This window comes from Anser cygnoides, chromosome 17 (genome assembly GCF_040182565.1).
Source record: "Anser cygnoides isolate HZ-2024a breed goose chromosome 17, Taihu_goose_T2T_genome, whole genome shotgun sequence".
Lineage (NCBI taxonomy): Eukaryota > Metazoa > Chordata > Aves > Anseriformes > Anatidae > Anser > Anser cygnoides.
In genome coordinates, this window is record NC_089889.1 from 15,202,610 (window position 1) to 15,340,862 (window position 138,253).

General features: G+C 51.3%; 7 protein-coding genes across 24 annotated transcripts in view; 4 read left to right on the top strand and 3 right to left on the bottom strand.

Annotated features, from left to right (window-relative positions):
* The first annotated feature begins 8,299 nt into the window (after positions 1–8,299).
* On the top strand, positions 8,300–16,155 carry LOC106047465 (protein DGCR6). The gene is made up of 5 exons (XM_066979307.1): positions 8,300–8,460; positions 8,538–8,698; positions 9,016–9,116; positions 12,639–12,779; positions 14,691–16,155. Exons 1-5 carry the CDS (start codon positions 8,345–8,347, stop codon positions 14,772–14,774), a joined length of 603 nt encoding a protein of 200 aa, XP_066835408.1. The 5' UTR covers positions 8,300–8,344; the 3' UTR covers positions 14,775–16,155.
* Positions 16,156–19,752: 3,597 nt separating this feature from the next.
* Positions 19,753–26,963, top strand: SLC7A4 (solute carrier family 7 member 4). 2 transcript variants are annotated; one of them, XM_048051298.2, is made up of 5 exons: positions 19,753–20,313; positions 21,469–22,519; positions 22,629–23,305; positions 24,205–24,313; positions 25,284–26,963. In XM_048051298.2, the coding sequence occupies exons 1-5, from the start codon at positions 19,903–19,905 to the stop codon at positions 25,475–25,477; spliced, it is 2,442 nt and encodes an 813-aa protein (XP_047907255.2). In that variant the 5' UTR covers positions 19,753–19,902; the 3' UTR covers positions 25,478–26,963. The 2 variants fall into 2 exon arrangements, with proteins under 2 accessions (XP_047907255.2, XP_047907256.1); XM_048051299.2 differs by having other exon boundaries at positions 20,153–20,249.
* Positions 26,964–27,626: 663 nt separating this feature from the next.
* LRRC74B (leucine rich repeat containing 74B) lies at positions 27,627–43,441 on the bottom strand. Of its 2 annotated transcripts, XM_066979305.1 has the most exons (8): positions 43,193–43,441; positions 41,604–41,736; positions 40,389–40,595; positions 38,237–38,346; positions 37,545–37,660; positions 35,502–35,580; positions 34,490–34,585; positions 27,627–32,948 (listed from the first exon to the last, which is right to left on the bottom strand). In XM_066979305.1, the coding sequence occupies exons 1-8, from the start codon at positions 43,424–43,426 to the stop codon at positions 32,775–32,777; spliced, it is 1,149 nt and encodes a 382-aa protein (XP_066835406.1). In that variant the 5' UTR covers positions 43,427–43,441; the 3' UTR covers positions 27,627–32,774. The 2 variants fall into 2 exon arrangements, with proteins under 2 accessions (XP_066835406.1, XP_066835407.1); XM_066979306.1 differs by lacking the exon at positions 40,389–40,595.
* Positions 43,320–54,770, top strand: P2RX6 (purinergic receptor P2X 6). 10 transcript variants are annotated; one of them, XR_010825620.1, is made up of 12 exons: positions 43,320–43,588; positions 43,682–43,832; positions 44,067–44,138; positions 48,421–48,496; positions 49,182–49,275; positions 49,593–49,673; positions 50,743–50,884; positions 51,078–51,187; positions 51,679–51,772; positions 51,935–52,657; positions 52,928–52,993; positions 53,580–53,657. XR_010825620.1 is itself a non-coding variant. In XM_048051302.2 (12 exons), exons 1-12 carry the CDS (start codon positions 43,461–43,463, stop codon positions 54,627–54,629), a joined length of 1,170 nt encoding a protein of 389 aa, XP_047907259.2. In that variant the 5' UTR covers positions 43,320–43,460; the 3' UTR covers positions 54,630–54,770. The 10 variants fall into 10 exon arrangements, 4 of the variants coding, with proteins under 4 accessions (XP_047907259.2, XP_047907260.2, XP_047907261.2 ...); XM_048051302.2 differs by lacking the exon at positions 51,935–52,657 and adding an exon at positions 54,552–54,770; XR_010825618.1 differs by having other exon boundaries at positions 51,935–52,993.
* A 1,025-nt stretch (positions 54,771–55,795) lies between these two features.
* Positions 55,796–57,341, bottom strand: LOC106047484 (transmembrane protein 17B-like). Its single transcript, XM_013198987.3, has 4 exons — positions 57,214–57,341; positions 56,745–56,848; positions 56,315–56,428; positions 55,796–56,192 (listed from the first exon to the last, which is right to left on the bottom strand). Exons 1-4 carry the CDS (start codon positions 57,329–57,331, stop codon positions 55,881–55,883), a joined length of 648 nt encoding a protein of 215 aa, XP_013054441.2. The 5' UTR covers positions 57,332–57,341; the 3' UTR covers positions 55,796–55,880.
* Positions 57,342–60,085: 2,744 nt separating this feature from the next.
* Positions 60,086–118,464, bottom strand: AIFM3 (apoptosis inducing factor mitochondria associated 3). Of its 6 annotated transcripts, XM_066979300.1 has the most exons (22): positions 118,374–118,464; positions 103,053–103,236; positions 95,133–95,346; positions 90,447–90,556; positions 88,444–88,553; positions 87,893–87,937; positions 85,953–86,049; positions 84,409–84,521; positions 80,596–80,682; positions 77,732–77,823; positions 75,750–75,880; positions 74,572–74,687; positions 72,936–73,007; positions 72,434–72,497; positions 71,762–71,838; positions 71,310–71,427; positions 70,212–70,310; positions 69,266–69,341; positions 67,622–67,681; positions 63,842–63,946; positions 62,764–62,784; positions 60,086–62,169 (listed from the first exon to the last, which is right to left on the bottom strand). In XM_066979300.1, the coding sequence occupies exons 2-22, from the start codon at positions 103,081–103,083 to the stop codon at positions 62,130–62,132; spliced, it is 1,878 nt and encodes a 625-aa protein (XP_066835401.1). In that variant the 5' UTR covers positions 103,084–103,236; positions 118,374–118,464; the 3' UTR covers positions 60,086–62,129. The 6 variants fall into 6 exon arrangements, 5 of the variants coding, with proteins under 5 accessions (XP_066835401.1, XP_066835403.1, XP_066835402.1 ...); XM_066979302.1 differs by lacking the exon at positions 67,622–67,681; XM_066979301.1 differs by lacking the exon at positions 62,764–62,784.
* A 12,765-nt stretch (positions 118,465–131,229) lies between these two features.
* The window catches only part of POLE (DNA polymerase epsilon, catalytic subunit), a 33,081-nt gene continuing 26,057 nt past the window's right edge, over positions 131,230–138,253 (top strand). For both annotated transcript variants that reach the window (XM_048051333.2, XM_066978964.1), the window contains exons 1-13: positions 131,230–131,375; positions 131,449–131,584; positions 131,734–131,814; positions 131,910–131,954; positions 132,527–132,619; positions 133,326–133,480; positions 134,415–134,556; positions 134,891–134,971; positions 135,279–135,386; positions 135,859–135,969; positions 136,249–136,334; positions 136,913–137,032; positions 137,885–138,017. In XM_048051333.2, coding sequence (XP_047907290.2) covers positions 131,305–131,375; positions 131,449–131,584; positions 131,734–131,814; positions 131,910–131,954; positions 132,527–132,619; positions 133,326–133,480; positions 134,415–134,556; positions 134,891–134,971; positions 135,279–135,386; positions 135,859–135,969; positions 136,249–136,334; positions 136,913–137,032; positions 137,885–138,017 — 1,362 coding nt within the window. In that variant the 5' untranslated portion in view covers positions 131,230–131,304. The remainder of the gene's footprint in view (positions 131,376–131,448; positions 131,585–131,733; positions 131,815–131,909; positions 131,955–132,526; positions 132,620–133,325; positions 133,481–134,414; positions 134,557–134,890; positions 134,972–135,278; positions 135,387–135,858; positions 135,970–136,248; positions 136,335–136,912; positions 137,033–137,884; positions 138,018–138,253) is intronic.

The following is a 138,253-nucleotide window of genomic DNA, read 5'->3' on the forward strand; positions in this document are numbered from 1 at the left end:
GCCCAGCAGGGAAAAGGGGAGCTGGGAGAAGGTGCAGCTCAAAATCCTGAAACCTGACCCAAACCGGGGAGGTCCAGCTGGCCCAGAAGCACCCGCTGTCCCCTTCCTGCCTACCCAGCTGGTCCCCGCCAGCCCTCAGCCCTGCTCTGCTGTCCCAGCACAGGGGGTGGAAGCTCTGCAATTCAGGGATGTGCGTGTGGCTCTTCAGGGTCTGCAGCAACCTGCCAGCCCACCCGCCTAACCCGCTCTCTGAAAACCTTGCTCACCCAGTGGAGCAGGGGGAGCGTTTCCTTGTGGTCCAGGGCACCAATTAGTCCCTGGTCGTAACAAAATGCAAATAGAAAACAGACAAATTGCAGCAACTCCAGTGTTTCTGGGCTGATCCAAGAGCCTGAAGCTTTATTACAGCTCTGGAAGCTCTGTTCAGCATAATTTAGGAAAATCCCTATTTTGTCTCATGGAAAGTGCGAGTGCATTCACATCCAAGCACTTTGAGCAGGAGAGGAAGAAGTCGACGGAAGACAGGCAGAGGCATCTGCACCACCGCTACCTGATTTATCCCCGTGTCTGCGCTGGCCTGGCTGCAGCACTGCACATTGCGGAGCACCCGTGCTTGTTTAGTCTGTATGGGAGCACAAATCACGGCACTATGTCATCACTCTGCCAGGGTCTGGATTTCATTAGGAGCCACATGATCGGCCCAGGCTGCTGCTCAGGGATGGCCGTGCTCCCCCTGCACTGCACAGGATGCAGGGGCGACGGCTGGGGCATGGCACGCAGCAGGCTCCCTGCCTTCAGGGGAGGGCCAGCAGTGGTGGGACAGGACCGCAGCAGCGGGGAGAGCACAGAGAGCAGCCCGGCAGCCTCCACAACGCGGGGTTGTCTCCCTGGGACATCTGGAGACCCTGACAATATCCTCAGGGCAAGGGAGCGTGGCCTGAGGCTGTCCCCTGCTTGCGTGGTGGCTGCTGGGGCACAGCAAGACTGAGCCCACACGGCAGCCCCGTGTCTGGGCAGCCCCCAGCGCGGCAGAGAGCACCCACGAGCCAGGGTCACCACCTCTTCCTCAGAGAGCAGGCAGCTGAAATAGAGGAGCACAGCTGGCAAACGGGCAGCCCTGGGCCTGAGGATGGAAGGGGCTGGCTGCAGAGCCTGCTGCACGCCTTGCAGCCTTCGTAGCCCTTGCAGCCCACTGCATCCTTTGCATCCTTTGTGCCACCCACAGCCCTTGCACCCCCTGCAGCCCAGCGCGTCCTTTGCCTCCTTTGCATCCTGCTACATCCTTTGCCTCCTTTGTGTCACTTGCAGCCCATTGCATCCTTTGCACCCCTTGCAGCCCATGGCCCCTGCACAACTCCCAGTCAGGCCTGCGTGCTTCTCCCTCTCACCCATCTCCTTCCCAGGCACCATGCAGTGACCCAGGAGCACCCAAGGCAGCAAGGAGCCCAGAGCCTCACTCGCAGACTACACGGGAGGCGCCTCTTGTTCCTTGCTCAGAGCATGCCCAGGCTCCCCTGCGCAGTAGGATCGTAAGAACAAGTCACTCGGTGTCACCCAGACCTCCTGAGGGGGGTCAGGAACACCCCCTCGGGCTGCTGAGTCACAACCAACATGAGCTTGTCCTCGGCAGGAGGGAGCAGGAGGGCAAGGAGGACAGGACACGGGCGTGCAGCAGCTCCTCCAGCTCCTGACAGGCGCGCAGCTGGGGAAGCACGCATATGTTTCCTGACACTCGGCTCCTTCCGCCAGGTCAGACCCAGCTTCCCAGCCTGGCCAGGAGGCAGCCGCGCTCCGGGCTCTCCACCAGCTGCGGTTCTGCCTCCAGCCCCAGCCAGGGCAGGGCTGCAGCCCCCAGCTGCGTCAGCGGGGCTGGGACAGCAGCCTGGACGGTTCTCGTGGCACGAGCCGTTCGGCTCCAGGGGAGAAAGCTCTGGCATGAAGACCCCATGCTCCCCCCCGCAAGTAACACTCAGACCAGGCAGGTAGGATCCCCTAAATCCAGATCTTATTTTAGCTACAGCTCAGGCTGAAATTCCTGCTCGGATGTTCAGCTCCTGAGGCCATAGCAGGGGAACACATTTACTCCACAGCACTTGTTAAGTTTGGATAAATCCAGAGAGCCTGAGGAGGTGGCTGTGAGGCTCCCGCGGTCCCCCCTCACCCAGGGGATGAGTGTCAATGAGGCTGAGGCCAGCCAAAAGGTTACAGTGGCAGCAAGAGGAAGGCAGGGAGCAGGGGATGGGTGGCGAAGCCACCACCAAGAGTGACCACACGCCCAGCACGCCAGCCAGCGGAGCAGGCGGGCAGCGAGCACAGGATGAGAGCAGAGGGGTGGAGGGACAGAGGGAAAAGAGGGTGGGGGTTGTGGAGGGACGGAGTCAGCCCCTTCCCCTTGGTGCAGGGGGCTGGTGCTGCTGGCTGAGTTAGAGCTGGAGGGGAGTCACTCTGGGAAACCATGCACACCAAAACCTCGGTGAAAAAGTTGAACCGTTGTTTTTGAAGAACGCCCCTCGTTTCCCACTTCCCATCTGGCACAGCCACATTCTGCATCTCTGGGTCCAATTAGCCCCACAACAGTCTCTCCTGCTGCACACCCAGGTGCTGCAGTGTGCCCGCATGTGAGCTGAGCCGTGCAGAGCTCACCAGCCAGGAGGGAGGGCAGGATCCGGCCTGAGGATAGGGAACACCTCATGGCCCAGCCCCACGGGCCGCTGACTGCTCCAGGGGCACTGCGGCTGTGTCTCTGTCTCAGGGCCGTGGATCTCAGCTGGGCACCAACCAAGCTCATGGTGGCCAACATGTCCCTGGGCAGAGCTGGTGCCGAATCCCCAGTCTCTGTCACGGCTAGCCAAACCCGTAGCTGTGCCTCGGAGAGGGGGGCTGTGGGCAGGTTGCTCTCTGAAACCCAGTCTGAAGCCCAGCCCTTCTGTGCCCAGACGATCTGCATCACTTCCCCTCAACCTCTACCAAGAAGTCTTTGGGCTTCTTGTTTACAGCAATAAAGCAACATCTTGTGCAAATGCCGCAGTGCATTTGCCTCTTTTGGCACAGCTGGCTGCCCGCTGAAACCCTGCAGCAGTTCTCAGCTCCAGCACGGTGACTCAGAGCCACAGTGATGTGGCTACTGCCCTGCGGGGACACCGGGCTCTGGCAGCCATCCCCTGTGGATGGCTTTGTGCTCAGGTTTCTCCGGAGGATTGCTCCTAATTGCAACGTTCTCCAGTTGCAAAAATGAGCCATTGCACTTCATGCGCGTACACGTTCCACTCCCTCTGCCTTGCCTGTTCGAATTGGGATCTCAGCATTCCCCCATAGGCAAACCTGCCCTTCAGGGAAAGGTAACGACCAGACTCCCTACCCTAAACATGCAGGGAGCACTGGACACCTGTGCAAATCAAGCCTGGGGACCTCGCTGCCCTGGGAGATGTGTCCTTGGGTGAGTGACCTGCTGGGAGCAATGTGCTCCGGCAGTGCTGCACCCCGTGGGAGCAACCCTGGGCCAGTGGCAAGACAAGCAGCTCTGGCAGCACAGAGTCCCTTGAGCCCTCCAGATGTCCCTGCAAGCCCCATGACCCAGTGCAAGGCTTCATCCTGCCCTGCAGGATGCATAGCCTTACACACATAGGCCAGAGCAGGAGGATGTGGTGGATCCACTTGAAGGTCGCAGGCCCCAGCCCTTCTTGCCCAGGTGAGATCTGTAGTGGGAGTGGTGGGGCAGGGAGGGCTGGAGGAGCTGCCACACTCCGTTTGCCCCTCTGCCGCTCAGCCCAAGCAGATTAAGCCTTTTCCTGGACATCACAAGCCACCCGCACAGCCGTTTCTGCTCTGAAGCCCCTGAGTCCAGCCATCACAATCTCTTCCAGGTGCTGGGAAGATCCCATGCTTCCTCATCCCATGCTGCACCCCCTGAGCCCCCTGGGTCTTACCCCAGGCAGGATGGTCCATGAGCTGCTCGGGGAACCGCTGCTGATGCCACCCACCACCTGACTGGGTACTCCCACCCCAAAGTGAGCCCACACCTCAGCTCAGGGCATGCTCCTTCCCCAGGTGCAGTGCCCTCATCCCCATGCCCCACGGTCTCATGCAGCTCCTCAGCAGGGCCCTGGCCCCCAGCTCCAGCCCCAGCGCCATCCCCATCCCCATCCCCCTGGCTGGCTTGCTCCAGTGCCTGCCCCGCATTGCTCCGGGTGCCTCCCAGCCCAGCACAAAGGCAGCGTTGGCCCCACGCACCCTGAGCCCACTGCCTCGTGGCGTGCACACCGGCTCAAATATCCGCGCCGGTTCCCACAAGCAGCCCAGCCTTTTCCAAGACAGCCTGAGAGCTGGGAGGAGACAGCGCCCCGAGCCTGCCAGACTAATGAGAAGCGCATGGGACCCACATCTGTTAGCAATTGAGCAGGGAGCAGTGTTGGGAACGGAGGAAGCACATATTTCCTGCAGCACAAAGGAAGGGAGAGGAATGTCCACAGCAGAGCAGAGCAGCGTGGGGGCCCCAGGGTGCAGGGCCCTCCCACACACGGTGACTCCAGCCCCCTCCCTCCACCAGCTCAGCCAAGGCTCCTTCGATAGCGGTTGGGGCATAAAGGCATAAGAGGCATTAGATCTGCAGAGGGTCACACCACTGACGGGCTTAGGCTCGCCCTAGAAACAGTGTTGGAAAGAGAGCAGAAAAGATGGAGCTGGTGAAGCAGCCCGGGACGGGTGATGGGCTGGAGAGTTGAAGACAGGGGCAGCTCCGTGCCGTGACAAGTGAGACATGCCTTAGTCAGGGACAAGGCAGGCTGCATTCAGGGCTGTCCCCAGCAGCACCGGGCCCACACGGGCTGGGGCAGCCAGCACGCCCAGTCTGGTGCTGGTACTGGGTGGAGTCCTGGCCCCACCGCTGGGCAGCCGAGGCTGCTGAAGGGTTTGCCGGCTGCATGGCCAGGGGACGGATGCCCTGCCACAGCTACAGCAAAACAGGACCCTGGCACAGCAAAATGCTGCCTGGTTGGGATGCAGGTGGGGGAAGGGCAAAGATCAAGACATCCAAAGTTGCTCAATTCCAGCTGCATCTCGTCCCATGAGGAAGCTGATTCAACAGTTCAAGACGGTTCAAGTCCCGGCCAGCTGGTGCACAGCAGGAGCCCTGCTCTGCATGGCTGTTTGTGACAACCTTGATGGCATGGGGACACCAGAGCACAGGCCACATCACGGCCACAGCCATCCCCAGAGCTGTGCTGATGTGAGGCTCCAGGCTGTGCTCAGCTGCCCACAGGAGTCAGAGCAGACCTTCTGCCAGGATCCTGCCCTCTGCCCCGGCGTGCTGGTGCACATCAGGGATGTCCCCAGCACGTGGCAGCAGTTTCACCCAGCGCCCCAGCTGCAGTCAGCACCGGGGGACTCAGCAGCTTGCTCCTGACAGTGGTCACTACAACGACCGATGTCATGCAGCTCGGGGCATGGTGCCCAGGCGGCCGCTCGAGCAGAGCTGTTGCAAGAGGAGTGCAGCAGCGAGCGATGCCAGCAGCACAGCCGCAGCACACAGGGAGCAGGAGGCTACAAGGACCCAGCACGGGGATGGGAGCGAATCACAGCAGGGCCCCAGCCCCCAGTACAGCTCGCTCAAAGTGCCCAAACTCACACATCAAGCAAAAGCTGTCATTAAATACTTGTGGCAGAGAATGGTAAGGTTTTGGGGGCTGCGCTAATAGACTAACAGTGCTTTTATGCTGGTATTCCATGCTGCCCCAGCCGGAGCCAAGCACCACGGCTAATACCTTTTAATTAAAAGCCCGTGTTTTCCATTCCCTGGAACCTCAGCAGGCTGTAACCAGCCGGGCTCTGCGCCACGGCTCTGCCTCTGGCAGCTGCAGCTCAGCAAAAACGGTTTGGCAGCTTCTGAGAACGGGGTTAGGAAAATGTAGGTTGATTTGCTTGTTAAAAATACACTGCAGCCTTTTCCCAGAGACACTGCTGCTCCACTGCAGCCAAGCCAGGGAAGAGCAGGACAGACGGACACAGCAGAGTTAACTGTACAAGGCATTGGTCTAAGCAGCCCAGAGGCAGAGGGATCTGTAATCAGCCCACCAAAAGCCTCTCCAGGACCTGGGATTTAGGGATCACCATCCTTGGGTAGAAATATGAGGCAACCAACCAAAAAAAAAAAAGGACAATTTATATTCAGGGACATTCTAGGGATGCCCTATTTCTCTGGAGAGGCTAGGTATTCTTCTCTAAAGTGGACATTTCTACTCCCCTCGAATATGCAATGCAGTTCTTGTAAGCTTTGAAGCAATATTAAATATTATACTTCTTAAGCTTTTTAATGCATTTCAGTGTATCCTTCATTTTGCTAACTCAAGTCAGGAATCTCTTCATGTGTACCACTGAAATTAATTTGAAACTCAGCCTTGCAAGAAACCTATTAAATATTGATCTCATTACCTGCACAAAAGTGCTCACAAGAAGAAAATATTTTCACTCCAACAGTGCATTTGAAGTTGAAATGAACTTAATAAATTCCATGTGTTTTAAGAAATTAAAAGAGCGAGGATCTGAAGACATTTCCCATATCCTCACGGCACAGCCATAGCAGTCTGATCTCTCCCTCCTCAACGCTCCCCCAATCAGTTCTCAAACAGCTTCATCACCATTTCTTGCTCCAGCATTATAACAATTATAACAATTTCCTTAACAAAAATACATCCTGCGTTTTTTAGAGAAGGAGGTGGCCAGAGCACACCAGCACCTTTGTTGTGCTGGGGGAACACCGAAGTGACAGCGGCTCTCGTTCAGAGGGGAGGAAGGGTTCTGCCCCCCGAAGAGCAGCCGCGATTTCTGGGCACTGGCAGATGCTTGGCACCTTTTGGTCACAGCAGTGTACCAACAGGCCTCAGAATGGCCACACAGTTATTGCTGCCAAACTCACATACCTAACAGCAGTTCTGAAGATTTTTTGACAGATGAAGTGACTGAAAACATTTCTAACAGCCTACAGGATGGAGCACTGGGATACTTTGAATGCGCTCTCCGGTACTGTGCAGCATATGAGACAAACCAGGAGCTCACAGAAAATGTGTTCTCATTTTTGAGAATGACTGTTGGTATCCTGAACCACTTTAAAATACACCTCCAGATTCTAATGCTTTGGGTTTTTTTTTGTTTTTTTTTTTTTGTTGTTGTTGTTGTTGTTGTTCTGTTTTGTTTTGTTTTGTTGACCCTGTTAGCTCTTTACATTTTGAAACACTCCCAGAACAGCACCATAGCTGTCCCCAAAATAACCGAGCAGGTAAGGGCTCATTCCCACAGCAAGGGTGTATCAACAAGCAGGTCTCAGAAAAACTTGACTGTTTCTGGGGTTTGAAAACTCTGTGGTAACCAACGAGAAGGAAGTACTTGTCTGTAAGTCCACAGCTATTTTCTTAATGACAGCAAGCTGAATGTGAGCCAGCAGTGTGCCCTGGCAGCCAGGAGGGCCAACCGTATCCTGGGGTGCATCAAGCACGGCATTGCTAGTCGGTCGAGGGAAGTGATTGTCCCGCTCTGGTATGCTGTGCAGCCTCACCTCGAGCACTGTGTGCAGTTCTGGGCACCACAGTACAAAAGGGACGTGAAACTGTTGGAGAGTGTCCAGAGGCTACAAAGATGGTGAAGGGCCTAGAGGGGAAGACGTATGAGGAGCGGCTGAGGTCACTTGGCCTGTTCAGCCTGGAGAAGAGGAGGCTGAGGGGAGACCTCATCGCAGTCTACAGCTTCCTCAGGAAGGGGGAGCGGAGGGGCAGGCACCGATCTATTCTCTGTAGTGACCAGCGATAGGACCCACGGGAATGGTGTCAAGCTGCAGCAGGGGAGGTTTAGGCTACACATCAGGAGGGGGTTCTTCACTGAGAGGGTGGTCGCCCACTGGAACAGGCTCCCCACAGAAGGAGTCACTGCACCAAGCCTGCCAGAGTTTAAGAAGCGTTCGGACTGTGCACTTAGTCACACGGTCTGAATTTTGGGGTAGACCTGTGTGGTGCCAGGAGTTGGACCCGACGATCCTTACGGGCCCCTTCCCACTCGGGATGCTCTGTGATTCTGTAGTTCACTGAAGCAGCTCCGCCACTCGGCTGCACCCCTGCCCCACCGCCCCGCCCCGCCCCGCCCCAGCCGCGGGCGCAGCCGGACCCCGGGCACCGCGCGCGTCCGTGTCGCTGCGGTGCGGGGCTGGGGGCCGCCCGCCGCCGGCAGCGCGGGGCCCACCCCCGGCCTCCGCCGGCCCCCGCGGCCCGGGAGGGCCCCGCCAGGCCCCGCCCGCGTCGCCGCTTGCGCCTGCGCCGGGGGCCGGGGCTGGGGCCGGGGCGGAGCGGGGCCGAGCGGGGCCATGGAGCGGTTCGGCGGCGGCGGCTATGAGGCGGCGGCGGCGGAGCTGTCCCGGCAGCAGGAGCGGCACTACCGGCTGCTCTCGGAGCTGCAGGCGCTCGTGAAGGCGCTGCCCAGGTGCGCGGGGCGGCGGGACGGGGCGGCACCGGCACCGGCTCCGGCACCGGCTCCGGCACCGACCCGCACCCCGACAGCTCCTGCCAGCAGCGGCTCTCCTACACGACGCTGAGCGACCTGGCGCTGGCCCTGCTGGATGGGACCGTGTTCGAGATCGTGCAGGGGCTGCTGGAGATCCAGCACCTCACCGAGAAGAACCTCTACAGCCAGCGCCTCAAGCTGCACAGCGAGCACCGCGGTCAGCGGGGCGCCGGGCCGGCGGGGGAAGGGGGGGGCGCTGCGGGGGGTGATGGGGACACTGGGCGGCGGGAGGGCGGTGGGGACACCGCGGGGGACAGCCCCGTGGCACTCGGGGGTAGGTGGTGAAGGCACTGGGGGGGTCACCGAGGAGAGGGGCCTGGGGCACCAGGGGGCTGCACGGGGAGGCTGGGTAGCCAGGCCCGGGGCTTCAGGGTGGGGCGCCGGCACACTGTGGGGACGCTGCGGGGACAGGGCAGGAGGGAGGGAAGGAGGGGGCGCGGTGGCCGCGGGGCCCTGACCCTGTCCCCGAAGCAGGGCTGAAGCAGGAGCTCTTCCACCGGCACAAGGAGGCCCAGCAGTGCTGCAGGCCGCACAACCTGCCGATCCTCCGTGCCGCCCAGCAGCGGGAGATGGAGGTAAGGGGTGAGCGAGTGGGCACAGTTTCCCTCGGTACCCTTCACGTAGGCACAAAGGTTGTCTCCTTCCCTGGGGCTTAACGGCTGTTTTGCTGCAAGGCTGTTCCCAGCTGTCCCACCCAAGGAGCTGGTGCTGTTGCAGGAGCGTCACAGCCCTTGGCACCTCCAAAGGGTTTATCTAGTCCTTCGTGAAGCCTTGGAAGCTGCCAGCCAGCTTGTCTGGCCATGCGTGCAGTACCCTGGGCTCTCCATTCCAGCTGGATGGCCCTCTTTCTGGCTCTGCCCTTTGACCCCTCAGTCCCTTCTGACAGAGAGGTGATTGCCCCAGGCCATTGCCATCTAGTGTAGTTAGAGCCCAGACCTGATCTGGCAATCATGGAAGTTGAGGAACCTGCTCTAAAAGAGCAAGGCCTTCCCCACAATATGCTAATGAGTCTGTTTGTTATATTACAAGCTGAAGCCTGCATATGGATAGACAGCAAGTTGATGCAAAGTATAAACGTGCGTAAAATCTACCATCATGTGTTAGAAGGTGAGAAAGCAAAGAACACTCAAAACTCATGTTTTACTTAGTTACACTGAAAGAAATAACCTAAGATACCTAAAAACAAAAATTGATTCTTAGTGTTTCTCAAGGCATTTCTAGAAAGGATCTTCAGCATGAGCGGTAAATTCAGTCCGAAGGCTCTGAAGATCATTTTACCTATACGTTATAAACCTGTCTCTATCTTATCACTAATGTAAGGGAAATTACAAGTAGCTAGTTTTCTTAATTCATGTAATTCAAATGTATGCATGAGATTACTGCACGTAAGGCAAATGCATAACTGTTTAAATGTAGGCGTTTTTCTGACCTTTGTACATAACAACCGTGGTGTTAGAGCTCACTGTTGGATCTTTTGTTTTCACTTCCTTCATTTCTTACTGAGATGACTAAAGCCAGTGTGGACCTATATTAGACATTCTGTGTCTGAATAACTTGTATTTGCAGCATAGCAGTAAATAATGATCTATATTGCTGATTCTAAAGCATTTTTAATATTGTATTTGCTCAGTAGACTTGATTCACAGTAGATGACAATCATATCCATATTATGTGTTTTGTTTTTCCTTGTATTATATCATGCACAACTTCTTCTTACATCTTTTTACCTTCCCCATGCCTTTTTGTGTTATTTATCCGTCCGTCAGGAGGAAGTTACTGAAGTTACTTCTTCCCTTTTATATGTTCTGTTATTCTCTGACAGAATAACTGCTCTGTTATTCTAAACTCTGTAGAGCGTTTTGGGAATAGATCAGTAATCTTAGTAACAATTGCTACATTTCTAATCAGACCTGCTCTCTCTGGTTAAAGGTTTTGAAGACCAGTTCCTGTGTAATAGCTTGGGATCAGTCTCACAGGAGGGATAATACAAGTTGTAGTTTCTAGATGTTCAGCTTCCTAATGGAATCTGTAGCACTTAAAACCTTGGCCTAGCATACCAGCCGCTTGAGCCAAAGCTTGTGTTTAAGGCTTACTTTCTCAGTCTTTTGTACTTTTCTGTATCTCGGAGTTGGATATCTACCCTAAACAGTATGCAGGTAAATAAATCTCATTTAAAGAGATTTTCAAGCCCAAGGACGGGCAAATCACTTTTTCAGCACAGGACTAAGTGAAGACAAGGGTGTGGTACCTACTCCTTTGCCCTAAGGCCATCAAGAGGAAGGAAAGTCCTTGGGGAATGTGGGAGCCAAAGGATTTGAATCTTCCACAGACAAGGATTGTGAGCCTTCCAGACTAAAGAACTTATAAACAGAGTTTTCTTAGGTTTGTGGGATAGTTAATGTTGGAAGGGACCTCAGGAGGTGTCTGGTCCAAACTCCTGCTCAAAGCAGAGTAAGCTCTGAGGCTGCTTCAGCTTGTTCACAGTTTGTCCAGTCAGGTCTTTGAAACACCCTTCATTTGGGTCAGGCCTTTTGCAGACAGCAGCTGATCCTTTCATGCCGTAGACAAATCTCAATTTTTTTTCCAGATTGTTCAGGGCTGAAGCCACTGTCATTCAGATTCTGGCTTTTCCACAGGACTCGTGGAACTTGTCCTCCCTTTCAGATGGATCTGCCCAGGCCTTTTAAACCGCAGTCGTTGACACAGGAAATCCCAGACCTAGTGACTTCTTCCTCTCTGTGCACTGAGGAATATTTATTGCCCTGAATGTCTCTAGCTAAATGCTTGCCTTTGTTTACCACCTTACAAAGGAGCAGCATTGCATGGGTAAAATGTTTAAACTTGTCGTTTAGTCCTTATAGGAGAAGGAGCCTTCCTTTATGTTTAGAGCAGATTTGGTGTTTCTTGACTTTCCCTGTGTCTTGAGAAGGAAGTCTGTTGTTCAGGGCAGCCCAGTAAGATCTTATTGCCTTAGCTGTGCACATATGTGGCTTTTTGTTGGAGCTGGGCTGTCCTCAACCCCTGCGATCCTTCTGCTTTGTTCTGCCCTCTCTAGCAGTGTTCCTTTTAGCCAAGTAGGTTGACATTTTCTCCGTAAGTGACTAGCCAAGCCCACTTCTGCAGCTAGCAGAACATAGTAGCCTTTGTAGAGCATGCTCTCAACGCTTGATTTCCGGTGTGCCTCTGAAGTAGCAAATGATCACTGTGTTCCAGCTAGAGAGGCTAACTTACACCCCGCCATTACACTGTGTGTCTGTGGCAAGTGAGTTCCAGCTCTGCCATCCTGTGCTTAAGCAGTGAACCCATACCTTTACTATGCTCTGCTCTTCCGTTTATTCTTCTGAGGTAATGTGGTTTTCTGCAAAGGCGAGGTGGGAGGGTTCTGCTGATAGGGCTATTTGGAAAGTGTTCATTTTATAATATCCTTAATCTGCCAGAAATAGAGCCCCAGCATACTGTAGTTCCAAATGAAGCTTCAGCTTGCTGTTGTCAATACAAAATAAGCTGACTTTCGTATTGCAAAGCTAGGAGTTGAGGAGCTCGACTCCTTAGTGAATAAATGGGAACTGGGTCTGCTGTAAAGCTCCAGCTCTGTATGTGTTTGTGCGCAGAGAACGTGGAGGCATCTGAACTGGCTCTGTGGTGATTTTCTGTGGCTTGTATTACTCCTCCAAGTCTTCCCTCGCAGCACTGATGATGCTGCAGGATGTGTGGTTTTTTGGACTACGGACTTCTTTAGCACATGTGCTACTGCAGTACTCACCTACAGCCTGGTGCTCCTCAGGAAAAGTCATTCAGATTGTGATCTGTTGCTCATGGTCTCTTTTTTAGCCTCAAAACGCACATAAACTAGGCTAGTACCAGCTGTTTCCCTGTTCTTTCATGAGAGGTAGCTTGCTGTAAGGCATGGCAGTCACTCAAGGTAAGATCTGAGGCTGTGCTTGCTGCCCTCTACCGTCCTTGGAAGAGTCTAGGTCATCACAGTTGGAGTGCTTGAGGGTCTAATAGCTCTTTGGTTTTGGTAAAAGACTTAGAGATGAGAAAAGTACACAAGGAAGGTGAATAATCCACTCTTCTGCTGCATATCATCATCTCAGGCTGTGGAGCAACGAATTCGAGAGGAACAGCGAATGATGGATGAGAAAATCGTCTTGGAACTGGACCAAAAAGTCATAGACCAGCAGAGCACTCTGGAGAAGGCTGGGGTATCAGGCTTCTACATCACCACCAACCCACAGGTAGGTTTGTGTTTAAGCAGTGAGTGTAAGATCTGGCAGCGCTGTTGTGCTAACAACTTTTGTTTTTAAATCTTACTCTATTCATAATGAATTCTGAATTGCTGGCTCAGGAAGAATGATCAGTCCTTTGCCTCACCAGCTGATGTGTAACGTGCTCTGGGCGGACCAGGTGGTGGGTTCAAAGCAACAGAAACCTGTTAGAGAGGGCAATATCCCCAACCTTCTGCAGTGTTTTTCCCACTGGGGGTGGAAGAAACATTGTGCCAACAGCCTGCAGTCCTGTGACTCTTGAACGGGTCCATGGAATACTGAAATAAATGGATAAGTAGGTTTGTCATTTTTGTGCTTAGCTTAGCTATATAAATTGCCTTCAATAAGTCTTATTTTTTTATAAGGCATCTCATTAATTCTTGCTTGTGACTTACTGGAGACAGTTGTATCAGACTGTCATTAGAGAATTGTTCTATGTTTCTCCAGTGCTCCTAAAACTTGATAGCAGTTGCCTAGCTTTTTGTTGTTTTTTTTTTTTCTTCTGTTTTCCGACACCACAGGAATGGAAAACTAAAAGTTCCAAAATCTCATTACGATGCCACTGAAGTTTGCAGAGAATGCAGGAACAGACTATTCTTAACTGTATTTTTCATCTGATTAAATTTATTTTGATAAAAACCTACTAGAGAGAAAAGTTGGCTTACACGAAGCTAGTAAACAGCCATTTTCTAAAACTCACATGATTCCCGGTTGCGTAGCCTTGATCAAGTCCCTTTTTTTTTTTCCTATGCCGCTATTACTCATACTGAAAGCAGCTCTTTGTTTCCCCTCCTGCCCCTGCCTTTCATGTTATTTTTGTAAGTGGTAACTCTTACCAGGGTTCCTATTTGCTGTTTCTTATTTAATTGTTTGCCTTTATGATAGCTGGTAAACCGGACCTTGACTTGCATCTTTGAATGCTGCCATCATACAAGAAATTAGTGCTGAAATCTGTTGTTCTCCATACGTTTGCATCAGCAGATGTGTTTTTCCCAGTCTGTTATATAAACTGCCTGTTTATGTGGTTGATATATATATATATATTTACAAAAATAGGTTTTTACTTCCATAATGTAACATCTACAAGCCTGCGTCACAGAACCAGGGTTTACTGAATTAGATACCCTGCCATGTGCAGGGGTGATACAGTCTATTTGCTAAATGGCTTGTGAGATAAATTTGAGTGAAGAACAAGCAGAGGGCAAGGGGAGTATAAGGAAGCAATAAGCTGAGGCTGGTGATTGTAGGAGATGGTGGTCTCAACTCAATGGCAGTCACAGAAAAAGGAGGTTTTGAAGAATGCAAGAGGGGATTGTATACACCAGCACAGCAGTGTGTTGCATGTATCTTAGAAGAAAGCAGTTGGAAAGCACACAAAATGTTTCCTCCTGCTTCCTTCCTTTGTCTCCTGCAAAAGGATCAGGCACTGGAGTTGCTGTTCAAGAACAGTGGAGGGGAGCTGTGCCTACCTGGAGAACCTCCCCTAGAGTGTATGGCTCTGTGTGTGCAAGGGGACTGCTGCTCTCCACTGAAGGCTGTGTGTTAGAAAAGGGAAAACCTTCAAAACCGGCTGGCCTGACAGCCCTCACTGGATTTATTGTTCAACAACTGTCAAGAAAGAACCTTTTTTAACCAATAACAATTTGTAAAGCAGTGGGATTCCTGATGCAGCTACACTTTGCAGCAGATTTAAGTTGTTAATGCCTTGTGTTTTGTAGAAACACTTAAGATTAAGCCCTTGTTTTGCATCTGCAAGCTTTTTCTTTTGTTCCCTTAGGATTACTCGTTCTTGAGTGGGTGGTACAAACCAGTCCTTTCTGCTTCCTGCATAAGGGCATGGGATCATCTTATTCTTGCAAAAATTTCTTTTTTCCTTTACAGGAGCTGACTTTACAGATGAATTTACTGGAACTGATTCGGAAGTTACAGCAGAAGGAATCTGAGTCAGAGAAGGCCTTCTCCTGAACAAGCAAATCTGCTGTTTACTTTCCAGGGTTTTCTTCTGAATTCCCTCTAAAGAACAGACTATTAATGCATTTGCTTTATATTATATCAGGAAGGGGCTACTGGTCTGCAGCTGTAGAAGAAATAGCTGTGTCCCTTAGGTAACCTTTAGAGGTGGGGGAAGCAGACCTCCAGAGCAGAGCAGAGGCTGAAGCTGGAGAGCAGAGGCTGAAGCTGGAGAGCTTCAGAGTGCCTTTCCACTCCTCGGAACAAGATGCATGTTGCAATTCCTGCGGCATTGCAAAGCGTCACGAAGACTAGAGATGACAGAGGGCGTTAGTCTGCCACATTACAGCCTGCAGTGTCAGTGAGGCAGTCTACTAAGTTGAGAGAGACTATTGTAGGCATCAAGTCAGCAAACCCAAACCACTGGATGGATGTTCTCTGTTATCTAGGGGAGTGAAGCTGAGTTTGTGAGCAGTGTCATCTCCAAATTACAATCTCCTCTTCTGAGTCAAGGAGGAATGAGTGTCTCTGATAAGGGATGGAAGAAGTGAGTAGCTGTCCTGTCAGACAGGAAGCAAAGCATGTTGGCCTTCCGGTGCAGCCTCAGTGTGCAGATAGCTGGTGGATGGGGAAAAAAAAAAGTTTATCTACGAGAAGATGCGTTCGTGTGTGTTGAGGCAGAAACGGCATCCTAAACAGGCAGACCCCTTACAGAGAGACATCTAGGCAGTTAACAGCATAGGCTTCTCCTCTGAGTTTTATTAAGGGAGGATTTTATTAAGGGAGGCCTCTGTCCACCTGCACTGGACTGTGACGTGATGTCAGTGGTGTTTCCACCCGAGTCAGATAGCAGAAAAGGCTTCAGAGCTTTTGCTTTGTTACTTCAAAACAGTTTCCAAATGAATAGAAATAAAACAATATGTACAGCCTCCTGGGGCTGCAGCTTTTTAAATGTCAGCAATCGCACAGTTTTTCCATCCTTGCTAGATAAGCATGGGTTTGGGGCTTCACTAGATTAAAGCTAGAGAGCTGGAGAGTTTCTAAGAACTTTTAGGGCTGAGCTGATTAACTCTTGGTTGCATCCCTCAGACGTGGTCCACAGAAGGAATCTGAGCACTTGCTGAGAGCTTGGCTAAAAGAGATTGCACATGACCTGACACCAGCGCATTTCTTGCACACCTGAAGCAATGCTGGGAGCTCACAGGAAATGGGATGAGCAAGGCAGAGACTGAAAGCAGTTCTTTTCTTCGTGGATGAACGGCTCTTCAAGCCAGAGCAACTGCTGGGGATGGATCAAGGACTTTTACCAATGTGTTGAAGGGCTTTGATTACACGAAGACCATTGTTTAAGGGTTCTCTAGCATTCCTATAGCAAAGGATTGTATTTGGGAGACTTCTCCTTTGTGTTACTGTTTGCTCTTGCCTGCATCCTTTGCTATTACTACCTCTTCACAGTAGAAGGCAGTATTAGAAGGTTCAGAATGCTGTTAATTGCTGAAGCTGGGAAATGTGTCACTAACCCCTTATTCAGGGTTCTGCAAGCCCTTAGGTTCTTATGAAAGCAGATCACTGAAGCCATAGGGGTTTTCAGCAAATTGGGACCATCCCCAACTGAAGTAAGGAAACTGCAAAGCTGTTGGGAGGCTTTGTGGGTGGTCTTTCAGTAGGGTGAGGTGGTGGTGTTGCCTGCTTATGTATGCAAATGCAACAGCATTTTGATTTTCTGCAACACTGTGAGAAGCAAAGAGGCTTTTGCAAATTCAGGGCTGAGGCACACACCCATATCCATCATGACAGGATCATGCTACTGCAGTTCAGTGATTGGAGACAGAAGGTGTATCTCTTGTGGGGTCGCTACCTCCCAGGGGAAAATCCCCAGCTGGAAAGTAGGTTGATGTGGGAATTGCCCTATTGCAGAATCCCCAAGAATTACCATGAATTTTGTATCTGCTTGACCCTCAGCTGGGAGCCCTGCACTCAGCTGCTAAAATATCAAGGCTTCACTGCCCTGTGATGAGAGGAGCAGAGTTCCCTGCCTATGGCACGTGTGGGTTGCTGCCCTCTGCCCCGGGCTGGCTTTATCTGGTGCTTAGGAACATGGTTTGGTGGGTGATATTGGTAGTAGGGGAATGGTTGGACCAGCTGATCTTGGAGGTCTTTTCCAACCTTAACGATTCTATGATCAGCGCCTGGCGGGCTGCTCCAGTGGTACCATGACAACGGCAGCAGAGCTCCAGCGGGAGCAATTGGGCTTCATGCTCCCACCATCTGGTTTCAGCAGCGTACGGCTCTGCCAGGCAAACAATCCAAGCTGAAATTTTCCATGTCTGCAGTCTGCCTCAGGTTGTGCTTTAGAGAGGCTTTCTGAGCAAGGTGGAGAGTGGCAGAGTGCTCAGACATGGTTAATTTGTTGAAAAGATTATTTTAAGAGAATAAATCATCTGGGATAGCTCGTGATCAAGGGAGCATTTGATCAGCATAGTTTCAGTGGAGGAAAATTTAGTCAGCCCCCACATGAAGCATTACTAGGAGGTATAAGGCTGAGAATATGCAGATATTCTTTTTTTTTTTTTCAGCTGCAGGTTTTCTTTCTCTCTCTGCAGCCCCCCACATCAGTGCATTTGTGTCACTAGAGGGTGACACCTTCCTACAGGGTGATGCCTTTCCTGCCCGGTGGGTGAGGGAAAGGCTGTTGACATAGTCTACCCAGACTTCAGCAAAGCCTTTGACAGGGTTTCCCACAGTATTCTCCTGGAGAAGCTGGCAGCCCGTGGCCTGGACAGGTACACACTCTTCTGGGTTAAAAACTGGCTGGATGGCCGGGCACAGAGAGTGGTGGTGAATGGAGTGAAATCCAGCTGGTGACCGGTCATGAGTGGTGTTCCCCAGTGTTTGGTGTTGGGGCCCATCCTCTTCAATATCTTTATTGATGACTTGGATGAGGGAATTGAGTGCACCCTCAGTAAGTTTGCAGGTGACACCAAGATGGGGGGATGTGTTGATTTGCCGGAGGGTAGGAAGTCCCTGCAGAGGGAGCTGGACATATTGGGTCGATGGGCAGAGGCCAATGGGATGAGGTTCAACATGGCTCAGTGCTGGGTCCTGCACTTTGGCCACAACAACCCCATGCAGCAGTGCTACAGGCTTGGGGCAGAGTGGCTGGAAAGCTGTGCAGAGGATAAGGATCTGGGGATGTTGTTCAATGCTCACCTGAACATGAGCCAGCAGTGTGCCCAGGTGGCCAAGAAGGCCAACGGCATCCTGCCTTGTGTCAGGAATACTGCAGCCAGCAGGACGAGGGAGGTGATGGTCCCCCTGTGCTCTGCGCTGGTGAGGCCACACCTCGAGTACTGTGTTCAGGCCCCTCACTACAAGGAGGGCATCGAGGCCCTGGAGCATGTCCAGAGAAGGGCTGCGAAGCTGGTGAAGGCCCTGGAACACAAATCTTATGAGGAGCGGCTGAGGGAACTGGGGGTGTTTAGTCTGGAGAAGAGGAGGCTCAAAGGAGACCTTAGTGCTCTCTGCAACTACCTGAAAGGAAGCTATGGGGAGCTGGAGATCAGCCTCTCCTCACAGATAACTAATGATAGGACTAGAGGGAATGGCCGCAAGTTGCACCGGGGGAGGTTGGGGTTGGAAATTATGAGAAATTTCTTCTCAGAAAGAGCAGTGAGGCATTGGAACGAGTTGCCCAAGGAGGTGGTGGAGTCACCGTCCCTGGGGGTGTTTAAGGAAAGGTTGAACGTGGTGCTTAAGGACATGGTTTAGCAGGGATAGTGGTGGTAGGGGTATGGTTGGACCAGATGAGCTTGGAGGGCTTTTCCAATCGTAATGATTCTATACGGGGCTGGCTGTGGCCCTGTTTTGCAGTGGCGGTGTTTCTGCCCATGGTATTTGGGCTGGAGTCAAATCTTGTGAGAGTAATCCAAAGGAGCTGATCTGGCTGGAAATGCTAAAACAGATTATGGGATTTCAGCTGACTCGGCTCCTGTGCAGCCCCAGAGCTCTCAAACGGCCGTACAGGTACCATAGGAACACACAGCTGGGGGCCGTCTGCACCTTTGGTTGCAGCTCAGGTGGCTTCAGCCACCCACGAAGCTGGGCCTTAAGCTCTGCCAAAGTCTCAACGCATGCCAGAAGCTGTGTGGAGAGGGGATGCACGAGCGGACTGAGTTACCTGTTCATTTGGTAGAAAGTGAGCAAAGGGAGAGTTGCTGTGCCAGCCCTGTGTTTACTCATGAGCTAGAGAAAGGTCGATGAGCAGTGATAGGAAGGGACGAGGCCCATTTCCTGATGCTTTGTTCTATACTTTGCTGAGCTGAACAGGAGGATAGCAAGGTCCTCTACAAAGAAGGGAAGTATGTTCAGCATGGATAGAAGTGAATATATGCACGTGGGAGCACTTAGTTTCAAATGACAGGCTCCAAGTTGACTGTTACCACTCTGGGTATTTGGGGTGATGACTGACAGGTCCATAGAAAAATGAGCTTTCATGCTCAGTAGCCATCAAATGGCACATCAGGAAGTATTAGGATGGGAGCAGAGAAGAAAATGAAAAACATTTTACTGCTGTGAAGCCACTGGGTGCACCAACACCCAAACACCGCTCCCTTCCTTCCAAGAGTGCAGCAGAGCTGGAAAAGTTTCTGTGAAAGGCAGTGGGGACACAAGAGGCCTGGAGCACCTTCCACCTCCATTCCTCCACCTGAAAACAGTGCCCAAGAGGGGTCAGGGTTGAGATAAAACCACAGGAGAGGAACTTCACTCTCTTCAAATACAAGGACTGTTACATGAAGCCCGTAAAAAGCAGGTTCAGGTGGAACAGGGTTGGTTGTGTGCCAGGCAGCAGAGCTAGGACGCGCCTTGCTGCAGGGGGTGAGGGTGCAGAGGGTTTACGCTGGTTCTAGAGGAGTTGAGGCAGTTGTGGAGAAGAAATGCATTTTGACTTTGCCAAGGAGGAATCACGCACCTCAGTGTCTCCGCTGGACTCCAAGTACCCTTTCACTGGGGTTTCTGTGCTCTTCTGCAGGCACTGCTTTTTCCCCCCTTGGCAGCAGCACTGTGAGCAGGACGGGCCAGTCCAGAACCCGCCTGCCACTGCAGCCCCTCCGGCTGCTTTCCCCCACGCCGCAAAGTGCCAAGCATGGCGGTGGTCCCAGCCACCCGGCCAGGGGCTCCGGAGCACGGGGACAGGGGCAGATTCCCCCCCAGGACAGCAGCGGAGGAGCAGAGCAGGGTTTCAGCCCTTCACTTCATCGGCTGCGTTCGTCGCCCGGGGTTTGGGCTAACAGCTCCGTCCTCCGCTGCCTCCTTCACCGGCTCCGCTCCCGCCCACCCTGCGGGGGTGACGCGGGGCCGACCCCCGGGGCCCTGCCGTGCGCCCGGCTCCCGCTGCCACCGCCCGCTGCCGGGGGCCCGCCCTTCCGCGGGGCCGGACCGGGCGGGGCCGCCTCGGCTCGGCGCGGCGCGGCGCGGATCGGCTCGGAGCAGGTGCGGGCCGGAGCCGCGCGGAGCTCCGGGGGCGCAGGGGCCGCCCGCGGCGGGCACGGGGCAGGTGAGCGGGGCCGGGGCCAGGTTTAAAGCGGGGCCCTCGCCTCGGCTCCGCCACCTGCGCCAGCGAAGGGCGCGGCTCCGGGAGCGGGGCCTCGGCGCTGGGCGGCTTCGGCTCGGGTGCGCCTGGCCCCGGGGGCGGCTCGGGGCTCGGGGGCGGCTCGGCCCCGGCCCGCGGCGCCGTGGGTGCGGGTGAGCCGGTTCCCCAGGGAGCGGGCCCCTGCCGTGGGCTGGTTGGGGGTGCCGGGGAGACCTTTCTGCGGCCTGGGAGGTTCGGGGGAGCGGCGTCGCTGCCCCAAAGCGTGGCAGGCCCGCTAAGCACGGCCCGTGGTCTGGGGACGGCCGGTGGGCAGCCCTAGCTAAGGGAGGTGTGTGAGGGGGGCAGCTGGAAGCAGAGAGCAGCTCGCGGCTGCCAGACCAGCTGCAAGGCCTGAGGGTCCCCAGCTCCGCATCCTGCTCCGCCAGATGCGGCTGGTTCCAGCCGGTGGATCTCTCTCCTGGTCTGGAGAGGACACCCACGTCCTTACTGGAGCTGGTCTGGACTTGGCCGTGCTCGGCCTCGCCGTACCTCCTGCTGCGTCTCCTTGTCGTGCGTGGGCTTTCCCTGGGGACGCAGTGAGACGCTGTGGGGGCCAGACCCTGCACAACCCCTGGGTGGGCTCCTGGCATGTCAGGGCTTCCCCTGGGAAGGGAGATGCTTAGTGAGGTGGAGGGGAAGCAGCAGAGAAACCTTCAGCGTGCCCCGAGTTGCTTGGTTTGGGCTTTTTTTAGCACAGCTCCATTTTCAAATAGGAAAGGCAGGGAAATGCTGCCCTTGAGGTGCTGCAGTTCTCTGCTTGCCTCACAAGCATGTCACTGGTCGTTGTGCATGGGTGGCTGGCTCCAGTGGCCCCGCAGGAGGATATGGGGCGGTGCTGGGTGCTGAACCCACCGCACTCTCTATTTGGAGCCGGCAGGTCCAAATCCGGGGAAACGTGCCTGGTGACTTTTCTACCCTGTCCCCAGCTCTCCTGGGCTTGGCCAAGGTGCAGGATCCGGGCAGTGGAGGAGAGGGTGCTGGGGCTGAGCAGTCCCTGCCGGGTTTTGCAGCAGAATGCAACCCGAGCATTTCTGAGCTGCTGGTGCCCGGGCTCCTCACACCTTCCTGCTCCCCCACTAGGTCTCCGAGCAGGGTGTCGCTGCTGTGGAGCCCTCGTCCTGCCAGAGGGCAGGGCCCGGTGCCTGCAGGATGGCGAGATGGCTGCCTCGCTCCACGGACCTGACCCGCTTCTGCCAGAAACTCAACCGAGTGAAGACCTTAGAGGATGACATGATGGAGACATCCTTCAACAGATGCCTTTCCACCATCGACTTGACGCTACTGGGCATTGGGGGCATGGTGGGCTCTGGGCTGTACGTCCTCACAGGCACCGTAGCCAAGGAGATGGCTGGCCCCGCTGTCATCGTCTCTTTCATCATTGCTGGCTTTGCCTCACTCCTGGCTGCTCTCTGCTACGCCGAGTTTGGGGCCCGGGTACCCAAGACAGGCTCTGCCTACATGTTCACCTACGTGTCCGTGGGTGAGATCTGGGCGTTTCTCATCGGCTGGAACGTGCTGCTGGAGTACATGATTGGGGGTGCAGCGGTGGCCAGGGCCTGGAGTGGCTACCTGGACTCCATCTTCAACCACAAAATTAAGAACTTCACTGAGACCCACATCGGCACCTGGCAGGTTCCCTTCCTGGCCCACTACCCTGACTTCCTGGCAGCCACCATCCTGCTGGTAGCCACTGCCTTCATTTCCTTTGGGGCCAAAGTGTCCTCCTGGCTCAACCATGTCTTCTCGGCTGTCAGCATAGGCGTCATCCTCTTCATTCTCATCATGGGCTTTGTCCTCGCACAGCCCAAGAACTGGGGTGCCCAGGAGGGAGGCTTTGCCCCATACGGATTGTCAGGCATCATGGCTGGCACAGCCACCTGCTTCTATGCCTTCGTGGGCTTTGATGTCATCGCGGCCTCCAGTGAAGAAGCCAGGAACCCACAGAAGGCTGTCCCCAGGGCCATAGCGTTCTCCTTGGGGTTGGCCACCGGCGCCTACATCCTTGTGTCCATGGTGCTGACACTGATGGTGCCCTGGCACACGCTGGACCCTGACTCTGCCCTGGCTGATGCATTTTACAGGAGAGGCTACTCCTGGGCGGGATTTCTGGTTGCGGCTGGCTCCATCTGTGGTGAGTACGGACCGGCTGGTGGAGGTGGGAGCGTGCAAACCTGGGGCTGGGAGGTAGGGTGGTTTGGGCAATGCACCAAATCTCACGTGGGTCTCTGCCTGTCCCTCAGCAATGAACACGGTCCTGCTGAGCAACCTCTTCTCCCTGCCACGCATTGTCTATGCCATGGCCGAGGACGGGCTCTTCTTCCAGGTGTTCTCCCGAGTGCACCCCCGCACGCAGGTGCCCGTCATTGGCATTGTGGTCTTTGGGCTGCTCATGGCCCTGCTGGCCCTCGTCTTTGACCTGGAGGCCCTGGTGCAGTTCCTGTCCATCGGCACGCTGCTTGCCTACACCTTTGTGGCTGCCAGCATCATCGTGCTGCGCTTCCAGCAGCAGAAGGCAGGCGCCCCCACGCAGCCAGCTGGCAGCCGGCCCAGCCCCGAGCCCTGCGAGGGCCCCGCCGCCAGCGAGCTGAAGGAGTACGAGTCCTTCTCCGACAAGCTCCAGCTGGTGGATAGAGACAAGGGCAAAGAGCACCGGGAGCCGGGGCAGCTGAAGGCAGCTTTTGAGCCCTACCTGGAGTTCCTCAGCGACTTTTACCCAGGCGAGGTGGTCACGGTGGCTGTGGTGACCCTGATGGTGTCTGCCATCTGCCTCTGCTCCATCTTGGTGTTTGGCAACACCCACCTCCACCTGCCCACCTGGAGTTACTCCCTGCTGCTCGTCCTCTTCAGCCTGGGTTTCCTGCTCAGCCTGCTCCTCATCTGGGTGCACGAGCAGCAGCGCAGCACGCAGACCTTCCAGGTACGTCTGGGGCCATGGGCTGGGACGAGGCAGGGTGTGAGCAGCGCTGCTGGACCCTCGAGAGCCTGCGGTCACCCTGATCTGGTGAAAGCACTGCAGCTGCTGAGGAAGAGACAGGAGGAGCAGGGTGTCAGTGAGCACTGGGTGTGGGGTGTTGCTGTCAGCAGTGTCACCTGGCAGGCAGGGCACAGAGGGTGTGGGAGCAGGTGGAGTTGGGAGAGGCAGAGCAGTGACTCTGAAGGGACTCTGAGGCACGGAGGACGTGAGGCTGTGCGACACGTGATACTGGACTGCAACATCAAGAAGGTGGTACTGGAGAGGTCCTGTCCCCTGGGGAACGCATGAGCCTTCCACTGAGAGCATCCCTGGCATGGTTCGGGCAAATGCATCCTTCCGCCCCTGTGGTGGCGGCCACATCCTGGGAGCAGATGTGCCCAGGTTGTGCTGGGATGGGTGTCCTCCCTGTCCATTCGATGGGGAGCAGCACACCCTGCCCTTGAGGGTCACTGCTGCCTTCCAGCATTCCTCCCCATGTCCTCTGCAGGTCCTGGCTCTCCTCCTGCCCATCCCAGATACCCCTGCCTCTCGAGCAGTCCAGACATCCGGAAGGCAGTGTTGCTCCCTGCCTGTGTTATCTAGCCAGGACCATGTTGTCTCTGGATTGCACTGGGTCTGGTTTGGTCCTTGTGCCCCTGCCTACCCTGCCAGCCTGGCAAGCAGCCAGGGAAAAAAAGGTTCTCAGAAAGCCCCAGGGACCAGGTACAAGTTGTTGTTCCCCACATTTGCTTGCCAGTGCCGTTGTGTCTCTGCGGTTTTAAGGACAAGGACACGGTCCTACAGCACAGCAGCTGTGTCTGTTCCTGGCAGGTCTCTCAGTGATGGCTCTGGTTCTCTTGCAGATCCCCCTGGTGCCCCTGTCCCCAGCACTGAGCATCGTCCTCAATATCTATCTCATGCTGAAGCTCAGCTATGTGACATGGCTTCGCTTCACGGTCTGGCTCATCTTAGGTGAGTGCTCTCATGGCAGCATAATCCCTGAGAACCCGTGCTCCCTTCTGGGGAGAGGGAAGTGCCTGGTGTGGCTCTGGGGAGCAGGAGCAGGGCAGCAGTGACCTCCCTGCTCCCAGCCTGGGCAGGCTGCCCTCAGTCTGTGCTCACCTCAGCAGCTGCCGCTGGCTTCAGCAGCTATTCTCCCCCTGCCCGGGGGGGTTTACAAAGTGCATCGTACCCCTTCCTGCCTTTGGTTCCCCATCAGAGGTGCAAGACGATGTCTTCCAGCCTCTCCCTGGCCCCCTCTGGTTCCTGCTCCAGTTTGGATCCTCCACGTAAGCCCTGGAGCAGAACCACTCCTCACTGCCGTGGTGGCTCACTGGGGCTTGGGAAGTCTGTCAGGGACCCGAGGGAGTTCTCCTGTGGGCCAGGTGTGCTCTTCTTGCTGTAACGTGCTGTAGGATTGATCATTTCCCTCCTGCGCTCAGCTGGTTTAAGCATCCCCTGTCGCATCCAGCAGAAATCTTCTGCATCAGTCCTTCAGCATGTGGCACTGACCAGAGTCATCTCCAGTCAGGGGAAATCCCAGTTTCCTCCACTCATGCAAGGAGAATTCCCGGAATATCTTGGCACAATCTGCCTGCAGGCCCCCCTGACATTTGAGATGTGTCCAGCACAGGGCCCAGCAGCTTCAGCACCACTGGGACTGGGCCACCAGGCCTGTGTCTGCCCGGACAGTGGGCTGCTGCCCCTGTGACCGCAGGCACGGCGCTGGCTTACCTGGGAGTAGGGGGCACCACCTGGGCTAGTGATGGTCCTGGCCAAAGGTCCTGGGGCTTCGTGGGAAGGCCAGGGGGGAGAGGGCAGATCCGGAGCCCCTGTGCTGCGGCTCGTGCTGCTCCATCAGGATGCCAGCCACATCTGTGCCTGCTGCTTCAGGTCCTCCTCCTCCTCTGCTGGAGCCACTGCTCTCTGTCTCCTTCTGCAGGCCTGCTCGTCTACTTCGGCTATGGCATCTGGCACAGCAAGGAGAACCTGCGGGAGCCCCAGCTGCAGCGTGTCAGCGCCCACTACGTGGTGTTCCCCAGCGGCAGCCTGGAGGAGACGGTGCAAGCGGTGCAGCCCAGCCCCCAGCCCGCTGCTGGGCTGCCAGACACGGACACCGATGAGGCCAAGAGATGACGCCCCAGGGGAGGGGGCAGCTGGGTGGCCACAGCTCTGGAAGCGCCTGCCCCCACCCCACGACAAAGCCAGAGACCCCCCTCTGCCCGGCCCCTTGGGCAGCAAGGGCTGCCTGGGTGTGTGGCTCCGTCCAGGGAGGGCATGGGGACACTCGCCCTTCCCCGTGCGCTTACTGCGGAGTGTGGGGGGCTGGCTGCCTCCATCCCCAGCCCTGGAGACATGGCTCTTGGCCCCCAAAACCTAGTGCCTGCCGTGCCCACGGGGAGCCTCATACCTGCCACCTTCCCCTGCGCACACCCAGGTGCCGTGCAGCAAATCTCCCTTCTGCTGGCCCATCCCCGCAGCCCTACACAGGCAGGGACACCGGGGCTGGGCCAGACAGCCCAGTGCTGCCCAGCCCAGGCCTCGTCCTGGTTCTTGCTGCAGCCCTGAGCTGCCAGCAGAAGGAGCTGGCTGTGCCCTTGGCTGCCCCCACCTCTCCAGGGGCTGCTCTCATGAAATGCCAGGGCTGCGGGATGCAAGGAGCAGCTGAGGACATGTGAGCTGGAGAAGGGATGTGGCAGGGTGCAGGCACCTCCTTCATAGCCAGGGCCATGGGAAAGCCAGTTCGGCTTGCATTGTAGGAGCCCCGCTGCCTCTTCCCAGCTGCTGGTGCCAGCTGTTTTGAGGTGTGCTGGAGGCTGGCGGCTGCACCAGGCAGACTGGGAGCCCAACTGCAAGGTCCTGTCAAGCCAGACTTTGGCCCGGCCCTGCAGGAAGGGTGGGCGCTCAGGACCTTGTCCTCTGAGGTGCCAGCAGCCTCCCTGGGAGCCTCCCAGCTCCCCCCTACCTCTGCGCTCCAGCAGCTCATTCCGCACCATCACCTGCATGGGCACAGGCACTGCCCTTTCCTGGCGCCCGGTGGCTCAGGAAGGACTCTGCGGGTGCTCTTTGGTGTCAGCCCCTGCCCTGCACATGTCCCTGAGCGGTGGTGTTGGTGGGGGGGGGGTCCCAGCACCCACCTGGCAGTGCTGCTGGGGCTGCCCTGGCAAGGATGCTGTGCTGGGCAATCCCTGCCTGAAGCAGAAGGTATCGGGGTTTTGGCATGTTTTGAAAGAGGCTGCTGAACTGCGAGGCCTCCAGCATGCACGCCCTGCCCTGCCCTGCTGTGTGGTGGGCATGCAGCATCCCCTGCATCCCCCGTGGGGTCAGCCGTGCCCTGGCAGGGAGCTGGTTCCCATTGTTCATCCCGTCACACCCAGGGTGCAGGGGCTCTGCTCAATCTGATGGCTCCTCAGTGACCCCCCCCAATGGCACAAATCTGCTGGCCCTGCCCATGTCCTGCTTGCCCCCTGCGCTGTTGCTGCTGCCTGGACCCTGCCCTGTGGCTGCCGTAGGGGGGGCTGCTCTGTCCCCACCATGCTGCAGCCCTGCTTGGCACCTCTGTGTAGTGGCTTTTGAGCAACGGGCTGACTCAGTCACCCTCATAAATACTGGTTCTGCAATGGCTCTGTGTGTGTGTGCTGTATGTCCCCCATAGCCCACCTCTGGAAGCTGCTCCCCCAGCAGGAAAGACCCCGGAAGCTTGGGCAAGGGGAGGTTTGCACCACCTGTGAGGGCTTGAACCCCTTTGTCAGCTTCAAGGACAATGCTGAGCAGGGAAGTGTCCTGGCACCAGGGCAGACTCTTTAATGCTGCCAAAAGTCATGACCTGAGCTGATGAGAGAACTTGTGAACCAGTGTAAATAATGTGACTTAAAAAGCAAGTCGCAAGATAGCCTGTCTGGCCCCAGCCTCACCGTTGTTCGCTAGGGAAGTTCCTTTCCCTGATAAGAAAGTCACTCTTCATTTAAAAAAAATAGATATTCAGCAGCTGGCTGGGGAGACAGATAGCTTTAAGTCTCCTTATTAATTGTTTCTTCTTAATCTCCACTATAAATCTGTTGTCTTCAAGATAAAGGCCAGCAGGAAAGAAGTAGAACTCCTGGCAGAGCAGAAAAGGCTGACACTTGAATCAGTTTTCTGTTCTCTTTTGTAAGAAAGGGTACTGCCACACCGTGAAATATGCTCAGCGGTGGCAGGCTGAGCTCACCCTGCATGGGCGGTGTTTGGTACAGCTTCATCTGCCGTGATGACCTGAGTGTTGCCGAATGAGCCACTAAGCCATTGCTATTTAACCTAGTTAAAAATGTTTATTTGTAAAAATGCAGAGAGCTTACAGTTACTGTTGTGCTGATCCATAAAAACCAAGCGTGGCTGTGGGGCCTGCACACTAGCATGGGCTGGGCAAGCATCAGGGAGTGACGTGGATGCAGCTGGCAGGGAATTAAAGGATCAAAACATAATTAGTGGCAGCCTGGGAGGAGAGTATGCCCTCTTGAGCACATTCATTGTTTTTTTTGTTTTGTTTTGTTTGTTTTTGTGGGTTTTTTTGTTTTTTTTTTTGTTTTATACAGGATTACAGAATTGGTCAGTCCATCTGTCCCATACAACATCCTGTTGCACTAATGTGTCCTGGACAGAAGCAGAACATGTATTAATTGATTTTAAATTGCCTACCTAATTATGCTCAAAACCAGCAAAGCCTGTTTTTTGTCAGCAGCCACTGACGCCAACAGAGCCCTCCCACAATGATCCTAAAATTGTATCAGCAGGAGAAAAATCTAAACCAAAGCATGTCAGCAGTGCTCTGAGATGCTAATTGCTGCCAGGCAAGCACCTTCAGTGGGGTTCAGCACATGGCCATCGGCTGGGTGCAGGTGCATCAAATGTGGTGGAAAAGATGTCAGCTCCCCTTCTGTATTCCCATACACATGACCCAGGCAGGTTGGAAAACAAACCACCCCCGTGCGTGGCTCACAATTCACTTTCACAGGGCATGGGGAGAGAGGAGTTTGTTGTTTTACAGTGGCTGATATAATTTTCCATGGGAGTATCTTTCTCCAGATTAGTTGTTTAAAAACAAACAAAAAAACCAAAAACACTTTTTTTTTCTGGGACCCATGGAAATGGTCTGTTCAGCCTGGCTGGAGTTCATGTAAATCAGCCTAATTCAAATGTATCAGAGTGAAGTATGTAGGTCAGATATAAGGACCAGAGCCAGGGCTGTGGCAACCTGAAAGGGCTTTAGAGGTCGTGGGGCATAAACAGTTCCAGCACGTGTCCTTGGCCAGGCTCTGCTCAGAGGACTAACGTGATCCTTGGGCGATCATCCCCATTGCAGCAGAGGCAGCAGCCAGGGAGAAGACACTGCTGAAGTAGGAGGGCTCGTGGGAGCTGCAGGGCACTGCTTGTTTGCAAAGGAAGTTAAAGGAGAGAGGGCCATACGAGAAGATGGAAGAAGACAAGGGGAAATGCAAATTCAGATCAGGAATAATACGGCTTTTGTACTAGGAAGAAAAGTGATGCCAGGGCTGCTTTACCTGGGAAAGGATGATTTCACCATTGTGACAGAGGTGGTGTCTCCTTCAGTCCTGAGATGCTGCCAAGGTTCAGACAACTGACGGAGGTTGTCCTGCCCCAGGCTGCCCCAGCCACGTCCAGAGATGACTAAAAGGGACTGCTCTGATGAATGGCAGAAGCGTCAGGGAACAGGCTCGCTGCTGCTGCTCACACAGCCACAGTGACTTGGGCTGCCTGAGCTGGGGAGTAGCAGGGACACCACCCAGCAAAGCAAGCCGCAGGTGCATCCCAGCGCTCTTTCAGAGACAGCGTAACCACAGCCAGCAGGTTCAAATAAGCAGGCACTGACCCAGTTACAGACTTGAGCCCTGTCCACACTGGAGGGAAGGGAAGGGGAGCCCCAGATGCAGAAAGAGGGTGGTGGGCTGGTGCCCAGGATACAGTGGCTCTGTGCCCTGGTTAAGTCACTTCCCAGCCCCCAGCGCAGCTCTGCAAGCAGCACAGACAAGCTGCAGGGCTCGTTTAAGGCTGGCTGTAAGTAATCCTCTTGTTATTCCATACGAGCCTCCCCTCCTCCTCCAACAAATGCAGCCAGAGGATGAGGTAAGCACCACGCTTCATTCCTAGCAGCAGCAAACCTGCTTCTGTGGGCATGAGGAAGGCAGGGCACTGAAATAGGTGGCACAAACCGCGGGTGTCTTTGTCCCCCTTGTCCATCCACAAAGTGCTGGCAACCAACGCAGGCAGCTGGCATGCTGAGCACAGGGGTACCCGATGCATTGCAGAAGGCTTGTGCTTGCATTTTGGAAGTGTTTCAGCAGCCTGCATCTCTGCAGCTCCTCAAACAAGGCTGCACTGGGGCCGCAGCTCTTCCCTGTCTCGCCACATGGTGCAGACATTTTCATTCAATTTGTCTAAGCGCGTGCATGTACAACGTGGTCCCATCACAGAGGCTTCCCTTCATACAGCAACCATTGGCTCCAACCTCCCAGCCGCAAAACTACTAACATTCACCGTATGCACAGAAGACAAGGCAAGAAGCAACGGACTTAAACTGTCACAAGGGAGATTTAGGCAAGAGACTAGCAATGTTTCCTCAGGGTGATGACAGCTTTGTCAGATTATGAAATGTCCCTCAGATGCTTTCCAGGTCTTCAGGGTGCTGATCCCATGCTGGGAAGGACAACAGATTTCTCTCGATCCCATCTGCCCCTGCCTAGCTTCCTGCACCAGACTGGAAGTGCTTAAGGGCAGCACCAAGCACCATGGGCCCTGATCCTCACTGGGACATGAAACAAGGTGCCTTCGTGCCTGGCAGCACACCTGACAAATCCCTCCCTGCTCCTGACCTGGTTTTTACCTTCACAGTACTTAGGAAAGCACCCAGGCAAGCAATCACCCTGACTGGATGAAAGTATCAGATGGAATACTGCAAAAGAGATGTCAGCGTTCACAAAAACTCTTCTGTGCTGGCAGAAAAGCTCAGATTCGTGTCGCAGGCTCCTCCACTCTATCACCACTAATAATGACGTTTATTAGTAGCTATCTTAATATATTGTCATCACCGATGTGACTCGCACCAGAGGCGTTTCACATGGAACTGGCCAGTGAGCTTCCCTGGAGCTTTAACACCCATTTACCAGAAACAATCGGACAGCTGAGGAACGCCGGCACGCTGCAAGAAGACAAGCTTGCTGATCCTTCAAAAAGGTGAAGAGTCGCAAGGCGATTCAAGGCAGCAAACGGACACTAATCAAAATAAAAGCTGCTCGAGAATTAAGGAGAAGCTATCATTAATGCCCATTAATATGGATTTCTGTAACCTCTGTGCTTTGATGGGGTCAGGAGGTTACAAAAAGGCAGCAGTGCTGTTGTTGTACTGTAAAGGCACTGAACTGCTGCCTGAGTTTTTTTAGCAGATCTTCTCTTGTTACACCACCTGGTAAGTCGGAAAGAAATTGGCATATAAGAATTCTTTACCTACCATGTGTTTTGTTTTTTTTACATTATTTTAACTTGCATCTCTCTTTTGGAAAGTATAAAAATGGCTAGGTGCAAAGGAGGTAAGAGAAACACTAAATGATGCCTAATTCAATACATGGAATTTTAATCTTGAGGGAGTGCCAGGAGAGTTATAAAATTTCTAGAAACAAACAATATTTACAGAACTTAAAACATGCAAGAGACCTCTCCAAGTGGTGTGAACAGTTTGAGTCCAAGGCACAGATGTTATGTTTTACATACATAAATGTAAAATAATTTGTACATGTATAGGACGGTTTCCATTAGGCAAATCATAATAGCATAGAGATATTTCCAGATAAAAAAGTTAAAACTCATCTTCAACTGAGAAATAATACTAAGTGAAATTTCACTGGTAGGCACATTCCTTAGGTGAATGAAATACAAAAGTGAGCGAGGTGATTATAATGCTTCTGTTCTAGGGAAAAAAGCATAAAGCAAAACACAGGGCACCAGCCAGCTACTCTGGGATGAGACTGGCAGAAGAGTCTTGAATTCCAGCCCCTGCCCTAGTGAGCTGCCTTCTCAGGGAGGTGTCACTGCTCCCCTCCAAGAGAGCACTGCCTTGAACCTCATCGGTCAGCCTGTTAGCTGCAGAGAAAACCAAAACCTAAACACACTTTGGGACAGACAAGGCTTGCCTAGCTGGAGACACAAATAACGCCAACACTGGTGCACACACTCTGCCAACAATGCCTGCAAACCTTCAGGAAATTAGGAAGACAATTATAATGTATATGGCTGTACAGCCATAAGTAGGGTAAGGTGGCATTGAACACTGCTGGGGTTTGCTGCCCTGTGACTGCAGGGCAGAGCCACCTGCACCTCCAGCCCAAGCCAGACATCCAGATGTTTTTGTGTGACTGGACTCAGCAACTCTCTCTCCCAGGCTGCCAGAAATTGCTGCAGGAAACCACTTCTCATGGAGGCCAGGAGAGGGAGAATTAAGCCCAGCTTAACTGCACAACCGTGTGACTCCTGTCCCACCACACGCTGCTCCTGAAGGCACTCACAACCCATCCCTGCCACCCCAAACACAGTGCCACACCAGTGGTGTCCCAGGCAGCAAAGGAAGTATCCACTGGGCTATATACTGGATGCTGCCGAGTGAGGACAAAACATTCCAGGGAAGGGAAAAGAGTTACAGCCCATGTGCTGCTGTCACTGCTGAATTACTGCTGAGTGCATCAGCTTGTGGCATCCTTCCCTTATAACACTGAAAAAAGCAACAGCCCGCGTCCAGGAAATAACAATGCCAGTCGTGACCTAGGACAGGGTCTTTACCCTGGAGAGTATGCGCTCTTCATAATGCTAAGGAACTGTAGTAGGAGGCAGCTGAAAATGAGTCACCAGAGCATCTGACAGCCAATTTAGCAAAAGCAATCCTGGCTGTATAGCAGGAGAACAAGCCTAAGACAGAAAGCATCTGTTCACAGCACATCTCTGAATAGGACTTTGCTTGCTACGGAAGCACACCACACTCTTGATCTGTGCAGACCCCACTGCAGTGGGCCATGGATCTAAACAACAACAGCCACAAGCAGCAGCTGTGGCACACTGTGTTCTGCCAACTGCTCCAGACAAATGTCCCTATGCAGAAAGATAGATGTTAAGATGATAAATGTTTCTATGCAGAAATGTCTCTATGCAAAAAGGAGCCACGGAGTCTCATCCATGGAGACGTTCTTGCATGTGCTAGAAGAGACTCAGAGCTGGACACAGTAGAAATCTTCAACAGATACAAAAAGTTCCAAGTGACAGCCATGCTGAAGTAGCCAATAATTCCACAGATTCTGCCTTCAGCACTACCCCAGGGCATTCCTGTGTCACAGGTTTGGTTAGTGGTACTGGGATGTTCGGCTGAAGTGCTAAAGCAGTCCCAAAGAGACTCACGTTAAGCCACTGAATTCTGGGAATTACCCTCCACTTTCAGCTGAGTCTGAAGCTCAGCCTTCAACTGACTTTTCCTCTGCAGCTTTGTGTTTCCACCATGCCTGAGAAGTAGATTTGGAAAAAGTATTTTCACAGCATCACACAGCTCTGCAAACTCTTTGCTCACAGGTATGTCCTAGAGGGGAAAATCAATGCAGGTAAGCAAGTGCATGTTATAATTTACCATCCCTCAGGAAAAAAAATAATAAAATAAAATAAAATAAAATAAAATAAAATAAAATAAAATAAAATAAAATAAAATAAAATAAAATAAAATAAAATGATATTGCAACATATTCTGTGCTCTCTCAACCCAAATACAAAATTCTACCACAAGCTTGTGAGATCTGAGACTGTTAGCCAACACTACCACATTATGGGTAGGTATGAAATTTGAGCAGCAGGATCCTGCTCCCCTTCTCTGGCAAGAAGCAGAAGAGCTAAGCTGATGATGGAAGCAGCACAGGAATCAAAGAAATATATGGGTGCAAGCTCCTCACAGCACTACTGAAAGACAATGAATTAAGGCAGATAAAGGTGGGAAATGCCCTGCCCAACACTCTTCCCCTGCCCCCCCCCCCCAAAAAAATCTGGAGAGTAAGTCAGAATAATGCCAGGATAAGCATTAAGTTCAGCATAATGGTTTACAGAAAGAAGTTTAAAAAAATGGAAAGAAGGAGGTACAAAGGACAGCTATTGAACGGCAGAGGAAGGGTCAACTTTTCAGGGATCATCAGGTCTCTGTAAGGCAGACATATGGATTGTTCATAGCAAAGGGATGTCCTTCTTGATGAAGGACATGATCCACCTGATGGAAACAGTTACAGAGGTAACCTGACTGTAATGATTAAGTGCAGGTGACTGCAGGGAAAACATTTCCCCTGAGCTCACCATCACAGACTGTGTAGCCCACAGTGATACAGTCGATAGAGTCAGCAGAGTTAAGGTGCAAGTCTTCCCATCCTAAAGCAGACCTACACATGAACAGCTCTCATATACTTACCTCAGATGTTGTCATATTGTATGTGATTCAGGCAAAACAAATCCCTTCTCAATAAACGACTGAGTAACTATCTCCTCTTTTTAGAAATTATAAGTACTTGCTAACTAACTGATCCTAAGGGCATTAAGCAGCTACCAGTCTGAGAGAAGGCCTCTATTCCAGAATTGATGCTCTCTGGTAGAGTACATGAGATGTCTTGTGCTGACACCTACCTGGTGACAGTCTTCCCAGATCTAGCACAAATGAGGTTCTTGTGCAATATAAGGGTCATTTAGCTTCATGAAAAATAGAACAGAAATGCCTCCAAAACTATTTGTATCATCAGAGTAAACAGAGCTCAAGTTTCTCAGGGAACTTCTGAATTCAAAGGCCAGACTCCTCCCACCTTTGTGCTGAGAGGTGAGCCCTGCTTCTGCCACACACTGCTGCTGCCCAAAGCATTAAGTAATGCCCAGTTTGGTGCATTCATGCACCTCACTTTGCTACACACACACGCTAAGTGGGGCCTAGGCACATACAAATGTGTCCATATTTCCAACCTGGGGGCCACTCCCAGTCCTCACTCGCCTACAACAATGCCAGAGCTAGAATCCCTCTGGCAGCACTTTGTCATTCCCATACTGCACGTGCAACCGCTTCCCTCCCCTCCCTCTTCTTTCTGGTGTTACACTTACTGGCAGATCCAGGACCTCCACACCGGTGCCAGAATTTGCCTGTAGAGCTTTGAGGACCCCACAGCAGCCTTCACTCTGCATGGGATTTCTGATCATCTGAAAAGAAACAGCGACAGGATATATGACATCTCTTCTCCTCCCTAACATGTTTTTCTTTGTCATGGAAGTTTCAACTTGTCTCTTCAAGCTGTGCTAACACAAAACTGTCACCTTCCTACAGCAACAGCCAACCATCAGTCACACGTTAAAAGCCTCCTCACGGCCAGAGGTCAAGAGACATGAGCTGCATATCTCAAAGAGCACAGGCTGCAGAAATGGCTCATAGTTGAACACAGACACCCATAGGAGTCCACCCTTGAACAGAAAGGTGTTGCAATGCACACAGAGGAATGGTAGCCACAGCCATGGGAATGGGCCACCCAGGAGCCCCCACATCAGCATAGCCTTGCTGCTGGTCCTGTGGCACAGCTCCAGTTGGGACACCAAGATTTCCTGTATGATCTTTAATGGTACCAGTGGTCCCCAATGGGTGACATACCAGTATGAGGAAGAAGAGAGATGTAGGGATGGGCTTTACGGCCAAGAAATGTCTGTGAAGACAGGTCACCACCATGCAGTACTCCCTCAGAACTGCCCAAACAGCAGGCAAAGGCAAGGAGTACAGTGGTAGAAGGGCTCTCAAGCAGCCATCCCAGTGTTGATCATCATGCCCAGCTGCACACTACTGCTGCAGAGAAAGGACACTGACAATGCTTGAATGTGGCAGGACAGGCTGTGGTTCACACAGTAGCAAGCTCACAGAAATCTCTGTTGACAGAAGAAACTGCTGGATACAACTGCTCTGCCTCAATGAGCTTACTGCAGGGAAACACGGGAGGAGACAGGCTGGGGCAAGTGGCTCCCTGATTTTGCTGAGGTTTGCTCTAAGAGGTTCCAAGTCAGGACATGCGTGCATCAGTGATACTTGAACACACATAAGAGGCTCGAATACCTTCCTAGGAAAGTTACTTACGTTAAGAGTCTTTAGAGTCTTGTTTTCTTTCAGGCCAACTGCAAATCGCAGAGCTCCTTCCACAGAAATACGATTATTGCTAAAAACAGATAAAAGGAATGCTTCACACACTGAGATGATCCAAGTAAATAACTGTATTGGGAGGCTGGAACTGGCAAGGAGTTACCAAATCCAGCAGCCTGATAGAGGCATGGCTGTCACATCTCCATGTCCCCAGGTTCAACTAGTAGTGAGGCTCACCATGTATTTCCAATAGGCAAATACACAAACGTATAGAATCATAGAATGGTCTAAGTTGGAAGGGACCTTAAAGATCATCTAGTTCCAATCCCCCTGCCATGGACAGCAATGCCACCCACTAGATCAGGTTTCCCAGGGCCTCCTCCAACCTGGTCTTGAGCACCACTTGTACACCACTCATCACTGGCCTCCACTTGGACATAGATCCATTGATCACCACTCTCTGGGTGCGACCTTCAAGCTAACTACTTATCCACTGAACAGTCCATCCATCAAATCCATATCTCTCCAATCTGGAGACCAGGATGTCACGTGGGACTGTGTCAAAGCAATATACACAAAATATGCAACATATATGTGCATGGCTGGGCACACAGACCAACAGAGACAGAAATTCAATATTCATACTTTGTCCCTCTTTCTTCGATGCTTGCTCCTCCCCAAACCACCTGGATCCCTTTGATTGCCTTTGGTTTCTCTCCTAAACATCCCATAACAGGACTTGTACAATCCCCAAATGCTCTTTCCCCACATCCCATGATTCTGTGATTTAGTAAAACTTAAGTGCTTAGAAATACCAGTGGCCTTTGCTTTCTGAAGTCTCATCTAGAGGACAAAAGTCTGTTCTGCTGCACCACCAGTTGTAGTGGGAGTTTCCTACACACCTAAACAGTGTAAGGCAAAGAGCTAATTTATTCTTCTAGTGCTGTAAGCTGAAGACGCGCCCTGCTTAGACTGAGGAGCATTCAGGTGTTCATGCCAAGCAGCCCTACGTGTCCTCTTGGCGACAGGTATGAGTACAGGCACAGATCTTGTGCTAAGAGTTGTAGGCACCTTCCTGGTCAGAGCAGTCTGTACAAAGAGCCCAGGTGCGTTATCACAGACATTGCAGTTTCATCAGTCAGGCCAATTCACTCACGGCTCATTAAATCAGATATTCTTTACTTTCCAGGAGCCTGGAAATGCCTGCTAACCTTATGCTCTTGCAGAATGGTTAACTGTCAACCCATCTGCAGGGTTTGATACTCTGCACAGTTCCTCCTGCTCCAGCCTTCCTCCGTCATGTTATTGTCACCCAGAATCATTTCTAATTAGATTAAATTCTCCATAGATACACAAGCTTGCACCACAGCCTTCCTCTTACCATCTTTGTCTCCCCCTTTTTTTTTTTCCTTCCCTGGGACAACTTCCACCTGTCATATTAATGACTGTGAACTTGTTGAGATCTCAGCTTCTTGGCTGCCTGGCTTCCATTGCTGTTTCTCAAGCAATCCAGTCCTAAGCATGCCTGCCTACACATCATGTGCTGAACAGAGGCAATGGTCCAGTTCCTGCTCCAAGCACGAGATTTTTCTCTCATGCTCTTAAGCCGCATTTCTGCAGGTTCTAGCAAGCTGTTTTCTCATAACTGATCAACTATCTCATCAAGGCCCCTCTACCAGTTACAGCATTCTTTTCTTTGTTGTTGTAAACCAAGGCAACTTCAATCCCATCCTTTGCCTCTCATACCAATCTCTTCTTAAAGTATTGCCTGGCTTTGGACTGCAAGGCTGATGCAGAACTGTTCCCAAGGAATATGCAACTGGGGGATGATCAGATCTTATTGCACCCCAAGTTTAAGGATAGGAATTGGCATTTGGGATGAGACCAGCAGCACTCGTATTTTGTGGTGTTCCCCCTGCCTTACGCACCTACTGCTCTCTGGGGTAGGAGATCCCAATGGCTGCTGCAGGCTTTGCTCACCACATTTGATCTCAGCGCAAAATGGGAGAAAATGTGGAGTGGGACCAGAGTCAGACTCACCTAATGTTGAGCTCTTCCAGTACATTGTTGGTTTTAAGAGCCTCCCCCAAGGCAGCTGCGCCACTGTTGTCAAAACCATTGTAGGAAACATCCAGCACCTTGAGGAATATGTTTGCCTGTAGTTTGACATAATCATACAACTTAAAATCTTAAAATTTCCCTGTTGCTTGATGCAAGCTCGAACAGCCTATTTCTGCGGACTACTATCCCTTCTACTGTCCAAACAGCAGTTGGAGGATTGCTGCACTAGTCCTTGGATGGCACATGTGATTTGTATTATTAAATTACTTTAACGGCCCCTTTCAGCCTAAGAGACTAGAAGAACTGTTTCTTATTTTAATGAGAAACTACTCTCTTTTAGTAGAATAAAACTGTATATTGAATAAAAAACAATTTCAGTATTGATTTATGAATCAGAAGTGCAATGAAACAATTCAAAACATTCATTATAGTAATTTTTTACTCTAAAAAGGGAAAGAAATAGAAATAGAGAAATGGAAACATAATATGTCAATAAACAATGGATAATTTTACTTCCTTAATTTCAAGGTGTGTATGATCCCAGATCAGAGATGGCCGGTAGACAGACAAGGGCATAATGCAAACAGCACATGATGAAATTGACACTAAAACAGATGAAGCTTCGTGTGAGATTTCAGAATTTAAAAACAGGAGTGAAATCCATTTCCTACCCCCAAGCCTTTGGCCAAAGCAGCTGCCCCTTCGCTATGGAAATGGTTCCAGCTGATTTTAAGTTCCTTTAGTCCAATGTTTTCTGCTATTGCCGCTCCAAGAACTTCACCTTAAGAAAAATATATGATGCCGAACAGTTTAAGAGTTAAACTAATCAGCTGCTTTGCAAAGCAGGAAGCTTGAGTCAGATTAGGTATATCTCTGCAACTGTCTGTATTACCTCTGGGCAGGCAATTAGAACTAGAACATATTATTTTCTTTTATACCTTGTTTACCATAGACACAAAGCAGAAGCTGTCAGGCAATAAAGTGAATGTGTTCTCTGACTACAGGCTGCAAATGTAGCCTGTGAAGAAAAAATCCAATCACCACGTAACAGCCAGGATCTTCTGCTGATGCTCAAGAGCTGATTGCACAGGCTCATTCTCCAGCATGATGTGACTCTGAAAGCCAAAACCAAGTAACAGGTAGCCTCCCACAGCCTCTGGTGCTTCCTGAGCTCTGGCCTCCAGCCAAGGGGTGACAGAGAAGCCAGCTCTGTTCTTTAACCACACCCAGAGCTCTGAAATCTGAAGAGACTTTCTCAGCAAATATTCTGCAAGTGTCTGATGGAGCAGGAAAGAAATGAGGTCAGCAACAAGCACAGAAGAAATGGAAGCCATGGCCATGGCTGAAGACCAGAAGACAGGAAAGCTGTTTGACTGTAAAGGCAGCAGGAGGTCAGCAGAATGGACAGCAGGAGTGGAGAGAAAAGCAGCCATTGCAGCCTTCAAGGTAATGAGAAGGAAAAAACAAACAAACAAACACACCTGAAAAGAACCCAAGTGAAAAGCTGGTGTCTTCCCAGTAACCAGAAGAGATGAGGATTATGATTGTTTCCTCTCTTGTGAGCCAAAGAAGCCTAATGAAGACATGGAGGATCTTCAGGGAGACTATAGCAGGTGAGATGTGTGATGATACATGATTGTAAAGCAGTAGGTGGAGAGAACGTGGTGGGTTTTTCACAAAAAACACAACCAGGTTTGGGGAGGAAGAACATGGATCTGACAGACTGCATGGGATGTGGCATGGGAGAGCAGAAATTCAGCTTCTCCATTTTCAAGCGTATATCCATCACAGACAGAGTTGGAGGTGGAGTGATTTGGCGCACAACTGCAGGGTGAAACCAGGAGTAGGGAGAGGATTTGTGAATATTCAGCCTGGAAATCGTAGCAGAACACATGGCTGGGGTTGTCTAAGGGCAGCCACGGATAAAGAAAATGAAGCATGTGTCAGCAAATGCAAAAAGTGAACGAGCATAAAGGTTGAAGAGTTAAGAATTAGCAATGACATCATGAGGAATGTTCTGCACAAGTGAACAGTTGGGAAGAAAGGATAGGAGAGTTCAGCCCAGCACAAGTGAGCCTGGTGAAACCAGTACAGACTAAGGATGAAAGAGCAATAGCTGGGCTTCCTCACATCACAGAGCATCATAGGAGCACTGTGAATGCAAGGTGTACTGATTAAATAACAGCACGCTTAAAAATCAGAAGCCAAAGACAAAGAGCAATATGCATTAACAAGGTTGAGGTGTGGGGAAGGCACACACTCACAGGACAACAGGAAAATGGAAAAGAAATAGCTAAAGTCACCGGCAAAGGAAGTCCCAAAACCACAAGTTGTCAAAGGTGGCAGAGTACCAGGGAAGCATGCCTACCTGCTTGACTCTCGCACCCTTCCCTTGGCATTTGCAACCACCCCTCAATGACAGGGAGCTACGCTAGAAGGCAAACTCATCTCTGCTGACTGTTTTCTGTTCTTATTATGGGTTTTATACATCTGTGAAGGTGGAACTGAAATAATGATCAAGAAAAAAAGCAAATAGTTCAGTGAAAGAAAGTTTCAGAACTTGGAAACTAGTAGAAACAAGGAAAAGAGGTAGAACAGGGAACGCTTGAAATGTTGTAAGAAACAACAGAGAATGAAAATGAACACGCCTTCACAGGTTGGCATAGGTTTTGCCTATGAAGAGCCAAAAACACTTTTCAATAAACTGAAAGTATTAACCAACCCTGCTCCCCAAAGGTCTGAGGCAAGCAAGCAACTCATTAAGCTGCACTGGTAACTTCTGTAGCATCCCTCTATATGCGAGGTATGCAGACAGAACTTTACCTGCTTTATCACCAAACATGTTGTAACTCAGATCAAGAATTTCCACTTTGCTGTTTGCTGTGATGGCATCTGCTAAATACTTTGCTGCATGGTCATCAAATTCGTTTCCTGACAGCTGGAGGGACACAATTGTATTGTTTTCTAGAAGCATAGCAGAAAAGGCCTTAGCTCCCTCAATGCCCAATTTGTTGTCAGATAAATCGACAGCTGAGGAAAGAAAAAAACATTATCAGATCATTAAATTATACCATAACAGTTGTCAGGAAGGCGCCTGACCTCTATGCTTTAATGGCAGAAGTAGTGTCAGACTCAGAAAGTAAGAATGATGAAAACTGGTCTAACACAGTATTTTAACAGGAAAAACAGAACTTCATTTTTCAATTCACAACCTGTCCCTAAGAAATAGCCCTCATTCAAGTTCCACACATGAACACGGAATGAGTCGGAAGTGCAGAGCTGGCACAGAACCTTCTTCCCTGGCCATATGTTTAACTGCGAGTGGCTACTTAACTTATGAAAGGCGGGAATCCTGACCCTGGAAAAGCAGGGACTGAAAACAAGATCTCTAGACACAAGACTACCCAAATGAGACTTAACTATGAGGAAGCAGTGCTCTGCTTTTGCTCCCAAATTACTACAGAATTATTAGACATGAAGGGTCTCTGGGAAGAGCAGATGAGTGCTGCTGCCTGAACAAAGGCTTGAGATTCAGTATAGATGTGCTTCTCTTTCACCTGTCCCTACTTAGAAGCTGTCTTCCTAGATGGCAATCCTGAAAATTCTACTTACAAAGCCCTAACCATTACTTACTATAACCTCTGAATGGTCTAAATTTCAGGTGCATGCCTTTGATCCACAACCAAAGCAAAAATTTGCTCTTTTTCCTGATAACTCTTTGCAGGAAGAGCAGGACTGAGCTGATTCCAGTCAGTTAAATCGTAACTTCCAGTAATGAAATCATAACTTCACAAAAATAAAGACAGATACAGATCCACAGATACAGATGGAGAAAAGTGAGAAAGCACCACAGTTTTAAACATTCACTGTTCAAAGAGCACCCCAATTCCCTTTCACAAAAAGTTTTCACAAAAAGTTTCACAAAAGCAGTCACCAATATAGTGGGATTGGCTAAATTCACAAAGCCAGCACAATTTCCTCCTCTACAGCGAAGCAGGAACAGATGCACCAGAGAACAGCAGGAAGGATAATACAAACCTGAAATGTAGCAGTTTTCTTTCAGCATCTCTGCAATTGCAGCTGCCCCTTCTCCCAGCAGCCAGTTGTCACCCAGGTCTAACTTGATGACAGAGGTATCAGCCACCAAGGAAAGAGCTAAGGCCTTGGCACCCTGCAACAAAAAACTCACAGTGGGTCATTTACGGTTTCACCAGGTTCCCAAAGCTCTGGTGAGCTTTCCTGTTTCAGCTCTTAGCCTGGCAGGGATCGGGGGGATTTCACAAAGCAACCAGCAGGATTCGCAAAAAGATCTCCCTTCCAAAATAATTTAAAAATAGACTGGAAAAGCAAATGCTGAATATGGTTTACATTGAAGAGGTTTCATTTACCTTGTCAATTGTGAATTAATACATCTTTCCACAAAAATCAGGAAAAATGCTTCTACTGACAATATTCATGATGTAGAGGGAAACTAGCCCCTGTGCCTGACAGCGTGCCTTTCTGGACATCACTTCTACCTGGCAGCCTGCGTGCACAGCCAGCACGAGCACCCCCTTTGGTTACTGCAGGCTGCTCTGACTCCTGACCTCTACATGTATGAAGCTTGGATGCAGCCAATATCAAGGGAAATTCTTCATTTCAAAAAAATCCCTAGAATTAAACAGAAGTGTTGCAATGACCTTCTGATTACTCAAGTTACGTTCTCCAGCCCTGGGTATCAGACACAGGAAATGAACTAGACGGAGACTCAGAACTGTTGCAGATGAAATAAACTTAACAGAGCAAATGGATTTATCAAAAATCACTATGAAAGGCTGTGCCCTTTTTGTGGTCCGATTGACTAAAATGCCATGCACCCTGAAAGCAGCTTTCATCGGTAGAAGCAGCCAACAAGAACCAACGTGCACACTTAAAAATGATTGTAATTTCTTCTTTTGAGGCACTGAAACAGGCTGCCCAGAGAAGCTGTGGATGTCCCATCCCTGGAAGTGTTCAAGGCCGGGCTGGATGGGGCTTTGAGGTGTCCCTGCCCATGGCAGGGGGGTTGGAACTCAATGACCTGTAATGTCCCTTCCAACCCAAAGCGTTCAAGGACTCCATGATTCTTTAAAATGCTGAGATTCGAGTTATAAAATGCAGGACACCCCAGGGGAGACTACACACTCCCAGGCAAAGTTCTCAATCCAAAGGGAAGCGTGCTAAAGCGGTATTTGCACGTCTCACCCTCCAGGTCTCGGGAAGGAGATGCCTTCCTGCTCTGAGCCCCACCACTGCCACTGCTCCCCAAACCCAGGTGCCAAACGGGGGAGGGGGGATAACGGGAAGGGGCAAGTAACAGGAAGAGATAACGGGAAGGGGGGATAACGGGGAGAGATAACGGGAAGGGGGGATAACAGGAAGGGGGGATAACGGGGAAGGGGGTAATAACAGGAAGGGGGGATAACGGGGAGGGGGGATAACGGGGAGAGATAACGGGGAGGGGGGATAACGGGGAGAGATAACGGGGAGGGGGGATAACGGGGAGGGGGGATAACGGGAGGAGATAACAGGAGGGGTATCGGGAAGGGGGGTAACGGGCGAGGGCGGAAGGCGCGGACCACCCCCGGCCCACGGCGGGCACCCCTCACCCGCGGGCCCAGGCCGCGGTGCCGCAGGGGGATGGCGGGGCCCCGCGGCCGCCGCAGGAGGCAGGAGGCCGGGCTGACGCCGCAGGCCCGGCACGCCGCCAGGTACGAGCTCCCTCCCGCGGCGCCGGGGGCGGCCTCCGGGCCTGCGGGGCAGAGCGAGGCGCGGAGCCCTTCACCGGGCGCCTCGGCGGTGCCCGCGAGCTCCGCCGCCGCCCCCGGGCCCCCCGCCGCCATCTCGGGAGCCGCGGCCGGGCCCCGCGCCGCTGCCATGGCGGCGGCCGCGCTGTGCGGCGGGCTGCTCGACTACAAGACGGAGAAGTTCGCGCTGACGCGGAACCGGCGGGTGGGGCTGCTGCACCGCCTGCTGCAGCTCGCCGTCCTGGGCTACCTGCTCGGGTAGGGCGCCCGGCCCGCCGCGGCTCCCCCCCCCTCCCCGGGACGGCCGGGCCGGGCTCACCGCGCCGCGCCTGCCGTGCCGCCCGTCCCCAGGTGGGTGCTCGTGGTGCGGAGGGGCTACCAGGACACGGACGCGGCCCCCCACGTCTCGGTCATCACCAAGCTGAAGGGGGTTTCGGTCACCCGGGCGAAGGACGCGCGCAGCCGGCTCTGGGACGCGGCCGATTACGCGAGCCCACCTCAGGTAGGCGGCGGGCCCCGGCCCGGGCCCCGGCCCCGGCCCCGGCCCCGGGGGGGTCGCGGCCGCTCCTCCCGCAGCGGCCCGGCGGGTCCGGGGCGAGCGTGCGACGCTGTGGTAAGGGCCCCGTGAAGGGGGGCAGCTCTGCTGCCGGCAAAGATTGCGACCTCCGAAGCGAGACGCCTTGTGGAAAACGTAGCGGTGCCAACGCGGCGCTGAAGACGTGTTCTTGCCTCCTAGGGAGAAAACGTGCTCTTCCTGGTGACCAACTTCATTGCCACAGCCAAGCAAGCCCAAGGCACCTGTCCCGAGGTAAATAAGCCGTGCTGTTGGTTAGCCTAGGCCTGCAGTGGGGTCGATGTGTAACACCTGTCGGTGCTGCTGCTGCTCTGTGGCTGCACGGGAGCTCTACAGCGATCCCCAGTGCAAGACCAAACAGAATGGAAAAGGGACAAACGCAGCTGATTTCCCGCGTTCTAGTTGCTCCAAATTTCACTTGCTTGTTTGCGCTCACTCGCATAGCTGCATGAACCAAGCCATGTAACTGAGCGGTCCAGCCAGAATCACTTGTGACCAGAAGGACGAGGGACACAGTCTGTTGGGTCCTCCACAGCTGTCTGGGCTTCTTCAAGGTTGGTGACGCTATATGATTTTTACAGGCTTTCTGCTGTCCTCTGACGTGGGATGTGCTGGGGAGGTTAAGTTGCATTGCCTCACGCTTATTCCATATTTGCACTGTGCCTAGCATCAGCAACCTCATCACTCCAGCCCCGGCTAATGCTTTTCTGTTACCCATGTACCTCCTGCAGTCATGTATATCCTTGACTTCTTCACTCGCTGTGAAGACTTGCTTCTCTTACCTCTCTTCTGCTGTTTTCTGTGATACTTTTGAACACGTACTCCATGGACACCTCTGTTTCCTTTATAACTCCCTACTGCAGTGCTAGTATCTATTCATCATAGTGGCCTGCTTTTAGGAGGAATGGAACACAAGGGCTAGGTGGTTTCCCAATCAACAGTCACTCAGTGGTATATATTTTGTGAGAGAAATCTTCCCAATAAGGCTGGATTCAGACTGGCCAGCTCTCCCAGACTGGACCCTGTTCGGTAGACAGGAGCAAATGTTCTTTAAGCTAAGCCATTGCTGTCCCCTTGTGCCAGAGCCAAGCACCGTTTGTCCTAATGGTTCTCTTGGCTTTTGCTGTGGGCTTCTGTGCGGCGCCCAGCTCGATCCTGCTTCCTGGTTCACCCCGTGCTGCAGGTTCCCAGGCAGGCTCTACTTGGAACACGGTCCACAGACTGCAGAAGAGGAGAAGCAACCCCATTTTCAGGCTGGGGAAAATGGTCATCCTTTAACGTGTTGAGAATTCCTAAAGTACTGATAGCTGTAGGGATGTCCTCAGAGGAAAACGTGTGCCGTAGAGTGTTTCAGAGCTTTGGCATGGGTGGTCACTGGCATTTCTGGATGCTCATTTTTCCAGTCTGCCAGCCAAGTAGACAGCAGAGTATTTAATCTTGTTGTTGCATGTCTGGATGCCTGTGAGAGCCTTCACCCTGCGTTGCTCTCTCTCCAGTAGCTTCTCAGTCCTGGTTTTCAGGCTGTAGCTGAAATGTCTTTTTGGAAAGCTTTGAAGATATAGCAGTGGCAGCTTTTGAGAATATTCAGATCCTCCTGCAAAGTTTAATTACCAAAGTACTCTGTGCTGGCAGACCAGGAAGCAGGTCCAGCTGGATGCAGGGCAAATTAATACAAAGGTGTGTTCTGATTGACTGATAAGCATTTGGCTTCATGTGTGCATTACTGGGTGATTTTGTTCTTGGCACTACCCAAGTTGTGAAACAAAAGGGAACTTATGCTGAAGTCGTAGCCAGCACCCTAACACAGGCGAGGTTGTTTTAGCAAGTGATATCTGTGCTGAGCTCAGACCCGTGGCTGAGCAGTGGCATATCTCCTAGGGAGAGCATTCCATACTGATCTCCAGTACTTTGAGTGACTGAAAACTCTCTGCTTCTCTTTACAAGGAGCTCTGAAGGTTAAAGAAGATGACCAAAATGGCCTTAGAGCTAGAAGGCATTAGTCAGCCTTGTCCAGATGCAAGCTCTGAGGCTAAAGGAACATTTCACATACATTGTGGTGTTTAGCACATCTAGTTGTGCTCAGCTCTTACAGCACCGGATGCTTGTGAGTGTCACATTGTCCCAGGTGATGGAGGACTGTGTCCTCAGGATGAGATGGTTGTTAGATTTTGGGGAGAAGCCTTATCCCTGTTTGCTCACATCTGATGCTACCGGTGGTTTGCTCTCCCAAGATTTGCTTTGCTTCCTGGCCCCAGTGTGTGGCTGTACAGCTGTTGAGGGCTGGGAATCAGCAATTGTTTCTGATAAAGATTAAGAGTAAAGTAATTCTCTATCCAAGAATATTTATTTTTTATTTAACCTTTCAGCTCTGAAGTTTCAACAATTTATGCACAGCAGGTCTCAGCTGTTCACACAAGCATTTCTGCCCCTTTCTGAAATCACTTTTGTCCCAGGAACAAAAATGCTGTGAACTCTGAGCAACACCTGGGCGTAGAAGCTGAGCTCTGCTGTGACCACCTTGGGGGATGTCTCCTGAAAAAGTGCGGTTGTTTACCTGCTTGTCATCGAGGCTGTTCTAAATGCTAGTGAGCTCATGTTCCTGTCCTGTCCCAAACCTGCAGTTCTTAGGTAGATTCCTAGAAAAATGTTACTTGTAATTTTCCCAAGACTGTTTCACAACTAAGATGCAGCCACAGTCTAGAGAGCTTTAGGAGCACAGATCCAGGGCCCCGTGATGGCTTTTAACTGAGGCTAGATCTCTGCTTCTCTCACAGTGCATACTTGCAGTACATGTAACCTTGTTCTGATCATGCCTGTGGAGAATGCCAATAGATTTTCAAGGCTGACTTCCACAAGAAGATAGTAGAGGATGCATGTTGAAACCTTGGCCAGGCTTTCTGTAGGTTTTCTGTTGCATCGTCACAGACTTCAGTATAAAAATTTCTTCCAAGGTTTGCAACTTGCATGCCCTGCACAACCAGAAGTGTCTGTGTCTGACAAGGAGCACGTGGCATGTTTCTTATTTTCTGGACTTCAAAAGGGACTGAAATGCCCATCTGCAAATGTTGGTTGTATAGATTCTGCTGGAGGTGGAATCCTGGACATCTGAATCAGATTGAGGAAGACTAAGTACTGTTATGAGCATGTCTCTATTACAGCCTTTCATGTGGGTCCCTCGAGCCCATGGGCATGGGAGGCACAAACCTGGCAGGCACCTCTCTGCAGCAGTTGGTCAGGACTCCCCGTTCCCTCCAGTAAGCATTCCTTCTGAGGTCTTGCTCCCAGGCCAGCTCACCTCCTTGTTGGCACGTCTGGCCCAACGTTTGCTGTGGAGCACACGTTCCCTTGCACACCTGCACTTGCTGCAGCTGGTACACCCCAGGCACGCGGGCCCCTCTGAGCTGTGGTCCCACTTGAGCTGCTGGCACTCAGACCCCCATACACACACATGCACACAGAATAGAGCCCCTCACTCAAGAAAATAGCCAGAAATGGAGTTTAATGTGAAGATGGGACAGTGCTGATCAGGTGCAGGGCATGGCCGGACATGTGTACTGACCAGCCTCCTCTTTACATGACACCAGTTGTTACTATCCTTATATCTCTGTTTTCCAATGTTTGTTCTTTCTCAAATCACCTAGGTCCATCCCTTTCCCTGCTTTTTCTTCTTCCCCTAAACATCCCATAGAAAGCCCTGCACAATCCCCAAATGCTCTTCTGCATCCCATAATGATTCCCATACCCTCAAGGCAGTGTCCCCTCTCAGTCCCAAAGGCGCTTCAGGTTGCTGCTCCTCTTGACTTCTCATAATGAGTTTTGCACTATGGGGCTGAGGCTTTCCAGGGACAGCCCTGGGAGGGGCCTGGGCAGAAGACTGCTTCTTCTGTCTCTGTAATTGGGGTTTCCCCACCTGCCTTTGGGTCTCTGGGCATGGGGAGGTGCATCTCTGATGGGCTGGCGGTTCCTGCGATGGTCAGGCAGTGGCTGGGGAAGAGTGTTTCCTGTGTTCCCTTACCTGCCGTCATCTCTGTTTGAACAGGAGCTTGTTGCTGCTCCTAACAGTCAAGCAGGTTCTGAGTAGGGGTGAAGCTTTCAGTCTCTGCTGTAAAGCTTCTTGCACTGTATTTGAGGACTCTTCATCCCATCCCTGGGGGAACTGTGGTGGTGCTTTACAAAATACTCTAGGTTCTGCCCAAATAAGGTCCTCCCAAACCCGACTGTGCTTGTTCCCAGTTCTAGCCAAGAGGTCTGAGCTAGCACCCAAGGCTTCCCCTGCTGCCAAGGCAGAAGCGCTGAGCACCCCAGACAGGCAGAAAGGATTGCCCTTTGGAGATGCCTCCCTCCTCAGTCTGCAGGCTGCCCAGGGCGCTGTTTGGGAAGTGATGGATGTCTCTTGTAAGTGTTGGGAACACGCACAGAGAAACAGGAGCAACTGCACAGAAATGTGGGTAAGTGACTGCGTGGCCTTAATTGGCTGTGCAGCGGGGTAACAGCACTTCTGTTCTGTCTCTCTCAGAGCCCCTCTGTGCTAGATGGGATGTGCACAGAAGACGTGGACTGTCCCGTGGGAAGCCCAGTGGTTCATGGCAATGGTACTGGGTGTTTTGCTAAAAATAATAGTAATAATAAAAAAGTTTTAATTCCTCATGCTTGTTAACAAACAGATTCACAGAGGTGCCTAACTGCACAAGTTCAGTGCTTTTGTAAGTGTGCACTGAAGGTCTTTCCAACCATTTATTCTTGACAAAACCTGTTACTGCCGGGAGAACAGATGGTTCTGGCAAAAGCTGATGTCAGCATCAAATGTAGAGTTGCTTTGTTTTTGATGTTGGCTGCTGGAATTGAAAACAATGTGCTTTGTTTTCGGCAGGTTTTCCTTTTGTAATAAAACCTGGATTTTATTTCATGCTGATTAATATTAGAAACCCATGTGAGTTCAGCTAGGAAAGGGATATTTCAGCCTTAGGTTGACAGGTTGGTTGACAAAGCTTTGTGTGCCAGATTACCCCCTGCAATTTGTTTCCCTCTGGGGAGTAGGTGGCTTCAGCAGCTGCCAGGCAGGAAAGGCACTGCTGGACAGGCACTGAGTCAGCAGCAGCACCCAGTTTCTTGCCTTTGTAAAACAGCCACCTGGCCTTGAAGGGAGAGTTCCACAGAAAAGTTCTTGGATGGGGAAAACACTGAAGATGATCCCAGGGTCATCTTTGTGGTTCAGGAGCTGCAGAGAAAACGTTTCATTAAGAGAGTAGTAAATGATGCACATTGTCTCATTTCTAGGGATAAAAACTGGAAAATGTGTGATGTTCAACACTACCCATTCCACCTGCGAGATCTATGGCTGGTGCCCCGTGGAGAACAACACCCTGCCCAGGTACAGTATGGGGTCAGAGGACAGCGGGTGGCAAGAGCAGTCTCTGAAGAGCAGTGCTTTGGTTGCTGCCCTTTGTGGTCTGCGTAATTGGTATCCTGATCCTTCCTGCCCAGAGGTAGCCAAGCTCAGGGTGGTCTTTGACTGTGACGTTGACCTACTGGTCATTTAAGCCCAGAGGACTTCACACAAGAACGTTGCTTGCAGTTGTCCATAGTAGCCCAAGTCCTGGGATCATGGAAGAAACTGTAGAGCAAGGGGAATGGGGACATGTCTTGGCCACTGTGCAAAAACTGAGTTCATTGGTGGTTGTTTTCCAGGAAACCTCTTCTGGCTGAGGCTGAGAATTTTACTCTTTTTATAAAAAATACTGTCAACTTCACCAAATTTAACTTCTCCAAGTAAGTATGATGCCCTTCAACAGGGACTGTGTTTGCAGCATGGTCCAGCCTCTATGCTGAGCTTGTCTGCCCAGAGGCCGAGCAGGCAGGATGTACCAAGAGGCCATGGTGCCATCAGGGACAGGCCAGGTGGCTTGGGCAGTTAAGATTCAGGGTGATGTGTTCAGGAGAATGCTGGTTGCTTTGGCTGCATATGTTTTTGCATATGTAAGAGCAGTGGGATGGGGAGCCCCAGAGGGATTGCTGACCTGTCTAGAGCACTGCAAGCAGAGCAGAAGGCCAGTCATTCCCAAGGCCTCATTTTACCTCATGTTTTTGCATCTTAGTCCCTGCAAGTGCATGTATTGCTGAGGGTTTCATTAGAGCTGTGATTTACCAGTCATCTAAATACGAGACCTTAGCCTGTCTTGAGCATAGCCTGAGCCAGTGTTGTCTACCTCCCTCATCTTATAAGCAGGTGCAGTGTTTTTCACCCTCTATAGCAGCATGCTTCCTCGACTGCCTGCTTGAATGCACAGCTCCCCTTATCGGTGGGAGGGGAAGGCTGCGGGAGAGGGGGGCTGGTGCCTGCGGGGGATGTTGTACAGGCAGAAAGGAGAGAGAGAGAAGGGATGAAAATGCAGCCCCAGTGCTGCCTTACTCTGGCAAGAAAAATGGCTTGGGTAGCTGAACTGCCCCTGCTGTCAGTCTGTGAGCTAGAGCTGGGTCATTACATCTCACAGGGTGCCTGACACCATGGGAGCAACGTGCCAGGGGAAGAAAGAAGCATGAAGGCAGAGGTGTGGGGGGGGCGGGAGCTGGGAGAGAAAGGAGCATGGCAGGCTGCACCAACCAGCAGGTGCTGTCTCCGAGCGTGATTTCCCTAAGCCAGTTACCCTACACCATCACACAGACCTAGGCTTGACAAGGGGCGATGACTATGTGCCCCTGAAGCAGGAGCATTTCCCCCGTGCATCACTCTTTGGGGACACCGGGACCTGTGGAAGGGTGTCCTCAGTCTCACAGCAGAGCACCATGGCCTCCCACACCCTGCTGTACCCGTGACAGCTCTCTCCCTCTTCTGTCTCAGGGGCAATACTTTGCAAACCAATGACCCCACCTATTTCAAGAGCTGCACGTACGATCCGTTTTTCAACCCTTCCTGCCCTGTGTTCCGTATCGGTGACGTGGTAGAGGCAGCTGGGGAGACCTTTGGGGATCTCGCACTGCTGGTATGTGCTTTTCCTCTTAAAACGTGGAAGAAGACTGCAAATTTCCCAAGGGTGTGGGTAAGGGAGGGGCTGGACTGACCCCTGAAATGCAAACGGAATGGCCTGAACTCTCTGTGATCTCTGAAAACCCTAACAGTAGAGAACTCAGCAAATCTCTGGTCGCTGGAGTAAAATGCGTGTTGGTGTGCTGCAGGGAGGAAGCATCAGCATTCGCATTGAGTGGGACTGTGACCTGGATCAGTCCACTGCCCAGTGCCAGCCGCAGTACTCCTTCATCCTTGTCGACAAGAGGTACAATTTCAGGTGAGGGTGCCAGGACAGTGGCCACATTGGTGCCTAAGATGAGCACACTGCAATCACTCAAGATCTTGGTTTTTCTGAAAAGAGCAGCAGGGCTAACGGGACCCGGTAACCCAGCTTAGGGTCTGTCAGGTGCGGAGCACCATGGCATTTTCAGGACCTCATAACTGAGCTCTGCTTGGAGGTGCACAAGCCATGACCTGGCTGAAGGCAGGGACGTGTGGCTGGCCGTGGTTGCTCTGGGAGCTGCCTGCAGCGCCGTGCTCCTCAGCTGGGTGGTGAGCAGGTGCCTGCTGCCAAAGCCAAGCTTGGGAGATGTGGCAGCACATGCATCACCCACATCCCTGGGTGCTGGAGGAGACGAGGTGTGCACAGGCACATAGCGTCCATGGGATACATGTGGCTCTGGCAGGCCTTCCCTAGTCCTCCTCCCTCACCCTGCCTGTGCAGAACTGTGGTGGCTTCCTGAGCCTTGTCCAATGTGTCTCCCACAGAACGGCCTCTTACTACTGGGACTCCCAGCGACGGCCCTACCGGAGCCTGATGAAACTATACGGCATCCGCTTTGACATCTCCGTGCATGGCCAGGTACCATGTCGTTGGAAGACCCTGCACGCACAGAGCTGTCTTGCTTTTCACCAGCGGTGACTGCTTGCTCTGCTCACTGCTGCTCCCTCCTGCCACTAAGCCCTATTGTCATCTTCTGGTGTTGTTTCTCCTCACCCTGGTGAGTTCTTTACCTCTTTCCAGAGATTTATTTCCCTCTGAGTTGATCAATGGAGGATAGCAGGAAAAAATGGTCTCTCCCATTTGAAGAGCAACTTCTTGGTAATGCCCTGAGCAGTGAGGTTTTCCATGCTGAAAATCTGCCATGGGCGTTGTGAGATACTAAGCCCTATAGTCAAGGTGAGCTTGTCTGGCCAGGCATTGTGGGCATCCCTGAAGGACCTGTGGTGGGAGAACCCTGGTGAAGATCAACCTGAACTTTTCTGAACCTGGACAGTTAATCTCTTCTTCATTAATTGTACCCTTGGGGAGGAAAGCATGGGCATGAGCATGGCTGATGCTACTCTGTATAGTGCCACTGACAAACTCAGTACTCACCGGTGCAGGATGTGGCCTTTGCTGGGAGGACTTGCCACCCTGAGAGATACCCACAGCAGCTCACCTGTTGTGTGTAGCAATGCCTTTTTCGCTTGAGGAGAGACAAGCATAGAGTGTAGGGCAGGGCACACCATTTCTGGGTGGTGAGACCAGGTCAGGGAAAGTGTGGAGCAGGAGATAATAGCCAGGAGAGACACAGGAACCCAAATATCTTTTTTTTTTTCTTTTTTTTTTCCCCAGAGTTATCAGACCCATTTGAGCAGAGAGGGATGCATTGCATCAGGGATGTTTGCTGTTCTGCAGGGTGTAGTTCCGTGTGTAGCAGTCTTGCAGCAAGACAAAGGCTCCCCCTGTGCCTGTAGGAGTTAGGTGGGTCAGAGTAACCTGTGCTGCCGTTGAATCATGAGCTGCCTCAGTTGCTTCTTTCACAGCCCAGTGAGTTTCGAATAAAGTCTATAGCAGCCAGTCTCCTACAGTTGGGCACGGAGCAATGATCCTAGTTTCCTCCAGCACCTCCCCTTTCGCAGGACAGTAGGCTTTAAGCACGCTGCTTGGCTTTTCTCACAGCCCTCTCACTATTCTCTGCCCACTCTTTCTCTTTCACCCACTCTTTCTCTTTCACCCCCTCTTTCTTGGCAGGCTGGGAAGTTCGGCATAATTCCTGCTGCCGTGAGTTTTGGCACTGGCATTGCGTTCTTCGGAGCCGTGAGTGCTAAATATGCTCTTTTCCTCTGATCCATGGGCCAGGATTTGCTACTCATCTGCTGTTTCCCCTGCCTGCCTGCAGTGCCAAGCTTCCCTACTAAAGGGAGCTGGTGTCTGGCTCCAGCATGGATGTTGCCATTGCAGTCCCTTGTGGACCTGTCTGGCACGTGCTGTCGCGGCCCTTCCCCTTTGGCAGGGTGACGGGGAGCCTGGGCTCTCCCTCTGCCCTCCCCTTTCATCCCAGACATAGTGTCCCAAAAGACCACTTGTCCTGTCCCTGTCCATTATGTGGCTGTGACCATGGCTCTGCACTCTACCAGCCCTGATCCTTCACTGGTGCATCACGGCCCAGGTGACTGGACCTGACCTTGAGCATCTCCTGGCAGCAGGCTGGGCCAGAGAGGTCCCTGCTGCACTGCCTGGGAAGCTGGGCAGCAGAAAGCTTACATAGTGCCCCTGTGCTGACAAACTGGTAGAGCCTGGAGTGGCAGCCAGCCAGGCTTGTACGGGTGCCATGGGCAGAGGGCCTGGCACTCTTGCACGATGATCCACTGCTGACTGCTCTACTGCATATGTTCTCCTCTAGGCCACAGTGGTCTGTGACCTGGTTCTGCTCTATCTGGATACAAAGGCTGACTTCTATTGGAAGGAGAAGTTTGAGGAGGTAAGAACAGGCTGCAGGCTGCAGGGCCACTTAGGAGAACTGAAATTAGAGTGAATTTTGTGAGCTGATTGAATTATTTTCTGCCCTTTGGCAGTTTGCAAGATCTGGGAAAGCGCAGGTGGAGCATTTCTCAGTCTGTCCTCCCTCCAACTCTTGGAACTCGGTGGCTAGTCTGAACTGCACCTGTCACAGGTTTAACTCTGACAAGATTAAAGACAACAGATAACTGAGAGGGAACAGGGGGACCCAGCTGGTGCCCAAACTGCAGGGAAAACTGTTAGACAACAAGGAGTCCACAAGGTCACAGCCAGGAGCCTGGGCTTCCCCGAGTCTCCTACACAGGAAAATTTTAAATTGTTCTTTACCTTGGAATTCTGAAGCAGCTCCACATTTATTCACCCTCTTCAGAACTGAATCTGGCCAAACTGTGTGTGAAGAAGGGCAGATCTTCATAGCGTGCTGGAGCTATGTCAGTGTCGATGCTGCAGTTTAGCATCAGGTTTTCTTGTTGTGCATGGTGCTTGGCTTGGCACTGCCCAGGTGAATCACAGAGTCACAGAGGTATGGACCAGGAGGCCCTTTCAGAGTTTTTTCATCCAAACTCCCCATCAGAGCAGAACTGCTGCCAGCCCTAGCACAGGTCATCTTTGGCTTTATCTGGCTGAGTGTTGGAAGCCTCCAAGCACAGAGATCCTCCAGGTCCTTGGTAAACTGTCCTAGGGCTGTACCATCCTACCAAGGAAAAAAGTTTTGCGCAATTCCAGTCTGAATCTCAAGTTACAGGTTGGGTTAGAGTCTCAAGGAATGGATCTCCTTGCACGGGACTGAGCAGAGCAGGACCACCTGCCTAGGCTGTCCACTTGTATGTAGAACATGTCCCTGTTCGTTTTGCAGGCAAAACCCCCCAAAGGTAAGACAGAGGCAGCAGCTGAACCACAGTGGGCTGACCAAGACATCAGGAATGCTCAGTGACGATCACTGTTCAATCTGGAGTGACCTCCAGATAGATGTGATGGGGGCACAGCTGCAAGCCCAGTGGATGTGGCCTACTGCTGGCCTGAAGGCGCATGGCTGGGGCTGTGGTCTGCCCTTCCTCGAGAAATGCTTGTATCAGCAGGAGCCCTGGGCACACAGAGCATGTGTGGAGAGCCCTCACTTGGGTGTCCCCTTGGCACAGTGCACAGCCATGCAACTCCCAGGGCCGATGGGCCATCAGCCAAGCGCAGCCACGCCATTGAGCTGCTGTGGGAGCTGGAGCTTGCTGGGAAGCAGCTGGTCCATGCTCAACACAAGAGGCTTAAAGTACTTTGCGCTTCTTCCCTTCCTGGATGGCTCTTGGGGTTGATTTCCCAAGGAAAAACAGGGATGCAATGAAATAAAGCTGTTCAGAAAGTGAGAGGTGGCTCTGCTCTGTCTTTAGCCCACAGGGTGGCTGTGAAGGTTTTGTGGCACTGCTCTGTCCCTTGGACCCCTGTGTCCTTGCCTGGTCACATACAGAAAGGGCAGTGCACCAGCGTCCTGAAAGCACTGGGCTGCCCACCCTATCTCATCCTGTCCTGCTTGTTGGGGAGCGTGTCACAGTGCAGGATGTCTCCATCCTGCCACTTGCCCGAATGGGAAGTGGCCATACGGACCCCTCAATGAGGCTCCTGGGCGCTGCCTCTGCTAACTCCCCTGATGTGTGTGCACAGCTTTGGTGTGGTTTCAGCTGGGCAGAAAGACTTGTAACCTCATAGCACCCCACCTGTGGCCCTCCATGGCTTCCAGCTGGGATGGCTTCACACGAGCTGCTCTGGAGCAGTGCGGGCTGGGCCTACGTTTGTCTGTGCTCAGAGGGTTTGAGAGCTGAGCTTGTGGCAGCAGCGCTGTGCTGGCACTTGCAGGGGCTCTAGCACTGCTCTGGTTCCCACCACCCATGAGGGTCACTGCTCAGTAAGGACCAGCACAGCCCTTGGGAGAGCCTGAGCATCTCAGGGGCTCTGAGGTCCCTACTCCTAACTGGCACCACTTGCGTTGGTGTGTCTTCCCTGCTTCACCACCCCTGTACCAAGCACCCAGTCTGCCCCGTAGCCACACGTGGCCCCAGCTCAGCAAAGGGACGCTGAGTGCTTGGGGCAGGGCAGGGACAGGCCCGTGCCTGTGGGGTGCTCAGGGAACCCCACAAGCCCCAGAGCTGTCTGACTCAGAAAGTACACAGCGGCGCAGCGGGGGGATGAGTGCTGTTTAATGCTCCTTGCCCTCAGAGGAACTGACTCCACAGGGTGGGACAGGTCCCACATCATCACCCTTGATCAGGCTCCTGCCCCGTCCACCGCTCGTGAACTGCTGCAGGTAGAACTGTGCCGCGAGCTGTGTGGTCATCACCCGCAGCGCCAGGAAGGCAGCCACGACCTCAGAGATGAGGAAGGCCAGGAAGAGGCTGTGCACAGCCATCTCCAGCGGCAGCCGGATGATGTGGTCATCCGTTAGCAGGAATAGCAGGAGGGGGAGCTGGATCAGGAAGGATAGAAGGAGGAACCCGGCAAGCTCAGGCACCTGTGTGGGCAGAGGCTGCTGAGGGGGGACGTGGATGCCCTTGATGGGGTGGGTCCCCCCTCTGTGGGGACCACAGCCCCAGGGTTACCCTGCCAGGGTCTCACAGGACTTGGCACCCTTACCTTCTCCTGCAGGTTCCCGATGTAGCCCAGGTAGAGCCGGGCACCTTCAGTCAGTGTGAGGATGAGGAAGGCAGCGAGCAGGAGGAGCTGGTAGTAGCGAGGCAGCAGGCTGTACTGTAACAGGGGCACAGCCTCGTCCCAGCCAGCTCTGTGCCCGATGCCTCACACCCCACGCTCTGCCAGCCCCAACCATGCCGGTGCCCAGCCTTGCCTGCTCTGCCCCCCCAGTTTAACTTTCCCTGCCTGGAAAGTTAAGTGGTTGCTCTCATGATTTCCATGTTCTTGGAAGGTGTGGGACAGGGCATTTTTAGTCAGGTGTGGGGACCCATTAGTCCTGTGTGACCACCGGCATCCCACCTCCATTTACTGTGTCTCCTGCACATTAAACCTGGCCTGTGAGCTTCCCCCCCACCTGCCCACCGGACAGTACCTTCAGCTGCAGCATCATCCCCTCACCCAAGCACCAGAAGGGGAAGTAGCAGGCGTTGAAGTAGAGCATCATCTGGAGGGGGAGGCTGGCCAGCACCTCGTGGGCTAGGTAGGGCAAGGCAGGGCTGGGCAGGGCTGGGCAAGGCCCCCAGCATCCCCCCCACCCCAGCGTTGCTTCCTGTGGGGAGCCCCTGCCTCGCAGCGTGGGGGCAGCAGCGCTGGCCCTGGCTGTGCTGGTGGGGCTGCACCAGCTCTGCAGGAGCTTTGGCCCCAAGGCAGCCTGGCATGGCCCCCACCATCACCTGCAGCAAGAGCCACTGCTTGCAGCAAATGCCCTTAGTTTGCTCCAACTCGTTGCTGGTTGGGCACTGGGACCCTTTGCTGCCAGCAGTATTGACAGGCTGAGTGCCTGCAGTGCTGAAGCAGCAGCAAAACCTCCAGTCCCGCTCTGCTGAGCCCCCATGGGGTACCTGGGCGGTAGATGTGAGCAGCGCCACTGTCCCGTGTCTTGTTATTGATGAAAAGGGAGCTGCTGAATGCCGTCAAGCCCCGCCGGAGGTTGAGGGGCAGGGGTGTTTGTGCGGCCATGGCCAGCAGCTGAGCCCCGCTCAGCCAGGATTAGCAGGAGGGTAGATAATGAGATGACAAGTCAGGCTAATGCGTGGGGCCACCCGGCCATTGGCTCCCACGGGACAAGGCGGCCGAGCCAGGAGGAAGACAGGCTCCTTGGCTGCAGCAATGAGGAGGGACGCGCCCCTTCTACATCTGCACAAGGAAACACGTCACTGGCTGGGGAAGGGCATTTATTGCCATGGTGAGAGCTCCCGGCCACCCACACAGGAGCCCAAGGATACAGAGCATCTCCCTTCCATAGTGGATTACGGGGGCAGCAGCAGGTGGTGCCATCCCTCCACCACCATGACAGGGACGTAACCTCCCCATGCACCCCACACAGTGCTCTGCTCTTCGGCACCCTCTCCCAGCTGCATTGTATCAGCATCATTATTGCTTAAAATTCCCTGACAGACGAGGATGCCTGTGAAAGATGAGGATGTGCCCCATACCGTGAACCCCTTCCCTGCAGACCCTGGCAGAAGGGCTATCACAGCTGGGGGTGCTCCTTGCCACAGCCCATGTTTCCAGTGGATCGCCGTCTCTGTGGTGGTCAAGATGACATTGATAAAATCGAGTCTCGAAGCTCCCAGACCCACAGAGCATTTTACCCTTCACTGGGATGGGCTGTCCCTGTCACAGTGGGGCTCTCGCAGGTGTCTGCACTGCTCCACTCAGCACCGCCGCTCCCTCCAGGGAGCCTCACTGACACCGCTGTGGCTCGGGGCTCCTGGGAAGGGCGGTGTGTTGGAGGTGGTGTGTGCCAGGGGGTGGCTGAGCCAAAGCAGGATGGCAGAGGAAAGGGATGCTGCACTGGGGCCTTCACGGTCGGGCCTACCCAGCAGGCAGCGGCTCTTCTCATGATCTTCAGCCTTCAACCCGTCCCAGAAGGTGCCTTAGACAGAGCAGCCGCTGACGCCGACAGTGCCTGTCCGAGCTATTGCAAATATCGAGACTACTGCAAAAGTGGTTGTTAAGGGACAGGCACTGGCAAGGAACATGAGAAACCAAATAAAAAGAGGATTCTTCTGTTTGCTAAAGCCAAAATGAAGCTGTGGAGCTCATTGTCACAGGCTGCCAAGGAGAAAGAGGTGAGCAAAACATGATTAGACCAGTGCGTGACTCCCTCTCAGTCATGCTGATCAAGGGCTCAGAGGTGCAAGGACCCAGCCTCGCCAGGCAGCTCCTGCACAGTGAGCACAGTGCAGGGTGCTGCACATATCCTTCCTCAGGTTCTTCCTGGCCACCTGTGATGGGCTAGTGCTGACTAGATAATCTTTAAAGTCCCTTCCAACTCAAACCACTCTATCGTAACACCGCAGCATGGCTCCCATGATCCCACTCAGGACAGCTCCTTGCGTGTTCTTACAGTACCGCTGGGAAAAAATAAAAAAATAAAAAAAATCCTACACTAAATGGATTTCACAGGCAATCAGACCAGGTATGGAAAAAGTACATCATGCTGTTAAGTGTTGGTCTGTTGCTAGATAAGGATGGTGAACTAAGAGAGGATGATGGATGAGAAGAAATACCCACAAGGTCCTTGTGGTCTATTTGGCCATACCTGGACAGGACATCTGGAGATGTTACTGGTGAGGACACACACTCCACTGTCTTGGGGGGTGCTAGCCACAACCTGTAACACTGCACATCTCATAGGTGGCACTTGGAAGGCTCATCTGGAGGCTTTTGGCCACCACCATGTAGCTGGGTTCATCTCCAACAAAGAAGAGGGGCACCAGCCCGCAGTGCGGGGGGGAGCGTGCCACTTCAGAAAAGCAGAAAGGCCCCCGGGGATGTGTACTGTACCCCAAGGGTGTTGCCATAGCCTCCTTGGAAGCTGTACGAAGGAGCAAAGAGAGGCGCGAACACCAAGACATTGAGAAGCAGTGCTCACCCAGGCAACCAGCTTGTAATGCAAGCAAAGGCAAGGGCAGAGATCAAAGGATGAAGGCTGCGGCCATGGTTAACAGCTGGGAAGCAACCTCACAAGAAGCTGTGATTTTTTTTTTAACCAAGGCTTAGGGTATAAGGGAACTAAAAATAAGCCTATTATCCAGCACTGTGTCATAATGAGAAGATTCAGAAGGTTCTTGGATGTACAAGAAGGGAACGTGTTGGGCCTAACGCACAGTTCCATGGGTCCCACCAGCGCACAGGGTAAGATGCAGCCAGGAGCTGCAATGGGCAAAGCCCAGCATCTGAACGTGGGGTCCTGGGTCCAACACCATCCCACATAAGTGTGGAAGAGCAGTGCCTGCAAGGAGCAACATATCAGTGTCAGGATGTCCAGCTCCGCAAAGCAGCCCTGCTGTGACCTGGCACATGTCCTCAGGAAAGCCACAGGTGGTGACTAGGGTTTCTTGTGTCACGGGGTGATGTTCCCAGCTCCGTCTGAAGTAACCCCTCTGTAATAAGGGGGAATAGGACTTACTCTGCACACTGCAGGCTGTAAGCTGTGGTAGAAGGTATTTCCTCAGCCCTTGTGTGGTCTTCAGCACAGGGAGTACAAGGATGATGCCTGCCATACACTGTCTCATGCTAGATAGTGGATGAGACCCATCAGAGATGAAGGAGTCAAAGAGCACGCTCCTGAAACACAAAGCACCCTGCAAATGTGCCCAAGAGGACTTCAGAGGATGGTGCCTTTGGGTGAGCAGAAACACGGTTGCCTTGGAAGAGCTCAGCGAAGCTCTGCTGGAGAGCACATGGAGTATGGGACCTGCTGGCCTCACTTGGTGCAGAAGAAGTGCTGAAGACCCCCAGGCAGATCACACAGCACAACCAGGTGCGCTGCTGTGGCTCAGGCATGCTGTCCCCATCAGCTTCAGTCACAGACATGACACAAACCGTGGGACTGGAGGCCTTGGGTTGCTGTGAGATAACTGGCATTTCAAGGAGCTTTGGACAGAGCCCTCCCTACAGGGCTATGGAAGACACTGGCCTGCCGCGGGCGTGTTAGGACAGATGCTAAAGAGAAGAAGAAAGCAGCAGCCTTTGTCCTGTGTGGAAAGGTAGAGAGCAGATGGAGCAGGCTGTGCTGGGGCTGCTGCCAGGACACACACTGAAGAAAGAAGGAGCAGAGCAGTAGGAAGTAAAGGGATAAAATCAAAATAACATCCCAGTGCTGCTGAGCAGCAGCAGAAAAGGAAGAAGGCCGTGGAAGGATTTAAGCAGTGTGATGGCAAACAGCAGCTCATGCTGACATGTCAGAACAGGGATTATTCAAATGTCACCTGCAGACTTTCCCTGGGCCTAGAAAAAACATGTACTGTGCTAGCTGGGGTGTGCACCTCCATCATCTGGCTGCACCAGTGGGATGGAGCTCAGGGATGACCCCCGCTGCCCCAGGTGTCTCCAGACACCCCAGCCAGGCAGGACAGGGAGCAGCCTGTAAGGGAGGAGCTGCCCAGCAGTCTGACTGCCCCAGCAGCAAGATACATGGTGCAAAACCACATCTGTTCACAGGGTTTGAGGATTCGGAGCTGCAGCTGGGCACTGCACACACATCCCTGCCTATGGTCACCACTGGTCACGCTGCCTGGGAAAAGCCCGGCAGCGAAGCAGAAGACACTGACCAGAGATATGACAGGTGACTGGTGACACTGCTATCCAAGCAAAGATCAGAGTCTGGAAATAAAGATGAGCTAGACATGGGACACATATAGGAACCCTCCACAGAGAAGATCCCAGCATCACCTGGCTGACCTGCTGAGCTGCACCCAAGGACTTGGAAGGAATCAGAAAAGATCCAGATCACAGAACAGCACTGGTTTCATTCATAAGGGGTGAATCAAATTAAAAATATAAATTATCTAGCTTTGGGATCAGAGTAAAACAATGACAGATGGAGAACAAAGTTCCCCCAGGACAGAGCACTGGAAGCTCTCCATGGGGAATCTCCTCCCCAGCTCTGCTCGGCTGACAGACATGGGGCTCTGGACTGGCCAGGCCCACTCCTGAGCTAGAGACGAAGCCCTTCTGCCAGCAAGAGGGGTAAAACACAGCTGCAGAGCACTGACATGGAGAGCTGAGATGAGAAAGGTAGCTTTGTCACCACGTGACAAAGAGCAGAGGACAATCAGAACACAAACACGGGCACGCTAGGCAAACCTGAGGCCATCCGCATGCTAAATCTCCCTGGCCACTCAGGGTGCTCCTGAGGGCTAGGGAGTGGCTGCAGGTCGGCAGGCAGGGGAGAGCCACAGGTGAATGCTGCAGCCATGCAATGTGCAGAGAGGGTGCGGATAATGGACTCCACAGGGATGTGCTGAGCAAGGAGGAACGAGGATTTGGGAAGGGGAAATGTGCTGGAGAGCATGTATTGGCCACAGAGAGCAATGAAAGGCACTCATGCTATTAACAGGGACAACAGACGAGCTTGGGGCTCTCATTGTGCTACTTGATGAGTACAGATGCAGCTCCCACTGGCTCCCCTGACACCAGTGTCTGCAGTTCGCAGCAGCTCCTTGCCAGCCATGTGGTGCCCACGCTGGCTGCTGGTGCCAAGCCTACTATCCCCAGGATCTGTTTCCCGACTTTCCAGTGTGAATTTCAGCTGCAGAACCCCAGGCCCGGTGGCTGGTGGGGCAAAGGAGCTGGCAGTTTGCACACACAGGAGCTACCTGGGAAGGTGACTTCTTGGTGAAAGAGGCCAGGTTCCTCCAAGTCTCAAAGGAAAATGATTCAGGTGCAGTATTTGAATTGCTCCATGGAGCTGCAGCTCTCTTCTTGAGGTGAGCACAGCATCAGGAGGTCGCAGCCATGTCTGGCATTAGGAGCCTTTCCCTGTTAGCCAGGACATATCGCCAGTTCTAGCAGAGACAAAAACAAACAGCACTGTGAGATTTTTCCTGGCATGCGTAAGTGAAGCTGTTCAGCATGCTTCCCAAGCTGCTGGCCACACAGGTCAGGTGCTGCTCTGTCACAGCACTACGCTGCACCCAGTCTGGGCAGCACGGCAGCACCCTTCCCTCTGCCCTCACTCCATCCCAGGCAAAACTGAATTCAAACAGTATTTTTTTTAAACTTTTTTAACAAGCCCTTGTGGCATCCAGATGAAAATTCATGGAAAAGCACTGAATGACAGACATCCTCAGGGGCTGGAAGAATTCAACCAAATGGCAGGCATGCCATCCTGGCAGGTTTGGGCACCAGGGCTCTGCAAAGGACATATAGCAGCCGTGCCCTGCCTGGCATGGGCTTCTCCCAGCATGGCTCCTGCCAGCTCCACCACCCAACACATCATCATTGCCCACAGAGAGGCCAGTCTGGGTTGCAAAACAAGCACATGGTCATAATCAGCATCTCCATGCAGAAATTGGAGATGTGGCCCAAGCAGGGGACTGAGTGACCCTTCTGTGAGCCCTACACTCCCATGTGGATTCGAGACCCAAAACTGAACGTACTTGCCATGACGGACAAACAGCCTAAAAGGTGCGAATGCAGTAGGAGACAGAGAGAGAAAAAACATCTAGAATTAGGTGGTTCTGCTTGCTCTGTGCTCACCGAGTTGCCATGGCCCACCCCAACACAGGGGCCAGCAGCTCTCCCCACCTGCCTGGCCACCCACAAGAAATGGCCTCCTTCCCAGTCCCTCCCAGTTCCAAACTTGGTGGTCAGGAACCACTGCCTGATTCACAGACAAGGAGCACAACTCTCCCCCCCCACCACACACATGCATGCTGGAAGCTGGGCAGACCCTTGACATGCTCCCAGTGTGTCTGAGCTGGCTCTGGGCTCCCTGGGGGCTGGGCTGCTTCTTTCCCCAGGCTTTTGACAAGGCCTGGTTTTATTCCATATATGTAAGAGAAATATTTTTCATGTAGGCAAACTGCTCCTGGACAGCGACCCACATCCTGCGGCAGCAATCTCTTTCAAGGCTCCTCCCCAGCTGATCTCTGCACACAGGGGTACACTATTTCCTGTACAAAGTCTTAAAGAGAAGGTGAATGGAAAGAAGTGCACTTTGCCAGTGAACTATACCCTTACAAATGGGAGGCAGAGACAGTGAGGGCAAGCTTCCCTGAGCTGTGAGCTTTCCAGGCTGAGGGCCGCAATACTTGCACACAGGTGGTACCCCCAGACTTTCCTCTGCAGGTGCCCCCATGTGCCCAGGGGTGCCCTTGGCATCAGGCAGTGCTGCCCTGGTGGCAACAAGTGCTAGGCATGCCAGCCTCTCAGGCCAGCCTTTTGTCTCTGGCCCAGGGGGAAACAATCCCATCAAGACTCTGCAAGGATATGGATCCTGATCCTGGTGTTCAAGACACATCCCCTGTGTGCAGGATGCAGTCTAGGAGGAGGCTGGGAGGCAGCACACGGGGTGAAGGAATGAGTGGGGCAAGCAGGGAGATGTGAGCAGTGTACAGGATGGGAAAGAGCTGCCTGGTGCTAGTGGTGTCCTGGCTGGGGATGCTCAGCCTTGCCTTGTGCCATGAGGGTAAGCTCAGCCCCAGCACCACTGGTTCCTGCAGTGCACCTACTTACTCCACATCACGCTTTCGGATGGTCCTGCCGGCAGCCAGGACCTCAGCCACCTTGGAGACGATAGGATCGTAGTTCATGCTGGCCACAGCCACCACCTCGTCACTCCTAGAGCCAGGCAGAGCAGAGCAGTTAGAACAGCCCAGGGTGGCCACATCTCCATCACCCACAAAGCAATATGCTGGAGAGAAGCGGGAAGCAAAGAAAAACACCCTCTGCTCCAGGGCCAGGACATGTCCCAGGGTGTGAGCACTGCAGGGACTGTGACGTGGGACAAGAACAGGAGAGGACTTGTAGCAGGTGCTCGAGGCTGGCCCCACTGGTCTCATGGGCTGGCCTGGTGAGCAGCACCAGGGTGCCTAGAGCTGTCTCCATCCCACTGCCCAGCAGTGGGACCCCAGACACCTAAGGGAGGTGGGATGGAGACAGCTCTGGGCACCCTGGCACCTGGGAGAAATGCCAGAAAAGGTGGATCTGGTGGTGGATAAAAAAACTGCAAGGATGCCCAGTGGTCACTGTCAACCGCACAGCTTTGCTGCCCTGTGCTGAGGGAGCAGAGGGGATGTTAGCAGGGACTTCCCAGTGGCACACTTGGTTTTGCTGCTCCACATCACTTCCTGATCTACTCCTTGGAACAAGAGCACGCACCTCTGAGCTTGCTCCACAGACAGCAACAACCACATATCAGGTTCTGAGCAGAGCAGGGCTCCTCAACAGACACCTAATGAAGCACCAGGACAACTGGGTGGCCAACTCCACATCCAGCAGCACATCCCAGTCTGGCCGACCTGATAGTCAGGATCCCATTGCTGGTGGCACAACACGAGATCAAAGGCTGAATGTGAAATGAATGAAGCAGAAGGAAGGAAGATGTAAAAATGCTGGAGAAGATTTGGATTAAGATGAGAAGGCACAGGACAAATGAGAAGGGCACCTCTGCTTTGAGGTCTGCAAAATTCAGCCTGAGCATAAATCTGAGCATAAATAAGTCTGGCTCAGGAGATGACTCATAAATAGGTAACCAAATAAACAAACAATTTAATTATTAGAGAAGGTGCATAAGATATTAAATACTGGTGATGTTGTTGAATAAGCTGAGGAGTAGAAGCACCCAACAAATCAAGATCTGCTATTCAATCTGTTGCCAAAGAGCTCCATGACCAACAGAGAAAAGACCAGCATGGGGGAGAAACACGTGCCTGGCCTGAGAGGAGGAGAGCAGAAGCCATGCTTCAGAGAAAACTTCATCTTCATGGAGCCATGACAGTTGAAGTCCTCTCTCTTAGCTGTCCCACAGAGCCATGGGGCAGCATGAGGCTTCCCTCTCCCACAAGCACGCACAGGAATGTAGAGCAGATCATAAGCCTTGAATCTTCTCCAGAGACACTGAGCTCTTCCAAACTGGCCAGACCCAGAGACAGACCGACCTCAGGCAGGCTCCTTCAGAGGCTGGACCTGCGGTTCCTGCCCAAACGCAGAGGAGTCCTGTGGAGCCAGCACAAAACAGTATGTGAGAGCCACTGCATTGACCAGAGCTCTAGAAAGGCTTGGGTGCCATTGGAAATCCCACCCTGAGCCTACTCAGCTCACTGCAGAGATGTGCACGTACAGCAGAGGGGCATTTCTGCTAGCATGTGGCTCTTCCATCCAGCAGACAAGGTAAGAATGAGCAGTAATGGATGGACATTGATGAGACACACGTTCACACTGGAAAACAAGCACCCATGGCAGGCAGTAAGGATAACTAACCACCCGAGAAGATCACAAAGCATGTGTGTGTTCAGCTGAATTGCCTGCTGGGCTGTTACATTTGAGGCCTGTTGCTGTGATGTATAAGAGCTCTCCAACTTCTGAGCCTGGATCTCCTCATCTGGTTGGCCTTACGTCTTGTGTAACATGAGTGAGGTCCTCCACTCTCCCCAGGACTGGACAACCTTCCCTAAGGACATAACTCCCATCTGTGCAGAGACTGACAATTTTGTTTATGGAATACAGCTAGTCTCCTTGAAGATACTTGCAGCAGTATTTGACAGAACTGCACTGCAGATTTCCTCTTTTCCTGTTGCCCCGAAATTCAGAAATACAATCTACAAGTGAGAACACCTTCCACACCATCCCCCAGGTGCACCTATCACACAGGGCCTTGACCACAGATCCTGCACCACTGCTTGATGTCTTCAGTGTTCAGCACACAAAAGGCAGCTGAGATTTCAGGACTCCTGGGAGGCTCCCTACCACTGCCACACCACAACACATGTTCATGACACTTCAGTGGTTTCCTCCATGTGCCTCTGGCCTCTGCGGGTGATAGCAGGTGTGCTTTCTTTCCTCCTTCTGCTCTTCTTTCCTTCAAACACTGTTTGTTCTGTGCCAGGATGCAAGAGGCTTGCTGCAGAGGGAACAGTGACAGCACTTTGCCAAGTGAGAGGCCTCAGTTTATCCATTAACGCTTGCACAAAATGGTTGGTGTATGCAAGAAGCCAGCAAATTCTAGGCTGGATGCTGTTTTAAACTACAGTCTGTCCACTGTGCAACCTCATGTGAAGATCACTAATGTCCAACACAGACGCCAGAAAGAGCATCCTGCCACTGGGGACAGCAGCTGAAAGACTACGAACTCAAATGCTCTTGAACCCTGCACTGACAATTGATCCAGGAGGTTCTCTCACCCAAGTGAGATGCTGTCTTGTACTGACACAGGCAACCACGGTACATGGATCAAATGTGGAGATTTCAAAGCTTTGTTCTTCCTGAGTGCAGCCAGCTCCCAGCTGCGCTGGTGGGGGAAGGAGAATGAAAGATGAGGATTTCTGCTCCCAAATGAGAAACAGAAAGTGGATGGAGTGGGAAAGATGTGCTGTTCTGAGGGAAGGAATAACCAAGGTAAGCAATGGAGAGCAAAAAGACATAATTCTGCCATCTGGGATGTGAATGCAGCCCAAACATTTCTATCAGCAATAAAAGTGACAGATGGTCCTTTTGTGAAATAATTTGTAGGGCAATGGTGAACTGGAGAATCCCACATCAGTAGTGGCTTGTAAACATTTTGTCTGACAGACAGGGAAGGCCAGCAGGAGTCCCTTTTTTTCAAGTGGTCTTTTGAGGCAACAAGTGTGCCCTTTCTGAAACTGGGACTGTGAATAATCAGAAGTCTTGGCCTAAAGACTGAGGGAAGGTGAATCACTGTGGATGTGCACTGTGTCTATATGGCCTTCCCTTCCTCTGCAGGGTTTCCTCTGGAAATGGTGCACCATGAGGAAGACAACCACAGCTACCCAGTGGATCTCCCATGATCTCCAAGGTCTTAGGGACTAGGATGACATCGGCCTGTTCTGGAAGAGGTGCTGTGGTGAACATAGTGTCCCATGAGGACAACTGCAAGGCACCCCATCCCATGCACATCCCCGCACAGGGCCTCATGCTGACCTCTCAGCAGCTCACCCTCAGCTCTGAATGTGGGTAAACAAACAGTTTTATTCTTCAAACTCTGGAAAAGAAAAGAGTTTTATTATGAAAGTCAATGCTGAGAGCAGGCTCTGGGAATGGGCATCACCAGTGTTTCATGCAGGAACCGAACCAGTGCACACCAGAAGTCCAAACCATCAGGTGGATGTGGAAAGCAGGAGGAGATGGCCTGTTTGGGACAGTGTCCTCAATCCAAAAGCATTAGTACCAGTAGCAGGACTATCACCAAACAAGAAGAAAAGGAAGAAATGCTCCCAGTCGCCTCTCACAACTGGGCAGTGAGAGAGGAACCAGCCCGAGCCCCGCCAGCTGCAGTACCTCTGGCTCTCTGCACAGGATGCCGTCCTACCACACCAAAGCCATCTCCTGGGGCCCCTCCTGGGTGGCAGAAGAAGGCAGCTCTCAGCACCCACCCCATGTCAGTGCTAGACCCAGTGTGAGGCCCTGCATCACGCAGGGGATTAGTCACCTTGCTCAGGGCCTTCCTCTTCAAAGGGCTCTACAGATGTTTTATTAAAGTGGTCTGGCATTTCCTTTCTAATTAGGGTTGGGATAAATAGCTAAATCTGTTGGGCTCTGATATGGGAAGGAGGAATAGGATGATAGTTCAAAGATTGTATGCTGGAAAGAAATACATGCCACTGCAGCTCTCAGGTGCCCAAACTGATAGTACTGCATTTTCTGCAAGCAGATGACTGCCAGTGATTCCATGGGACCAGTGATGGGCCAACATGAAGGGACAGCACAATGGGACAACACAGTGGCTGCAGGTATCGAAGTTGTGGCAAAAGCACACTAACTCTGCAAAACCACTGCAGCAAAACTTGAAACGGGTTTTAATATTCCCCTGTCTTGTGCTCACTGTGCAAGCTGTGTATTTTAAACAACAGGAGCAGCTCCAGCCAAGGGACACAGCCAGAGCAGAGCACTGGGGGCATGGCTGGCTGGTGGCAGTGGGTGACACAGCGCTGAGCTCGATGGGTATGGCTGAGAGGAGATGAGCTGCTGGGCTCCATCCTGAAGCCATGTGGACAAGAGGTCACCCTCGGAGACAGGGACACAATGGGGAGGCAGCAACAGGGGGACAAGAGTGGCCAGCCCAGTGAGGTGATCTCTGCAGAGCAGGAGATGGATCCTGCCAAGAGCTCCCTGCCAATCCCCGCATGAGCACGGGTCCCTGCTGGCCTTACAGCTGCACTTGGCAGCCCTCGCTCTTGAGGCTCTTCAAATCACTTGAAGAAATCCCCTTCCTCTCCAGGCATGAGGAAGCTCTTTGGCCATTGACTTCAGATTAAAATGGGATAAAGGAAACAAAAGAACAAACAGCAGCAAATATTCTGGGAATAAATTTACAACACATAGTCTTTCCAGTCTAAACAGCCAGCTGTCTAAACAGCCAAGGCAATGGCTATTGACATCCTAGCTGTCAACAGATCTCAGGAAAAGTATTCCCAAACAGTCTCCCAGCCATGGGGATAGCTGCATTTCAGTACAGGTGTAGTAAAAGCTCCTGAACTCTTGCTAACTTTCACAGCTTGTTAATAGACAGGAGAGTTTTCAAAGCTTAACTTGTCAAACCAGAAACAGAAACAGCGATGCCTGACCAGTCCAGCCTTGGTCATAAATACTAACACATTGTCGATATGGGAAGGAAATTTTTGAAGGAAATAGTGAGCAACAAATTAACAGAAGCCATTATTTGCTCTCAGATGATAGGTGATCAAATCTGGCAGAGATACTAGGTCCAAGGAACTGCTTAACTTGCTTTACACTCAGCACATCATTTCTCTAGTGCCTGGCACTAATGCATCTGTGTGTGCAGTTTTATTAATGTCCTGCAACATCAGTGTCCAGACAGAAACAAAACTGACTGAAAGAATCTCCGGCAAAAATATTTTCCAGCCTAGCAGAACAAGCTGAGACAAATGTCCATGTAGGGACATGGAGAAGAGAAACACTTACTTGGTATAAAATGCAACAAACTTCAGTTCATCTAAGTCCCCTTGAATCACAACATCATCAAATCCTTCCCCATGGCCTGAAAGACAAAGAAATCATGGGTTGGAGCAGGTGAGTCCCTGCCCTGCAGTCCCACAGGCAGGTGGATGGCACTGGTCACGCTCCCCTCCAGCCTCCCAGCCTCACCCTGCCACTGCTGGGGAGGCTCAGCTTCACCCTGCTGCTGTACCTCCTCCCCTGTGTGGCACCGTGAGGTGACACCTCCCTCCCCTATGTCTTCCTGCACCTCCCGGTGCAGTCTTGTGTGAAATGACTTGGTGACAACACCTGTACCAGCCTAGACCTCAGTGTGGGGGAGAAGGAAAGGGATGAACCCACATGATCACAGGACAGTTGCTGAGAAAACAATTTCCAGAGCAAATGTTTTGCTCTACTTTTTATTTGCTTAGTTTGCCCATGGAATAAAAGATTGGACCTCACTTCTTTCCTGTGGATTCAGCTCTGGCCCTAAGAAAGAGTGTTTTAATCCAGAGCTAGAGAAGAGGGAGTCATCCGGTAGTCACTAAGAGATGGGCATTGGAAGACACGGGTACAAAGAAGCACCCATGCTTGCTCAAAGAGGCGCATGTTCACAGAGACTCCTTGTTCATGCTGGGCAATCCTAAGCAGCCACAGAAGCCCTTCTGGCCTTGCAAAACAAGAGATGTCCCTCCACAGCCACCCTGGGCCAGATGAAAGAGCTGGAAGAAAAGGCCCTGCGAGGTGTCCTGTGCCTGTAGGCAGAAGAGTTTCAGAGGAGACACAAAAACTATAATGTGCAAGGAAGGAAAGCAGACCTAAGACAGACGCTGGCCCAGAGGGGACACAGAAGAGAAGGTGGCTGTGACTTCTGTATCCCATGGCACCTCCACCAGCACAATCTCTACGGCAGCCCTGGGGACCCCCTCACCTGCATATCGAATGCTCTTCCCAAACATAGCAGTCCACAGGTAGGGGATGGTGCTGATCTCCGTGCCATGGGCCAGCATGTTCAGTGCTGCTATACGGCCTGGAAGGCAGAAGCAGCAGAATAAGCAATAGAGCTCTGAGTCTGAGCAAGCATCGGGCCCTCAGGCCACAGCACAGCTCAGGTCATCAGCATCAGCATCCCTAGTCCAGGAGCACAGGAAGACCAATACCTTCTGCTTCAGCTAAAGTAACCATACAGCAGCAAGAACCTTCACAGAGGAAACCCAACGCATCTTCCATGGCTGGGCTTGGAGGAGTCATCCAGCGGTGCAGCTCTTACTGACTCCTCATCTCCATCAGCACTAACATGCTTATGAGCCCATCTCAACACAGCTTCTGCAATGTTAACAGGGCTGAAGCGTGTTGAGCTCCCACCACAAATATGGTGGGACAGATAAAACCCCAAGGGTCACAGAGACTTACTGAAGAGTCACTGCCCCAGCAGCATGGTTAGACGTGTCCAGGTGGGTTGTGTTCAAAGGCAGGGTAACCTTGAAGGTCTAGTTCCAGAACATCTCCCCCAAGACACCCATTGGGAAGTCAACTAGATGGAAAGCTCAAAGGCAGCCAGGGCTTCCAGGCTGGCTGGTATTTGAGCTGTCATGGGGCGGCTCGAAGTCCTGAGCTGGCCATTCACTCTGGGAGCTATAGGATCCAGCCCTGGGCAGCCCAGCTGGGGATGTGTGCCTGCAGCCTCTCACCCTATGAGCTGATGGGTGCAGCATGAAATGCTTCTGACCCTCTCCGGGGCAAGGAGAAGATCAGGCTCCTGCAGGGACTGATCTCCTAGGGACGCCTTGGTCTAGGAGTAATGAGTGTAATGAGTGATCGTCAGTGTGTGTACGTCAAGAAGGCTGACAAATGAATAGGTAATGGACAGTATAAAATACACATTTCCAAATGTTGAATACAACTACACAGTTTCCATGTTCTCAGTTCTCATTCTCTTCTTAAAGTGTTGGAAATTTCCTGGGTATCTGGAAAAGGCTCTTCTCCTTAAGCAATTTTTGCTGCTGCAAAGGGACTGAAAAGCACCTACCATGCATATGGGCCATCTGCCAGTGAGGAACGTTCACTTTCTTATTGTTCCTCAAGGCCAGCGGGAACATCACAGTGTCACCAGCTGCAAACACTCCGGGGATGTTGGTCTGCATCATCTGAAGGGAGGAAGCAGAATTGCATGTAGGTGGGGTTTGCACCCTACAGGAGCAGCCAACAGGGAACTGCCTGAGACCCACCAAGGTCCCCAGGGGCAGGAGGCGTGTGTGTGTGTGGACACCCACAGCATCCAGGGCCAAAAGAGCTGAGGTTTTGCAAACCCATCGCTTCAAGGAGGGTGTGCTGGCCCAAGCGTATGGCAGTCCTCACATCTCAGCATCTAGGGACAGACTGTCACCGCGCTGGTGGTTCAGAGGCCAAGGCAAGTCCAGCTTGGAGGAGCCAGTGTGACCAAGACAGCTGCAGCTGTGGGGGCTAAAACACCAGGCTCACCTTGTTGACCACAATGAAGCCTTTGGAGTCGATGTTGATGCCACTCTGCTTGAGAAATCCCGTTGCTGGCACTGCACCTGCAGGGGAAAGCAAAAGGCTGTTTTTCCTCTAGCCCTCATAAATCTCTTGTGGATTGTTGACTGTTGTGAAGCAGTCAATAAAACAACAGGAGAATGAAACTGGAATCTTGTGATTCTTCCAGTATGCAATGTTTAGAAAAGTTACCATTAGTTAGGGGCTTTTTCCTCCCCAAGTGTCAAGGAGAAAAATACTGTCTTCTATGGCAGCAGCAGCAATAAAATAAAATAATATAAATAAATAAATAAATAAATAAATACAACAGATGGAAAAAAGTTTGGGCTGTAAGAAAATAAAAAATTGAGAGAATTAAATTGAATGTTTTTTTCTGAAAAAAAAAAAAGAAAAAGAAACTTAATATCACCCAAATGTTTTCAACTTCATTTTATGGGAGTTAGGACCTAGAAAAGACTTTTTCAGCTTTGCTACAGATACAAGCATAGGGTGGAAGCTGGTACACCTCTACCTGCACCCTTCAGCCACCTGGCCAGGAGGAAGATGACTGCCCCGTCTCCTCCAGCACCAGCACTGTCGAAGCAAAGCACTGCTGGCCTGATGGGACCAGCACTCAGCAACACAGCAACAGCCCCTTACCTATACCAACGACACAAACGTCTGCACGTAGGACCTTCCCACTCTTCAGCACCACCTCCTTCAACTTTACAGGAGAGAGGGGGAAATTACAGTTATTTCAGAGACAAAAAAAGAAAAACCCTGTAGCAGCAGCAAGCGAAACTAGCTTCTTGCTTCATTTCTGACATGCAATTTGGCCGTAGTTCCTTATAATGGCAAGAAGAAGAGTTTCAGAGACCACCAAGGGAGTCCTGCAGGTGCTTTCTAGGGACAGGGTTAAAACCATGCAGTGCTTCAGCAGGGTCACCCTCAATGCTCTCTCTGTCCCTCCAGGATCTCAGAGCAACAAAACCATCCCAAACACTGTGGCTGGAGCACACTTGCTCCTGGGGGCTAAGCTCAAGAATATGAATTTCAGGGGCTGGGAAAGAGAGAGGGCAAAAGCCCAGCAATGAAGGGGACGGCAGCCCCAGGGTGAGATGTGGCCACCTCTCGCCCCAGGGGAGCCTTTGCCACACTGTACCTTGTTCTCCTGCTCCCGCAGCTCCGACACCTCAGTCTGCATGTAGAACTTCACCCTGTGGTTCTCAAACATCTGTGGGGACAGCAGGCACATCACAGCCCCACACTGCCCCACCCTCATGCCTTGGCACCCTCTGCGCTCCCTTCCCTGCCTTCAGGTCCTCGGCTGTTCTGGAACAGGCCCATCCTCTTCCCTCCCATGCAAACCCAGGCCAGGCCCTTTCACAGCAAGCAGCCCCCAGAGGGGAAGGTCCAGCCCAGTCTTCCTCAGGGGTATTACTGTATAGCACCTTCACATCTTAATCAATAAATCAGCTTTTAGAATAACTGCATCAGCAAGTTAATGAATGTTATAGAATGGAATCATGGAATCATAGAATGGCTTGGGATGGAAGGGACCTTAAAGATCACCTAGTTCCAACCCCCTGCCATGGGCAGGATGCCACCCACTAGATCAGGTTGCCCAGGGCCTCCTCCAACCAGTCCCTGAAACCTCCAGGGATGGGGCATCCACAATCTCTCTGGGCAACCTGTTCCAGTGCCTCACACCCTCTGAGGGAAGAATTTCCTCCTAACCTCTAATCTTAATCTCCCCTCTTTGAGTTTAAAACCATTCCCTCTTGTCCTTCATTATCTGTCTCAGCAAAAAGTTGCTCTCCATCTTTTTTATAAGCCCCCTTTTAGAATTGAAAAGCTGTAATAAGGTCACCCCTTCTCTTCTGTAGGCTGAACATCCCCAGCTCTCTCATAGGAGAGGTGCTCCAGCCCTCTGATCAACTTCACAGCCATCTTCTGGACCCGCTCTAACAGCCCCACATCCTTCTTGTGCTGAGGGCCCCAGATCTGGACGCAGTACTCCAGGTGGGGCCTCACAAGGGCAGAGCAGAGGGAGACAATCACCTCCCTCCGCCTGCTGCCCACCCCTCTGTCGATGCAGCCCAGGATGCAGTTGCCCTTCTGCTGGCTCATGTCGAGCTTTTTGTCCACCAGAACCCCCAAGTCCTTCTCTGCAGGGCTGCTCTCAGTGAGTTCTTCTCCCAGTCTGTACTCGTGCCTGTGATTGCCCCGACCCAGGTGCAGCACCTTGCACTTGGACTTGTTGAAGCTCACTAGGTTCATGTGGGCCCAAATCTGAAGCTTGTCCAGGTCCCTTTGGATGGCATCCCTTCCTTCTGTTGCATCAACTGCACCACTCAGCTTGGTTTCATCTGCAAAGTTCCTGAGGGTGCACGGCATCCCCCTGTCTATGTCATTGACAAAGATATTACACAGCACCGGTCCCAGGACAGACCCCTGAGGGACACCACTCATCACTGGCCTCCATCTGGACATGGAGCCATTGACCAACACTCTCTGGGTGCGACCTTCAAACGAACTCCTTGTCCACTGAATGGTTCACCCATCAAGTCCCCCCTCTCCGACCTGGAGAGACATGACGACATCAGGCTGTCATGTGGGACTGTGTCAAAGGCCTTACAGAAGTCCAGGTAGATGACATCGGTCAGTCTTCCCTTGTCAACTGATGCAGTCACTCCATCGTAGAAGGAGTGAATGAGTGAATAAGTTCACATCAACAAGTGAAACCAGCAGAACCCACTGTCACCAAAATCACCCCCAGGACAGGAAAGCAAGGTCACCTTCATGACAGCGCGGCCAACCCTCTCCCCAAAGAACTTCTTGAAGGGGACTTCCTCCAGCTCGACCAGAGACACCGAGTGGGCCCTCTCTGCAAGGTAGGCGGCCACCTCCATCCCTGGGGAACAGAAGCACGTCCCAGCAGGCCTGCTCTGTGGGGACTCCTGGGCTGCAGCCAGGCCCCATGGCCACAAAGGGCCCCACAGCTTTGCATGAGATTTATCATTTACAGTGATTTATTCTTACAGGCAGGAGTCACAGGAGGACTTTAAAGATCAAAACAAGCAACCAGCCATAATGAAGTCCCAAGAACCCCAGGAAACATTTGTTAATGGACCTCAGACGAGGGAAGAGAGAAATCTTCCTCTTATGGCTCAGCAGAAGTAATGAGCTACTGGCTGAAAACTGCCCCTGTGACTTCAGCTTTTTTGTTCTGTTCAGAAGAGACCAATTTTGGTGCTGGCAATTGCATGGAAACCTTCAGCATTTTCTTTCTATGTTTTTTTCAGAAACTGTTCTCTTTGATGGTCTACAGTTTACAATTGGTCCCTCAAACCACACATTTTGTTGTAGACAGGACTGACAGAACCTTTAAAGCAGGAAATTAAAAAAAAAAAAAAAAGAAAAGAAAAAAAGAAAAACAAGTACTGAACATTTTGAAATAAATTCCCTCCCTAACAATCGTCTATGCTTAAAGCTTGCAGGACATGCCAAAATTTTGTTACAGACGTATCAAACATACAAACGAAAGAAAGAAACATTAAAGAAATTACAAGACTTCTGTGTATTTTAAAAATTCTCAGCCCTGATGAAAAGTAGAAGAGAAATAAGCCCACAACCTTTCATCTACCAAAGACTCTCCTATCTGAAGCCAAATCTGCACTTACACGCTGGATTTGAAAACACCTGAGTGACAGTACTGGACTCATCATAGGCTTTCCAGACTGGGATAGCAATGCTCTTTGTCCATGCAAGCTGAATTGCCCAGTCTCTTGCGTAAAATTAATTTCTTCAGGAAGGAGATGTTGTTAGCACTTGGAGCTGCAGGTTGAACCAGCCAGGTCCAGTTTTGGGGGGGATTACCTCCAACAGGGTAATGACAAACTAGGAAAGGGTCTGTGACAATCTGCAGGGACACATGGAAAGTTGAAAAATGCAAATCTGCAAAATGAGAGCTCACCAAGGAAGGAGGCACCCACTATAACCACATTCTTGCTGGTGGCCAGTTTCACCACACGGTTTGCATCTTCTGGTGTTCGGATGTTGAAAACATTTTCAACCTCCTTACCCTTACAGCTGAGAGCTTTGGGTCTGAAAAACAAACACAAATTGAGGGCTGTCTAGGTTGGGCTCCTGCAGACACTTTGGCTTGGCTATCTGCAGTTCGCCGCCGTCTCCTGCTTCTGTGGGAGCTTTCTTTTTGGGGGGGTGGGGGAATGACACAGATCAGTTGACAGGACAAGGCAACACGCTGCAGGATGTCACACTGCAGCCAAAACACCAAATTTTGTCATGTTTCTCTGCAAAATCACCCGGGATAGACACATAATATAAAAAAGAATAAAAATAAAAAATGCTGGTGGACAACGGAATGAACGCCCGGCCCCAGCCCCAGCCCTCATGCAGCTGCTTGGCAGGCAAACGGTGCAAGCCTGGCCTATGCTCTGTGTAGAGAAATGGAGCACAATGCGGGATGGTTCCTGCTATAATTTTAAGTTTAACTGCTGTCATGTAGTAAAATTTTCAGAAGCTTACTAGGACACAGAAAACTAATTCTATCCTTCAGTAGAAAATTTGGAGCCAGATTTTAAAGGTTCTATAAGCATCTGCAGATGCGGGTTCTGTAGCAATTTAATCTTGTCATCCTCATGTACTTACTGGGGCATATGTATTTTTAAATATCTGTCCCCTGCATATATGACTCATGTCTGGAAATGGGAATGATGATCCTAAATAATTTAGGGATCTTAAAAACATTTACCCAGTGTACTTGGAGCTTATGCATAAGGATTTTGAAATTATTTCCAAAGGTTTAATCCTCTCTTGAACCTCATTAGGTGGAAAGTGCATTTTGCTGAGCACCACGTCACCCAACACCAGGCCTAGCGGCTGATGTGGCTGCAGCTGCAGCTGAATCACAACATCCCGCTGGCAGAGCCGGACACCTGCAGATGACTGCAAGGAATCCAGGCATCAGACCCAAATATGAAGCAGCACCAAATATTGACAATTACCAGTGGCATCAGCAGTTCGCAAAGGGAGTGATTTCTCTGTTGCTCCCTCCTAGCCAGGCCTGAAGCTCCCTGTACCACCTGGATGGAAGCATCCCTAACCCAGATGATAATTTTGCAGAGGCTGAATTTGTCCTAGTCCACTTTGTGCCTTTGTGGCAGGAGCACACGGAAAGGGTGAGCAGCCCAGGGATGCCAGACCTGTCCTTGGGTGCCATCCTGACAGCCCCTCTTACACCCTCTTACACCATCACAGCTGGGCGTGTGAGGGATTCAGACACTTGCATTTGCCCCAAAACGGGGCAAAAAGCGAAATAGTGAAATGTCGATGGAGCAGTAAGGTTCAGAGACTTTGCTATAGAAAAGCCTGGTCTTGTCTACAATATTTGACATTTTCTGTGAAAATGTAATTTACTCTTGAGCTGGCCCACAGGAGAGACTTCTGGGAACAGTGCAGCATTAGGGTGCTGCTGGTAAATTCCTCCACCTTTGCAAGATACATTTTTCTCTCTGTATCTTTTCTCTCTGTATCTGTATAAAACAACTCATGAACTCAGGCTGCTTCAGCAGGTACTTTTCATTAACACTCTTTTGGCCTTGATTCTGATCATGAAACTCCTGGGCAGCAGCTCCTGCACAGCCTTCTTCCACACACCACAGCCCTTGGTCCTGGTGGTCCCCTGCTTTCTGGGCTGTATTTGGGTGACACACAGGCTCTTCAACTTTGGCTGAGCAGATACACCCACCATAGCTACAGAGGGAGATACTGACATATCAATTATGTATTTGGTGCCTTTTCTGCAAACGTTCTTGCAAACAAATTCAGTTTCTGAACACAACTGCTGTGTTTGATCCCTTATCCCCAGGCACAAGCTCCTCAAGTTCTCAGATAAAATAGTTTCTCATGATCTTTAAAATGTTTGTAGCTTACGTGTTTCCAGTCGCTATCAGCAGTTTGTTATATTCCATCTTAAATCCATCCTTGAACACAGCTATCTTGTTCTTGATATCCACAGCTGCAACCTGAAATCATTTCTAAATAATGTTAAGAAATGAAATCTCAAGACATTCACCGAGATGCTATGTGCTGATCCAAAGGCACCCCCAAATGCACCAGCCCACCATGAGCCTCTTATGGCACATCTTGTTTTGTTAATGACTGCAGAGAATGCAAACCATTTGTTATTATTTTCTACTTCTGAATTGCTTTCTTGCGGGGGATGATCAGCACCCACTAACGCACACAGGCTCAGAAGAGAAGACTTCAGAGTAAGCCTCAAGGCACCACCAAAATCCATAGCAGCAGCATTCCTTGGTGTCTAATCCCCTGAAATGTGCAGGCACACGTTGAACACCTAGTACTTATCTTAGATTTTAACAGGAACTGAGAGCCAGGTCTGTGGCAAGCTGTTATTCCTAAACAGTTTTCGGTTTTGCCCCCATGCTAAGCCTGAGGCTTCCCAAAGCCTGTGGAGTGACTCCCTCTGCCCGCATTGCCACCTTTGCCCAGCAACCTGTCCTCCTCACTGCAACAGCTGCTTTCCCAATGGGACTCAGGGTCAAGACAGTCACAGGCAGGTGCTCACACTCATTCCTAACACAATCAAATGGTGCTCTGTCCCTGCACATTTATTTATTTATTTATTTATTTTGCAAAGATAAGGACTCCCCTACTGCCATTGTTTCCCCCTTGCCTCTGAAACCATCCCAGTGAGCAAGGTGCTCATGGGTACACTTTTCCCAAGCTAGTTCCAGATTTTTTGGACAAGCCTTCTTCAAATGCTTATGATGGCTCTTGTATGGAGACTGGTGTTTCCACACACTGTGGGTGGAGCAGCACTGACACTAGGCACCTATGGACACAGGAGAGCCTCACCAGCAACAGCAGCACTTCATGCTGTGGCCACCTCCATGGGACATTATACATGTCTTCAAGCCTATCCCAGGAGTCACTCACTCACCCAGAGTCACCTCTGCTTGGGCAGCAGGGAAAATCCACATTTGAGGCAGTAAATCGAAAAAAATGGAGCATGAACCTCCTCGCATTGCTTTACTGGGTGGGATCCAGGATGTGGGTAAGTTTTCTTCAGCAGGCACCACTGCACCTCCACGCATGAGCCATGTGAAGTGGGGTTCCAGAAGCTGGGCAGAGCCCCTCAGTGCTGCTAACCTGCGTGCTAACTGTGACAGCAGTATTGGCCTGTGCCTCTAGGACTCAAACCTGACTTGCCTCCCCTGTCTCCTACCCACTACCTCCCTGCCCTTGTCCCCATGTCCCATGTCACACAAGTGTGCAGAGGTGAGACAGTGGGGTCAGGAGGCTAGAAGGATTCTTGAAAAAGGTAAAAAGCAAGTGAGCAATGAGAAAAGCCTCATGACTGTGGATTGCTCAGCAGTAAAAAAGCATATCCAAGTGTGTCAGGTGATAAAAAAGACTAAAAACTTCTTATGCCAAAGAGCCTAGGTTCAACAAGGAGAATTGGAAAGTCCTGCCCCTGGGGAGGAACAACCTCATGCACTAGGACATGCTGGGGGCTGACCATCTAGGAAAGCAGTTTTGTAGAAAAGGACCTGGGAGCCCTGGTGGACACCAAGTTGACCATGAGTCAGCAATGTGCCCATGTAGTGAAGAAAGCTAATAATATCCTGGACTGAATTAGCAAGAGTATCGCCAACAGATCAAGGGAGAGTGCAAAGCGGATGGAGCCAGGCTCTTTTCAGTGGTGCCCAGTGCCAGGACAAGAGGCTAGGGGCACAAATTAGAACGCAAAAGGTTCCATCCAAATATCAGAAAGTACTTCTGTGCTGTGCAGGTGACCAAGCACTGGAACGGGTTGCCCAGAGAGGCTGTGGAGTCTCCCACCTTGGAGATGTTCATAAGTTGCCTGGACATGGTCCTGAGGCATTCTGCTCTGGGTGACCCTGCTTGGGCAGGGATTGGAGCAGGTGGCCTTCACTCACAAACCCTTCTTACCCCCTGGCCTGACAGACTAGTAGCAGGTTTGGGTCTCCCACATGGCACAATTTGGGATCTCATAACCAAGCTCAGCTTCTGTGGGCAGCTGCATATTTGCAGCCACCTTAAATACTCCAGACTTGGGATGATTTCTGTATGAACAGACCTCATCTCATTGAACCTCTCCAAAAAGCCAGCATCTGCAATGTAACTGGTAGATCCTCAAGTGAATGGTGATGTTCTGTTGGGCCTGGACAGACTAACAAACGACCTTCCAGCCTCTGTCTCTGCAGAGGTGTCATTTTCTGCTGCCTCTGCTCCTTCCATAGAATACCTGTTAATTTTTAAGCCTTGAACATTTTTGTTTGTTTGTTTCTCAGGCTTTAGTCCCCTTAGTTTCTGTCCCCAGCTCAGCCAACCCAGATCTTAAGTCATCCTAGCTGCCATTTCACAAATCCTTGAAGATTCCCAATATGAATAAAATAATGGGGAGAAATATTTAATCCATCACTGTCTGTGCTGCCTGCAGGCAGATTATCCTGATCAGAGGCCAGTTGGTCACCCCAAATCCACGTGAGGATAATAGACAAATGGCAGGTAAGAAATGATGGTCACTATGGAGTTTGCACAGGAAGAAATTGCTTTAATTATGACTTAGAGCAACCACAGGCAGCCTGACCTCAGAGGCACAAAACGGCCCAGGGAATGAGGAAGACTTGGCATTTCTGCAACAGAAATCAGCAAGCTGAAACAAAGACACAGACTTTGTATGCCAGCACCTGGAGAATAATCTGCAGGCAAATGGTGAGACCACACCGTACAAACACAACTCTCCTTACCTGCATTTCAGTCAGGACTTCAATGTCATATGTGCGGAAGAATTCCTTGGGGCGCAGGGCGATCTGCTCCGGGTGGGAATCCATTGACTGAAAAAAAAAGGCCGTTTTTCTCTTAATAGCTGTGAATTGAAAACGCGAGTGGAGAAACACCTGTTCCAAGCACAAGTCAGTGTATGTGAAATCAGTCCTTATGGCAGTTGTTTAGAGATTTGCTCTACAGGGACTAGAATCAAAACCTGTTCAAGTAAAAGTCATCACAAGACGATGGACTGGGCCCTGGTTTCTTCTCTGACTGCTCAGCACAGCAGTGGCATTGACCAGCTGAGGTAGAACAGCAGCCAGTGTTTCTGAGTAACTGTATAGCAGATCTAAATGCAGCTCCTCATAACACACAAGTTCAGAGCACCAAAAGAAAAGACACATTATTTGGACAACAACCAGTTACCCATGGAAGTGGAAGCTAAAAGAGCAGTGAGAACTATCTGCATTGTTACAAGGGCAACACTGTCAAAAGGACCCAAGTTATGGAGCACAAATTCCCTTGAAAGCAAAAGCAGAGGTATGTGATATGGATAGAATCATAAAATCATAGAATCATACAATATCCTGAGTTGGAAGGGACCCATAAGGATCATCTAGTCCAACTCCTGGCACCACACAGGTCTACCCAAACGTTTAGACCGTGTGACTAAGTGCACAGTCCAAACGCTTCTTAAACTCTGGCAGGCTTGGTGCAGTGACTCCTTCTGTGGGGAGCCTGTTCCAGTGGGTGACCACCCTCTCAGTGAAGAACCTCTTCCTGATGTGTAGCCTAAACCTCCCCTGCCTCAGCTTGACACCATCCCCGTGGGTCCTATCACTGGTGACTAAAGAGAATAGATCAGCGCCTGCCCCTCCACTCCCCCTTGCGAGGAAGCTGTAGACTGCGATGAGGTCTCCCCTCAGCCTCCTCTTTTCCAGGTTGAACAGGCCAAGTGACCTCAGCTGCTCCTCATACATCTTCCCCTCTAGGCCCTTCACCATCTTCGTCACCCTCCTCTGGACACTCTCCAACAGTTTTACATCCCTTTTGTACTGTGGTGCCCACAACTGCACACAGTACTCGAGGTGAGGCCGCACCAGCACAGAAGAGGGCGGGACAATCACTTCCCTCGACCGACTAGCAATGCCGTGCTCGATGCACCCCAGGGTACGGTGGGCCCTCCTGGCTGCCAGGGCACACTGCTGGCTCATGTTCAGCTTGCTATCAACCACAACCCCCAGATCCCTCTCTGCAGGGCTGCTCTCCAGCGTCTCGTCACCCAGTCTGTATGTATAGCCAGGGTTGCCCCACCCCAGGTGCAGGACCCAGCACTCGCTCTCATTAAATTTCACGCGGTTGGTGATTGCCCAGCTCTCCAATCTGTCCAGAGCTCTCTGCAAGGCCTTTCCACCCTCAGCTGAGTCTACAACTCCTCCAAGTTTGGTGTCATCAGCAAATTTGCTCAAAACACCTTCTAGTCCTACATCCAAATCATTTATAAAAACATTGAAGAGGACTGGCCCTAAAATGGAGCCTTGAGGGACCCCACTGGTGACCATCCGCCAGCCTGATGTGGCCCCATTTACCACAACCCTTTGAGCCCTGCCCGTCAGCCAATTGCTCACCCATCACATGATGTTTTTGTTTAGCTGTTATGCTGGACATTTTGTCCAGTAGGATCCTATGGGAAACCATGTCAAAAGCTTCGCTGAAGCCCAAAAAGATCACATCAGCTGGTTTCCCTTGGTCGACTAGATGGGTGATCTTATCATGAAAGGAAATCAAATTTGTTAGGCAGGACCTACCCCTCGTGAACACATGTTGGTTGGGACCGATGACTGCATTGTTCCCCAGGTGCGCTTCAATAACTTCAAGGATTATCTTCTCCATAATTTTACCAGGCACTGACGTGAGACTGACAGGCCTGTAATTGCTAGGGTCTTCTTTCTTGCCCTTCTTGAAAATTGGCACAACCTGCCAATAGACTGGTGCCTGCGCCTCCACTCCCCCTCGTGAGGAAGCTGTAGACTGCGATGAGGTCTCCTCTCAGCCTCCTCTTTTCCAGGCTGAACAGGCCAAGTGACCTCAGCTGCTCCTCTTCTCTTCTAGGCCCTTCACCATTTTTGTAGCCCTTCTCTGGACACTCTCCAACAGTTTCACATCCTTTTTGTACTGTGGTGCCCAGAACTGCACACACTACTCGAGGTGAGGCAGCACCAGTGCAGAGCAGAGTGGGACAATCACTTCCCTTGACCAACTAGCAATGCCGTGCTCAATGCACCCCAGGGTACAGTTGGCCCTCCTGGCTGCCAGGGCACACTGCTGCCTCATATTCAGCTTGCTATCAACCAAAACCTCCAGTTTTACTGCAAATTCTTTAAACGCCCAACATTTACCAAGAGAGGAACTTCTGACCCCACCACTTCAGAGTGCTGGTTCCCAAGCTGGTGCACAGGGAGGGCAGCAGGAGCAGTACAGAGCCCCTGAGGCCTTTGCTGCTGTCCAGTGCTCCTGTGACAGGAATGGGGACACAGCAGCACAACAGGGACCAGGTCATGGTCCAAAGGGCATGGAGAGGATCAGTGTGGAAGGAGCTTGGGACAGAGTGATAATGACAATGCTGCAGTTTCAGGAGGCAAGAAGTCTTCTGCTTACAGCTTTATGTGCTACTCCTCTAGTGACTCTTTCCAGGGCTAATACCACTCACAAGAGGATTAAGAAAAATCCCCCTTTTTTCACCCTGTTCTAGAATATTCTGCCTTTTTTTTCCATGAGTTTTGTGCAACTTCCAAAAGTGACTGCAGCCAGAGATGTTTAGTGGAGAGTTTAACAAATCACGTGTAACATTTCCATTGTATGAGGTGTTTTTACTATTTAAAGGAGATTGAAGAAGACAGTTTAATGGTCACATGATGGGGATAAGCATTTCTGAGAGTTGCCTGGCCGGGACAGGGACTGTGAACTTCTCAGAGGTGCCCAGCACAACCTCTGCAATTCAGCCAGCTGCTTCTTGCCCCAAGCAAATCTTGTCCAAATAGAGCAACAGCTTGAATGCTCTATGCATGTTTGTGTTACAAATGGCTTTGTCTTGGAGCTGGAAGCTGAGTTAGATGCTCTGATTGTAGAGTACCATCTCCCCTAGATAAGTATCCATGATGTAAAGTGGAATGCACTGTCTGCTCTTATGTTAACTCTAAGCTTCAAGACCAATTGTTGCTGTTCAACCTGAGTTGCTGGTCTGTTCTCAAGCAAAGCCCTGTATCAGTGATAAAAATGTGATTAGAAGGCCATTCTGTCGCTACAAATTGGCATTCAAAATGGGATGTGTGCCAGAAAAAGTGATCTTTGCACTGACATCAGGCTATCAAGTTGTGATGATGAGCAATAATAATAGTAACTATAGCAAGGTGCATCACTGCATCATAAGAAACATGCACTAATAAAAATCCTGGTAGAAAATACCATTTGTTTACAAGCCCCATTTCATTGCTTTAAAGATTTTGATCCAGAAACATAGGAAGCAGATCCATTTAGGTACAAGCAGGCCAAGACAGCTGCTTGTAGACCTATGGAGAATGACCTGGTTTCTATGCTGGTGAACTCCTGTTCGGAGTTTGTACAACTCCTCTTCTGTGTTCCATCTTTCAGTCACTAACAGAAAAGACGGTTCAAGGAAAAAGAGAGACAGGACTAATAAGGAAGAAGAAACATGTTGGTGCAATGAATAATGGTGGAGAAAGGACACAGGGCAATTTGTAAAACTCATGTGACATACTCAAGATGATACAAACCTTACTGAGCTTTGGTCTATCATAGGGCAAGTGTCTGTCCATTGTGCACATTACAATCCTGTCTGAGAAACCCTCCTGGCGCAAGGTCTCTGCACAGACTAATCCAGCTGCACCTAAAAAAGAAGGAAGAGCCATGCTAGCAATGTTTTATGGTATTAGATGGTCTGAACCCTTTGAATGAACTCTTTGAATGCCAAAGAAAAAGATGGATCTGAACAGTATCATGTTTTGGTCCATCTACAAAACACTGCTATTGATGGAGGCACGGGGCAGTGGAAGGACAGACAGCAAGGCAGTTGTCCTGCGCATGCTGCCTGGAGCACACTAAGCCAGGACTGATACTGCACTGACACTGACTCCAGGGGTGACCCTCAAATGAGGCCTCCTTGCAAATTCATTTTTTCATAGAAAGAACTCACCCAAATCTACAGAGCCTTCAACAGGGACACTGGGGGACATTTCTGAGCCAAGCAGTGCAGCGCAGCAGTGGGCAGCCTTCAGCAACCCAGCACAATGGGCTGTGGTCGCTTGCCCTCAACCCCACCAGACATGGCAGCATCTCAGCCCTCGATGCAGGGCTGGAGGGGGGGTCTCTTCCCACCCAAACAGCTTTGAAATCTCCTTTCCTGTTCACCAGAACAGACCTTGTTCTTCAGAAAGAGCTGTCAACGTAGCTGATCAAGCCTGAAAAAGCTCTTTCAGCAACAGCTAACATCACCGCTGAGCATATTGGCTCAGGATTTGGATGACTATTTACCTGCAGCCATGCTGTGCTCCCTAAAGAGCCCAGCTGCCCCTGGCCAGCAGGAAGGTCACACTCCAGATCTCAGTCAACAAACACCATGGGCACAAGGAAGGGAAAAATGCTGCCCAGCAGCAAGGGAAGAGCCCGCCTGGCTGGTTTTCCCTCTCTACTCAAGCTGTGAGACATAACTTAGATGATAGGAGCAGCAGATCACAGCATGCTGAGCATTCCCACAGCTTGCATCTGGTGACCTGAGGGCTATAATGAAGTGAGAACAACCAAAGTGCCCTGAGCAGCCATTCCCTCCTAGCCCCAGGTCCAGCATAGTACAGCCTGTGCCCTCCCACCCTCTGCTTCACTGAAGGCACAATCCAGCCCTACCAGAAAGAGGCAAACTTGGCAGATGAGATTCTATCCATCAGGCTTCCCACAAAAACTGCATTATGCAGTGCTGTCAGGTTGCACAGAATTACTTCCAGCCTTAGAAACGAGCATCACCTCCTGAGCAGCTGGGCCCATTTGTGATACTTTGCAGCTGCAGTGTGGTCAGGGAATCTGCACATCTCTGCACACAGTCTGCACAGCAGATGCGCTTAAGATCACACACTCTCAAGCCCCTTTGGATGACCAGCAGTGTCTAGGTCAAAAAGGCCCAGGAAGATCCTCTGGTCTGACGTTGTGCATAGGAAGGGGTGCAGGAGGGATGACAGAAGGCCCATGGCACACAGACGCCCTTCTGTTCACAGAAACACCCTGGGAGTGGACACACGTTGCTGTCCCAGCACATGCCACTCAATACCTGCACCGATGATCAGCACGTTGGTACTGCTCAGGTTATAGTTGCTCAGGGAGATGCACTTTGCCATCATCTTTGTCCTCCTCTGTGTCTGAAGAGCCTACGCCACCAACAGCAAGAAAAACAGTCATTATCCTTCACAGCTTTTGCCTGGGTAGCCAGGCAGAAGTGGAGACAATTTTCAGTGTTGTCATGAAACAGCTTGGATAGAAATGGAACATCCATATCTTTGTATCCAATGAGGACTTCAAACCCATGCTCAACCAAATACCTTTTCATTACCCAGTGCACTACCTCCTTCCCAGGTACAAAAGAAAAATAAAACCATTGTTGTCTGCAAATTCATGTAGGGACAAAGCACTGGCAAAAATATAGGAGAAGCAGCACAGGTGCATCATTGCGCGATTCTGCAATCAATGGGGGAAATGGAAATGCAGAAGTCCTATCAGGAACTTATTCCTGCACCTAAACAGAGCTCATATGCCTCTGATATTCAAAGAAGGTGACGGACTGTCCAGCCTGCCATGGCTGGACCCGAGGGCCCTTTCCTATGTCACCCTGCCATCTGTGCTGCACAGCCCCCATGTTGCCAAGCCACAGAATCATAGAATGGTTTGGGTTGGAAGGGATCTTAAAGATCACCTAGTTCCAAACGCCCTGCCATGGGCAGGGACACCTTCCACTAGATCAGGCTGCTCAAAGCCCCATCCATCCTGGCCTTGAACACTTGCAGGGATGGGGCATCCACAGCTGCTCTGGGCAACCTGTGCCAGGGCCACACCATCCTCAGATTAAAGAATTACTTCCTAATATCTAATCTAAATCTCCCCTCTTTTAGCTTAAAGCCATTACTTCTTGTCCTATCACTACAGTCCCTTATAAAAGAGACCCTCCCCAGCTTTCCTGTAGCCCTCTTTAGGTACTGTAAGGTCTCCCCAGAGTCTTCTCTTCTCCAGGCTCAACAACCTCAACTCTCTCAGCCTGTCTTCGTAGGAGAGGTGCTCCAGCCCTCTGGTCATCTTTGTGGCCCTCCTCTGGACTTGTTCTAATACTTCTGTGTCCTTCTTGTGGTGCGGGCTCCAGAGCTCAACACAGGGTTCCAGGTGAGGTCTCAGGAGAGCAGAACAGAGGGGGACAATCACATCCCTTGACCTGCTGGCCATGCTGCTTTTGATGCAGAAGCCCATCAGAGGCCAAAATCCAGCACAGCCCTCTTCACCACATCCCACCTGCACCAGCTGGAGTAGTGTGATTCCATTCAAGTGACCTCTCTGGATCAAACCCCACAGGTGACAAAAAGGTCCAGTTGGGCCAGAGCTCTGAGCTTCTATATTTACATATGTATATATGCAAATGTGAATCAGAAGAAAAGTCTTTGTAGAAAGAAAGATGGCACTGGCCTCAACAGGCTTCATTCTGCATCCTGCCTGGGAGAAGACAGCCCTCCCTGCCCACCCACCCCATCCCTCTCCAGCCGATGTATGTGCACAGAGATGACCTCTGCCATCACCACGCTGCATTCAGACCCAGCTGATGAGGCCACACAGCTGACGAGAGAGGCCTGCTTCATGGCCCAATCAAATTACAAGCTGCTGTGAGCTGAAGGAAACACGGGGTGAGTTCAGGACAAGCATCTAGCAAGACATCCTGAACTCAGAGACACCACATCCAGTGTGCATCCAGCGTGCGTCCAGCTGCACCCTGGAGCAGCGCCTAGCAGTCAGGGGAGTGCAGGAGGGTGAGGGGGGACACTACGGCTCTGCCTGGCTCCACTCATGTCCCAGGGACAGACTTCAGGCTGTTGCTCGAGACAGGGTTGGGCTAGGTAGACCTTTGGTTTACTCATTTTGAATGCTCACACATCTTTCTGCTCAGGTACTTCTTCCCCTGCCTTCCCCCATGGGCCTTGTTTTTGGGGTGTCAGCAGTGGCTCAGCCTCTCACCTGCTTGCTCGCTCGGATGTACACCTTCTCCTTTTCGATCTTCACCTGAGGGTGACAAACAGCAGTGGTTTGCAGGACAGCAAGCGTCTCTGGTGTGAAAAAGGTGCCTGCTCCATCTGTGCAACAACTTCTGAACACAGCAGCGGTCTCACCAGGCCATCTGCACTGCAGGTCTCATGCAAGAGCTGCATAGGCCCTGTCCAGGCCCTCCCCAGCTCAAGGCTGGAGGACGTGTCTTGTCTAACACCAACCATGCTCTGATGTTCAGTGCAGAAACTGCCCGTATTTACCTGACCTCTCTCAGGTTGAGGGCTGTTTTCTCCTGCACAAGAAGCCTCCCAGACCATGCACCTCCACCCTCACCTTCCCAGGAGTGTCTGACATCCAAGGGGTGCAGACAGAATGACAAGGGGAGATGCAGGGAGGAGGGAGTGCTGGGTGATACGCTCTCCACAGGCCATCCCACCATGTACATGGGAAATATTTGCTCCACACCTCTGCAGAAGCCATGCTAACATTAATTTCCTCTGCTGCAGGAACAAAGGTCTCACCTGGAACCTGGGCAAGCTGTCCAAGCCAGGAAAGTCCTCTATGTCACCAGTGCTGATGTTGAAGCAGGCTCCGTGCCAGGGACAGCGGACTCTTCCTTTGGACAAAACCCCTGCATGAAAGACAGCATAGCCACATCAGTATGTCCCTGCCTACAGCCCACTGTGGTCAAGCTGCTGCCACCTGGCCAAGGCACAAGTGGCAGAGGCCAGGTCTCACTGCCAATACACTTCTAGGATTCTAGAATTCTTCACAGTTTCACCACAGCTGCTGAGCGAGGCTGACCTCCTGAAGGCCAGAGGTTGCTGTCCAGAGCCTGCTGCAGTGGCAGGAGCTATACACCTCCACACAGAGTAGTTTCATTGCCCAGACTCTGAACATGTCTCTGTGACACTCTTCTCTTTATCTAGAGCTGTCGTCTCTCCTACAGGACACATGGCAGCTGTCATGGACGTGGATGGTCAGCGGCCTCTTGGCTGCTTCACGTGGGCTTCTCCAGCTTGTGCATAGGACTGGCCCAACCATTTGGGCTAGACGGTGAGGTGCCAACTGGGATCCTGGGTGTGGGATCCTAGCTCACATGCCCTCACTGAGAGTGCTCTTCCAATGCCTCCATGCACAGCTCCACCAGCTCTCTGCTGTGCCTACAGGATAACCTCACTCTCCAGCAGGGCCAGGGGCTGTGGTCTCCTGGGTCCTGCGGTCATCTCTATAAGACCAGTACCACCACAAGCAAGCAGTGCCTCAAGCAGAGCATCACATATTTAGAGCAAGCCTATGTCAGAACAGATGCTGACACATCAAGGAGTATGCATGCCACTGGAAAAGCACGGGGCATGTTCAAAGCAATGAGGTCACTCCTCATAAGTATTTGCTCTGAGTCTGCTACCTTGGACTTTGGCTTTCCCTGCCTGAAAGAACTGGCTCGTGGCAGAGTGAACTGCTACAGTTCAGCTGTGCTGGACTCATCCTGAGTTGATGTATTTGCTTGCTGCACTGCCATGTCTTGTCACCCACTAGATGCATCCCTCCTGCATCCCCAGTGAGATTGCTGTGCAAGGCCACTGCCTTGGGGACCTGCCATGGGTCTCTGACAGGCAAGGGGGCTTCACATCCATGTGCTGCAGGGATAGAAGCAGTGTGAGGACCTCCTGTCCTATTCAGCAGGTTGTTGACACCAGAGGGGGACAAGCAAGGCCAGGAGCATGCCTGCCTGCACCCAGCACTCCTGCAGGGCTGCTGTTGCCAGGACAGCAAGTGAGGATACTCTGCCATCTTCCCCAGCACCCCACCTTCAGCCAAGTGCCCACAGTTAAGGCACACGGCCAAGATGGCACTACCAGGGGCCCGTACTCAGGCTTCTGGTACCATGAGGGCAAACCACTGTACATCACCACACTTCCAACAGAGACATGTCTTTTTGTTGCTGAAATAATTCCATCGGACCAAAGATCCTCCCCTCATGAACATGATTTTGATTTATAGGGAGTTGTGGATTTTTGTTTTTTAAGACTGAGTGGCCTGAAAAATCATAAAATGCGGAAGATTGTTTTTTTCCTTTAAAACATCTTTTAACTCCTCAATGGCTAAGAACCAATAAAAAGAACAAAGCCCCATAAAACTAGGCTCTGCTTGGATGCAGTAAGCTGAGGCTGTTTCACATAGTCCAAGAGAGGTTCAGACCCCAGCTGAAGAGACAACATGTAATGATGCTAGATGAGTTTTGTTCTCTGAAGTCACCCAAGTAAGCCTCAGGCCTGTGTCCAGGTCTGTGTCAGTGAGTTCACCAGCAAACCAAACCCAAGGCTGAGTACTCTTGGAGGCTTCTGCACTGCCATCTGTCTGAAGACACATTTCCCTCACCAAGAAGATGCTGGGATGAAGTTGAGTAAGAGGTATGGCACTACCCCATACTCCCTGCAGCACCCATGAAGGACTTCGGGGCTGCCCTTTGCAAACGCTTTGCTTTCCATTTTTATTCGCACAGCAAGTGATACAGACAGACCTTTAACCAGCGGGGCCCCATAGTGAGGGCATTTGTGTCCCATGGCGTAGAACTCGCCGCTCTCCTTGATCAGCAGCGCCTTCCCGCAGCCCAGGTCCACCTCACGCATCCTAAGGAGGAGGAGCACAGAAGCAGGTGGCAGAACAGCTGGTGCCAAACCCTTCACCCTGCACTCCAGCCCCATTCCACCCTGCCCAGCTCCTCCTTCCTCCAAACTGCTCTCCAATAGCGCTGGGTGGCTCACAGGTACTGCTACCCCTGCCACCAAGCTGGCCTTGGAGGTGGCTCTGCTGCTGCCAGCCCACACCAGATCCAAGCTGGGTCACCAAGTGGCAGCTTCTGTGTCTGTCACTGTGCTCAGAGGTGGCCCAGAGCATCTCTGCACAGTCGGGACATGGCTAATGGCTTCCCCACAAGCTCAGGAGGCCATTTAAGGGTCAGACTAAAGCTTGTCAGCAGCAGTGAAAGCAAAAAGCAAGCCTGGTGTTGCTGCGGCATCAAATCCCCTCCTGGCCAGGGAGCAGTCAGCAGGTCCCTGCAGGCTGGTGCTCACTGAGAGCCAAAGAAAACACAACACCTCTGAGAGTGAAATGAGGCAGTGCCCAGGAGAGGAACCTGTGACCCTTTGTGTGCTCTGCATCAGGGGCTGGGCTCTGGTCCTGGCCATGTCACATGGGTCACATTTTTCTGATAGAAACCCCAGGACATCTACACCTGACTCCCTTGCTCTTTTCTTCTGCTGTTTTTGCAGAACACAAGTCATATGGCAACCTGCCCTCCTGCTCAGACTGTTGGCCCAACTCTGCATCACAGTGGGGTTTTGTCTCCCTGCTGCCCCAGCACTCAGCTTCATGCTTTTACGGGAGCCAACCTAAGTGCAGGCAATCCCCCAGGAGACAGCCAGGTGCTCTTTGAAGCACAGCTGTTGCTTGTGGAGATACCCTGGAAAAAGCGTAATTAGCACAGCAAGAATCCCGTATGCAAAGTTTATGGTCTCACGATGGGTCCCCCACCAGCCACATGAGGCTCCAGCCCCAGCCACCCTTGCCCTAGCCAAAAGCACACTTTTGCCAATCATGCACCCTCTCTGCAAAACAAAAAAAAAAAGCTACCACAGTATCCCCACCTGCTGAATATGTGGTTAATGGTGCTATCAGTGCTGGGAAGCTGAAGTTTAGAAAATCATATAGGTTGGAAAAGCTCTTCAAGGTCACAAGTCCAACCATCAACCTGACCTACCAAGTCCCATCACTAAACCACATCCCTAAGCACCACATCCACACATCTCTTAAATACCTCCAGGGATGGAGACTCCACCACTTCCCTAAGCAGCCTAGTCCAGTGCTTGATGACCCTCTCCATGGAGAAATTCTTCCTAATGTCCAACCTAAACCTCCCCTGGTGCAACTTGAGGCCACTGCCTCACATCCTATCTCTAGTCACCCAAGAAAAGAGACCAGCACCCTCCTCGCTGCAACCTCCTTTCAGGTAGGTAATTGTAGAGAGAGCTGCAGAGTGTTTCCACCTCACAGCCCTAGTAGACCCCATGCAATCCAGAGCCCTCTGCGAGGTGCCAATGCAGAGAGGCAAGGAGTGAGCCCTACCCTTGCAGAGAGCTGGGCACAAAGCCCAGACCGAAGTGTAGACCTGCTTTTCCTGGGATGTTTCCTCTCCCCAAGCCAGAAAGCTGATCTTCAGAACTTGACATTTATCCAGAAATCCTAGCTGTTCCCATTGCACTAAGCAGACTATCTCAGCAGCAAGCCTGGCATATTCAGGCTGCATTAGGTGTACTGTATGTATCACTGGTGTGCACACAGCAAACCCCCAGTGCTCAGGAAAACTGGCCATGTGCGAGCCATGAATGCTGCGTATGCACAACACACCCCCAGGTCTCAGACGAACGGGACTCATTTTGCACGCTCATTGCGGTTTGGGTAACATCACACTAACCAGCACCCAGGCTGCAGACACACTTCTCCTGGTGAAGAGGGGTGTGAGACCAGTGCTCAGTCCACAAGCATGCCTGAAACACCTGCAGACCTACCTTGGACAAGTCCTCAGGCACATGCATGCTTCATCTGCATGAACTGTCCCACTAGAGTAACAGCAGATGCTGACTTTCTTTGCTACCTCGGTCAAAAGCAGCAGCTGAGCTCATCACGCTTGCCCTGGGAGCCATTCTGCCCTGTAAGCTGGCAGACGCACTCCCAAGCAAGGCAGCTCTGCTCCCTCCCCATGCAGGACACTTGGCACTCGGGTGTCCTTCAGTCAGCACAATGGGAATAGAGCAATACAAGTCCTGCTGCATTCCTCAGCTGTGCAGTGCTTCAGATAAAACCTGTGGTTCTTGTTAAATGACAACCAAAACTACACAGGAAGATAAGATAAGATAAGTGAGTTTACAACTTACCTAAGGAACTGTGTGATCTGACAGAGGGAAAAACAAGACCTGGCATCTTGAAGGCAACACACAGCCACCTGCAAGCTCTCAATCACGCACTTAGTCCAAAGAGAGCAAGAGAGCGACTGGCACTGCACTGCTCCCCATTGAGCTGTTTCCCCAGTGGGAAATTTGTCCTCTTGCCCAACTCCCCTTCTAACCTGGGCAGCACCAGCGGAAGCTTGGCTCTGGCCCACAAAGGACGTGGCAGAGGAGGCGCAGGTGGTTGGGGGCTGCTTTCTGGGTGCAGCTCCCTGAACTAAAGACACAGACAACTGTGTGCTCCCCACCCCAGGGCCTGTCAGCCAGCTGGGAGAATGTCTGGGCAAGGCAGCAGCAGAGCTCATGCACCAGAATCCTTCACTGGTTCTGCTGAGACCATCCTGGTGCCAGAAAGTTAAAAACTAACTCTATTAGAAAAAGAGTAATTCTGAATTTAAAATGTCCACTGATGGGAAGTCTGCTGCACTACTTGGTAACTTGTTTCAGTAGTTAAATGCACGCACAGTTGGTGTGAGCCAGTTTCCTGACTGATTACAGCTTCTAGCTCTTGCTTTAGCTGTTGCCTGTTCGACCAAGGAGCTTTCTGCTACAGTCATATATGTCCTTGCATGCTGCAGCCAAACCACTCACCCCTCTGCGACCTACAGAGTAAACCAGGCTCTTCCACTCATTTTCTCTGCTATACTGCATGCTTTCCAGGCAATATACTTACCTAAGCCCTAGTTTTTCAATATGCTTCTTGCACTGGGGCACCAAAACACAGCAAACTCATTTAGGAACACCCCACACATAAAGTTAGCAGAAGCTGCCTCCATGAGCACCTGGCATTTCCTTGGCTGCAATGACTACAGCAGCCATCAGGCTACATCTGCTCCCTCTTGACTCTGGAAATTCAGTAGGGCAGATTCACTCTCAGGATCGCCCCTGTGCAACAAATATTCCCCAGGACTGTGTCTCTTTTTGGCTTTGCTCCAGCCACAAGGCAATTCCCGTACCTGCCTGTCCTCTCCCGAGGTCCTACTCCCCCTGCCTTGCCTCTGTCCATCACTTACCCAAAGCAGCCTTACACCCACTGTGCCTTCCTTACACCCAGCGTGTCTTTACTGATGCCTCACCCTAGTCTCTCACCAGAGGCCATTCACCTCCAGGTCCTGACAGACCTCCATCCCTCCTCTGAGCAGCAGCAGAAATTGCAAAGTCGGCCAAACCTCACATGAAGTTTTAATCCAGCAGAGAGTCCACTGCATCCCTTTGTAGAATGGCTTAATACATAAATTCCCGGAGATGAAAAGCACAGTTTATTCCTAGATGAACTTTGTTAACAAGAATTTATAGCTCATGATGCCCCATAAGTTTAGCATGAAGTAGCTTGTATTAAATGGATTATTCTAGATCGTCACGTATTATCCTAGAGTATCATTACGTGCAATAGCAAATTAAAGCAAATACTCACAGATTCCAACTGCATCCAACACATCCAACATCACCCAACTGCTCATTGGAGTCAAATTACATTATTTTTCACACAGTTCAGCCTGCTTGGATTCTGTCATATTAATGGAACATGCTGCAAAAAAGGCCCATCTATCCCAGGTAAGAAAAATGTGCCTGTAAAGCACAGTGACTGGGACAGGCACTTTTCAGAGTTGAGAAAACTCTTAAATCAGGGTGAAAATGTACACAGCTGAAGTGTGTTGCCATTAGCGAAAACTTTGGAAAATTGCATTTTTGGTGAATGAACAAGTTGAAAGAAATGAGTTCAGCTGGAGAAATAAGGCACTGCAGAAATGGTGGAGCACATGATCGACCCCATCCATCCCACACATGCACACATGCTGCTTCATAAAAGTACTAAGGCTAGAACACTAAATTTATTTTGTAAATTATTTGTAAATTTAAATAATAAATTAATAATAAATTTTTAAATTTATAATTGCCAAGGTTGTCTAACACAAGCTGAACAGAATCTGATGAGAAGTTCTGTTACAGAACATCAGGTCTGTCTAAGACGGGTGCCAGGGAGGACTGCACACTTTGAAGGGAACAGCAATAATTCAGGTAAAAAACAGTTGTTGCTACTTGCCTGTGATGTTATTTTATTCAAGATATGAAAGCAAAAAATCATTTTAGCAAGTTAAATCATCATCTCCAGAAACTAAAGAACCAGGCAGAGGGTTTAGCTTGGATTATGAGGTCTCCCAAGATTTTTCAAGTTACCTATAAAGACTTTAGGCACTTACTGTCCATTCTCCAGGTCCTTCACATGGCACACAGATGCTTCCACCACATCCTTTGGGTTGTGGTAAGGATTGCTGGCAATGGGATGTTCCTCGAGATGATAATGCCGGGCAGTCCCATTGACTTTGTAAATCAATGGGCTGGCTTTCCCATTGGGTGACATCTCCTCTTTGCTTCTCTCCTTCTCGGGTATCACCACCTCAATTTTCACTTCAACTGCAGGAACAAACAAATCTTCATTAAAACAAAGCCAGAGGTTTTGCTGCCATGATGCCTCTCCCTCCTTCCTTTGACTTCAAAAGGGGCTGACAGATGTCATCAGAACTGACATTTTCTGTCAGCTTGCTTGGGAAAAAATATTTGATATCAAACTTGGTTTGATTACTTGAGTCCATTATTCCACTGCTCTTTCTCAACTGTGCACCTTTGCATTCATAAAGTAAATATTCCTGCAAGCAGGCATTAGTGATTGGTGCAAAACAATCCATCTGTCACAGTTCCTGTCCTGTTTAATGGAAAATAGCTTCAGGAAGTTAAGCACGAGCATACCAACAACTCTAGGTCACAAATAGACTTCAAAAAAATCTTTTGATTGTTCGTAGATAACATTAACTGGAAGCGAAAGCCAACACTGAATGGTGTATAAAGCTGGTTCATTAGATGGAGACCAATTAATAAGGAACTAGTATTAAAAGTGCTCAACGTTATTTCTGTAAGAGGTTTTCAGTGTAGAGTGAATCTTAAGCATTAAAGGGGAAAAGCAAGAATTGTCTGGTTTACTTAAGTTTATACACTGAGCAAGTTTGACTATAAAAGCATCCCTGGCCATGTAAGGTCAAGTGACAGCTTTCTGGAAGACATTCTCAGTGATTTCGCTGATTTCAGACTTTACATTCTGGCAAAGCATGAGGATCTGTGCCCAAGTGGGAGCTGGACAAGCACTCTTCTAGTCTCAACCCTTCGGCTGAATGTCTGTGTCTGAGCCCTGCACCTGCCAGTGTGATCCACTCACGCCTGGCCCCGTGCCCTGGTGGCAGCAGCCTACCACCAGCTGGACAGTGGCTATGTCCCAGCTCCAACCTGCGCCCCCAACCCATGCAGAGGCATGGGGGCACAGGGGCCCTCCCGACACCTTCGTGAAGATCACACCCGCGCAGAAGTCCTCTGCCTGGGAGCCAAGAAAGCTGCTCCCCATAATCGGAACCCCTTGTACCCACGCAGTGGCGCTAGGAGTTGCCAGGAGAGGTGCTCCCGCATCAACTCGTTCCTAGACACTCCAACTTGTGAGCGACAGAAAGTGGGAAGAATTTCATTGGTCATTGATGGTACTAGTCATCCAGCCTGTCCTTGGGGATGACTAGTTAGGGTCTCTGAGCATCACTGGGGTGCCACTGAACACCGCAGGAGAAGGAGGACAGTCACAGCACATGCCAGGGCCTTCAAGGAACTGTGTTTTCTTCTCAAATCAATCATGCCAGATGACAGCTTTGACTTTAAAAATATATATTTCAGGTCCATAGCTATCAAACAGGCATAAAATATCACTTTATCTCATAGGCACCTCATGAAACTAAAGCCATTAATATTTATAACAAACACCAGGGGATTTTATAGTGAGCTGGGCATAATTGCCAGAGACCAAAGAGGCATCCCAAGCACATGGGCGAGCATTTAGTTTTCCCAGCCTTGTAAATGTCATGAAAAGGAAGAGTTGTACAGAAGATAAAAATTAAAGCTCACAACTGAAACAGGTTAAGGACAGGCAAAACCAGAGGAATAATGTGTCCCAGTGTAGTGTGGTGGGAAACTGCTCCCACCACATATGGCACCAGCCCAGCAAGGAGCAGGGATTGGTCAGTTTGCTCCAGCCTAGCCAGGGAGCCACAGAGAACAGCAAGCACCTGAGCATGGAAAGGGCAGGAAGAAAGGTCTTGGCAGGTAGGAAATGAAGGTACTGAGAGCTATGAAATCAAGGACATGCTGCTCCCTGATCTCTGGCAAAGCCCCACTGTTTCCTGCTTAACAGAGCTGAGCATACAGTCCAGCTGAGATGAGTGGAGATGTCAGCACATTTTGCATGTTTTCTCTCAATCCAGAAGCAGAGATGGGGAAAAGGCTGGCATGGAGGTTACCACATTGACAATCTTTCAGTAAATGAGTAGATACCAGACAAATTATGGAGAACAAATATTTTTCTCAGCAGGGAAGGTGCCAGAGCTGAGAGGAGCAAAGGAAATCACCAAGAGATGATCTCAAAGGAGGCAATTCAGTCATCCTGCTGAAGTCAGAGCACAGAGGCTGCCCCTCGCCCGCCTTGGCACGGCCACACAGAACTCTGCAGCTGTCTACTATTTAGGACAACCACACTTTTCCCCTTCTGGAACACTGGAAGCAGTAGGTTGTTCCAAGAGGCCCGTGAACAGCCACTATCTGTGCTTTTCCACATCAGCACCTAACACTGCATTGTGCCCTACAACCAGCTTTCACTTGACAATATGACATCTGCAATCCTGCATGATCAGACTGGATAAGGCAGTCCCTGCATCCATCCCTGGCAGCACAGCTAGGCAGGCAGTGGAGCTGCTTTGTGCTGAAGCACCCAACCCTCACCATCATCACCATGGGCCAGGTTCAACTGTGGCTCTGAGGGACAGAGCCAGAAAAGTGAAGTTCTGTGTGCCTACGCTGAACTGATGGAAAGACAGAAAATGTGAACTTCTGCTGCATCACTGTATCTGCCATCTGCAGGAGTTACTGCACACAAATAGGTCCAGCTCTATGCATTGAAATAAAAAACACTGTGATAAGCCCATGTCTTCCTGGTTCTCTCCAGGGGCAGTGCAGTGACACAGCTCCACTCCAGTAGGCACCCAGCAAAGAGACTGCTTTTTTAAGCATGGCTGTCCTATAGCATTTGGAAAAGCAGGCACGAATTTTCCAGGACAGAGCTAGGCAATGTAATATACATCTGTTTATGTCATATCCTGTAAAATACTTTCAGTCAAAGAAACATGAGAATCACTTCATACAATTATGAGGTTGATCAGTAATTCAGCAGGAGCTAATGCAGCCACAGTTTCTTGTGACTAACAGCTCTGTAACAGGCGATACTGGGGTTGCTAAAAATCAAGCATCAAAATGATGTATTTTTGGTGTGCATGAAAACAAAGTGCCCTGGACTGGTGTCTGCACCCAACCCACCCAGGGTTGCTGCAGCCCCCTGTGCAGGCTGATGCCTTTAGCGATGCTGATGTTGCTGAATTCTCTGCTCATGACAACCCCCCTAGCAACTGTCTGGCTGTCTCAAAATTTAGTTTTCCAAACTATGTTTGGATCATGTGAGCACACGGAGCACCTGGCAATCCATGGACTTGCATGAATGAAGATGGAAATTTAAATCTGAGCCTTTTGCTTGTTTCCCTGTCAGAAAAATACCTGCAGAAAGCAGCAGCTCTCTGGCACCACTACACTGCAGCATTCTCAGCGCTGCTCAGCTCTCATTGAGCAGGGACTGGTATGCCACCCAAGCAAAGGAAAATGAAGCACAAGGTCTTATCCCCACTATTTCAGGTCCCTTGTCTCCATGCAGGCTGGTTCCCTCTTTCCTCTCCCCAACCCTTCGTCCACCTCAGCCCCCATCTACATGTACACATGCTCACCCATGCCTCCTGCCCACGTGGCCCTGCCCAGTGCTTCCTTGCCCCAGCCTCCTCCTCCTCATCATCATCATCCCCCCAGCGCAGCCCCAGCTCTGTGTGAGATATCCCTCTGGCCAGAGACCTGCATTCCTGAGGGATGATCCCTCCAGGAATCCAGAGCTTGGTGGCACCTGAGCTGATCCAGCAAATTGCCTCTATTGCCATCAAGGAAAATTACATATAAACAAAATAGTTATAAAAACCAGTTCAACCCTAAAATCCCATTGACATGCTGTGGCTGAGTTCAACACACTCCATCCCTTTGACAGGCTTTTTCTAAAACTGCTGGAAGAGGCTCCTGAACTTAAAGCAAACTGTTTGGAAAAGTTTTCAACATGTGCTATAGATCTGTGTGGTAGCTGGAAGTCATGGACCAGCCAAGAGTACCAGCATCCCCGAGCAGCACTGCCCCAGCCACGGCTGGCAGGAGCGAAGGGACAGCTTCATTGTCCAGGGTGGAGCAACTGCTGTCCTCCATGTACATACATGCGTGCCTGCCAAAGACATGCTTTCTCAGCCTGTGTGACCAACATCATACACATATAAAAGTATATGCATATAATCTGCATGTGTATGTATGTTTGTGTACATTTACATCAATATGCATATATATCTGAAGGACAATGGCAAGAGGCCGATGGCTGTAAGAATTTTATGAGAATATACCCCAAAAAAAGCAGATGAAAGCATTAGCAGGTACTAATATTGCATATCCACACTCAGCACTGCCAGCTGTTAGTATTCAAAAATCCTGAGTCAGGTCCCCAGAATCATGGAATTGCTTAAAAGTACAAACACTTGTAAAGACTATAAACTCACTAGAAGGATATTGAGTTGCTCAAGCATGTGCAGAGAAGAGCAACAAAGCCGGTGAAGGGACTAGAAAACAAGAGTTATGAGGAGCAGCTGAGGGAACTGGGGCTGGTTAGTCTAGAGAAAAGGACACAGAGGGGAGACCTTATCACTTGATAACTATGTGAAAGGAGGTTGCAGTGAGGAGGGTGTTGGTCTCTTTTCTCAAGTAACAAGTGATAGGACATGAGCAAATGGCCTGACGTTGTGCCAGGGGATGCAGGTGCAGTGGTGCAGGTCCATGGCAAGCAAGCACTGGAGGGCAGGGAATAGCTTAATGTAAAAATCCAACAAGTCTCCTACTGTAAAGTCTTAACAGCTCAGAGAGCTACCGGTGGAAAACAGAGAAGCATTGAGAGCAGTAGGTGATGGAACATCAGCACAGTACAAGTGGGCAGAGGCTGAAAGCCCAGCTTGCTGTTGTGGGGTTTAGCTTTCTGAAGCCAGCAGGGAGTGAGGACATGGTGGTGGGACATGCTGGGGACCTTGACACTTCCCTGCCCTCTTTGTGGCCTGAAAGAGACTCAAAAATGAGTTAATGACAAAATCATGAGGTCAAATGTGTCTGGTTCTACCCTTTCTCTACAGAAGTTACCAAGCTCCCAAAACCCAGGGCATGGGCAGTGAGAGATGTGACAAACATAATAATAATAAAAAAATAATAATAATAAAAAAATAAATATATATATATATGCAGAGACTGAGGGCTAGGCTTCAGAACAGTATCTGGAGTCATGGGACTGCAGCACTAGAAATAACAGGAGATTACATTGCTACTTGAACATAAGTTCTTAATTAAACACTGATATTTATATCAGGATTGGTCGGGCTCTGCAGCAGCAGACGGACTTTGGGGCTGGGTGCAGCCAGCACAGTTATTTACTGCCTGCAGGACTCCACTCCTGCACTGGTTATCTGCCCATCAAAAGGTCTTCCTGGAATACAGAAATGTGTTATCAAGGTTATCTTAAGAAATACTGAGACTGTTTGGGGAAACTGAGGGTCTCTCTCAGGTATAAGAAGATGGAGCAGATAAGGACCTCATATAGACCTCTCAAAAGTCTCTAAATAAGTTAAATTCTATTGACTTCAGGCTGTACCTGAAATATTTCCTTCATGTTGAAGCAGTACTAATAGAGTACTAATAGAGAAAACAGCGCTACTTTGTACTTGCATGGCCTGCTCCTCATTTGTACAGGGGATAGGTGGATTTTTAGAAATAGTAAAGTTCAGAAGCTAGCTCTGATAGTTCACTATTCCTGCAAGGAACATGAAAAACGAGTGTCATAAAAAGGTTGTGAAACCTCTGGCAGAGCAGTCAGTATCTGCAAATCTGTATTTGTTTATCTCACTGCACTTGGAGGTTTTATAACCACCAAGGTGAAGCACTTGCAGTCATTGGTGTGCTAACAAGGGCTGGGAAAAGGCTCATCAAAAGATTCTAAAGGCTGCTAATCAAAAACAGAGTTGCAGGAGTGTTGCTTACAGGATGGCATTTTCAGTCATTTGCCCTACTATGCAAGTACAGCTCCACATGAAAATACACAGCTCAGGAAATGCGCCTGCAGAGCACTTTTGTTTCTGCATCAGTCCAAGATTAAACACAATTTTTGCTGATGGTATACAAAATAAAGTGGAACTGCCAGCAGACTTTGTTACAAGTTTATTCAATGATGGTGTTTTTTCTTGGATGTGTTTTCACTTCTTAAAGACTTCAAGGAAGGCTATAAACAGTGTGGTTCTTCGCAAAAGAAAACTTACAGTTCTGCAGGGAATGTGAAGACAGGAATTTGACCGCAATATCCAATGCCATATTATTTGGGCACCACAATCTCCAGTGAAATAATCACAGCACAGGTCAATGACAGAAACCACCCTTAATTTTTTCCTTTGTGTCTCAGAAACTGCCCACATCAGCATCAAAGAGAACTTGTATGCAAAGCAAGGGCAGATGACTTCAGTCTAGGGACACTTGGTGGCTTGCAGACACGACTTGTATCACAGCAGCAAACTCTCAAATCCTTCAGCCTGAAATCCCCACTGCCTGAGACAGTGGAGACAAATTGCCCAAAAGAAGGTCCACAACAGGAGTTTTTCCACCCACAAGTGCTACACATGGATGGCTGACTGATCTGACAGATCAGCGCCGTGAGCTGATTTCACTTTCACTTGGGCATGAGCAGGTGGCAAGGACAGAGAAGTCCTTCAGGTCCTTCTCAGGTGGCCAAGATGAAATGCAGGACACGAACTCCCCTTGGTAACACCAACCATGACAGCCTGACACCTGTGAGCCCTCAGGGACCAGCGCCACTGCGCATGGTGAGTGACGCAGAGCCCCAGGAGGCCACACAATGCTATTCATGCACACACTCCAGACAGGGCTCAAGACAAGTCTTCACGTTGGCATGTTTACACCAGACCTCCCTTGACCAGCCGGTTTGCTTACATAGCCTACACCACCACCATTTTCCATCCTGCATTCCCACCTTTGCCACACAGCGAAGAGCAGGAGTTCACTTGGCACAGCGCTGAGGGAATGTCTGAGACGCACTGCATGAGTTTGCAGGAAGAGAGGAAACATCCTCAATATCCAGCCGCCAATGGGTGCCCATTCGCCCACCAGAGACAGAATACATGAGCAAGCTTCACAAAGAAAACAAAACCCAGAGAGCAGAGCATGACCTAGGTACTGGCCTGGTCTGGTGGGATTGAGAAAACACAAAGAAATCAAGAAGACGGTCCTGCTGCCTTCCATCCTGGGAGACGTCTAGGACAGTATCAAGGAAGGTGCCTGAGCCACACACACCTATGCCAGGACAGCTGACACACAAACATGCCGGGCCATGAGAGGGCCAGGTATTTCCCCAGGTATGTCTGCTGGGGGATGGCAGGAATGGGTGCCTAAATGGATGGCGAGAAACAGGAAGGGTGGCAATGGTCAGAGGAGATGAGTCAGGAGCCAGAGGCAGGCAGCAGCTTGGGACTGGGTGGGATGCAGCTGAGGTCCAGAGTACTTTCATGGGGTCACAAGGCAGCCAGAAACCAACTAGCGATGAGAACTGCAGCCGACAGGGCAGGGAGGTCACTCTGGGAGGGTAACGTTCCTGCAGCTTCTGGACGCACCTCTGCGTCCATGGTGGCTCCAGGCTGGGCGCGTGCCCTGCATTCCCCCACAGCCGAGCCTCCTCCTGCCCGCCCTGCACACCCCCACAGCCCCACAGGACTCCTTGCCGCAGCCAGAGCACAGGAATTTGGGGGATTAGCAGGCAGTAATCCTCCCCGCAGGAGCAGAGAATTAACATTCCCCAGCAGTGCCTGCGGAGCTGCTGATGACCTACATCCCTGCCACCATGGGGCGGGCACGGTTGTCACCTGGCTTGGGCTTGGAGAAGCATCCTCCCATGGCGAGCCAAGCAGCGCCCCACTGCAGCCCTCACGCTGGACAGGACACAAGCCAGGGACAGGGACGGCGGGAAGGTCAGCAAGGGCGTGGGCACATCCTCGCATGGCAGCCCTCCTGCTCACACCGTCCTGGGCTTCAGGCTTCCTTCACCACCTGCATGGGGTAGAAGAGATGCATGAGAAGCAATGCCTGTGGTGAGGGTGGGTGCTGTGGAGGGGGAAAGAAAGTGGCCAGCAGCACGTATGGGCTCCCCAGGCACATCATGCGCAGGAAGTTGCCGTGAGACCCAGGCAGACGGTGACACAACGGACAACGTGAGACTGTGGCACCAAGGTCACCCTTCTGGGATCCACCAGAAAATTCCATCATCCTTTTGAAATTTAAAATTACAGACCCCGTATGATTTATCTTCAGACTTCATTATACTTTCCAAAGCCCTGTCTTTGGTAATTAAATCCTTAAGCACTTAGGTCTCAGCCCAAATACAATGATTAAACCATAAATACAGTTCAGTCAGATTTCTACTTTTATTATTAGATGACGGGAAAAGAGAAAGAAAAGGGGAAAAGGGGAAAAGGGGAAAAGGGGAAAAGGGGAAAAGGGGAAAAGGGGAAAAGGGGAAAAGGGGAGGGGAGAGGGGAGGGGAGGGGAGGGGAGGGGAGGGGAGGGGAGGGGAGGGGGGAAGGGAAGGGAAGGGAAGGGAAGGGAAGGGAAGGGAAGGGAAGGGAAGGGAAGGGAAGGGAAGGGAAGGGAAGGGAAGGGAAGGGAAGGGAAGGGAAGGGAAGGGAAGGGAAGGGAAGGGAAGGGAAGGGAAGGGAAGGGAAGGGAAGGGAAGGGAAGGGAAGGGAAGGGAAGGGAAGGGAAGGGAAGGGAAGGAAGGGAAGGGAAGGGAAGGGAAGGGAAGGGAAGGGAAGGGAAGGGAAGGGAAGGGAAGGGAAGGGAAGGGAAGGGAAGGGAAGGGAAGGGGGAAGGGAAGGGAAGGGAAGGGAAGGGAAGGGAAGGGAAGGGGGAAGGGAAGGGAAGGGAAGGGAAGGGAAGGGAAGGGAAGGGAAGGGAAGGGAAGGGAAGGGAAGGGAAGGGAAGGAAAGGAAAGGAAAGGAAAGGAAAGGAAAGGAAAGGAAAGGAAAGGAAAGGAAAAAGGAAAGGAAAGGAAAGGAAAGGAAAGGAAAGGAAAGGAAAGGAAAGGAAAGGAAAGGAAAGGAAAGGAAAGGAAAGGAAAGGAAAGGAAAGGAAAGGAAAGGAAAGGAAAGGAAAAATCCACTTTCCTCATTCTGCAATCCCTTTGCATTAACACTTATTCCTGCAGAAACGCCATTCCCTTTGGAACAGTTATTTATCTGAGACAGGGTTTTCATTATCATGCCATTTTGCACCAAAAATAGGTTTTAATACCGTTAGGTCAGAATATTTTATGTTTAAGTGGGATGGCCAAACAGAACTTCAAATTACATTTAGCTCACTAGCTTTGACTGATATTGCTCTCAGTTTTGGTACAGACTAGGAATTGGGATAAAGGTTTTAGGTTATACTCCTTGACTGGAAATAGTGAAGATCCACATAACATAACTGGCAATAAAATAAAAGCATTTAATATCATTATATATATTATAAATATATATATATATTGTAAAAAATTCACCCATTTGCACCTGTACCTGAATTGATTTACTCTGGTTTCACCATCTATTTTTCACAATGCCTTCCAAACCCAGCAGGAAGGTAAAACAGTTTCCAAAGAACAGATTAACATAGGCAAAGACTACTTTTTTTTCAGCTTCAGTGCTAGAAGTGCCTGAAGACCTTTCCAATCAGAAGAAAATACAGAAAAATAAGTGCCAGGAGACAGATACCAAGCATTGCAATTTCTCCCCAGGAAATGAAAGCTTGGCAAAGGTACAGAAAAAAAGAAAAAAATTAACCACTTGCTAGAGCCAGCCCTGCCCATGGCAAGCAAGAGCCGTGGTACAGCAAGCGCCCAGAGCTCCAGCCTGGCCGATCTTCTGCTGGGTGGCCGGTCAGCCACCAGCACCATTCCCTCTCGCTGAGCGAAGCACTCTGTGCACATTTATCTCCTGGAGATAAGATAAGAAACTACGAGGTGCAGGTTGCACCCTGCCAGGGAGGTTAGTGTGCACCCAGTCTCTTGTCATTGTTGAAGCCCCTGGTGCCTCTGTCCCATGCCGTGCCCCCACTGGCTGAGCCGGGAACAGCTCCCCAGCACCAGCGGCACCCAGTCTGGTGTCCCTCCAGCAGTGGCTGACTGTAGGACACATGGCAGTGGGACATCTCCAGGCGAAGCATCCTGCTCCTCCGCCACGGGCTCCAGAGACGGGAGACACAGCCACCATCACCACAGGCACCTCTGCAAAGCACTGACAGCACCTTCCTCAACACAGACTATATCAAAGCATCACAGACACGCCCTTTCCTTAAACAACAGCTTAAAATATCCAGACATCTCTCCCCCTTTCCAGGTATATCCCTCCAAAACAGACACACACAGTCCCACATGCCTACAAACTTCCCTTCTGCTGTGTCTCATCCATGTACGGCATGCCCTCAACAAAGTCCTAGGTGCATTCCAGGAGCACCTTCAAAGCCTGAAACATGTTAAATTAGTAACCAAGACTACAGAGGAACACAAAACTGGTGCCTTACCAAATGACATAAAGCATAAGTGCCTCATTACCAAATCCAAGAGGTATACCAATATGAGATAGACTGTTAACAGGACTAAAAATGCACAAGTTTGCCTTCGAGTACCTGTTTGTGAGAGCCACATTCAAAGAGCTATTGGATATGCACAAAGCTACCAAACAAGCTCATTTGCAAAGGGAATGAAGCAGGGAAGAATCAATTCATTGAGTGGCAAGGGCGAGAACACTCAAGGAAAGCAGCATGCCAATACTTACGCATGAGCAAATGCAAAAAAATATCAAGTAAGAAGGTGCATAAATGCAGAGGAAGATTTGGGAAGAATACAGTAGCAAAATCACATGCAGAAATTGCATGGACCTTTGCCAAAACTCACAGGAAGAAACAGAATATGGTTTTGTATGAGAGAAAGAGAGTCTCAGCTGTTGATGTATCAGTGATACAGGACAATAATTTACTGTAAAACGGTAAAAACAAATACCATGTAAAATTTGGTAGGAAGCCAAAGAGGAGCAGCTAACGGGCAATGAGCTTGGTGCTCAGGAATTCCTCAGCATCATGCCAGAAGGCAAAGTAAAATCACACTTGAGCAAATTAAAACTGCAATGAGATGTTGCTGTGAGCAGAATGCTCCAATGAGACAATGTGAATCACATGGAGGGTGCGAAGGAAAGCAAAAAGAAAGCTGAAATGAAGATACTTTCACCTGCAGGGTGGCTGGGCTTCTTCTGGAACAACTGGAGCTTCCTCTCTGGAAGACAACCAGCCTACTCTGAAGCATGCAATAGCGATTTGCAAAGCAGACTCCCAAGCAAACTACAGCCCCAGCAATCCTAAGCAGACCATTTGCTGTGGTTTTCCTGCAGCAAAACAGCTGAAAGACGCTCCTGCACTGGGAGGACCAGGACACTCCACAATACTCCCAGGACTATTTGTCTGGGATGGCTCTGCTTTTGTTTGGACCTTAAAGATGGCAAGCTGAAGCAATCCCGTCAGGCCCACTTTGCATCATCTAATTCCCCCACAGGATGGTCCCCGCAGGCCCTCTGGAAGCACACGCTGTGCTCGGGCTGAACCCTTGCTGCCACCCACTGCCTCCTGGAGCAGGTCATAGCAGAGCACAGTGCACACTTCTGGGTCTCTCTCCTCCACCCAGCCACATATCTCCATAAAACCTACAGGAACTTAAGGACTAATAGGTTAAAACTTACAGGAGATAGATAGAAAAACAGGAGACCAAACCACACCCCCTCACCTCCCACAGACTATAAAAGGCATCAGTGGAGAAGTCACTTCACCCACAAGGTAAACAAGCTGAAGGTAAGCCATGGTGAATGGGGGCAACCCACACTGATCCAGCTTAAACATAAATACTTTAAAAAGAGCTCATTTCCAGAGTGCTGGAGTTACCCAGACAAAAGGACAACGGTTCTTAGTAAGATTTCAGCTGGACAAGAAACAGGTGCAGCCTCCCAACACTGAGAGGCAGGATCCCCTGCCTCGACCTGCTGGCAATACTTTGCCTAATGCAACCAAGAATACCGCTAGCCTTCTTAGCAGCAAGGGCACATGGCTGACTCCTGTTCAGTTTGGTGTCCAGTGCTTCTAACATCCATTACACAGCAGTAAAACTGCTCAGTACTACAACACTGAGTTGTTTTCATTGCAGAAAAGGGTTATAAACCAGAAGAATGGCTGGTCAGCTCAGATATCCGGCTCTTTGACAGTGGCCAACACCACTCACACTCCGTGAACAGACAAGACCAAGGCAAGGCACACAGTCATAGTTCAACCTATGTGTCCTGCCAGGTTCAAGCAACTCAGTGCAGATCAGGATCCAGAGCTGGCACCATTTTTTGAGAGAAGGCATAGTACTGACAATGCTTTTGTTAGCATTATCTTTACCTCTCTGCTTGCTGCTGAGCCCTAGGCTCCTATTCTAATTGAATGTTCTGCTGTGACTCCAAAATCTTTTCCAAGTGCTAGTGTGGTAACTATATATCATACATTGCAGGTATAACTAGTATTTTTCCCCTGAGTATTAATTTGTGTTTATTGAAATCAATTGTCATTTTATCAGCTAGCCACTAAGTTTCATCAAATCCGATTGCAACATTTCACAGTCAGCCTCTGTTTTGCTGCTGTAATTCGGTTTGCCTGCCTAGAAATCTGGCAGATGCCTGAGCACTGGCTGCTCCATGCCCAGTAGCACAAGAATTGCCCTGAGGTACTGGCTGGTAATCCAAGCTAACTCCATGGCCCACTGGGGGTGTCAGCTCTTTCCCACCTCCCTAGTATAAGTCCTCGCTCTTGGCCTGTTCCTGCCTCCCCCGTTACCATGACCAGACCCTCTCCAGAGGTTCTGCCACTTCTCAACAGCAGCTCCTTCCCCTCCCCACCTCACTAAACCCTTTCTTTTAGCCCAGGGCTCATGTGTTGCCTCTCCTCCCCATATCTTCTCCCCCCTTCCCTCCTCAGTGACTTGGGGACTGCTAATGTCCTCAGCCTGATGGTATATTCTCATGCAAGGGGCTCATGGGCATGTGGCCAGGGAATACACAGAACTGTGGTGCTAACCTGGTGCTTTCTCTCAGAGGAGGGAGCTTGCACTGGGACTGGACTGTGGGCCCACGGGAGCCCAAGCACTGATGAGACAAAGATGCTGGGGTAGCTGCCAAGACCTGAGGATGATGGCTGTTGCCACCAGGACAAGAAACATCCTGGTTAGATGTAAGGAAGAAGTTCTTTATTATGAGGGTGGTGAGGCAATGGAACAGGCTGCCCAAAGAAGCAGTGGATGCCCCATTCTTCTAAGTGTGTAAGGCCAGGTTGGACGGGGCTTTGAGCAACCTGGTCTAGTAGGAGGTGTCCCTGCACATGGCAGGAAGGTTGGAACTAGGTGATCTTTTAGGCTCCTTCCAACCCAAACCATTCTTCTAGGATTCTCTGATGACCTCCGGGTCTTACAATCCCAGATCCTTGAGGATTTGCAGGGGCAGAGCCCCATGTCCTCACACAGCTTCTCCTCCTCCACTGTCCCATCCTCCTCTTGGTCCAGACTCAAGCCAGCCTAAGGGCTGTTGGGGGTGCAGTTCAGTTTCCCAGGGCCTAAGGGCTCAAGAATACAACCATCAGTCCAAGGTAACCAGACCATAAGAGCATCCTCCTAGCATCAGCACCCAAACTCCATTCTTCCAGGAAGTTCATGATCATGTGCACACCCAGCCTTCCTCCTTCTCTTGATTTCTGATGGGGACCGGTTCATCAGGCGCCATTGGCCAGAATTTGCTCCCTCTCACAGCTGGGGACATCTGCATGATCTGTGCCGTGTGGCTGGCCGACCAGGCTCCAAGACTGCGGGCTGGCAAGGGTCAGCAGGCTTGTCCTCTTCACACAGATCTTAACCGCAGATGAACTGCGTTATTTGCAGTGCTCTGCAGGAAAACTGGGAAGACCCCTCAAAGCAAACCTGGGAAAGTGCCTGGAAGATCTGTGAAGAGGTTTTGAGGAGCCACTAGAACTCACAGTGACCAAGCGGAACATTTTAGACCTGATTTGTTCCCAAGGAGATGACTTCTGTCTTTTCACAGAAACCACCAGTCTGTAGAAAAAGGGCTATCTGTCTGTGGAAAGCCACAGTCCACAAGAGCAAGGATGAGGAAGATCTCATCTGAGACACACTAGGACAGCAAAGCATGAGACACCTCCCATGGAAACCACTGCTGCAGGAGAAGGAAAAGAGCTTCCCCAAGGTTGAAGAAGAACTTGTCAGTCAGGGGGACTGATGAAAACCACAACAGCAGCACAGGCCCAGGGGATGCCTGTTTCCTAAGAAGAGTGGGATAAAGGGCCTGCCAAAGAGACGTGACACTGCTCTGAAACTTCTAACACGAGGAGGGAGACATGGCAGCGCCAGTGCAGCTGTAGCCCTGACCAGGCTGGCTTTCACCTCCCAGCAGGATGGCACCTCTTGCTCTGCACCTTCTGACCAGGCAGCTCCATGTCACTGCTCTGCCATGCAAAGCATTTCTCTTCCTTGGCATTCACACTGTATGTCCAGCATTCACCCCAAGGGCACTAATACCCTTGGGAGACATTGGGAGGCTGACTGCTGCATCATGTACCTTAACAGTGGTCCTGTAACCATGAACAGCATGCATCATGGGCTGCATTTCAGCCCCACAAGCAACAGATTGAACCTGGGAGGACCATAGTCAAGTGCCATCGTGTAGCCACACGATCATGGAAGAATTTCATTTAAAGAGGTCTCTGGATGTCATATCATCGGATACAATCCCAGCTCTGAACAACATAAGATAACCCTGCTTTAAGCTTTGGATAATGGACCCAATGCCTTGGTGTGATGAGAAGACCCACAAATACCTGGAGGACCCCATGGGTACCAGGCCTTTTCAGATGCATATTAGTAGAAAAGGCTGAGGCTTAATGGACTACAAAGAACACAGAAATCCACTCTTGGCAGGTGGAGACCACCCCAAGCTTCCCATCCACACCTCTTCCTGCTGCCAGATGCAGCACCTATAAGAAAGAGGAAGTCAATATGTTCAAAATGGTCACACTACTCTCACATTTTGGAGCACCCACTGGGCAGATGCAAGGACTAGGAAGGACTTTTTTTTTGTTGTTTTTTCTCCCAGGTCTATCACTTCTGGAGTTTTCTCAGAAGCCCCTGAGATGCTTCCAGATTGACGGAGGAAAGGAGTTTGACATGCTGGTGTCCCTCAGTGGGCATGCCAGCCCCCTGCCATGGGGCCAGCAGTCAGGTCTTGCTCGCAAGCTCAGGGCACAGCAGATTCCAGCTGTGGGCTCAGGAAGGAATTCTTTTCCCTAGGCAGATTGGCACAGGCCTCCAGAGGGAGTCTCCTTCTTCTGCAGCACTGAGCACAGCCCCCTGCCTTGCTCCTCCAGGCCATTTCAGGTCAGTGATTCCCCATTTTGCAGAACCAGAAATCCAGCTGTGCCCTTGATCTCTCCAACACTCTTCCCCACAGCAGTTTTGTTTTTCTAGTTTTCAGTCATTTGTAGCATAGATATTCTAAGGAAATGTCCTAGAGCTTCAAGCTCAACAGGAGCTGCTATTTTTTAACTGCCCCTGCATACAATAAAAATTCCTTTTCATTGTATCTCAGTTCCATTGTTTGCAAACATATGCATGTTTCTGTCTCAAGAACTTTGGCCTTCAGAAGTATTACAAGTTACTGCAGATAGTTTTCGCACTCACAGCATTTGAAGAACTGAGCGTTTTCTTCAGGACATCCTTTAGAGTCCAAGTTAGAGGATATCAGAGGCATTTCTTTCCTGCTCAGTATAAGGATGCCTAAACGGGGTCTCAACAGCACCCTGTGCTCTGTACGCTTGGATATCACCAACTGCCACAATGCACCTAGGTCTGAGAGAAGGGAGAATAAAGTCAATGGAGGTGTCTGTACCCAGGGACATTTTCCCAACGGAGTTTTTGGAAGGTGCTTGATGTCTACCAACAGTGCCCTTTTTCTACCTTACCCAGGTAATCCCTTATCTGGAAGTCCAGATAAGAGATTTTAGCCTTCCAGAAACCATCTGCAGCTGGGGACTTGAACAAGGAAACCCCTCCAATCTGCTCCACCACCCTGAACAGTCACAATAGTGCTGGACATGTGAAACTGTTTTTCTACACCCCTCACCCAAGCTCTCTAGCAAAGCCTAGATCTCAGAACACCTCAGCATAGACTTTGTGAGACAGAGGAAAAAATGCAGAAGGGTGAGCACAAGCTTCTGGCTCCTCTATCCACCAAATGAGCCCACACACAGCTTTGCAGTTCTTCCTCCACCTTCCCTGTGGAGGCCTCCCAAAGGGTTCTTGCAGCAAAAAGCACAGACTACATCACCTCCTGGCTGTGTCTTGTATAGTTATGGTGCTTTCAGTTCTGTCCACTGGGTCATCCAGCAATATGGGCCCTCTGTAACCAGACAGTACACTGTGACACTCAGGTGATTTTCCATCTGAACTCTACTCTGACTGAATCTATGTTCAAAAATAAGAAAACAAAACTTTCCTATTTATAAGCCTGATGACATGCTGCCCTGTGCTCATCAACCACCAGCATGCAATTCCATGTAGATCAGGGACATGAGGGAACAAAGTATGAATGGTAGCTCTGCATTTGCTCAAGAGCAGGTCCTCCTGGAAACTGTGCCAAGGCACATGGAAAACAAAGAGATGACTGGTGACAGCCAACATGGCTTCACTAAGGAAGGGCAGATCACGCCTGACAAATTTGTGCCTTCTATGATGGGGTTATAGCATGGGTGAAGGGAAGAGTATTTAATATCATCTACCTGGACTTGTGCAAAGCATTTGACACTGTCCTGCACAACATCCTTTTCTCTAAATTGCAGAGACATGGATTTGATGGATGGACCACTCAGTGGGCAAGGAACTGGTAAGATGATCTCATTCAAACAGTTGCGGTCAATGGCTCAATGTCCAGGTCGAGATCAGTAACAAGTGGTGTTCCTCAGGGGTCAGGATTGGGACAGGCACTGTTTAACATCTTTGTTGGTGACATGGACAGTGAGATCGAGTGCACCCTCAGCTAGTTTGCCAATGACACCAAGCTGTGTGGTGTGGTTGACATGCTGGAGGGAAGGGATGCCATCCAGAGGGACCCAGACAGGCTTGAGAGGTGGGCCTGTGCAAACCTGATGAGGTTCAACAAGGCCAAGTGCAAGGTCCTGCAACTGGGCCAGGGCAATCCCAGGATACAGGCTGAGGGGAGAATGGATTGAGAGCAACCTTGAGGAGAAGGAGCTGGAGGTGTTGGTTAACAAGAAGCTTGACGTGAGTCAGCAATATGTGCTTGCGGCCCAGAAAGCCAACAGTATCCTGGGCTGCACCAAAAGCAGCATGGCCAGCAGGTCGAGGGAGGTGATTGCTCCCCTCTGCTCTGCTCTCCTGAGACCCCACCTGGAGCCCTGCGCTCAGCTCTGGGACTGTCCAAGAAGGACACGGAAGTATTAGAGCGAGTCCAGAGGAAGACCACAAAGATGATGAAAGGGCTGGAGCCTCTCCTACGAAGACAGGCTGAGAGAGTAGGGGTTGTTCAGCTTGGAGAAGAGAAGGCTCCAGGGAGACCTTATAGAGGCCTTCCAGTGCGTAAAGGGGGCTACAGGAAAGCTGGAGAGGGACTCTTAGTCAGGGAGTGTAGTGATAGAACAAGGGGTAATGGTTTCAAACTAAACAAGGGGAGATTTAGATTAGATAGCAGGAAAAAAGGTTATTACTCTGAGGGTGGTGAAGCACTGGCACAGGTTGCCCAGAGAAGCTGTGGATGCCCCATCCCTGCAAGTGTGTAAGGCCAGGTTGGATGGGGCTTTGAGCAGCCTGATCTAGTGGAAGGTGTCCCTGTCCACGGCAGTGGGGTTGGAATTAGATGATCTTTAAGGTCCCTTCCAACCCAAACCATTCTTGGATTCTGTCATTTCCTGGAAGACTTGCTTCACTGCAAACAGCGCTTGCTGTTTTCATGACTGTCCTGCCGCATCTGTCTGCTCAACAGCAAAGCCTCTGTCCTGCCGTCTGGGCAATAGTTCACAGAATCACAGAATCACAGAATCACAGAATCACAGAATCACAGAATCACAGAATCACAGAATCACAGAATCACAGAATCACAGAATCACAGAATCACAGAATCGTCTAGGTTGGAAGAGACCTCCAAGATCACCAAGTCCAACCTCTGACCTAATACTAACAAGTCCTCCACTAAACCATATCACTAAGTTCAACATCTAAACGTCTTTTAAAGACCTCCAGGGATGGTGACTCCACCACTTCCCTGGGCAGCCTATTCCAATGCCTAACAACCCTTTCGGTAAAGAAGTACTTCCTAATATCCAACCTAAACCTCCCCTGGCACAACTTTAGCCCATTCCCCCTTGTCCTGTCACCAGGCACGTGGGAGAATAGACCAACCCCCAACTCGCTACAGCCTCCTTTAAGGTACCTATAGACAGCGATAAGGTCGCCCCCGAGCCTCCTCTTCTCCAGGCTAAACAACCCCAGCTCCCTCAGCCGCTCCTCGTAAGACTTGTTCTCCAGACCCCTCACCAGCTTGGTCGCCCTTCTCTGGACTCACTCAAGTACGTCCATGTCCTTCTTGTAGCGAGGGGCCCAAAACTGAACACAGTACTCGAGGTGCGGCCTCACCAGAGCCGAGTACAGGGGGACAATCACTTCCCTAGACCTGCTGGCCACACTGCTTCTTATACAGGCCAGGATGCTGTTGGCCTTCTTGGCCACCTGAGCACACTGCTGGCTCATATTCAGCCGACTACCAACCAGTACTCCCAGGTCCTTCTCTGCCAGGCAGCTTTCCAACCACTCATCTCCCAGCCTGTAGCGCTGGGAGTTCCCGTCCCCTGCCTTTGGTGTGGTTTCCCAACCCTCTCTGCAGCTGGGAATCCAGTGCAAGTCCATCCCTGGTCCCAAAACTCCTATTTGCTCTGATGAGCAGAGAACCATGTGCCTTTGCTAGTGAGAGAGATTTGTGTTTGTAAGCTGTGCCCCCATCAGGAGAGCAGGAGGAGCAGGGGGCGGAGGCTCAGAGCATCTTGTGGCATTATCCACTCTTGCAGGAAAGAGCTGGCTCTGACCCTGGTCCTCGCTGTGGAAAAAAATAACCCTTGATCCCAAAGTGTACCATATCTATTGTAGAGTTACCTCCTTCCCAACTCTCTGTACATGCACAATATTGTCTTTCACACAGGGCACAGCAGGAACCACTGCGCAGTTCCAGCAGGAGACCTGTTTTGGATAGGCCTTGCAAACACTGCGAAGAACATACCCCACCACGGCACAGGGCCCGGTAGCTTCTGCACCGCATCCCGTCCTGTCCCGTCCCACCACTCAAGCTCTGCTCCCCAGGTGCCTAGCCAGTGGCTCAGCCACAAACTGGCGGCAGAGGGACTGCTGAGGAGGTGGGAGCATGGCCCTCCCACACCACAGGCTGAGAGCAGACTCAGGCACTGGGCTTCGCCGTGAATCCTGAGGCTCTGTCCCTGCTGTCAAGTCCCTGACAGCCCCCAGGCCCCTCACCAGCCAACCACCACCCCCAGACCTGCTGGTGTCCCCCTTCCCGCTGAGTCCTGAACAACACCGGGGCTCGAAGCCCTCCTTCCCTACCTGCAGCACACAGCAGTGCACCCCAGCTCCCCATCCCACCGGGCATGCCCCCACCACATGCCCCCCACCACATGGCCAGCTCCACACGTCCAGTGCACAGCACCAGAAAACCCATCCCCAAACAGCATTCCTCTGACGATTACAAACCTCCTCCAATTTCCATCCTAAATATACCCACCTTCCCTTTCATTTGTACCCACATGGTCCTCCATCCTCAGCAGACCTTTTCTCTCCTTGGTGTTTATCCCAGCACATCCACCAGATCCACATCCAGGCTACATTTTGTATAAGTGAGTTCTCTTGGTGTCCTCCTCAGACAAGGGCTGTCCATTTCCCTTATTTTTAAGGGGATTTGCTCTAATTTGATTTTCACAGAAATTATCAGAGCTATAGAGTGGGCCCCCACATTCTACCAGACCCTGCCATGCCTGGCACAGCAATGCAAATGTTCCTCTGAGCTGAAAGGTTTTAGGATGGTCACTGCACATCCCCCTGTTCGAGATGGCTGTCCCAGGCTGTCAACCTCCATCATTTCCTAAAGGTTAGCTCCTGTTTCACAGCAGAAACTTTTGCCCCCCCCCTCCAGTGCACAGCCTTGTGCACCTCTTCTCCGTTTCTCTGCTCGGTGGGGAGGTCCCAGCCACCAGTGATGCCTCTCACCATCCTCAGCAAATTTCATCAGCATCTGCTGCTTTGTGGGGCAGAGGTCATTAGTTTAAAAATGTAAGGTGGATCCCTGTTGAAATTCCATTGCGAGCTTCTCCCCAGTCTGACACTCTCTCCAGCACAGCTGTTTTCCTGCTCTTTCACCTTCAGTGACGACCAAGACCCACAGCAGCCCTTGTAGCCCACCAGCCAGCACACCTGCCAAAACCATGGCAGATGCCGGCATCAAGTGCAGCCAGCATCCCCAGCTGAATGCACCTTGTTCTCTGCCAGTCATGGCATCTCCATCCAGGGCACAGCCAAGCGGCCGAAGCCCCCACGGAAACACAAGGAGCTTGGTGTCAGAAGCTCCAGTTCCGTGCAAGGTCTGGCTCCGTGGAGCTGAGCTGCCCCAGGGCTGGCTCTTGGCTTCATCTCCAGAATAACACAGGCTCTTCTGCCAAGGAAAGCAGGACTCTCCTCTGGACACACAACTCCAAACACAGCCCATGTGTGGCCAGAGCATCAGGGGTGCTGAAGCACTTCCCAGCACCGACCCAATCATGCTGTGTGCTCTGTGTTATCAAGGCAACGTGCATTTTTAGAGCAAGTCAAATGTGTACTTTTAAAATAATCTAGGGGTGACAATATATGGGTCTCCAACCTGGAGGTTATGGTATCACCTCTTCCAGGAACTGTACTACAAAGTATGCACACAGGGTCCTACAAACCCCTGAGATCTGGCTCCCAGCGCTTACATAAACTGACCTCCTGGCACAGGGTGCACAAATGGGGAGGGAAATGCCCTTGCTTGTGTTGCTGCCTCCCATCCCCATCCCAAGGAGGCTGATGCCATCCTGATGCCATCACACTGCCATGCACCAACACAGCAGCCGACCGCGTCCCCTGCCCAGGCGGTGATGAATGGAGTTCACAGAGGCTGGCATGCAGGAGCTGCAGCAGGGACCCCCTTTCCTCCTGTCTGCCCTGGTCCCACGCACCCCGAAGTCCCCACATCTTTACCCCCCTTTCCTCCCCCCGGCAGCTCTCCCGACAGTTCCTCTCCCACTGCCCAACGCTCCCACTCCCAGTTTTTGTGCCATTTTCACACCTGTCCCTGGGAGCAGACTAGGGAAGCCCATCCTCTCCTCCCTAGCCCTAGCTCCAGGGGTCCCCTGGCAACTCTGTCAGTGTCGGACCCTCACCCACCCCCACTTCCCCTCCTGCTCCTCCCAGCACTTTGCTTCCCAGGGAACCTGCAGTGTGTCCACTCTCCTCAGCACACCCGTGCCTCCAAAATTCTCCCTCCCCAGCTGCAGCTTGCCCTGCCCAGCGAGCTACCCAGTGGAGACAGAGGTTTGCTTTACATCGGCATGAAGAAAACAGTGGATTTGGCTTTGTTGGGTGCTTTCTGATGTCCATGAGAAACAGAAGCAAAATTTACGATGCAAAATGCCAAGAATAGCTTGTGCATGCCTGCAGCCCTACAGATGTGGTACAACCGCCCCATCTCTTCTGGCTCAGTCACTGAGGATGGGGAGAAACCCCCATCCTGGTGCACTTGCCACTAGAAGTGATTCCCAGTGGCAGCAAATATAGCTAAAAAGTTGCCATTCAGCATGCCCTGATGACTCCCAAAGAAGCACAGCAGGAACACTCCGTCAGACTACAGCTAGCCACAACTGTTTTACTGGTTGCTGCTTCAGCAATTTATAGGCTCCAGGTTAAAGGCTCAGTCAGCAGTGCTCTCATTGCCACCGCTCTAATACGTCCTCTGCAAGGTGGATTGGAAATGTTCTGAAATTAATAATTAAACAAGAGATTTGGTTCAGATCTCAAAGGTATGCCAATAAATAGAGAAATGCTGAAAAGTCTCCCAGGTGCAGACTGCTTGATGCAAAAATCAAAGTATTTCACAACACAAAAGAGGTTTAGTTCTCAATCACTCTATTACAGCCAAGACCTTCTGCTTGCCATCATTGCTGTTTCACTATTGCACAAGAGAAAATCGTGTTTCCTACAGAAGCTGCAAGCAGTGCAAAAGGAGTTTGTCAAGGGAATGTTTTCCAAGACTAACAGCTAAGCATAAAACCACCAAATTTGAGCTTCTATCCATCACACTGGGAATCTGATGCTTTCAGAGAGAGGAGACCATGCAGTTACCCACTTATACAGTCCCCCATTCACTCATGCAAGGGCAGATTGACATCTGTATGTATATCTGGATCATATGCATTTTGCCAGCCCACCAGCTGCTGGTCAATGAAACCGTGGCTGTTTGCCCAGGTGGGATTATGGTCCCCAGATACGGACAAAACACGTCCCCCAAACTTGGAGGACACGCTGAGCATTTGGCTCCTTCAGAAACGGGGGGTTCGCGAGAAACGCAGCGTTTCTTCGTCAGCGATCGTGGCCCGTATTTTCGCTGCTTTGCTTTCTTGCTGCATTTCGGAAGGGCGGGCGGTTCTCCCGCAGTGCCGACGCGGCCACCGGCCGGTCTCCCCTCGGCCCCGCAGGTTGCTCCCGGTGAAGCGCAGCCCCGCTCCGCCGGCCCGGAGCCGCCCTTCTGCTGGGCTCGGGGGACGAGCGGAGGGTGGCGGCGGGCGGCCCCGACCGACCGAAGGACAGCGCCCGGCCCAGGGCAGCCGGATGCGGTCCCGGGGAGCCCCCCCCCCCCCCCCCCTTCCCGGCGAGGCGCCGAGCTCGGAGCCGCTCGAGCTGGGCTGCTCCGGGAGCGGCTCCGGGAGCGGCGCCGGCGTCCGGCCCGCGGCGGCTCCCCCTCCCCGGGACGCGGCCCCGCGCGTACCTGGGCAGCGGCGGCGGGTCCCGGCGCGGCGAGCGGCGCGTCCCGCAGCACCGCGGCAGCCGGGGGGGGGGGGGAGCGCGGCCGCCCCCGGGCGGGCCGGGCCGGGGCGGGGCGGGGCGGAGGCACCGGCACCGGGGCTGCGGGCGGCCGTGCGGGGCCGGGTGCGGGTGCGGCTTCGTGCCCAGGGCGCAGGCGGCGGGGGTGTCCGCGCGGGGTGCGCCCCACGGCGGGCGGCGCGGTGCCTGTGGGGAGAAGCGGTACCCGTCACCAGGCCGCAGCGGGGCGTAGCGGACAAGTCCAGCGATGCTCCGGGGCGTCGGGAGGCCCCCGGCGCTAGCGAGACCTCCGCTGCTCGCCTCCGGGCTCGGCAGCCCGGCGGCGGGCGTCACGGAGCGGCGGCGGCGTTCGGGGCGAGCCGCTGCTGCTGCCCGGTGCCCCGGCCTTTGGCCGCGAACAGCCTTTGCTGTTCTGCTTCTGAAGGGCGAGGCAGGGGATCGCCATCTGCTGCCTGGGCACTATTACTCCTGCCTTCTTGGAAGCAGCCAGCCTCATCCTTTCCCGGGTAACTTGTTTTACATTGCCCTTCTGGATTTACATTTTTCTGCTCACTTTGGAGGTGGGGATCTATTCCCCCTCCTGCCTGCCTGTCATGTTTTCTACTTTCCCCAATAAACTACTTTCCTCATCCATCAGACTCTGTTTGGGGGAACGTCAGCATCTCTATACGCCTTTCACTTGCACACGCCCCAAATATATATTCTGTTTTTCCTCTATGAATTTTGAGGTGCCCCTGGATACAGAGAAAGGTTTTTTCTCCCCTACATACAGATTGTCTTTGGTCACTGCTGTCTTACACCCCGATTATATGACTCCCTGATGCTGTGCAGCATGTTGACTGCCCTCTAATGCACAGCTTTATTGCTCCCTGATCCGAAGGATATGAAAGGCTTAGCTGGGCTGCTCGGATACACTTTTTACACTTGTTAACAACAGCTCACTCCCACGGGATGCAGTACAGCTGGCAGCAGGGACCCATGGTGGCTGCGCCCTGCTGAACTGCCCCTGCCCAGCAAATGGGATCTTTGGCCTCTGGTGTGGAAAATGAGCTAGAGTGCTCCCATCCACCTGCCAAGCAGTGAGTGAGGACTGGGCCATGGAAGAAAGCAATTATCCCAACTATAAGCATTGTCTGCAGGCCACAGGCAGTCAGGCTCAGCTGATACTACAACTGTACAAAACATGGGACTATTTCGCTGCATTTTGCTGGGCCAAGCACACTGCTCTGCCGGAAGGATGGTGGGATATTAGTGGGAGATGCAGCTCTGCCTGTGATGGGGTGGATGGCAAAGAGCTGTGAGGGCAGGATGTGTTGGCAGCCCTATGTGATGGCTTTGGGCCCTGCCTTCCTTGGAAATACTGCAGAGCTGCTTGTTGATACAGAGAGGGGGCTGTGGGGCAGCCAGGCTCAGTGCGCTCTGCTCAGTGCGTTCAGCTGCTCTGCAGGCTGGTGTCCAGGCTGAGCCAGACAACAGGGGCAGAGAAGTGCAGGGGCCAGCAGCTCCCTCACCACACTGGCTCCCTGCCCTCTCTGTGAGGCTCAGGGCCTCAGGGTGACTGCCTGCTGGGCTGGGCAGCAAGATGGAGATGAGCAGCTCTGTACCTTCCCTCACCCCAAACTAACCCCCCATGATACCCATGGTGGGGATACCCAGGATGGAGATGGGGACAGGGATGGGGGCAAGGACAGGGATGGGGAGACAAAATGGTTCTTCCCACTGGCACCCCGAGGCAGTGGGCCACAGGGTCTCCCATCCCTGGCTGAATTCCTCTCTCTCCCCACCCCAGCTCAGGAAGGGGAGGCCCAGCTCCTGCTGCCAGGCAGGGGGCTCTTCTCCTTGCTCTGATTGAGCCCCTTTTGGAGGCAAGCTGCTCTCTGCCCACAGACCCACGGGGCCTGCAGCAGGAGGCGACCATCCCTGTGGCGCTGCCACACCTGCAACCCCCGGCATGGGGCATGGGTGGATCTGGGCCGAGCTCTGTGCCTCCACCTGTGGCAAGCACACTGCAGCAAACCAGGACACCACAGAATACTGTTCTGGGTGCTCCCCCGTGGCACCTGGGAAGGACCAGAAAGAGCCCTGAAAAGGCTGAGTGCAAGCCTCTGCTGCGCCATGCCCTCAGGAAAAAGTCCTGCCTTCCCTGCACAGCCCTGCTTGCCTCCCTGCCTCCCTACCTCCCCTGCCTCCCCGCCCTGATGCACTCAGGCCAGAGCAGGGTGTGATGAGCAGTTCAGTGCCCTGACATTGCTTGGTGCTTTTAGTTTCTAGGGAAGTGACAGAGGCAGAAGGATTGTGGGCCACAGCCTGCGGGAGACCAGGAGCCCACCAGCTGCCTGCCTGCTGTCCCCTGCTCTGGGTGCCCCTGCTGATGATCCCCTAGTCACTGCTTGCAAGGCTTGGAGATCATGGGCCAACCTGTGCTGTGCTTTGCTGCAGTTCCCAGAACACTTCCAGCAAGCGGCACCGAGTGCACAATGCCCCATTCAGTACCAAACTGGCCACACTCATGTTGCAGAAACTTCAAGAAGTGATGCCATTATACCTCCATAACCTTCAAAGGACCACATCTCATACTGATGAGAGCTCCAAGGTGAAGTGGGAACACCTTCCAAAAGTCCCCATCGCACATGGCATGAGTCTGTCCCCCCTCCCACTGGCAGAGCTCAGCCAGGCATCTTCCAGTGCTCCAAGACGGGCCTTGGCCTTGACATGGAGTCAGCTGTCACCACCACATACAGATACACCACCTGGACAGCACACCTGAGCAAGGCTGACCAGGAAGCATTGGTGCAGCCAACATCAGCGCACTGCCGAGCACTGTGTGGGCTGTGCATCTCTCCACTTCATCTGCCTGGCAGGTACAGCAGCTGTGGGACCCATTCCCTGCCACAGCCCCCTTGCCCCTCGGTCACCCTGGGTCTTTCAAACCATCTTCCCTCAGCCCCCAGTCCCTGTCCTCCAGGGCAACCCCCAGTGCCTGCTCACAAAAGTGAGTGCAGCACAACAGCTTAGCAAAGCACCTCCTGGGGACTTTTTTCCAGACAGAGACAAATTTGTCCTCCCCTCAGAGGTAGGCTGTGCTTTCTTGTATTCTTCCACTTTGCTTTGCTGTCCTCCATCCTTCCATTATTTTATTAAAGCTTCACACTGCACATTCACTCTTCCCCAGCACATGCTCTGCACTCACACCTCTGGTTTCTGCTCTCCACCTCTTGGTGCTGTGATGAGCCACAAAGTTCTGCCCCAGCTCCACTGCAGGCCAAGCTCCAGGTCCCTCCTGGAGAGCACCTCAGCATATCGTGCCTATTGCAGCTGTAGGTGACAACTGTCATCCCTGCCCTTCTCCACTGGGACAGGAGCTGACTGTTTTCATCCATCCACAGGCTGGTCTGCACAGCTGCAGTATGTCAGAGCTGGCAAGGGCAGAAGAGTAAGGGGAATGAAATAACCAGTTTTCAACTGGACAAAGAGTGGACTTGAGGAGTCATGGAGATATGCATTATGCAAGGCCCTTAATGAGCCATTGTTAATGAGCTGAGGAGTGTAAGCACCCACAGCGGAGGCCGGGGCTTGTCCGTACAGCAGCGCCCAGTGGTACTGGCCCAGGCAGTGCATGTGCTGGCAGGGGGTTTTCCTTCCTGCCCAACCTGTGTCCTCCCCTGAGCAAAGGGCACACAGCAAATGGATTTTCTTGCTGTGTGGCTCCATCTCCTGTCCAGAGCCTGGCAAGCACAGCTGTGTCCACCCAAAAGTATTTGGTGGACACAGCTGTGCTTGTGTCCACCACCACCTCCCCCTCACTTCCCCAGTCTGTCTTTCCCAGAAAGGATGTAGCCCTCCACGACAGCCTTCCAGTCATGCGAGCTGTCCCACCACGTCTCCGTGATTGCAATGAGATCATGGCTCCGCGACCATACACAGATCTCGAGCTCAGCCTGTTTATTTCCCGTGCTCCGTGCACTGGTATACAGGCATTTTAGGGAAGCAGCAGGCACAGTTACCCCTAGAGGGAAGCAAGAAGAAGATTCCAGATGGGATATTGGGAACATTACCTTCTCTGAGGAGCCCTTGGACAACCCTATGGGACAACTCAGAGTTTTTTCCCTACTATCTTCATCAGTGTCAGCAGTGACAACTTCCCCCAGCCCTTCTCTGTCACTTCTAACTTCCCTCCCTTCCCCCGTCAAACCTAGTTTAAAGCCCTAGTAAACAGCCCAGAGAGCTTGCTCCCCAACGCACTTGTGCCCCACTTGCTGAGTTGGAGTCGGTCAGCAGCCCACATACCTGGCTTCTCAAAGGCCTGCCCAAGATCACAATACCCAAAGCCTTGGTCCAGACACCATCCCCTCAGCCAGTCATTTACCTGACCTGTTCTCCTCCTTCTTTCTGGGTCCTAGTTACCCATCGGGAGGACAGAGGAGAACACTGCCTATACCCTCGATCCCTTCAACATCCTTCCCAGGGATGCAAAGTCCTTTTTAATATTTCTCATTTTTCTTGTTGCAGCTTCCCGGGGTCCAACCTGAATGACAACAAGAGGATAGTAGTCCTCCAGTTTAATGAGCTGCGGCAGAGCCTTCCTAACATCTCTGGCACGTGCTCCAGGAAGACAGCATACCTCGACCACTAAGACTCTCCGCCCTTTTTTTGTGGCACTGGTTTTGATGCAGTGCCTTGTCCGGCCCCGCTCCCTATGCTTGCTACTTCCCTCGTTCTTGACATGCTTCGCGGGGCCTGGGTTCTGACTACTGTCCAGACCCCCATTCTTTTCCTTTTCCTGCCCGAGAGCCTCGAATCTATTTCCCTAGTTGCACCGTGGGGGTTCGTGGCTCCGTGGGTGTTGGGGGCAGGCACCTCCTTCTGCTTCGAGCTGAGACGAGGGTCCAGCCCGTTTCCTCTCGTGGGCGGTCAAGCCCTCTGTCCTGCAGGTGAGCAGCTGGACCAGCTAGTGCCCCTTGCAGGGACTTAGGAGGGGGCTGCCGGGCCTCAGTAGGGGCAGGTTGACACTTCCTATCCATCTCCCTCAGAGTCTCCCAGGAGCCCCTCAGGCTGCCAATTTCTCACTGCAGCCCAGCCATCTGCTCAAGCAGTTCCTTGAGCAGGGCACACCTGCACCCACAACAGCTCTCTCTTCCCTCAGGACCCAGGGGGGCCTCCAGATTCTGGAGCTCCTCACAGTCACCAGTCTGGACTGCCACATCACCCCTCAGGGGATCTACCTGGGTGCCCACATGAGCCCAGAGAAGTCGTGTCCCCTCACACAGGCCGGCCGCTGCGACAGGTGTCCACCATGGTGAATTATAAGTTATAAAAGGTAGAGTTCCCAGAGGAGAGGAGAGAAAGAGAAAGGGATGTGTGAAAGGGAGGAGAGGATCCTCCCTGCCCCGCCTGAACTGCCCTGCACAAACCACCTGTGCTAACTGCTGAAGTCTGTCCTGTTAGCACGTCCTGTTCGCGGCGCTCCTTGGATTGCATGTGAGCAGTGCTGGAATTTTAGAGGGAAGTTTAGAGGGAATCTGCAGCGGAGAGGCTGTGACCTGGGCCCATACTAGGCAGCATGAAGCCAACCTTGATTTAGAAGTAGGGGCCTAAATTATTTGATGTTCCCCAATCTGGATATCTTTTGGGTGTTCCAGCTCCAAGCCACCACATCTCCCCCAGCTCATGCTCCCCTCATGTCGCTCACCCAACAGGGCTCCCAAGTTTTTCTATCTCCATCACCTTTCTGCAATCAACCCAACATTTTGTCCCTGCTTCCTCATCCCTCCCTAAGACAAGATACCAACCTCATCGTTCACACTGCCACCAGCCTCTCTCTGACTCACACACAGTCCTGTGTACCCATCTCCCACTGCAGGACAGCATCCTTCTCCTGGCCTCCCCAACTCTCCTCTTTCACAGATACCTCCAGGAATCACTCTCTGTGCTTACGGCTGGGACAGCATGTCCTAGCTCGAGCGAAGCCATGGCATGGGATGCTCTGCAACATGGAGCAGAGCAGGTGTAGGACTTGCTGCCTGCTGCCATGCACAGCAGTAGGTGGCTGCATACAAGATTCTCCCCTGTTGCATGCAGGCCCTTACCCTTTTTCACAAAGTGACGCTGTGTTACCTTGCATGTGTTCCAGGGTGAAAGCCTGCCTGCAGCAGGTCCTGACAGCAGCCTGCATGCAGTAATGTAACTGAGGGGGAGCTGCCTGGTCTCTGAAAGACAGCACCCCCTGTAATGCACATCGGTGGCCTGTTCTGACTAGGTTGTTCTCTTCTCTTCTTGATTTTCCAAGGGCAGGGTGAGCTACCTTCAGCTCAGAGCTCTTTTTTCATCTCTCTCAAAAGAGATCCTTGATGTTTACAGGCCACTGAAAACCAAGAAATGAACTCGAACATTATTCCCAAGCCTTCTCCATTCAGCTGTCTACTCTTTGGCTGCAGTTACCAGGTGTCTAATACATCTCACGTAGTGATAATGCCTGAAGTAAACTGGATAGCTCCTTTTTTTTTTTTTTAGCAAAATAGAAAATATGAGAAGTCTCTATGTTCAGCTGAATTCTACCACCAGAATGTCTCTTACAAGTTCTCAGAGCCAGAGGTGCAAGAAGCTGCTCTGATTACAAATGACAAAGGTATTTCATGATACACATCCCCTGAAACAGCACGGAGCCCACCCCAAAGCCATGCTGGCAAGGTTATGGGGGTTCCATTTGTTTTTCTTTATGGCAGAGATCATGAGGTGAGACCTGTTGGACTGGTAGCTGCTATTCAGGAAGGATTTTCAAAGATGTTGACTTAGGTGTGGTCCTAAGTCCTTCATCATCTTGTCTGTAGTGAACTTATTTCAAAGTAGGAACAGGACCAGAGCGACACTTTTTCTCATACCTCTGTTACCATGATGTGATGTGACTTTTGAAACTCTATTTAAAGGTTTCTGATTTTGAGCACCAGGATCTGTAACTATCAGATTGCAATGGCTGGAAAAATATGGGAAGATTTGGCTATTTCATTCTTGTGGTTAATTGTTTACACTAAAATTTGTGACTTCTTCAGACCAAATGCCGACAGTCCAATGACACAATGGCTGGTTATAAAAATCTTCTCCTTTCATGGGTCTGTACTGCAACATAATCATGGCATGAGAATCAGAGAAAAATAGGTTGGATGGAGCCTTAGGAGGCTTCTGGTCCAACCTCTTGCTCAAAGCATGTGCGCTTTGAAGTTAGATTGGGGTACTCAAGGTTATGTCTGGTCTTGAGTATCTCCAAGGCTGAGTACCTCGAAGAACGGAGATACAGCAGCCTTTCTGCATCTCCAGGCCAGTGTTGTAACACCCTCATTGTGATTTTATTTACCCTATTATCTAATCAGAATTTCCCTTGCTGCAGCCTGTTCATGTTGCCTCAATTCTCATCACCGTGCACCTCCAAGAGGCTGTCTCTCTCTGTTCTTAACCCCCTTTTACACTGTTGAGGACAGTGATTAGTGCTCCCCTTGGCATTCTCTTCTCCACTTTGAACAAGCCCTCTGCCTCCGCTTGCATGTTGAGTGCTCCAAACTGAAACTGGTTTTGCTCCAGGATGTCCATGTCTTTCTTGAACTAGAAAGAACCAAACTGTACCCAGAGCCCAAATGTGGTCTCTCCAGTGCTGAAGAGAGGGAAGAAATCCTTTCTCTCACCATACTGGCTGTGCTCTTACAAACACAGCCCAGGATGTGGCTGCATTTGCTGCCAAGGCACACAGACAACTCATATCCCACTTGCTGACTACGAGGACTCCCAAGTCCTTTCCTGAAAAGCTGCTTTCTTTGTCCACAGTGTCCCAGCTCTTGTCTTGCATGGCGTTAGTCCACCCCAGAAACAGGACTTGATATTTGTTTTTGCTGAATTGCATGAGCTTCCTGCCTGCTAATTTCTCCAGCCTTTTGAGGTTCTTCTGAATGGCATCCTTCCTCTCCAGTGTATTAATCACTCCCCAGTGTAACTACAACCCTGATACTGAGCTGACCACAGCCTCCAGCAGCCAGGACCTTTGCTTACTTGAGAGACAATCTTAAACACATGAATCCTTAGATAAGATTTGGTTTTCCCACTTTCTGGAACAACTGGGTTGTAACTGGGCACTCTGCCTTGAAGAGCAGTTGTGAAGATGACAGAGCCAAGCTCTTAACAGTGCCAGGTGATAAAACAAGCAGTAAAGGCCAGAAGCTGCAACCTGGGAAGTTCAGGCTGCACACTAGGAAAAAAAAAATTATATAAATATATATACATATATATCACTAGGTAGTGGTGCAACCCTCAGAGAAGGTTAGAACGATGGTGAAATCTCAGCTGTTTGAGATTTTCAGTACTCAGCTAGACAAAGCCACAGCTGAGCTGATCTAGAATTGACAATTTTCCCTCTTTGTGAGGGATGTCAGATCAGACACTCCAGAGGTCCCTTCCTCTGTGAGTTTTTTTCTTTTCTGGCCAGGCAACATGGAATGATGTATGTGAATTCACAATTCCACAGGCTGAGAGAGACTCAGCTTATCTTTACAGCCACACTTGCCATTTTGCTACAAGAGTCCAAAGAAACAGCAGCTCTTGGTTGAGATCTACATCAGGAATATGACAGATGAAATTGGGCTCCTTAGAACAGATAGACATGGTGACACTGTCACTGAGATCAGGAAGGAACAGCAGGTCCATCCGTAAGAAGAACTGAGAAGATGGGACAGTGAGCCGCACTTCTTGTGAAGATGCAATACTCAGATAATTCTGGTCTCAAATCCATTGACATCTCCAGGAATCCTCTCTCTGGAAGTGATCCTGGGTGCTAAAGTTGACATCAGGAAGGAACTCACACAGGGAGGGGACACACTGTCCCCCTCACTAGGGGCTCATTCTCCTCAGCAAAAGCAGAGGTGCACCATTCAGGCAGACTTCACATCTTCTGTGGTCGCGGTCATCCTTGTCACCTGTGGGGAATGCAAACCTCATGTATGCAGCAATTGGCCATGGAGAATAGGGACCTGAAAGGCCACCCCAATTTCATTAGACCAGAGCTTCAGATTTAATGTGGAGCTTCAGATACTGGGGATTAAGAGAGCATGGTAGCACCACTGGTGCCTCTCTCTTCTCATGGCTACAGTTTGCACAGAAATCTGTGTGACTTATTTTTAAAAGTCCATCATGGTAATGAACACATCAGTGTAACCAGTCTGCGATGCAGAGGGGATAAGGAGAATACTTAAATGTCAGTGAAAATTGGTATCTTACAAAGCTGCACGTTCCAGTCAGCACTACTCTTCTAGATCTGTGGGGTGCAATAGCAGTGTGTGAAATGACACCCAGAGCGTACGGAATGGGGGTGACACCCATCTCCCATAAAGGTAGGCAGGCAGCTGAGCCCAAGGGGCACAACAACCCTCAGTGTTGGCCTTATTCTGGAGGCCATCACCATCCTTTGATCACCTTTGATGACATTTTAGACCACGGAGGGGAGGTGGGATGGTTCTCTCCCTGGGAGCCAGCTGTTGATTTCTGAGCAGCTGGTGTGGACTGCTGATGGATCAGAGCCTGCCTTCACTGGCTCTACCTGCTCACAGCTGCAGCCAGCAGCACCTCACAGGCACAGGGTATGGTACTATGTCAGCATGCCTTGGGATCCCTTCCCTGATAAGGTAATTCAGAACCCCTAATAGTAACACCTACAGACATACAAAGCCCAGGACCCCTTATTGCTGAGCTCTCAACAGATGGGCAAGAAATAATATAAGTAGGAAATAATGGCTATTGGTTTTGTGGAAGATCAAGCACCTCAGGGAGACTCTTACAAAGGGTCTCCGTTTCAGTGATGAAATAGATATTCAGGTATTTAGTGATCTCTCCTTTCTCTTTAGGGTGTTATTAGTCCTCCTAGAAGTGTCTTCGGGATCCCTTCAGGTCAGTACAGTTTATCAAAGCTGTATTTCTAGAATCTGAATCCATTTCTCTGGGGCTCACTATCCTCCAGATAAAGCAGATGCCCAACTTTTTTCCCTACCTCTATGATAGTTTCTGGACTAAAAGCCTTTAAAGCTGCAACCTCAGTTTTTATTCCCACACTGCTGGCAGCACACTCTGTAAACTGGCATATTGTAGGGGACCATCCAAACTGTTTTGCCTTTTTTGTTATCAGACATACTCTTGTTATAGAGAATGAGATGCAGCTAATAGAGTTCATCGTCCATAAATAATATTTCATTGGACTTTCAATAACTGGTACAGTTGTTGCATCCCATACATTATAACAGAGCCAGGATCCTCTGATAGTTTCTATATCCTGACTGAGCAGCTTCAGGCAAAGGTACTTTAGCTGATAGGACAGACGCTGTGCCAAGAAACTCTTCACACTGGAGATGCTCCTCTGTGTAGGAAGAGTGGGGATTAAAGATGGCCACTTGATGAGGGACAGAAATTTGCTTCTCACGTGTTCTGTTGTTTCTATTCCATTGTTCATAGGAGAGAGAGCTTGAAAACACAAGGGCTAGGTGTTTGCCTCTGCAGCCAGATGCACTCTGATGCTTGCAGCCCAGTGCTAGTTTTCTGCTACCTGTTGTCCTGACAGGGACCAGCACCAAGCACATGTGGATCAAGGGAAAGCAGTGGGGATGGTAAGAGATCATTTGAATCTATCCCTCCAGAATGACAGATATAGTACAGAACTGGAAGTTCTGCAGAATATAAATTCCTGATGAAGCTCAAATTAAGCCCAGCCATCTGTCCTCCCTTGGTCAGTTCCCCCAGCTAAGACTTTGTCTCTTCTCTCTCCACTTTCTCCCACGGCCACACTTTTTCTAATTTCTGACAAACTCTTGCCACCTTTTCTGTCCTCTTCAACCGACTGCCCAGCCAGCATGCCTTGGTCCCTGTGGCATCGGGTGCACTCTGCTCTCAGCCAGCTCCCAGCCTAAAGGTCTCGCGTGCCCTGCCCAGGGACACAGACGCGGAGCTTTCCCACTCCCACATGGGTGACAGCTCTGGGCTGGTAGGGGTGAGCCTGAGATCAGCTGTCAGTAGAGGGGACAGCAGGGTTGTCTGCACAGCAGCTTCAGGAATTTCTGTCTGAGGGCTTTTGCTTCCCACTTGCTTCAAATACTGTAGCAACAACATGCTGTCCGGTAGTTTTCATGCAGTATCCTAGCCTAATTTCTCCAGGGCCCAGCCTGAAGATGTATCTGGGTGCCCGCGCCAGACTCTGGTGCAAGGGGTGGCTGGAGGGGCAGGCAGGGAGGAGAAACTGGGAAGTGCTGCCCACTGCATCGACCCTCGGCATCAGCCCTCTGCTGCCCACTGCTGCCTTTCTAGGCTCCGCGTCTTCACGAAGTGCTTGCAGTCATGAGCGATTTCAGAGCTTTTGAGTGAGCTGTGCTCTGAATTAGAAGCTCCTTGTATTGCAGGGTGCAGGGAGAGACAGTAACTTCATGTCCAAGAACTGTAGGAGCCCTAGAGGGAAAGCACCCCAGGCTGCCCCCAACCTTGACTTGCAGAAAACGGACTCCACAATCAGTGAGATGTAAAGTAGGTATGTTTATTCAGCGCTGGGCAGCACGGGGGGTAGTCCCGCCAAAGTCGTGCGCACCTGACACGGCAACTTGCCTTGGTTATATGCAGCAAAGTGTCACATACGCATAAAGTTTCACAATATGCCTATACATACTCATAACCTGTCCCTGCTTTGTATCAAAATTAGTCCCAAGGAGTCATTTCCATAAACTCCTCCCATCTGCGCTTGCGCAGTGTCTCCTGGTGGTGGTCGCCAGGGGTCACGGGGATGAAGGTTGATGACTCTTCCTCGTCACCTCTAGCTGACCTCTTGTCTCTGCACAGACTCAGTTGCTCCTTGGCTCTTGTCCATCCTCAGGACCAGTTTCTTAAGATAGGCTCACTCTCTTATTAATAAGAGACTGACCTTGGTAAGGGGCCCAAGGCTTCTTGCTTTAGTTAATTTGCACAATGCGCCATAGTTAGCAAAGACACTAAGTAGCATCCTAGTTTAATGCCGTCAGCGCTCTGTCTCTGCTTGATAAGATTCTCCTAACTCCCTCTCTCAACCTGACCTCCCCCAGCTCTGCCTTTGTGTTCCCACACCCATCCCTGCCCTGGCTCCGGCGCTCCCACTGACGGCGGTGGGAGTACCTTCTGCCTGCTCAGCGCCCCGGCCAGCGAGCAGCACTGCTGGAGCAGAAGAGGGCACGGGAACACGTTGCTGCTGGACAGGGCGAACAGCCCCGGCGCACGCTGCCTTAGGGTTCCGAGCACGGCACCAGCCCTCCTTGCCACACGCGGCACAACAACGCGGGCGCGGCGCCTGCGAGGTGCAGGCTCCGTGGAGAAGCACAAGACAGAGCGCCGCTCCGGCACGGCACGGCACGGCGCGGCACGGCTCGGCACGGCACGGCACGGCGCGGCACGGCTCGGCACGGCTCGGCACGGCACGGCACGGCACGGCCCGGCACGGCCCGGCACGGCTCGGCACGGCACGGCTCGGCACGGCACGGCACGGCACGGCACGGCACGGCACGGCTCGGCACGGCACGGCCCGGCACGGCCCGGCCCGGCACGGCACGGCACGGCACGGCACGGCACGGCGCAACTCCCACCCCCCGCCCCGCCGCGCCCCGGCGGCGCGCCCGGCCCCGGCGGCGGGGCTGAACTGGGGGAAGCGCAAGGGCAGGGCGCGGGGGGAGCGTCGGGGGCGGGGCGCGGCGGGGTTGGCGGGCCGTGACGGGGTTGGCGGGCCGTGACGGCGGCGCGCTCTGATTGGTGCTCTCGCCGCGGCAGGGGCGGGGCCGCTCGGCTCTCGCGGGAGCCGGGGCGCAGCGCGCCAAATTCCTCCCGCGGCGGCGGCGGCGGGGATGCGGCGGCGGGGCGGCGCGGGGCGCGCGGAGCCGGGCGGCGGCGGCGACCCCGACCCCGAGGGCGCGAGGTGAGGGCGGCGCGGGGAGTGGGGGCGGCGGCGGCACCCCGGGGGCGGCGGCTGACGGCGGCGCGTCTCGCAGGGACGATGGCCCCGCGCTGTCCGCCCTCAAGCGCCTGGAGCGGTCGCAGCGCACGGAGCGGCTGGACGCGCTGTTCGGCTTCGAGCGGCCCGCGGAGCCCGGCGAGCGGACGGGCTGGCTCATCAACATGCATCCGGTAAGGGTCGGCGGGGCCTTGGTCGGCTGGTTGACCCGGTCAGCCCTGGGTTGGGGGTGGCGGGGCCCGGGAGGCCCGTGGGGGCTGCCCACGGAGAGGCGCCCGCGGGCCCAGGCCCGCCCCGCTGAGGCTGCGTTGCCCGTGTGCAGACAGAGGTGCTGGACGAGGACCGGCGGCCGGTGAGCGCTGTGGACTACTACTTTGTCCAGGAGGATGGGAGCCGCTTCAAGGTGGGTCCGTGCCCAGGTGCCTGGCCTGCCCGCTGCCCCCTGGGCGCCCACCAGCAGCAGGGAAACACGGCTGTCACCTGTGTGCTCTCTCCTAGGTGGCTTTGCCCTACAGACCCTACTTCTACATCGCCACCCAGCAGGTGAGAACAGGCTCTCTGAGAGAGAGGGAGAGCTGTGCTCTCTGAGCCCCTCGGGTGGTGCAGCTCCCCAGGATGCAGGACCCTGGAGAGCTGCAGGGGCTCGTGGGCACCCTGGTTTGGGATGAGAGAAACGCGGTGACAGTGCGTCTATCCATGGTTTCCTTGGGGTGGTTGGAGCAGAGCTGGGGTGGGAAGTGGCCATTGGCCATGCTGGGGCTCTTCCAGGTTCATTCATCGTGGTGAGGAGCTATCCCCAACGCTGCCTGTTTCATACTCTCCCCTGATCTTTTTCTTAGTTCTCAAATTGTTTCCCACAGCCTGGGCAGTGGTGACCATCTGCTCTCACCCCCCTTTTCATCTGCGATACAGACATTCACCTTGTGAGCTGCAAACCTGGGCCCAGTCTGACCACTCTGTCAGCTGGCAGCCAAAACCTCCCTGTTGGAAGGGACTAGTTTTGGGGCCAGCTCCTGTCCTTACCTTGCTGTGCCAGCACCCAGAACCACTTTTGAAGCCATCTTCTCTGGTAGGGCAGTGCCTGGCTGCGGTGCTCAGTTGCAATTCCTTCCCAGGGCTGTGAGCGAGAAGTGTCCTCCTTCCTTTCTAAGAAGTTCCAAGGGAAAATTGCAAAGCTGGAAACTGTCCCCAAAGAAGACTTGGATCTGGTCTGTATTCCTCTGCCCACTGTACTGTTGAGTAACATCTTTTTCTGACTCTGTCTAACTCTGCTGAATATAAGTAAAATAGAGAACTGTCCTGGTGGGAGGAATCTTCAAAGATCATCTAGTCCGACTGCCTGACCTCTTCAAGGCTAACCAAAACCTAAAGCGTGTTACTGGGAGCATTGCCCAAATGCTTCTTGAACACTGACAGGCCTGGGGCATCAACCACATACATCTCTTGAGTGCTGAAGGGAAACTGTATGCTTGGCCTCAATTTCCTAGCGCTGTTTGCACTGCACATCAGAAATGGATTGCTTATTGTTTGTTGCTTACTGATAGTAACTAATATGCTTTTCCATGAGCACATTATCTTTTTCATAGCATGTTCTAGACATTTCTTGAATTACAGCATGATTGCAGGGTGGTAGAATCCCGGGGTGATGGGTAGGAGAACTGCTTCTCTTTGACCAGTTCTTCCTGGCTGCCCCTTTGTGCCTTGAGGCACAGGGGCTGGCTGGGTTCTTCACGCAAAGCACAGCTCCCTGTCTACAATGCTGTCGAACAGACTTCCTCACTCTTCGGTACCTCTTCTTTTGCCAGCTCTTCCACCTGTATCAACATAGTTTCCCTTCCCCACTATTGCTTTTTACAGCCATCTTCCCCTGTCCCTCAGTACTCTTTCCACCCTTATGATCTCATTACTTTGTAGCCAAATCACTTGGTGGGTCTGAAGCGGAACTACATCAAGCTGTCCTTCAACACAGTGGATGACTTGGTGAAGGTGCGAAAAGAGATTTCTCCTGCTGTAAGGAAAAACAGAGAGCGAGACCAGGCGAGCGATGTCTATACGTCCATGCTGTCAAGGTGAGAGTTCTTAGGACAGCTGATCCCTGGTATTAAGTTCCCCTTGGATGTTTCTTAGCTCTCGTTTAGACAGGGATTTTCATGCCTGGGCACTAAATTAATGTGTGCCACTGTCACCACTCTGCAAGATGATTCTTGCAGCTCAGTGACAGAGACATGCTGCACCTCAAGAGGGCCTCAAAGCCTCTTTGTGATGTCTTGAACTAGTACCTCTGCCTGTAATCTTAATAGATTCACTGATCCTTGAAAAAGATTGCCCAGTGCCTCCCAGATCACTGAGAATATCCTTGTTACTGGCTGTGACTATAGAGGGGGAAAAAAACCCCACCTTTTTCTATCAGAATGACAAGCTGGACTCTTGTTTACAAAACTAGAAACACAGTATAAAACACACTTCCTAAAGTCTACCAGAAAATGCAAGTGGAAAATTCAGCCTTCTCTTTGGTTTCCTGTCCCTGAAGTCTGCTTTCAATTGAAACATATCTGAGGAAGAAGAGTCAAGGGAAACGAGCATTTTCTGCTCACCTGAAAGGTGTATTTTTGCTATTCAAAGTTACTCCTGGCTTGCCCCATTATCCTTAGGCTTGTTACCCTACTTTATAAATCCAGATCTGTAGAACGTATTCATTATACAGGCATCTGTGGATTTTTGTCTGTACCTCTACATAGATGTAGCACAGAAGTATGACCAAAGGTGAATTGAAGATGGGGAGTTGACGGGGTGGTGTAGCACTGCCTCGTGCTGTCAGTCCTGAGAACCATCTTTCCACAGTTTTTGTACTAAGGGGAAGTGTTTCTCATTCTATTTACCATCTACTGCTCTTGCGATGTTGCTGCCGCCATGCTGCTGTCACTTACATTGACAATGCTGCTATGTCCGAGATGTGCATCAACCTACTTATACACAGTGGCTGATGTCCTCTGCTCCCTGCAGTGCTCTGGCTGGAGGCAGCCTGACCACAGAGGAGGAAGGAGCCTCAAAAAAGATTGCCAACCAAATGGACAACATTGTGGATATGCGGGAGTATGATGTACCCTACCATGTTCGCCTCTCCATTGACTTGAAGATCCATGTGGTGAGTAAGGAATAGAGAAGTTGGAAAAGCTTTGTTTTCTTGCTGCTGTGCCCCTGAAGTGCAGGCGTGATAGAAATTTTCTCCCTTTCTCTTCAGGACCTTTATAAAGGTGTCCTTGACAATCAGTTAACGTGTAAAGTTTGGTCCTGTACTGCTGGGCTTTTTTCTCAGTTAATGACACACAGAAAAGTTAAATGATTGATGTATACCCACAGTTTGTGCCTTTCTTCCCAAGTATACTTAATTTTTGGAGTTCTGTTCACAGTATACAAACAAAAGCATTGCTAGGAGCCAGCCTGGCAGTAACGCACTGCTGACCCTTCTCTATTGCTAGGCTCACTGGTACAACGTGCGATACCGGGGCAGCACCCTCCCTCCAGAAATCACCCGCCGAGATGACCTCGTGGAGCGACCAGTAAGCGTTTGTCAGACAGGCTGCAGTCTGTCCCTGTACATGACTTGTTTTTCTCTTAGAAGCTGACTTGCAGCAGCAATTTCCAATATGCATCTGGTGTTAACCCCACAGCATTGTTGGGGCAAGTTTTGTCTATGGGCTTGGGTAGTGATATTAGTTTGGGTTGATAAAGCAGTAAAATGATTACCGGGGGGGGGGGGTGTCTGGCTTACTTGCTGCCCCACCACTAGGCCTAGCAAGCCTGATGAGAATCACTTTTACCTTCAAATCAGCTTTAAAATGTTTTAATATGTTTGGCCTTACTCAGGATCCTGTTGTTCTTGCCTTTGACATTGAAACTACCAAACTCCCTTTGAAGTTTCCTGATGCAGAGACAGACCAGATCATGATGGTCTCCTACATGATTGATGGGCAGGTAATGGAACAACAGTTGCTTTTATGTTTCAGCAGCAGAGCTGGGGAGCAGGCCAGTGTTTCACCTCTGGCCCCGCTTGCTTTGCTGCAGACTACTTGGTGTTTAGCCAATGGATCTGGAAATGAAATTAAAGTCTGAATGATACGTGAGAACTTCATTTTGTGCTTTATGGACCCCAGCTCAGGCTGATGGTTCTCCTCCAAGGGAATTTGGAGAGCACAGAAGACATTTCTGCTGTCCTGTGTTGTCTGCCTGTGGCTTCCTTTGCTGAAGCGCAGCTTTGGTCAGGAGCTGATTCCCGAACAGTTGCTTCTACCTGACAAAAGCTCTGACTGTCAAAGCATGTGGGGTTTATCCCCAGCAAGAGAAAAATGTTTCATCGTTTGGACAGCATTTTCTGTTTGCCTGCTAACCTGTCTCTGGTGCACAAGGAATGTGAGTCCTCCTAACTGATTCTTTGTCACCATCCTAGGGCTACCTGATCACAAACAGGGAGATTGTCTCCGAGGATATTGAAGACTTTGAGTTTACTCCCAAGCCAGAGTATGAGGGACCATTTTGTGTCTTTAACGAACCAGATGAAGTAAGTAGTTTTTACCTGGTAGATACAGCTGCTTCTTACATGCTTGGTTCTCTTGTTGGCCAAAGATAGCTTATTGCTCAGTATTCTGCTTCACTGGGAAATATGGTAGGCCCTGTACGTTCAGTCATGCTTTCATTTCTTGTTAATAATGGTAAGACAGATCAGGTTCTGGCTAGGTGGGGAGGAGAGCAGAAGGGTGGAGTAAACTGTATTATACCCAGTGGCTCTCTGTGAAGGAAGTGAAGTTATTTCATATTTTCCCCTTCTGTTTCATACTAGGCTCATTTAATCCAGAGGTGGTTTGAACATGTCCAGGAGACGAAACCTACTATCATTGTCACATACAATGGAGACTTCTTTGACTGGTAAGATCAGGAATGAAAACTAACCTGGTTTCTACTGGGAGAGTATGACATGAGCTGTGGGTCAGAGTCAGGTACCAGTCTCGATATCTTTCCCCTTCTGTCGCTCACAAAGGGGCTGTGTGTGATTTGCTGTATGTGATCCATGCTGATTATCCAGCTAGTATGAGTAACTCAATGAATCCTGTGTTCAGTAGCTTTGAAGTATGAACTTCTGTAGAATCCCATTCACTTGGTCAGGGGATTGCTGAGCTAATTCTAAATCATTGTCAATTTGGCAGTGGTTGTATATTGATGAGCCTAGTGTTTGAAAGTGGAGAACTGGAAAGGGGATTCAAAAGAGAAGAGGAATAACAAGGAGGAGCACTGGCGAGCCTTTGGGAAGCGAGATAAGATAGGTCATAGAGCTCTGCCTTCTGGTAAACAATATAAGCAATTAGCTTTGCCTCTTCGTTCATCCTGTAATTCTGCGCTAAAGGAAGCTTTCACTGAGCCCAGATATGGGCTTCATCTCAAACGGTTGGTGGAGATGAAGGAAAATGGCTATTGTTTCTTCTCTTCCATACTGCCTCTTTCCCCAGGCCCTTTGTGGAAGCAAGAGCAGCAGCTCATGGAATTGATATGTATCAGGAAATTGGATTTCAGAAGGACAGCCAGGGAGAGTACAAAGCATCACAGTGCATCCACATGGACTGTCTAAGGTATCAAATGCTACCACATAACTGCATCTTAGATTTATATCAAATAATAGATTATAAAACTTTATAAATAGATAATAAATTATAGATTATAAATCTTTCTATTTTAAGATTTTATAAATCTTAGATTTACATAAAATACCTAAAGTTAATGTATTTGAACACTATACTCCTGTCTCTTCGAGGCTTGCACTTATCCTACCTCACTAGATTGGCATAGTAGTCTGTTTCTTTGCCCTGATGCTCCCCTTGGCACACTCTTCACTACAGAAGCTGTGAAGTCTTCACCATGCTAGCCTGAAGGGCTAATTCTGTTCATGCAGTCTGTTGCTGGCTTACACGAGGTGTCTGAGATCTGACCTGAGCAGCAGATAAAGAGCAGGATGAGATTAGGCCATTGTGGTTGGGCAGGGACCATATCCTGGCTCACCGGCCTGCCTGGCACAGGGAGAAGAGGAAAGGACATGTGTGCAAGAGACTGCAGTCTGTCTCAGAAGCTAAGGTTTCTGTGGGGGTTTCCTCCCCTGGACCAGTGTCTGAGCTTTGGAGGATGGCTGGCTGTCTTTGCAATGCTGATGGCTTCTCTTCCTGTAGTTAAATCATTGAGGTATGAAGTGGGAATGCTGTAAATCTGAGCAATGGAAATGTTTGGATAGTGGGCTTGTCCTGGTCAGGATTTCAGTGCATTAGGAGAGATGCAGAATGTGCAGCCTCTTATTCCACCGCTCTTGGATCCTCTGCTCTCAGCTGTCCTTGTTCTGTGTGAAGTCAAGATCCTGTTTGCATGCCTGAGCCGTTTCTGAAGGTAAGGGCTGGCTTCTGTGCACAGATTGGCATTTTCATTGTTCTGTCCAGGTGGGTGAAGAGAGACAGTTACCTCCCAGTGGGAAGTCACAACCTGAAAGCAGCAGCTAAAGCAAAGCTGGGCTATGATCCAGTGGAGCTGGACCCTGAAGAGATGTGCCGGATGGCTACAGAGGAGCCTCAGGTATTCCCTCCCTGTGCTGTATCTCCTCTGAGCAACTGGAAAACAATCCATGGAAGTCTACAGCACCTGCAATATCACTGAGTCTTAAAGTATTACAGAATGTCTTTGCTTAAAGCAGTGATTTTTGAGAAATTAACTCAATCTGTTTCTCCAAATTTCAGATACCTTTGAAGCACTTGAGCTTGTGGGGAGAAAGGAGGGGATTTCTTTGAAGTGTTTCTAACAGAGGCATTGCA

Excerpts from the sequence above, each read along its gene's own strand:
- SLC7A4 (XM_048051298.2), top strand. The coding sequence starts at position 19,903 with ATGGCGGTGGTCCCAGCCACCCGGCCAGGGGCTCCGGAGCACGGGGAC. Across the intron at positions 20,314-21,468 it reads CCGCGGCGGGCACGGGGCAG|GTCTCCGAGCAGGGTGTCGC; the intron begins GTGAGCGGGGCC and ends CTCCCCCACTAG. Across the intron at positions 24,314-25,283 it reads CACGGTCTGGCTCATCTTAG|GCCTGCTCGTCTACTTCGGC; the intron begins GTGAGTGCTCTC and ends CTCCTTCTGCAG.
- LOC106047484 (XM_013198987.3), bottom strand. The coding sequence starts at position 57,331 with ATGGCCGCACAAACACCCCTGCCCCTCAACCTCCGGCGGGGCTTGACG. Across the intron at positions 56,849-57,213 it reads TGCTCACATCTACCGCCCAG|CCCACGAGGTGCTGGCCAGC; the intron begins GTACCCCATGGG and ends TGCCCTACCTAG. Across the intron at positions 56,429-56,744 it reads GGATGATGCTGCAGCTGAAG|TACAGCCTGCTGCCTCGCTA; the intron begins GTACTGTCCGGT and ends CCCCTGTTACAG.
- P2RX6 (XM_048051302.2), top strand. The coding sequence starts at position 43,461 with ATGGCGGCGGCCGCGCTGTGCGGCGGGCTGCTCGACTACAAGACGGAG. Across the intron at positions 48,497-49,181 it reads CCCAGTGGTTCATGGCAATG|GGATAAAAACTGGAAAATGT; the intron begins GTACTGGGTGTT and ends TCTCATTTCTAG. Across the intron at positions 53,658-54,551 it reads GGAAGGAGAAGTTTGAGGAG|GCAAAACCCCCCAAAGGTAA; the intron begins GTAAGAACAGGC and ends TTCGTTTTGCAG.
- LOC106047465 (XM_066979307.1), top strand. The coding sequence starts at position 8,345 with ATGGAGCGGTTCGGCGGCGGCGGCTATGAGGCGGCGGCGGCGGAGCTG. Across the intron at positions 8,699-9,015 it reads GCTGCACAGCGAGCACCGCG|GGCTGAAGCAGGAGCTCTTC; the intron begins GTCAGCGGGGCG and ends TCCCCGAAGCAG. Across the intron at positions 12,780-14,690 it reads ACATCACCACCAACCCACAG|GAGCTGACTTTACAGATGAA; the intron begins GTAGGTTTGTGT and ends TTTCCTTTACAG.
- LRRC74B (XM_066979305.1), bottom strand. The coding sequence starts at position 43,426 with ATGGCGGCGGGGGGCCCGGGGGCGGCGGCGGAGCTCGCGGGCACCGCC. Across the intron at positions 35,581-37,544 it reads CTGGAAGAGCTCAACATTAG|CAATAATCGTATTTCTGTGG; the intron begins GTGAGTCTGACT and ends ATCTGTTTTTAG. Across the intron at positions 32,949-34,489 it reads TGGAGGTCCTGGATCTGCCA|GACATACCTGTGAGCAAAGA; the intron begins GTAAGTGTAACA and ends TTTCCCCTCTAG.
- AIFM3 (XM_066979300.1), bottom strand. The coding sequence starts at position 103,083 with ATGGGAGGATGCTTCTCCAAGCCCAAGCCAG. Across the intron at positions 88,554-90,446 it reads TGGGGCCCCGCTGGTTAAAG|GGGTTTTGTCCAAAGGAAGA; the intron begins GTCTGTCTGTAT and ends TCTTTCATGCAG. Across the intron at positions 71,839-72,433 it reads CGTTTGTGTCGTTGGTATAG|GTGCAGTGCCAGCAACGGGA; the intron begins GTAAGGGGCTGT and ends TTTCCCCTGCAG.